This window comes from Ictalurus furcatus, chromosome 17 (assembly GCF_023375685.1).
Source record: "Ictalurus furcatus strain D&B chromosome 17, Billie_1.0, whole genome shotgun sequence".
In the NCBI taxonomy this organism is placed as follows: domain Eukaryota; kingdom Metazoa; phylum Chordata; class Actinopteri; order Siluriformes; family Ictaluridae; genus Ictalurus; species Ictalurus furcatus.
Window position 1 is genome coordinate 6,624,366 of NC_071271.1, and position 144,179 is coordinate 6,768,544.

The following is a 144,179-nucleotide window of genomic DNA, read 5'->3' on the forward strand; positions in this document are numbered from 1 at the left end:
ACAATGCTAGGAAATGAAAAAAAAAAAACCACATAAAACCTAAAAACAATTATCAAAGTCCAAAACAACCACACCAGTCAACACAGCTCACCAAGCAGCACGGTATGTCACATTAAGAGAACCTGGTGAAACATGCAACAGACACATGGGAAAACGAGGGCATTATGATCCATGATGATGCGGAATGATGAAGAGCAGCAGTGGAGAGGCATTACATATTTTATGGTATCTGCCAGACGGAAGATAAGCAACACAGATGATTGGCAGGTGCAGTGTCATCCATTAAATGCTGCCAATGCCCAGGCTCTTGATTTATCCAGTTACAACACTCTCTGCCTGAGAATTACAACCTGTGCCAACAATATAGTGCATTCTTTAAAAGCAGAGCTGCCTGATGCCTAATTTGGGTTCTGATGGCTGGGGGGAGAACCAAAATAGTGCTATTGACCTTCTGGGATAGTAGAGTGATGAGACAGGCAAAAACTATTTAAAACAAAAAGTTGTTCTTATTCATCTTGTTCTTATTAGTTTAAAAAATTCTAAGTCCACTAGCAAGCGCTGTTTTTATTTTATTTATTTTATTTTACATTACCATTGGAATGAAATATGTTGCCTTATAATTTTACAATATTATGCAAAGAGCAAACAGGATATGCAGACATACAGCATTTTAGTTCATGTAATTTCTCACAGCTAGAACTTCCAATCAGTTTTAAATAATGCATTTTTGAATAAAGTTTCAACTGAGAAACATTTTATATTACTCTTTGATATATAATAAAAAAAATTAAACTTTCTCATCTCATTTCCAAAAAAAAAAAAACCCTTCGTATTTGTTTTTACACCATCTACCATTTGTACCTCCGTTTTTAAAGGATTGAAATATCAAGACCATTCATCTTAATCTGATCTGATCTGATCTTTGAGGTTTCACTGCAAATGAAAACTGTATAGTGGGGGATTCAATGTAGTACATGCTTATGAAATGAAAAGATGTCGGACCAGGTTGATAAGCAATTGTTAGGATCATGTGCATGTGCCAGGTACGGCTTATTTTCTCAGAGCAGCATTTTTCTAAGTTAAGGAACTGTGTGGAGGCAAGATACATGTAAACACAATATATACAGTAGATTGAGCATCCATGTCCAGTGTCTAAAGAGTTAGAAGAATCCGATTGACGAAAAAACCATAGTGGCGAGTGAAGACTGTGAGTTGATTTTTTTCTCTTTTTTTGTGCAGGGGACCATTTTTTATTTTGATTTTTCTTTGTTTATCGTAGACATAGTATCTCAGTATCACTTAGTGGTTTGACATGGAACAATAATGTATGTAACAGTTACAAGCTGATAATGAGAGACTGCCTGCTGGGTTGGAAGGGGCTGCTGGTCCTGGCATTAGTATTACTGTTGCACCATATGAGGGTTTTGCCTGAACTTAATGAGTATCTTCCAAAACAGTAAAAGTGTCCACAGTTTTCTGGTAAATGTACTGTTTGCCTGTTGAGTGGGTAGAGGAGGCTTGTAGATCAGGAAGTTAGATACATGTCTCACACATAACAAACTATATTTTTGTATGTTTATTTGGAAGGGAGGCAAAAACTGAATATAACTGGTCCTGATAATATTTTCACTTTTTTTTTTTAATCTACAGTTGAAACAGTTTTTCAAAAACAGTTTTTCAAATTGAAAGAAGTATTCCCATGAGTTTATATCCCTAATAGAAATAATAAAGAATAGGAATCCTTGAGCTGTTCTTAATTCTTATTGATATTCGAGATCAGTTTACAGGGCATGTAAGGGATGCTTCAGAGGGCACTGAAGTGTTTTGTGGAATTAAACCTGATATGCGTTCTTTAGAAGCCCTGCTGAGTGGATGAAGGGAAACATGTTGGTGCTCCAAGCACACAAGGCTGTACATGTGACACTCAGGCTGACGGATTAGGCAGTGTAGATCAAACCACACCAAACATCTAACTACACTCACCGTCCACTTTAATGGGAACACCTGTACACCTGCTAATTTATACAGTTATCCAATCAGCCAATCATGTGGCAGCATTTGGCACAATGCATAAAATCATGCAGATACAGGTCAAGAGTGTCAGTTAATGTTCATATCAAACATCAGAATGGGAAAAAGTGTGATCTCTGTGACTTTAACCATGGCATGGTTGTTGGTGAAAGATAGTTTGAGTATTTCAGAAACTGCTGAACACCTGGGAATTTCACACACTAGAGTTTACACAGAATGATGCGAAAAACAAAAAACATCCTGTTTGTGATGGGACTGCAAGCCAAAACACCTCGTTGATGAGAGAGATCAGAGTAGAATGACAAGAAAGACTGGTCTGAGCTGACAGGACGTCTACAGTAACTCAAATAAGCAAGTGTGGTGAGCAGAACACACAACACATCAAACCTTGAGGTGGATGGACTACAACAGCAGAAGACCACATTGGGTTCCACTCCGGTCAGCCAAGAACAAGAATCTGAGGCTATCATGGGCACAGGCTCACCCAAACTGTACAGTTGAAGACTGGAAAAAGACCTGGTGATTTTTTCCCCTAATCTTCGCCTGTCCAGTTTTGATGAGACTGTGCCCATGATAGCGTCAGATTCCTGTCCTTTGCTGACAGGAGTGGAACCCGATGTGGTCGTTTTCTGTTGTAGCCCATCCACATAAAGGTTCACACCCAGATAGCATGTAGTAATCGGCCGGAGCTCAGCAGCCCTGCGGCGCCTGCAGCTCAGACTCGGCATGGGCATGTATTATCTGGGCCGTGTGTGGCCCGCAGCTCGCTCTGGCACCTGTGTTTTTGTTACGGCGGTAAAGCACCGGGACGATTCTTGTTCACCTTAACTAACCCGGATCTGGTTATAGAGTCTGGGCCACTTTTGGCAATGACTCAGCTTGGTTCAATCAGATGGTTACACATTAATGTAGCAATAATTATATGCAAATAACAATTAATATAAAATTGACTTAATTTCCTGACAGTATCTAATAATGTGTTAACTGCACATTTAATGTCGTGAATTTGCCAAAAAAATTTAAGTATCTGCGGTAAAACATACATTTAAAAATAATAATAGTACAGTATAAGACAGAACATGCACTATTTATAACAGTAGCAAATATATTTAGATATAATGCAGCAGGTCATTCTTTTATATGCTTTTATTTATTTTAAACGTGCTTCGTTGCACTTTCAGGTGATTTCACCTTCACTCGCACATCAGTGGGAGGGGTCTTGTACCTTTGGTAATGTGGTAGTGGTAGGGGACTTGTACCTGTGGTAGTGTGGTAGTGTGAGGGGTCTTGTACCTGTGGTAGTGGGGTAGTGTGAGGGGTCTTGTACCTGTGGTAGTGTGGTAGTGTGAGGGGTCTTGTACCTGTGGTAGTGGGGTAGTGTGAGGGGTCTTGTACCCGTGGTAGTGTGGTAGTGTGAGGGGTCTTGTACCTGTGGTAGTGGGGTAGTGTGAGGGGTCTTGTACCCGTGGTAGTGTGGTAGTGGGAGGGGTCTTGTACCTGTGGTAGTGGGAGGGGTCCACCATGTTTGTGCGGTTTGGATGCAAACAAAACAATGGATTTTTACCAAGAGATATGGGATCATTTAGATAAAACAATTCGGGTAAGCATCGATTCGCATTTACCTTTCGAGTATTTTACTTTGAGACGCTCATAAAGGAACTTGTAAAAAGTGAGTGTTCTTGAGTGTCCACGCTGCACTAAACTTTGACGAGCAACGAAGGTTGTTTGTATTTGTATTTTTACTTTCCACACTCTTATTTTTATGAATGCAACTGTATTAAGCAAACATTGTTTTGATTGCATATTTCTTCAAGGACAATAAATGCTTTAGTGAAATTTACGAGGATTTGATTGTACTATTAAGTAATATACTATAACTCGACACATTTTTTTCCAATGGTGGCTTTTAAGCTAGGAAGATGAATACCATATCTGTATATACTGTACAAACATTGGTAACTTTTGTTATTACACAAATATTTAACAGAAAGACTAATGTAAGTTTTAAGTTTACATTTAACTGAGCTTGAAATGGTACATACACGACAAATTTCAAATCTTGCATAACGATGATGTATTTCCGTAGCCGGTGGCTACTGATTGGATGACGGTCTTACTGAATGGACAATAAAGGTGCGTGTTCACGCCAGGATCGAGTTTCGGGTTCAACATTTCGGTTTTAAAGTTTAGTTAGATAAAGGTATTTAGGTTAACTTATTTAAATCTTTTTAAAAACAAACACGACTGTAGCTAATTGAATGGAACTGATAAAAAGGTTTCTATGAAGACAAATTGACAAACGTTTTGGTTTGTCAGCTTACAGCAAAAAAATCTTGTTTAGCATACAGCTGTTAATAAATAAATAGACTATTTTTCATGTTAGTTGATGTTCATAATGTATTAACTGATGTTAACATTCGGCTTTTAAAGTAAAAATAGTTGGCAACACATTGCAATAAGGTTTTATTTGTTAACATGAAATAACAATGAGCAATACCTTTTCAAACGTTGTAGCTGTTAACATTAGACCGAGCATTATGAATTAATATGAATGAACAATTGTAGTTTTATTAAGTAACATTAACCAGGATGAATAAGCTCTGTAAAAATATATTGCTCTTTGTTAGTTCACGTTGGTTAATGCATTAACTAATGTTAACAAATGGGACTTTTTTTTTTAGTTTTGCCAAATAAGTTATTACATGTGGCCAAATGCTTGATTTAATCTAATAGAACAGATCCAGATTTCATGGTTATGTATAAAATGGTGAAAATGTGTGTATAAAATAGATAAATCCCAAGAGAGGGCAATTTGCAGTACATCAGCCTTTCTATATGTTTACATAGAGATTAACATAATGATTAACATAATGATTAACATAATGGGGCTGATTTGCAGTACATCAGTCTTTGCCAATGTGTGCAGATTAATGGCAATGGCAGACTGTTGTTTATGATTCAAAGTGTGAATGTACAGTATGCCATTTTAGGGATGTTATCACTAGACTTAGGCCATTGCAGAGAATAAACTGCTGATAACTTTTCAACATACTTGAGCTTTTCACTCCTTTAATTACTAATCGCGTCAAAGCTGCTGAAACAGTTTACTGTTAATGTCTTTATTCTGGCTTTTTAACAAACCCACTCATGTGTCCTCTCTGTAGCACTTTACACTGACAAATTTGTTGACATTATTTAATGCATAGACGTTAGTTAATGCATCAACAAACAATGAGCAACATATTTTATAGCATTTATTCATGTTGAAGAAATTTTTAACTAATATTAAGCATATTTTTTCAAGTGCTTTAGCTAATGTTAACAGATACAACATCGATAAATGCTGTCGGAGTATTGTTCATTGTTAGTTCATGTGTAAAGTGTAACTGAAACACCAAAATGCCTGTAGTCCAAAGGAGTTCATGAAAAATGTCATTTTCAGGTACGTGCTCGAACTGAAAGGTTGATATATTTATATCTAATGGGACTGTCAGTGTATTTGTTGAAAATGTATTATATCGATTCTAACAGATATTGAAGCAGCCAGGCTCAGCACAGATGAGGCCATTATATGTAAATCATGGCTGAAATGATGAGATTTACACAGTGAATTCTAAACTCCATGCAGACCGATGATGATGATGATGATGATGATGATCGTCCAGCATACACAAAAAGAAAAAAAACAGGTTTGTTTGGATTTTAAGTATTTCCTTTTATCAGAGTAAACTCAAAAATGAAACGTCTGTCAGCACCAACAACCTGAGGGTGAGTAGATGATGACAGAGCTTTCATTTTTGGGTGAACTATAAGAACATTGCAAATATATTTCATTTGCTATTGCATTACAGCCTACAAATATTTCTATGGCATTGTTTTAAAGGTTTTTTTTTGTTGTTGTTGTTTTTTTTTAAGAAAAATAATTTATCCTATCAGGGGAAATAAAAGACGCAATACAAGTGAGAGTGATGGGGATGATCTTTTTGTTAAGAAGAGACTGGGGGGGGAAAAAGGCAGAACTGAGGATCTTTCAGAGGTTGCAGCTGCACCACAAATACCATCAACACCACCAATATCTATGGCTGAAGCCCTAAGAACTCCATCTAGACGGGCAGATAGTGTTGAGAGTCCCAGCACCTCTTGGAACATTTACAGTCCGTTTACAACCGCAGCTGAAGATATAGACAGAGCCTGTTGTAATCAGTAATGTTTGTAAGTATGTAAAAAAAAAACCAAAAAAAAAACAACTCCTCATTTAACTAGTAAAGGGGAACTACAAAATTTTAACAACATCTAAAATAAAAACAGTGTCAAGTTTAGTTTTTATTTATTTATATTTTATTATACTTTTTTTGATGGGTGGGTACAGGCTAACATTTAATTGTCGTGTTTCTCTAACCAAACACTACATGGCAATAAGCTACATGTTGATGTGATGCTTATTTATTATTTCTGTATTTTACAGCCCTGCTGACTGCAGTTTTAAGAGCACAAGAGGTCATAAAGCAACAGCTGGTCATGATTCTAAAAAAACTCAGCAAAAGCCAGGCACTGCTTAGTCTCAAAATGATGATGACCTACCAGACATCAGTACATCTGATCTCCCTTTGTCAAATTTGTCTGACCTGGAAAGGATTGAAAGCCAACTGAAGGAGCAGCCAGAACAAATGAAAAAGTTGCTAAGTTAAATGCAGTATCAGATACCCTTTGCACCACCCTTTTTCTTTTAATGTAATGAATTTCTTATTTTTTATGAAGCCATAACTTCAATTGAGCTCTTCTTACTGTTCAGTCAAGCAGTAGTAGTCAACTTGGAAAATTTGCTACAATATGGGATCCCCTTTGAAGACAATGGCCTGGTTGTTTACCCTATCATGTTCCTCCATCCCAGTATGAGCTGGTTCAGGCAAGCTGCCATGTTTGGGTCCTTGAGCAAGACCCTTAGCGTTCAACTGCTCAGTTGTATCCTGCCTCAACTGCAAATTGCTTTGGATTGCTTCCGGATGCCCTACCTCTGGGTGGAGCTCTCATCAACTGCAGGCTACAGCCTGGAGATTGCTGAGGATGATACCGCTTGAAGTACCATGAAATAGTTTTGGACCTCAATTCCACATGGACATTCTCACTGTGGTGCTGGGACTACGGTTGCTACTATGTCCTTGGGACGACAATTACCACATACCGTTTTGCACTCAGGTCTCCTTTAGTGAACAGTGGACTAGTTCAACACACAGACTTCATATAGAAACCAAAATGAACTTCCCTTCACTTTCACACTATCCGTTGTGACCCAGATGAGGACGGGTTCCCTTCTGAGTCTGGTTCCTCTCAAGGTTTCTTCCTCACATCATCTTAGGGAGTTTTTCCTCGCCACTGTCGCCACCGGCTTTCTCATTAGGGATAAATTCACACACTTAAAATCTGTATCCTGTGTTTATATGTTTCTGTCCATTGTTAGCGCTATAGAAATAAAATTTTATTGAATTGAATTGAATAAAAGCATTAGCCAAATGAGCAAATATAATGTATAAATGCAGTAGGGCACACATTAGAGAGTTGCTGGATATTGAGTGGTTGTGTTGTAATCTTTATTCATTGCCAAGTGAGATGGTCCAGAACAAGGATGGCACAATTAACCTGTGTGTGGATTACAGACAGTTCAATTCAAAGACCAGAAATTATGCTTATCCTCTACAGATATTGATGAATCTCTTGATGTTAACATTGTTAACATCGGATTAGCTAGCAAGTACAACTAGGTTCCTGTGACAGAAAAAGATAACACAAAAACAGATTTTGTACAACATTTCTTTTGTTTGAATTCAACCATATGACCTTTAGCCTGTCTAATGGCCTAATTTTTGTGGATGAGCATCTTCAGTCATTACTGTTTTATTTGGATGACACAGTGATTTTCTCCTCATCATTTGCAGAACATCTCCAATGCCAAAAAGTCCTTGGCAATATAATCTCTGCACAAGGTGCATCAACTGACCCTGAGAAGATACAGGTGGTGGAGATCAAAGAGATCTTTCCTGGGGTTTGTTGAAGGCTTTGCTAAGCCCACAGCTCTGATACGTAAGCTTGTGGCAGCTACACAGAAAAGAAAAAAGAGGTCAAATGAAGACACTTGTCAAAAAACTGTGGGATAACACCTGTGAGCATGAATTTTCAACTAGGAAGCAGATGCCGGTAAGTATACCTCTTCTTATCTATGCAGACTTTTTTGCATTTTCTAATGCTATACATTCTGGACTTGTGGCAATACTTTCTCAAGAGAGGGGATGTAGAAGATGGCCTACACTAGTCATGGGCTACATCATTCAGAGCACTATAGAGACATGATGTTGGAAATAGTGGGCAGTCACAGAGAAGTTCTTGCTCAGTCACAACATCCCCTTTAGCTATCTTCTGGGCTCTAGAACAGAAAAAGCACCTTTTCTACTTTTGACATGGCAAAACGGTACCTTCAGAAAGCAGCAGCTCAAGCCAAGCAAGAAAAAGGATGACAGGTACTATTTCTTCTGAATGAACAGATGTCTATTGATGAAACCATTGTTATGGCCTGATTTTGAAGGCCACTTATAAACGGATGAATTTGGTGTATGGGGAGAGCCTGTAAGTGATAACTGAGTAAACAGCAAGCAAGGGTTGTGAAAATATACTGTATATTATGTTTTTTGTTCAAGTTATTTACCACATTATATTGGTGACAAAGACGGAGCTTTCATTCCCTTCACCATTTCTGCAACTGCCTGGTAAGCTTCCTATTCCCTTAGACCATAGATTATATCATTTGAAAATAACATCAAGACCCTTTTAAGCACTGTTGAATGCACTATCCTCATTCACTGCTTGGGCACTGAAGGGCGGAGGATTTTACAAACACTTAGCAAGGCTGAAACATAGACACTTTACTGCCTCCCAAAATGTCATACCTGGGCGGATTTTGTTCTGGGAGTTCATACAAAAAAACCCCCAAATCTATATGTCTGTGCTACAGTATGTGGCTGACCCATGGGGTTTGGCTAGTCATTGGAAGTTTGGTTCAATGGAGGATGAAATGATCAGAGCCCAGCTAGCCAAACATACCAATAACCCTAAAGTTAGGGAGAATTTGATCATTCTTTCGGATGACCCGACATCATACTATCAGATTAGCATGTCAGATAGCTACTCCGCCACCCACCTGCCTATGCTTCCCACTGAACAAATTGAACCCCCCCTTAATCCCCACTGCCCTGCACCTTTCCCCAATGACTCAGATATAAATTATCCCAGCTGTCTCCAGTCATCCTTACATGAAAGCAGTGGAAACTGCAGCCTCATGTCACATGCCAGCAGAGCTCAGAACTGCTGTGCGCGGGGATAAAATTGTTGCCAGTGCAGGAAACAGAACCACTTTGTCAGTGAGTTTGAGTTTGCCACTGACTGCCGACCAACCCCTCAGATCCCATGTACACTTCATCACAAAAGCTCACAATGATACACTCAGTGAGTGTCATTTACATGTATGGCATTTGGAAGATGCCCTTATCCAGAGCAACTTACAGTACAGAAGTGCTTTGTAGTCTCTATCATGGTCTGCACTTATATAGAACTTTTATCCAAAGTGCTTTACACTGTGTCTCATTCAGCCATTCACACACTCACACACCAATGGTAGCAGAGCTGCCATGCAAGGCACTAACTAACTTGCCATCGGGAGCAAGTTGGGGTTCAGTGTCTTGCCCAAGGACACTTCGGTATGTGGAGTCACGTGGGCCGGGAATCGAACCGTCAACCCTACGATTAATGGACAACCCGCTCTACCACCTGATCTACAGCCGATCAAAAACATATCCTTATGATACTTGACTAGTTCTGGAACTAACAGTACTATCTGTCTAAAAACCCTGTTGGGGAGGTTAGTACAGTATGAAAAAACACAAGGATGTTTTGTTTTTAAAACATGCATCTTGGAATTGGAGGAAGTGTTCATTCCTCTGCTACTAGACACAGGGACAGCTGTGCCCCTACTGAACATAGCAATGGTTCAGTAGTTCTTTCCACATCGGTCACTTACTAAAACCTCAGCCATACTGTGCAGCTATGGCAATGCTAAGACCGGCCTGGTGGATGCAGTCATCCTCACGGTGCATTGTCATATGGAGATACTTCCCCTCACATTTCAATTGAAAAGACATTACGAGCCTGACCTTATTCTCCCCATGTCAGGTTTTGGCTGCTGGATGGTGGAGAGTCAACCATTCTTCATGTCAGCTGTCCATGGCAACAACAGTGGCCCTCTCCCTTTTCTGGGCCAGGCTGCCGCACAGCATTCAATTACCAACCCTTGTTGGCCTCCAGTGTGCACCCAATAATTCAGCAACTACACCATATTCCCCTCGCGCTGCATGACCATGTCTCTACAAAGCTTCAGGAGCTGTTGGAATCTGGCATCACTGAGCTATGGATCTCGAACTTGGTGGTTGAAAAAAAGAAGTCAGGTGGCTTGTATGTCTGTGTAGACCTTCAGGCTGTGAATAAAGTGATAATTCCAGACACGTTTCCACTGCCAACAGCAGAGGAACAGACCACTCAGTTTCTTGGCTCTACCATATTTTCCCATAACCCATATGTCCAGCCCAACTTACATCATTCCTGGGTATGATAGCATATTACCTGTGTTTCCTTCCCCAGTACTGTATCAAAAATATCCCCTTAAATGAGCTTCCTAAGAAAGACCCATAATGGGTATGGATACCTGCAGGTTCCACAGCTAATCTAACTCATTCAGAATGAAGACCACCAGGCCCTCAAAGCCCTGCTTGCAACATCTGGCTCAGGCCACAGACCCCTTAGCATTCACCACTGGGTTGAGAGGCTCCAGCAAGTTTTCTCCACGATGGCACAATTTTGTAGTGCACCTGATTTCCTGTACCACCCCACACCAAGCCCCAGATACACCAGAATCAGAGTTCATCCAATGCAGGTTGGCCTCATAAAGTGTCAGAGGAGCTAGTGCCCTTTTAACAAATTAGAGAGGAGCGGTCATGCTGGAACAATAAGTTTGTGGGCATTGCACTGGGCAAGCTTGTGGGCATTACACGTTGATCCCAGCAATCTACATGCTTATGTCCTTGCTATGACTCACAAGGACCATTTAGGCAGCATGAAGGTTAATAATGGTAATAATGAGTCTTTATTAGTCACATATACATTACAGCACAGTGAAATTCTTTGTTCTTCACATTTACCAGCATGTTAGGAGATTGGGGTCAGAGCATAGGGTCAGCCATGATACAGCGCCTCTGGAGCAGAGAGGGTTAAGGGCCTTGCTCAAGGGCTCAACAGCGGCAGCTTGGCGGTGCTGGGGCTTGAACCCCTAACCTTCCAATCAATAATCCAGAGCATTAACAGTCAAGTCACATTTGTGTGAGTTGGCAGCATTTCTGAGATCTTATGTATTGGCCAGGCATCAACAAAGACATTAAGGTTTAAGACTGCTCAGTCTGTCTAGTGGGAAGTGGGATGTTCAGGTTTTGGAGGACTTTTATTATAACATGTAAAAGTAAAATAGGACTTTACTTTGAAGAGTTGGGTATATGTGGGTGATCCCAAAAATGCTAGTTGTGTAAATGGCAAGCAAGTGTTGTGAAACGTACAGTATGTTTCAGCTTCTGTGTGAGTTATTTCCCACATAATAACCATGTTCTGGGGCATAATAAAATCCAGGATGTATGGGAACGCAACAAGTATCAGGTCATCTGGTGAATGTACTGAGCTTCTCTTTTTAAGCTTGTAGATGCTGAAACACTCCATGATAAACAAGAGACAGCACAATCTATTATGACTGCCACCCTTGAGCTGCTTCCCAAAAGTATTGCAACAACAAAGATTATTGTTACATCACTCTGAGTACACTCATATTAAGTTAGGATTATTTTAAGTTTATTATGCTTCTGGGGAAACTGCAACCATATCGTTATTATGTTAAGCAGTTGTTAATTTTAGGCTAGTTCGTTTTTGGCAGGTGACAGCTTTCCGTTTTGCACCATCTCCGTTGAAATCTGTGGAACAAAGCCTAGCCATTGGTCTCTTTCTCATGCACAAGTGTAACTACCCCATGTGTTCACACAGCTGAACTGTGAGGTGACAGATGAGACAGATTTGTGATCTTGGCCTGTATGCTAAACCTTACAGTGGCATAACATACAATTCTGCTTAGCACAGACCAGATGGAGAGGAACAGTGTGAATACTCTGATGGCAGCATCACCACCTGAACATGCCAGAAATGCATCCTCATAGATACACACACACACACACACACACACACACACACACACATACAAAACCTGGTATAGTACACATGGTTCTCTCCACAGGAAGTCTATACTCACAGCGACTGATCCTCCTTCATGGATTGAGTGGTTACTGACTGAAGAAATTTAAATTGTGGTCCTGACTACTCCTGCTTTCCGGACCTGCCTGATCCCTCCTGATGCCCCACTTCTGCTTGGAGTTATCGTCACCTGAAAATCACTTTCTGTTGCTTAGGATGGCCCCACATAATAATAGTCTAAAGGTCATCATGAGATTACTGTGGATGGTAACACCACATAGAATCCATAAAGATGGCTGTGGATGTTCTTCCTGGAATAGCTTTAGCGCAGCTAAGAACAGTTAACAACTTCAGCTTGATTCAATAGACTTCAAGTTCAAGCTGTACTGAATTCAGAAATGACTCTGATGCTCATACTCAACTTCCTGTTAACACAATTAGCGCTTTTAACTATATACAGTATCCCCCACTAATATTTGGTATAATATTTGACACCCTTGGTAAATATGAGCGAAGAAGGCTGTGAAACATTGTCTTTATTGTTTAACCTTTTGGTATTTTGTTTAAAAAAAAATTCTCTGCTCTCATGGATACCAAACAATTGCAAACACAATAATTGTTGCACACCTATATTTAACAAATATATCATTTTTTATAAACCTGTGTTTTGTTTGCAATTGTTTGATATCCATGAGAACAGAGTATTTGTGATTATTTTTTTTTTTAAACAAAAGAGCAAAAGGTTAAACAATAAAGACAAATTAAAAAGACTACTTGTATTGTTATACTTGTATTGTTCTCTGCTTGATATATCGCTTTGCTTGTATTTTTCTCATTTGTAAGTCGCTTTGGATAAAAGCGTCTGCTAAGTGAATAAATGTAAATGTAAATGTAAATGTAAATTACAGCCTTATTTGCTCATATTTACCATGAACTCATATTTATTGGGCGGCTGTGGATCAGGTGGTAGAGCGGGTTGTCCACTAACTGTAGGGTTGGTGGATCGATTCCCGGTCCACATGACTCCACGTGCCTTGGAGCAAGACACCGCAAGACAGCAAGACACTGAACCCCAAGTTGCTCCCGATGGCAAGTTAGCGCCTTGCATGGCAGCTCTGCTACCATTGGTGTGAGAGTGTGTGTGAATGGGTGAATGAGAACCAGTGCAAAGCGCTTTGGAACCGATAAGGTTAAAAAAGCGCTATATAAGTGCAGAACATTTACCAAGGGTGCCAATGTTAGTGGAGGGCACTGTAGTATACAGTTAGAGAATATAATTTTTTACGTTTGTCATTTGTTTGTCCTTGCCCCCATTGACTCTGGCTTGATCATTAGGAATAAATTTCAAATTTATATCCAGGCTTCTGTAAAGTTGATTTGTGATGTCCATTGTTAAAAGTGCTATACAATTAAAACTGAAATGAGTACAATGGAATTGAATTAGGCATTTTCTTTTCTTACATCAACCAGAAAATTTCTGGTCTACTATTTTCTTACTTCAGTGAACATCTGAAACCAGCTAGAGAACAATAAGCCCATATTTCCTTACTATTTTGGTTTGCAGTAAAAATAAATAAATAAAAGAAGCTCGTTTGAAAGTAACCTGCCATCCATCCATCAATCTCTTTGAGTGGAGAGGCCTGGATTGGGATTTCTCAGATGTTCAGGGGTCATGGAGTATATGTGCATCAGAAGTGGGGTGCAGACAGAAACTTCTGAGAATGGAAGCTCTTCCTTTTCCAATACAGACTGAAATCTCAAGAAGACACAACTCTGTCAGAAGGTCAATAAACGTTGTATTCACAGCAATGGGATAATTCAGAGTGGGCCAGTCAGACCTATATGTTATTATCCACTCCTCTATGGACATTGTAATATTATGCACTATTTCTTCAAAAGACATGCAGAAAATATAATAAAGTTGTAAGAATTTCCCCTCACCACTTAATTATGTTCTACATTGGCTATAACCTTGACTCCAACTTTCTTCCTAGCTGGAATATGCAAATAAAACATCTTCCATTGTGCTGTATATACAAATATAAGTTTCTATGCGTAGAATGTGATTTATTAAGTTATTCTTGTGCAGAAGATGTATGTATATTTAGAATAACTCCTGACCATACATATGCAGAAACCCCTAGTGGAAGAAAAGTGTAATCAAGGGTAAACTGATTATGAGGAGCTCCCATCCCACTGATTGTCAATCGTGTCAGCATCACTGACAGAGTAACTGGTGAATATTGTGCTCACAACAAGGTACACACAGGTGACACGGATGAAATATAAAGTGAAATCATACGCTGTTTGCCCAGTGCAATTTTAATGGATCTCTGCCAGCAAATTTTGGGAATTTTTGGGAACACCAACAAAACACAGCAGTATCCCAGTGGACACTCAAGTCCTTCTACTCTAAGTAGTCTATACAGGATTCCGTGGAGGTTTTTTGTGACTGTGGTTTTTGTGTTTTTTTTGCACGAAATGGTTTTGTACAGACTTTTGTAGTGATGTTTGTTGGTAAATGAGATCTTTTAGCTGTATTCATGTTCGACACGTGACTCGAAGAGGGCTTTGACTGAATGCGCGTTGTGATGACGTCACATGACCCAAAACTGTGGAAAATCTGCGGTTATTTAGAAAAAATGCAAACTCGTCTGAATGTTGGGTGTCAACCATGACAGGTCTGGCATTTCCCAACCATGAGCCAAATAATGACACATCTTACATACATTCATCATATCACTTATGTCGCAGTAAATTATATTTCCAAATAAGCGTAACTGTATACAATATATGATGATTTCAAGGCATTTCTTTTCTGTAAATGTGAGTAGCCATGCACAAACCGAGCAATCTAGAATGTGTTGGATTTATCAACATTTGTTGCATGCAGCTGTGTGTACAGTACACGTGTGAAAAATTTCCTAGTGTGTACTGGGAGTTCTTAAGGACAGAATTAGGACTTGTTCTACACACACTTTGATAAATGGCACCCCTGGTACGAAGCATGATTCATACAGCCATCAATTTTCACAAGAGTCCCTGAGCTATTAGCCATAAAACAGCCCCAATGCCTGATCCATCTCTATGTTTAACTGTGGGCATCTGGTGTTTTTTTTTTTTTTTTTTAAATTATATGCAGTCCCTTATTGCCAATAAACATAGTGGTGTGCGTGACCAAAAAAGTTTTAATGACGCATTGTGAAGTTCAAGCTCTGCAGGAAGGGCTTCTTACTTGCAACGTTTCCAAACAGCTTATTGTTATGAAAGTTGAGTTTGACAATCACAAGAATCAACTAATTAATGCAATTTGATTCCATTTCAGATATATGGAACTTTTTGGTAATGGCCTTAATTGTGCTTAGTGATATTTGTAAATGCTTATGTATTTTTAATATCCATTATCTCATTTGTGCAGATCAACAACTATACACGGATATAAAATGTCTACACACCCCCTTCCAAAATGGCAGATTTTTGTGATGTAAAAAAATGAAACTAATTTAGTTAAATGTCAGAACCTTTTTCACCTTTATTGTGAAATTGCGACATATAAATATCAAGTGACAAACACTCAGAAATTTTTGGGGTGAAAAAAGAAAAACAAAAAACTTCCAATGCCCAACTTGCATAAGTGTGCACACCCTTTTATACTTAGGAATGTGGCAATGTTCAGAATCAACCAATCACACCCAAACCCATGTTAAATACTAATACTAACAACTGTTGAGAGTTGTGTTGTTTTTTTTTAACACATGTTTAGACAACAAAACAATTCCCAGGGAACTGAGAATAAATGAAAACAATGACAATTTGTTTTTATTTATTCGGAATATTAATTAGGGCAGGGGTTCCCAAACTTTTCTAGGGCAAGGCCCCCCAAATGGCATTAACATTTGACTGAGGCCCTCCTTTTGCAAGATGTCTTTAAAACACATTAAAAATACAGACTTCTGAATATATCCCCCCCCTTTTTTTTTTATTAATAATTACATCTTACATCTTTACATTACATTACATTAGGAATTGATTGTGTGTGTGTGTGTGGTTGTCTGAGAATGAGAAAGAGAAAACATACTAGTAGGAGGGATGGGCACACCAAATTGTTGAGGCCCCCCGGGCGCCCCCTGGCGGCCCCCAAGGGAGTCGTGGCCCCCACTTTGAAAACCACTGCCTTAGGGCACGTGTCAAACTTGAGGGCAAATTCGACCCTCTGCCTCATGTGAACTTGCAAACATATTTAAATGGCCACTACTCAGCATTTTCTCATTATGTAAAATTCTCAGCAGTCCTGTAGTCCCACAGTGGTTGACTGTGATCAGTGCATGTGCCAATTTAGAGTGCACTGCGGGTGTGGATAATGAAATAATGATGAGATGAAGTCCTCATGCATTTTGAGTAGATGCGGATAGGAGTAGGAGCAGTGAGAGCAAGAATTTGTTATTTAATCATTCCATGCATGATCTACCATCAAACAATCTTGTTGGCCCATTTATATTAATAACGTTGCCATGAAACACCTTCATGTCCATTCCACTGAAAATGATTGAAATAAGAGTGACAATTTAAAAAACAAAACAAAAACCCCCCCCCATATCTACCGTTTTATAAATATGGAGGAATGGTAAAGATTTTGTTGACCTAATAAACATTATTATAGTGTGATTATTTTACATGTACATAAATCAACTGTGCTGTATATGTATGTGTGTTATGTTAACCCCCTACTAATAAGCATTTGGAACCATCACAAAATATTTCCTTCCGTTCCTCAGCTATGCCTCGGAGCGTTGGCCTGCGAGTGTGATTCATTGATTGATTCCAAATCCTTCTGTAAAGACGTACAAATATGCTGAAAAAAGAAAAGTTGATAGGGCACAAAGAAAAGGGAGATGGGCAACTAAGGACATATGTATGTTCTTTGCAAAGCTAACTCGTGTGAATTCTTTAAATCTTTCTTAATGTTATACGTTTTCAATATTTGGAAAATAGATTTATACGGTATACTATATGGCCAAAAAGTATGTGGACACCAGTATGTGACCATCACACCCATATATAAGCCTTCCCCAAACTGTTGGAAACACACAATTGTATAGAATGTCTCTGGAAGCTGTAGCATTACAATTTCCCTTCACTGGAACTGAGAGGCCCAGTCCTGTTCCAGCATGGCAGTACCCCTGTGCATGAAGAAAGCTCCAAGAAGACATGGTTTGCCAAGGTTTGAGAAGAACTAGTGTCCTGAACAGAGCCCTGATCTCAACCCCACTGAACACCTTTGGGATGAACTAGAACACTGACTGCACCCCACGTCTGGGCTCACTAATGCTCCTGTAGCTGCATGGACAAATTCCCACAGCCATGTTCCAAAATCTAGTGGAAAACCATATGTTATCACCTAATAGTTGATGCAGTTGAATAGGTTTCTTTTATCCCGTCTTCATTTTAGCTCTTCGGTTATTGGTGGTGTATTGAAATTGAATAGCCTTAGATTATGCTGCTCGATACAAAGATATTCATTTGTAAATCGTTCGTGAAAGCGTTTACACAAAAAAAAGGTGCTATTCATGAAATTCTTGTCATTTCAGGGGGTAAAAACCCCTTCATATCCTGCATGTGCTCCAGAGTGTGTGAAAATTCATGCACAAGACGACGAACTAATGTAAATCCAGACCTGATCATTTGTATGGATTACTGCAGTTTTAAATATGGAACCTGGCCATTTTGAAAATGTTTACAGTATTTAGCATACACCATTATCCAGAGCAACTTACAAAACATGCTTTGGAGTTTCTATTAAAAACACATCTACGTGCTAGTTCACTAGGTCAGGGACTGAGTGTACCATCGGGGAAAAATAAAGTGATCCAACACAAACCCAGAAATTACGACATAAAACTAATCATTTGGTTATGACAGAAGAAATGCTGCCAAATAAATCGAGGGTGGGCCGGTCTGTCTGCACATAGCCATAAACCGTAAATAAATGCTGCAGCTGACAGAAGATTTAGCGCAGGTCATGATTAGATTAGATTAGATTTATATTTGCTTATAATTCAGTTCTGTTTGCCACAGCATCATCTGTTAATCCTGTGCAACACTTCCAGCACATCGGCTGAGACACTTAAAACAGCCGAATAGCAGTTTCCGAGTCTGGCATGCTTGATGTCCATGATCACATGGGCACAGTTCGGATCTTTTATTTCTCCTCTGTTATCATTTCACGCCATTTTCTTTTGACCTCACTTCATTCTCAGCTCATTCATTTTCTGTGTCTGAGGTGAGAATAGCATTATAAAATAAAAAAAAATATCCAGGATAAAGCTCCAATGAAGTGTAAATTACTCCATGTATATGCTACCTGTACCTCTTACCCAAGGCACAATATTTACTGCTCTGTAAAGGAAAACAACATTTAATAACTTTCATATTTTTTTTATTATTATTCAGAATTCAATAAGGCACTACACCTTCTGATACAAACAGTTAAAACGGTCACCATTCGAGACACCTTTTGAGCAGTCTAAAAATACAGAGACATGTGGAATCCAGACGTTACCATAAAGCAAGTTAAATAAAAATGAAAAACTCAACCTCAATGATGAAAGATCTTTGAAGAAAAGATAATGAGAATTCACAAAAAAGAAAACCTACATTCAGAGAAGGAAAGCACAAAGGAGCACACAGACTGTAGTGCCAATGTCACAGCAATATTAGCTTCTCTAAAGAACTCTGGGAAATAAAGCTTATGACACAGTTGGCCTTATGCTAATTTTATACAGAAGAACTAGCCGGTGTGTGAGGTGACATTGTCATTAAATGGATAGAATAAAGGAATATTTTTGCCTCAGAGGCTAGTGAAGGAAGCTGTAGGCCTCTCGCTGACTCTCTGTCGGTGAAAACTGAGGACAAGAAGAAACGGCCATGTAAGGGGAAAGGTAGGAAAAGAGACATGGAGAGACTGCAGTGTTAATGCAGAGCACATCCACTGCTCAGTACATGTGATATCTCAAAAACATGCATAAGAATAAGAATCTAGAAACTGCTAAAAAAAAAACAAAAAAACACACACACACAAGTGAGGGTGAACATGTGACTTGGGAGACTTACTGATCTTGTGTTGGAAAACAAATGACCTAAGATTAAAAAAAAAAAAAAAAAAAAAGGGAAATGATGATTCTTACACACCTTCGAAACCCTAGACCTTTTAATAAAGTCTTTATAAAACGTATTTCTCTTATTCAGGTGCCCGTGTTTGACATCAGCACCCAGAGATGTCTTTGGTCTTGTTTTTCCTTAGGAAGCGCGTGTCTGAGGGGTCAAAGCCTCTCTCTCGAGCCCCGAACACGGCCCAGCTGGGTGTCTTGGCCATGTAGTCCAGAGCGGTGAAGGTCTTGGCACCGTTGCTCTCATTGTACTTCTGAATGAGCTCATGGAAGCGCTCGTAGTCGATCCACGTCCGCCACTCACCATCCGCTTTAAACTGTAAGGAGATTATGCATGCAGAAGCAGAACACAAAACAAGAGAAGGTTGAGAAGAATAAAGCGAGTGAAGGAGAACCTCCCTGTCTGACAGAATTGATCTTCGACTAATGAGACCTGTAGTTCCTCTTCTGCACTAAGATGTTTCTTCAGGAGACTCAGTAAATCTTCAGTAATCACTTTATCCTTGTAAGATTGAAACGGATCTAAAACTGATCCCGTTTCACGAGGGCACCGTGCTAGAGGCAGCCATTTATAGAAGCTCATGTGACTTTAATTAAACTCAATCTGCTGCTGTATCTACAATGTTTACACCGCACTGCACTACCACATCACACTCTTACACTGTATTCCTTTTCTTTTTATTTACATGTATACACATATTTAACCTTATTTTGTTTCATTTATAATGTTAAATTTACCTCTAATGCTCTGTGCTGATGTAATAGGTGAATTTCCCATCTATCTAATACAGGGTCTAAGGCAGTGGTTTTCAATTCTCGTTTAGGATTTTCTGTTAGACAACAGAATTCATGTTTCTCTCAATTACTGTAAGTTGTCCAGGTCCAGAAGCAGTAAAGCATCCCCACACCATCACACTTCCACCACCATGCTCAACTGTAGGTATGATGATCTTTTTGTGGAATTCGGTGTTTGGTTTATGCCAGAGGTAACGAGACCCCTGTCTTCTAAACAGTTCCACTTTCGACTCATCAGTCCACAGAACATTCTCCCAAAAGTTTTGAGGATCATCAAGGTGTGTTTTGGCAAAATTCAGACGAGCCTTAATGTTCTTCTGGGTTAGGAGTGGTTTTCACCTCACCACTCTTCCACGGATGCCATTTTTGTCCAGTCTTTCTGATAGTGGAGTCATGAACAGTGACCTTTATTGATGCAAGAGAGGCCTGTAGGTCCTTTGATGTTGTCCTTGGCTCTTTTGCGACATCCTGGATGAGTAGTTGCTGTGCTCTTGGAGGAATTTTGGAAGGCCGGACACTTCGGGGAAGGTTCACTACTGTGCAGAGTTTTTCCATTTGGAGAATATCTTGAAATAGCTTTGTAACCCTTCCCAGACTGATGTATTTCAAACACCTTCTTCCTCGTCATTTCTGGAATTTCTTTCAACTCTGGTATAGTGTGTTACTGGGTAAGACCTTTTAACCAACTTCATGCTGTTGAAAAAGTTCTGTTTAAGTGTTGATGTGATTGAACAGAGTTTGCAGTAATCAGGTCTGGTTGAGTCTAGTCCAGCTGAACCCCATTATGAATGCAGTTTCATAGATTTGGGGAATTAGTAACTATGAGGGCAAATACATTTTCACACAGACCCAGTTGGTATTGGATAACTTTTTTGCTTCAATAAATAACATTATCATTTAAAAACTCTATTTTGTGTTTACTCAGGTTGCCTTTGTTTTATCTTAAATCTTGTTTTAATGTCTGAAACAATTTAGTATGAGATATATACAAACAGAAGAAATCAGCACTGTACATAGAACCATTACAGTTTCACCAGAGGGACGAACCTTCCTGAATAGTGATGTGAGCAGGCAATAGCAGACAGGAAAGTCCCTTAAACAAACAAGACAACCGGTTGCCTAAATAACATCTGCATTAGCTACACCAAATGGAAATCCATGGCGCAGTTAATGAAACCCTTAAGACACAATGCGAGCCCAGCTTGGCTTTCCTATCTGCATTAATAATCCTGAGTGCCTCTTGTTTCACTCAGACATTATGATGTAGAAAAAATGATACAGCTTCCGTTCATACTCATTCTGTTAGTGCCACGCCGTGAGCTGTCTCCCTGGTAAGTCTAGCAAGTCTTTAAATGTATCTCCTTGTGGGGCAAGTCCTCCTGAGCTGTGTTTTTTCATTACAGAGTAATTTACTCGACTAAAGTACTTGTGTGAGCCCCCTTGGGTAACTGGGAAAAAAAAGCAGCAGTGAGTAGATGAGTGTTCAAGTGAGGCCAGAACTAGTGTTGCTGGAGGCTGGGAACTCATCACCACCTCACCTGTAATCTCATACCTTGAGCTACTTACACACCTGTAGGGAAGGGAGAAACAAAGGTTTGGAAGCATTCTAGGTGCAGTTGTTAGGGACACACTGATCTCACTTTTCCATTCTCAATATGAAACTTACTGTATAATCAGAACTCTGGGTATCGAATGATAATAATAATAATAATAATAATAATAATAATAATTCCTTACATTTGTATAATGCTTTTCTAGACACTCAAAGTGCTTTACATAGGATGGGGGGGATCTCCTCAACCACCGCTAGTGTGTAGCATCCACCTGGATGATGCGACGGCAGCCATAGTGCGCCAGAACACCCACCACACACAATTAGTGGAGAGGAGAGACTGATGTAGCCAATTCAGAGATGGGGATTATTAGGGGGCCATGACAGAGAAGGGCCAATAGGGGAATTTTTAATGGCCACAGAGAGTCAGGACCTTGGTTTAACGTCTCATCCAAAACACGGTGCTGTTTTTACAGTATAGCATCCCCGTCACCATACTGGGGCATTAGGACCCACACAGACCACAGGGTGAGCACCCCCTGCTGGCCTCACTAATACCACTTCCAGCAGCAACCTTAGTTTTCCCCCCATCCAGGTACTGGCCAGGCTTAACCCTGCTTAGCATCAGTGGGAAACCAGGCAAGAGCTGCAGGGAGATATGGCACTGGCCATATGATAACTTGTCAAAGCTGACATTCCCCCGGTAATCAAGCCAATTCTCTGCACATTTCCAGCTTAAAATTATGCAAGGAATCTGCGGAGCAACGCCGGCATCTTTAAGACAATTTGTGTTCTTTGTTCGTGATCTTAATCTGTTTTGCATCAACCATCATACCATGTTCATGGCATAAAATGCATCAAATAAACTCTGACCAAATCCAAAACAGCTTGAGCTAGTATTTGCCAGGTACAGCAAAAGTAATTAATTCTGCACAAACCATAACAATGATGATAAAATGTGACGTTGCACCACTGAACACAAAACATATGCAACTGAGGTACAGAAAAGCATGACTAAGACTGCACATTTAATATAATACATTAATTCAGATGAAAAACACTGTATATTCGGATATGAAATGACTTATAAGTATATGCTCAAACTTATTATGGGTCAGTAAACTAAAGCATCAATGGGCCAGTAGTATTGATGTATGGAAATGAAGTAATCAACCTCAATCAGAGCTTTCAATCAAAAAAGAAATATGAAATGTAAAGAAGCATCTTGAGGTAAGTTCTTAAGGCTGAAGTTGTTCGCAAGATAACACTTTTACACAATGCATGTAATTCATTATACTATTAAGCTAGTTCTCCTTCACCCACAAAGTATCTAGCTAGCTATACAATTTATCTCGTTTGCAGGTCACGACCATTTGTTTGACAAGTTAACATTAGCTAGCTGCTATTTAAACCTTGAAAACTCAAAGATTTAAGGCTACATACACATATCTAAAGTAAGTAAGTAAATAAGCAAGTAAAACTATATTTATATAGCACTTTTCTAAGCGGAAGGCTATAAGGTGCTTCGCAATAAAATATTAAAACCAAATCTAAGAAGAAGAAAAAAAAAACACACCATAAAATAACAAGACACACAAGACTGCCAACAACACACAGAAACAATAAAACACCAAGAAATGAACATGAAAAAAAACAAAGACACTACCTCTGCTAAAAGCTAAAACATAAAAATGGGTTTTAAGCCGTCTCTTAAAAGAAGCCATAGAATCAGGGAGTCAAATATCAAGGAGAAGACTGAAAGTTTAAGGGCATGTGCAGAAAAAGCACAGTCCCTCCCTTCGCTTCAATCGTGTTCTTTGAACAGATAAAAGCCCTTGATTAGAAGACTTCAAAGACCTGCCACTTGCATAGGGAACTAACAATTCACCAATATATTCCGAAGCTTCAACATGTAAAGTCGGATAGGTAAGCAACAGTCATTTAAAATCAATTTTAAAATGTCTGACTACACCTCATCGCACTCATGTGTAAGGACCTGAGTGATACCACTTAAAGGTTTTCAGGTACAGTTCCCTCCAAAAGTATAGGAAGGGCAAGGTCAATTCTTTTGTTTTTGCTATACACTGAAGACATTTGTGTTTGAGATCAAAAGATGAACATGAGATAATGGATCAGAATTTCAGATTTCATTTCCTGATATTTACATCTTAGAACAGTGGTCACCAACCTTGTTCCTGGAGATCTACGTTCCTGATGACTTTAGCTCTAACCATAACCGTGCCCACCTGACCATCTAATTCTTGCCTTAAGAAGTTCTTGATCAACTAAAACAGGTGTTAGATTTTGGTTGGAGATAAGAAACCTGCAGGAAGGTAGAGCTCAAGGAAGACGGTTGGTGACCACTGACATGGCACCTTTGGTGGCAGACCACCCAACTTTTAGGTGAGCAAAAGTATTGGAACAGTTTGTCTTACAGTAAATCACACTTCATATTTGGTTGCATATCCCTTGCTTGCAATAACTGCATCAAGCCAGTGACCCAATGACATCACCAAACTGCTGCATTCTTCTTTTGTGAAGAAAAGCTTCTTTCAGTTGTTGGGTTTTTTTTTTTTTTGGGGGGGGGTTTCTCCCTTCAGTCTCCTCTTCAGGATTTGAAATACAAGCTCAACTGGGTTAAGGTCTGGTGATTGACTTGGCCAGTTTAAAACCTTCCAATTTTTTACTCCCTGATGAAGTCCTTTGTTGTGATCATTATCTTGCTGCATGATGAACCTCCTCCCAATGAGATTGGATGCATTAGCATCCAATAGCAAATTAGCAGACATAATGTTCCTGTAGACTTCTGAATTCATTCTGCTGCTACCATCATGAGTTACATCATCAATAAAGATTAGTGAGCCTGTTCCAGAAGCAGCCATGCAACCCCAAGCCATGACGCTACCTCCACCATGCTTGACCGATGAGTGTATGTTTTGGATCTTGAGCAGATCCTTTCCTTCTCCACTCCTTCGCCTTTCCATCACTTTGATAAATCTTGGTTAATCTTGGTTCCAGAACTTTTGTTGCTCATCTCTATATTTCTCTGCGAATTCCACCCTGGCTTTCTGATTCTTACTACTTACGAGTGGTTTGCATCTTGTGGGTACGGCCTCTATATTTCTGCTCACTATGTCTTCTTCGAACAATGGATTGCGATACTTTCACCCCTGCCCTGTGAAGGTTTTTTGTTCCAATACTTACAGAGGAGAATGTATGATTTTAATGAGACACAACTGACACTGAATAAGGAGACGTAGACTGAGATAGAAGGACTTAATAGGTGGTGGACCTTTACTGTAGTATAGTTTATAACATGCCAGCTAATCATTTAGAGTTTTTCCACTGTAAACTAACGCTGTGTAAACTAATCCTTTGGAAAATAAATCGTAAAGGAAAACTTTCCCTGGTGGGTACCATTTTTATTTAGAGGCAGTCAGCTTGCAAGACAGAACATGATAGATAATATGCCTCTTTTGCGTTACATACCCTCAACCTCTCATCTAAGACATAGTAATAAGATGATGGTGATAGGTGGCCTTAATGGTCATCCAATGGGGATGCTCTGACAGCAAGTGTTCGTGTAAGTTCAGATTAACCCAAACAGACTGTTCCAGCATGCTCATTTTCAAGAAAACAAAAAGCACAAATGTACAACTGTGGCAATGAATCATGAGGGATGGCGGCAGCTAAAAAAAAATCCCAAGGCAACATCTCAATAAACACACATGAGATAATGGACTTAATAGATATTAGACTGTACTGCTGACGTCTCTTAGGTCACAGACACACACTTCAGTCTGCACACACTGCACACTCACAGCCTCTCTCTCCTCCTGGCTGTGTGGGTGCGAATAGTGACTGTTCCACTCTCACTGACTCACCATCCAATTTAGAATTACTATCTTTATGGCTTCAAATACACTATTAGAGTGGTGATAGGATATGAGTGCACTATACTGCTGTGTAGCTCTGAGATGATCGTTATGAAGATAGATATGTCCCTACTGTTCAGCATAAAGCACGTAGAGAAATTATGAACTGTATGGTTGACAGCTGACGCTAAGGTGCATCCATCATTAATCTTCCATAACTGATTTAGTGTAGATTGCAGATTGTGAAAGTAATTGAGTTGGACAGCGCTACTGTCAGATCTAGGCTCATTTGCAGAGGGTTTATCATAATGCAGAATAATAATAATAATAATAATAATAATAATAATAATAATAATAATGATAATTAGGCTTCAATTTGTGCATGTTTTGGAAAAACTCTGGGTGCCACCATGTCAGAGAAAAATCTCAGTAAGAATCTAGAGCACATATACACTGTAAATAGAAAAAAGAAAATACCATGTACTTAAATGTTTGGGTTTGTAAGTGGTAAAGGCTGAAAATGATCGGTGCAAACCCTGTAAAAAGTGATATGAAGGACAGGCAAACAAAATGGATTGTTCATATTTATCGGAAATGTATCAGAATTCTGTTCATAAAAACAAAGAAGCCTAGCCTGAAAACGATGCGGAGAATGACTGCACTCATTTACATTGTGTGAGAGTTTGTTATTTTACAAGCACATGTGAAAGCGTGTGTGGAAAATCACCTTATGATGGGCTAGTAACAGGCAGTTCGAGTGCTCGTGTTCGCAGGCGATGTCGTAGTCGGGCAGGAGGCTGGCGAGCTGCTGCACAAAGTGGACGACCTCCTCATGCCAGGGCACGTTGGCCATGGTCAGATTGCTGGCTGAGCTCTCGCCACAGTAGGTTACTCCCTAAAATGGAAGAGAACAACACTGTACAACTGCAGCAAAAAAATTAAAATAAAAAGCCAAACAACAGCAATAGAGGAAAAATATCCCATTCTGCATTTTTACTACACTGTTAACGGACCTGGAGGATTTTTCTGAAGAACAGTGGGTGGTTTAACTGCTCAGGACAAACAAGGGACTCATGAACAACTCTCACAAAACATAAACAGAGTCGTTGATCATCCAGGTAACGACACACAGTATTAAGAATCAAGCGTATGTAAACTTCTGAACTGATTCATTTATTATTAATAAATTCAGCTATTATTGTGTCTTGTGGACTATAAGTAAACACTGGTTATGTGAATTAGCTTATTCAGGGCAGAACTGCAAGGGGTATGTAAATTTATGACCTCAACTGTATTTGATAGGTTTCGTCATGTCTTGCTCCAAACGATATCTCGTTGTACTTGTGTACTCACAATAAGCTATGCATCTTATCTTATGTCAGAACAAGTAAATAGTGTGTAAAACATTAATACGGCTGATATACCATTAATTTAATTCTAATGAAAAAAATAATCTATGCGCATAATCTGCTTTGTAGAAAAGATTTTCTGTCTCCTGGAACATAAAAAATGTCACAAAAGTGATGCTTCTGATGCGGTGTTTAATTTATTCAAGATACATTCATTCTTCATTTGAAAACATACACCTGGCAACACAAATCTGTCCACCACTGAGCACCCAAAATGTACTACATCGAACAGAATATGTCAAATCAGCCAGACTTCTCATTTCTCCACCTTTGCCTCGCAAATGCATATAGATGAGGGAGAGAAGTGCATTTTGTGTTGTGTATGTTTCCGCATACATGAGGCATAATCAAAACATTTAAGCTTCTGTGTCTGTTTTGTACACAACGCACAGTTTTTGGGGTTTTTTTGCACAGAATGTGGCCTAATAACGTCTGAAGCAGGTTCAAAACGTAGTACATCCAGAACCCGGTTACATTTAAAAAGATCATTTCCAAGATTCAAACCCCAGCAACATACAAAAGACTAAAACATAAACCTCAGAATGTGTTTGTAACAATCTTTCCGCTTAGAGACGACAGAAGGACTCAGGGTAAGAGTGCACATGAGCTCCTCCCCTCACACTAAACCACACCCCCACCTCCTGCAGGTCTCCTTATACACATATACACACACACACACACACACACACACACTTACATACATACATACATACATACATACATACATACATACATACATACATACATACATACATACATACATACATACATACATACATACATACATACATACACACACACACACACACACACACACACACACACACATATATATATATATATATACACACACACACACGCAGGCCAAGAGCACAGCAGTGCACGAAAAGCTGATTTGGTTATATGGATAATTGAGCATGAGAAGACCAGCTCATTTCATCCAACGTGAACAATCACATAAGAGAGGGTGATATTCCGTTCATAGACGCTACAATGATCAGGGAAAATGAGCTGTGGAAGCAGCCGGCAAGACACCAGACCACACACAGCGAGAGCATATTGTTCAGTTTATTCAGCAGTCTAAGGAACCACATGAGTGCTACATATTAACAATGCCTGATTAATTCATTCATGGTGAACCTATCTGTATGCACGTGGTGACCCTCAAGTCCGTACACTGTATTCTGTGAAACTGACGATCAAAGTCATCCTAGCTCTGTGCTCACTGGTGTTCCTCAGGGATCAGTTTCAGGCCCTTTACTTTTCAATATTGATTTATCTCCACTTGGGCATCTGCTGCGATCGCTCGGCCTCCGTTATCACTTTTATGCTGACGATACCCAAATCTACATTCACTCAAAATCTGGTGAAAACCTTGATGTTTCTTTTCTTTCTGATTGTATTTCTGAGATAAAAACATGGATGAATAATAATTTTCCGCACCTGAATAGCGGGAAAACTGAAGTTATGCTTATAGGTTCCCGTCAGCAAATTCTCAAAGCTGGTCCACTGTCTTTATTTGTTGATGGCTCTGTTCTAGAGACTCAGAGTAAAATGAGGAACCTTGGAGTAACTTTTGATACGAGCCTTACATTTGATTTTTTTGTTCAGAGCACTGTTAAAGCATCCTTTTTTCACCTCAGAAATATAGCTAGACTGCGCCCTATGCTGAACTTCTCTGAAGCTGAAAAACTGATTAACTCATTCGTCGTCACTCGGCTAGATTACTGTAACGCCCTTTCAGCCGGAGTTTCTAAATCCACAATCAATAAACTGCAATATGAACAAAACTCTGCTGCCAGGATCCTGACTGGTACCAGGAAATACGATCATATTACTCCTGTTCTGGAGTCCTGGCACTGGCTCCCGGTCAGGTTCCGTGTCGATTTTAAGATCATGATGCTGACATACAAAGCATTACATGGCTTGGCTCCTCATTACTTATCTGCTTTATTAATCCCTTACACCCCAAATCGCAGACTGCGCTCCTCACAGTGTAATCTGTTATCTGTTCCACAAACACGATTAAATCTATTTGTGACAGGGCTTTTTCTTTCAATGCTCCTTCTCTTCGGAACTCTCTTCCTTTCGAACTTAGGGAAGCTCAGACCTTTGGCAATTTTAAAGCTCAACTCAAGATACACTTTTTTAAACTTGCATTTGACTGCTGATGTCTTCTTTTATTATTATTGTTGTTATTGTTATTAACCTTTATAAAAAAAAAAATTCTGTGTACTGCTTATTTTGCGTACAGCGCTTTGAGAAGCTGCTTTTAAAGGCGCTTTATAAAATAAAGCTTATTATTATCCTAAGTATTAGTCCATAAATGTTCTGTATGAGAAAGAGAAAGCTTGGCCTTGCTCTTTGTTTGGAAAAACAACCGCATTATTCATCCTACACTACGAAAAACAGACACTGAGTAAGGCACTATCTTATTCCAGCTCTTCATCTACAGCCATTTTGTCGCCATTAGTCTGTAACATCAATAGATCTTCTTGGCAGCTATGAATTTATTGAAGTCAATGAAGGTGAACTAATCACGAAAAAGGTTTTATTATTATGAAATCAGGGACAAAACCTTCCCCAAACAATCATCTGAAGAAAACAAAGTCTCAAAAAGAGGGAAATGAACAAACAGGGCCAAAAGGAAATCAAATGATGCAAATAAGTGGTCTTGTTCAGGGCTTGCTAAAGAATGTCTACATTTCATCTAGAAGTTAGAAACAAAACAAGTTTTTACAAGCGGGACATTTTTCTGCCGCATACTGCAGACCACTACTCACACACACCGCCTTTCAAAATGTCACTGTGTGTGAAAAATATTGAACTTCTTAGGACGTGAGAATGAAAACAAGCCTCGAGACAATAAATCCCAAAATCAATTTACTATGGTTACGACCTGAGTTGAATCTCTGAGGATCACAAAACCTCTATTAGGAAACATCTGAAAAATAGCCGTTCATCTAATAATTGTGTTTTTCTCTTTGTAGTTACATTAATGACTAAAATGGCAGATGCAAGGCCAGTAAAGCATCTTTACCTAAGATCTGTATAAATGGATAATAATCTGAATAACTGCTCACACACGTCACAAAAAAGTATGTGTATATTAAGACCACCTAAATTAACACTTACATTTGAAAGGAACCGTAAGTCAGATTGAGGTGAAATTTGGTAGACTGCATTGTTTTGATGATCTGCATGTGGATTTTAAATGATGACTTGGTAACTTAAAAAAAAACACATGGTTATCATCAAAGTTGTATCGTCAAAAAACTTAAGTATGTTGATCTATGGTCTCTACATACATAAAAGACAAGGCACAAAATACACATAAGAAATAACGTAAATAGAAAATGAACATAAAATAAGAAAGAAAAATAAATATTGAAAATGTAAATAAAATTTAAAAGTAAAAATATAGAAATGTATGCATAGCATATACAGTTGAAAAGATGGATCTCAACATCATATAGCCGCTGTTGGAAAAGGGGTCAAATATGCAGAGGATGCTGGAAAAGTAAAGACTGTGCAGGACCTGGAGGATTTTTCTGAAGAACAGTGGGCAGTTTAACTGCTCAGGACAAACAAGAGACTCATGAACAACTCTCACAAAATATAAAAACAGTCATGGATCATCAAGGTAACGACACAGTATTAAGGATCAAGCGTATGTAAACTTTTTAATGGGGTAATCTTTATATAAATTCAGCTATAATCGGACTATATGTAAACATCTTATGTGAAATAGCTTATTCAGGACAGTACTAAATAAAAAACTCATGGGATTTTTATGATCCCTCTTATTTTGTTAGCAGTATTAAGATTTAGCAGATTCTGCAAGGGGTATGCAAACTTTTGGGCACACCTGTATATTATATATACATCCATCCATCCATCCATCTTCAACTGCTTACTCCTTTTCAGGGTCGTGGGGGAACCTGGAGCCTATCCCAGGAAGCATCGGGCACAAGGCGGGGTACACCCTCACACATGTGGGCACACCCTCACATACACACTCACACACCCATTCATACACTACAGACACTTTAGACACGCCAATCAGCCTACCATGCATGTCTTTGGACTGGGGGAGGAAACCGGAGCAGCCAGAGGAAACCCCCGCAGCATGGGGAGAACACAAACAAACAAACAAACAAACAAACAAACAAATAAATAAATAAATATATATATATATATATATATATATATATAGTGTAAGCGAAAACTCTTGCAGCGTGTTCATAAACCATGAATGCTGTTTATTTGAAGACCAGGTTAAATTTTTGGCCCGGAGTTCACTGTTTTCAGTTTCAGAGTGTTTTTCTTCTTTCTTATTGTATATTTTTGTTCATTTCTTGAAAAGTTATGTTCAATACTTTTACTGAACTAATAATCCCATAAATTTCCCTGTGTTAAAAAAACAACAACACAAATCCATCTTATTTTATTGCTTGGTTCAAATCTGTGTTTGTACAGAAACGAATGTCTGCCTGTGTTCAGAATAAGAGTTACTTCACATTACCTACAATCTATATTGCAGCTTTTAATGGGTTCATTCTTCATGAAAAAAAGCTCGGCTCATGTGGATTAAAAGGAAATATTACAAATACCTGCAGTTACATTATACCCTTAACCTGCTCAGTTGTATCCTGCTTCACTTGTAAATCACGTAAATAGCATAAACCAATGCTAAGGTAGTGGAATATATTGCATTTTGTTTTATACTGCACTTATATCTACATGGATTTATCTAAAATGTGATCTGCTGCCAGGAAATTGCTGTAAAATAATCTGGAAAATTTACAAATTATTACTGAAATCATACAGTGAGATACTGTATAAAATATATATATACATATATATGTAGAATGCTGCAGAATCTCCTTCACTGGAGAGAGATTAGTGCTCTTCAGCATATGCATAAAGAATAATAATGAAAAGGGAAAAAAAAACATTGGACCTCTGCTTCTGGAAATCAGCAAATTAAACATTCAGTTAGAGCATTACAGTCAAGAATAATGACCCTTTCCTCCCAAAGACCAGGGACATTTTTGTAAGGGCAGTTACATAATTTGTATACTGCCATTAGTGTCATTAAAGCAAAGAGATGTTATTAATTATAATGAGTTCCTGAAGATTTAATTCATCCTCCAATTTTGAAGATAACTACTCACTAATAGAAGGAAAGCAGAGCAGAAAAGGATTTTATGTATCCCCATAAATACTGTTAACACTTTATTAAAAAAGCAGGCCAGTAGTGGCAAACTTCTGAACCGCAATATTCAGAGGAATCTCTCACATTCTTTTGGGGTTTTTACTGAGAAGTGATCACACAAATCCTTGCATCCCACTGTCCGTCAAAGCTGCTCCAGTATTGTTGCTAGGAAACAGCATGTCAAAATTAAAGGCTGCTTCAGTTTGGAATTGAAATGCGCCGAGCCTGTTTTGCAGTGGAGCATCGAGAGGCTGTTGAATGGCTTCTAAATGGGATCAGGAGCATCACTGCTGTCCTGCAAGCTTCCCTCGCCTTAATAATCGACATAATGGCAGATATAAGAGTGCGGGCCAGGAAGAATTCATGTGAAGGGCACCACAAAGGTTTATGAAAAGTGTACCATATCTCAATCAAATGAGATTACTGAGGACCTCGGAAAAAGAGTTATTGATGCTCACCAGGGTGGAAAAGGTTACAAAACCTTTTGATTTGGCCTCCACCAATCCACTGTGAGGCGGAATATATATAAACGGAAAAAATTCAGCACCACTGTGACTCTCCCAAGGAGTGGTCTTCCAGCAAAAATCACTCCAAGGGCCCGGCAAATAATATTACGGGAAGTCACAAAGAACCCTAGGGGAACATCTAAGGACCTGCAGGCCACTCTTGCATTGAGTAATGTCAAGGATCATGAGTCCACACACTACTCTCCAAAAAGAACAGAGACCACACAGATAAGCTGGACGACTTTTGGAAGAACGTTCTGTAGACAGATGAATCCTAAATAGACCTTTTTTGTTTAAATGAAAAGCATTACGTTTGGAGAAAACCAAACACTGCATTCCAACATTAGAACCTCATCCCAAGCATGAAACATGAGGGTGGCAGTATCAAACCCCCTGGGTTGGAGCTGCTTTGCTGTCTCAAGTCCAGGAAGACTTGCCATTATTGATGGACCTATGGATTCTGGATTGTACCAGCAAATTCTACAGGAGCATGTCAGTGTATCTGTGTATTTTTACAATTTATCAGAATGGATATGAGCTCTCACTTAATCTTTTCAGTGCAGCATAGTGATTTTAGAATACCACTCATTTTTAATTCATTTTTTTTTCCATGGAGTGCTGATGTGTACAAGTTCTGTAGGACACTGTATATATATATATATATCTTAGTTCAGGTTTGTTCAAATTTCCCAGTACAAGTCAAGCACTGAAGAGTCAAATGGCTAAAAAAAAAAATAGGTATTTAAAATACTTGAAAAGTTATGAAAATCAAAAAAAAAAAATTTAAGCTGTTATTACACTACAACATTTATAATAATTAGTTCAACACTTCCAGTAATTTCTCAGTACATTGATTTTCTTTCCTCCCAAAACCAAAATAATTCATCTTACAAAAAAAAAGAAAGAAAAGAAGTGAATTAAACTCGCTGATAGTCTCGATTCATTTCTCGATTCATTTCTCGTCCACTTGGCCATGGAGTAAATGTAATGAGTGGGTCATTATGTGTTTCTCTCGCTAATGAACTAGAGCGCAGATTCTCGATTCAGTCTGTCTGGGGACCTGTTTTGGTAGACCTGATACACCTCGCTTGTCCTACTGTTCCAGCTTCAAACACAAGCCTAGTCATTTGCAGCCTTGGAGACCACAGTGATTTGACTGAGGTGCTTACAAAGCAAGAACAAAATACAGACCTGTTCTGTGTGAAGGAATTTAAAAGAACCTTTGCTTAAAGGGCAACATTTGTGACTGATATGATCTTGCGAACTATAAAGGGCACACGAATGTTAAGAAGAAACAGATATGCAGCGAGCAGCTTACCTTGACCTCGATGAAGTCCGGCTGTCCCAAGGCAATGAGTTCAGCGTAGGCTTTCAGTTCGTCTACGTTCCAGGCCTTCACCAGGGTCAGGCGGTATACTGTGCGCTGTTGCTACAAAGGGCAAGAGACAAACAAAGGGAATCTTCAACAAAAGTGATCTAACAAATAGAGCATACAACTCATGATCATACACTTCTTGGTGAAGCACAATGTCTAAAAACTATTTGGGGTTAAAAAGGGAAAAAACACCCCATCTTGCCCCAAAGACAGACCACAACTAATGCCTCAATAAGCCATGTAAACATATTCCAGAGGAAGATACAAAGCTGTTCACTTTTAAAAGCTGCACTCTTATAATCTTCCTGAGAGTTTTTGACTTTAACAATGCTTGAAACTATTAAGTGAAACAGAGCAAGTCTCTCCTTATCTCTCAACAGTCCTACTCCTTTATCATTACCCAGAATGCATCAGCACAGAAGCTCTAAAGGAAGGTCAATACATTCCTCTGACAATGGCTACTCCTCATTTCTGTGGCTGTTGATTTCCCCTGTCAATCATTCTGGAGAATATCTTGCGCTTTTTAATATTTCTAAGAATAACTTGCAAGGTCTGTTACATAATCTGTCAAAAGATCGAAGAATTTGCATCTCGAGAGAGAGAGAGAGCGAGAGAGCGAGAGTTGTTTCCTGGTAATTTCAAATTTATTCAAAGGAAAATGTCAGGGGGGAAAGAAGATTTTCTCTTGAGAGTATAATGAGCAAAAAAGGTGATGAGGCATGATAAACTTCTTTTATTTTTCATCTTCAGTAACAGTTTCTTCCTCAGTGAATCAGCAAGGTGTAAAAGGAACACTGGGCATAATGTGAGAATTCACCTTGGATGGGGCATCAGTGCATCACCGGGTGCCATGCATCACCGGACACGCACACACACACACACACACACTCTTACTTATTCACACCTAAGGCAATTTATCCTAATCCACCAAACCGCCTATGGACATGATTTTCAGAGGTGAGAGGAAACCAGAGAACCCGGAAAACCCATACAGACATGTGGAAAACAAAGCCAAACTCCACACAGACTGTAACCTGATCGCAGTATACACAGTTTCTTGAGCTGTGAGGCGGCAACGCTACCTGCTGCACCACTGTGCTGAAAACAGATTCCTGGAATTAGGTACTGTACATGCTGATGCCAAAAATACACATTAATCATACCACAAATTCAGCTGTAGTCAGTGAAGTGAAATCTTTCTAACTTTAAAACAGTTTCAATACACAACGTAATGATTCAAGAATAATTACATCTCACTGTCTGCAAGAAATAAAAGAGATTACTCACCACAATTGTCTCAGAATATTACGTCAATTAGTTTAGGTAAGCAGTAAATGTTTCTGATTGACCAAATCAGTAATAGTGCACAGTTCTAAGCATTCAAATGGCTGAATATTTACATATGATCCTAATCCACTGAAAAGTGCTCTCTTAGTGAAAAAGAGATATTTCACCAAGTATCATAGTATATATAGTGGGAGAAATAACTATTGGACACGTCAAAAAAATTTTCAGTAAATATAAGTCCAATGAGGATATTCACATGAAATTTTCACCAGACATCAGTATTAACTCAAGAAATACACAAATATAAAGAATTCACAACATTAAAGTCCATAAATAAAGTTATGTGTAATAAAGTGGAATGACACGTGAAAAAAGTACTGAACACGCTAAGAAAAAGCAGTTCTCCAAGGCAAGGTAAGGCAAGGGACCAGCTGAAATCCATAAGTAATTATACCTCCAATCTGTGCAAATTAATATTAGCTGAATTAGTAAATTGATGTTCTATAAAAAGGTTTTTCGTTACCAAGGTGTCACACAAGAAACATCTCATGATGGGTAAAAGCAAAAAGCTCTCCCAAGGCCTTCACAACCTTATGGTTGCAAAACATATTGACGGAATCAGATACAGACGCATTTCAAAACTTCTGAATCCTCCAGTAAACACCATTGGGGCCATTATCCGCAAGTGGAAGCAACATCACTCCGTCATCAACCAGACACGCACAGGAGCTCCTCACAAGATTTCTGACCAGGGCGTCATGAGAATAATCAGAAGAGTAGCCCAAAAGCCAAGGACCACTCGGAAAGAGCTCCAGAAACACTTGGAGGCAGCAGGTGCCATCGTCACAGAGAAAACAATAGGCAGTGCACTCCACTGCTCACGCTCACACCACAAGACTCCATTACTAAAGAAAACTCATGTCGAAGCTCGTTTAAAGTTTGCTGCAACTCATTTGGACAAGCCTATGAAATACTGGGAGAGTGTAGTCTGGTCAGACGAGAGCAAAATTTGATCTTTTTGGCTGTCATACTACACACCATGTTTGGAGAAGAAATGGCACTGCACATCACCTTTAAAACACTACACCAGCAGTGAAGTCTGGAGGTGGAAGCCTCATGGTGTGGGGCTGTTTTTCATCACATGGTACTGGCAGACTTCATATAATTGAAGGAACGATGAATGGAGCCCTTTACCGGGAGATTCTTGAGAAGAATCTGCTGCTATCCACCAGGATGATGAAGATGAGACGTGGGTGGAGCTTCCAGCAGGACAACGAATCAAAACATACAGCAAAGGAAACTCTCAACTGGATTCAGAGAAAAAGAATCAAGCTGTTAGAATGGTCCAGTCAATCACCTGACGAGTCCAATTGAACAAGATTTAAATACAATGTGTTTAGAAGAATGGGCCAAAATCACACCTGAATACTGCGGAACATTAATTTCTTTATACGGGAAGTGCCTTGAAGCTGTCATCACAAACAAAGGCTTCTCCACTAAGTATTAAATACATTTCAGTTCAATACTTTGTTCCTGTGTCATTCCACTTTATTACACATAACTTCATTTATGGACTTTAACGTTGTGAATTCTTTATATTTCCAGATTTCCTGAGTTAATACTGATGTCTGGTGACAATTTCATTTGAATAACCTCATTGGACATATATTTACTGAAAAAATTTTATATCCCAAATTCAATCAGCGTTCTGTATAAAAACAAATTATAGCCCAAAAGGTTTCCTTTCAAGAGTTCAAGAAACCTGAATAAGATTAGAAGTCTTGGAAAGATTCTCCCAGCTGGAAGAACACAGTTCATCCATGCAGAAAACAAGATGAGCCAAGGACACACTCTGTATAGAAGCAAAGCTCAGAGTCTGATGGTTGATCTCATCAAAAATGCAATACTTGAAGATGCAGAGCAGCAGAACACAAAGCTTCAGGAGAAATAAGGAGCACCTGGACCGAATGTACCGTAAACAGTCCTTTGTCTTTAGACGTAGCCTTTAGTTTTAAAATAGACTAAATGTAGTATATGTTACCTGTGAGCAAGTTCATATTTTTCCTCATATTTTGAGATTGCGCTTGATAATTCAGCTTTGAATCATGAATGAATAAGATCTGACGTTTTATCTTCTTAGATTCAGGTTTTGACATTTCCAAACAGACTATTTCCTAAATTACTTGCAATAAATGCAATAAAACCTCATGTGATCAGATGGACGGGCTGAAATAGCAGTGGTGAGTCTAATGCACTGCTTTCAGTCACCTGAATAACAACGCACATTTTCATGCTGCAGATTTAAGGTCACCGAGTTGAGGACGATCATGTTGGCCAAATTATCCATGCTGTTTTCCCTCGCAGCGCATAAACTGAAAGCTCATCAACTATAGTGTGTTCAGTAGAAAAATACAGTCCTCCGAACTCACTACCAAGAGCTGCTTTATTACACCATTTATCAAAAGGTTTTAAAGTTTTACCATGTTGGTACTTATTTATTCAATAATGCATTATTTATGAAATTATTTATTTATGTAGTCATCACTTCTGTCCTCGCTATTGCTGTATTGCTATTGTTGTCTTGAAGTTAATAAGATGAAAAAAGAAAACACTGTAGCGTGTTACAGAGAAAAGTCTTCCATCCTTAACTTTTCCCCTGGCTGGAAAGTGTAAAGCAGTCCCTCCAGGATTCCTCGATTTTTGCATTCATTTCTGCAATCACAAAAATCGAGCAAACTCCGAAATATTCGAAGGAGCGTGTCATTTCTCCGAAGTTACCGCAGAGTTTACACAGATTTGGGCCAAGATGTGACATCATCACAACGGGCATTCAGTCAAAGCACTCTTCGATTCATGTGTGTCAAACATGAGTACAGCTAAAACGTCTCGTTTACCAGCAAACATCCCTGTGCAAAACAATTTTGTGCAATTTAAATTTCACCAATTCAAGTAGTTTTCCGCAAGAAACCCCCCAAAAAAAGCCGCAGCAAAATCAAGCATTTTTGGCTGCAACAATAAAAAAAAAAAAAACCCTCAGCAAAATCCTGAACAGACTGGTAAAGGAACCACTTTACCTTTGATTGTTACGAAGTACTGACACTGGAGACTCCTCCTGTAAATGTTAATGTTAATCAAAGTCTCCTCACATACAGTTGTGCTCATAAATTTACATACCCCTTGCAGAATCTGCAAAATGTTAATAATTGTAAAAAGTAAGAGGAATCATTAAAATGGCATTTTGGGGGTTTATTTATTTATTTATTTAGTACTGCCCTGAGGACAACTGAGGGACTCGTACACAACTATGACACACTTTTGAACAGGATCTGTGCAAATTATTATTTTGTCTTCTGGGAAGCATGAAAATATCTTATGTAGCTTCTGAAGGGCAGTACTAAATGAAAAAAAAATAAACAAGATCTTTAAACAAAATAATAATTTACACTGATCATTACTGATCATTACACTGATCATCCTGTTCAAAAGTTTGCCTTTTGTAATAGCTGTGTACGAGTCCCTCAGTTGTCCTCAGTGTGAAAAGATGGATCTCAAATTCAAATAGCCACTCTTGGAAAGGGGTCGAATATGCAGAAGATGCTGGAAAAGTAAAGACTGTGCAGGATCTGGAGGATTTTTCTGAAGAACAGTGGGCAGTTTAACTGCTCAGGACAAACAAGAGACTCATGAACAACTCTCACAAAATATAAAAACAGTTGTTGATCCTCCAGGTAACGACACACAGTGTTAAGAATCAAGCGTATGTAAACTTTTGAACGGGTCCATTTGTGTAAATTCAGTTATTATTTAATGATTCCTCTTATCAATTATTAACATTCAATTATTAAGATTCTGCAAGGGGTATGTAAATTTGAGCACAACTGTAGTTGATATTCACCATATCAACCATTTCCTTTGTTAAATAGCAAGACATTTTCAATCAATTTATTATTAGTCTTATGTGTAGCATCTGCCATACAGGTCCCTATGAATATCAGCTCCTAAACTTTTTTTATATTACTGAAATCTTATGTATTTTTTGTTTGCTTGTTTTGAGAAATAAGGTTTCAGGCGGAGTGGAGGTGGTGTGGGGATCCGGGTGGAGATGGTATTAATGGTAGTAAAACCTACCACCAGGTAAAGCAGCTTTTGACAGTAAAACACCTTTTATGTTCGTTTTTCATGTGTGTGTATGTAGGTATGAATGGTCCTTTACTACACCTGAGCTTTATATTGCATTTTTCAGCACCACTTCATTCACTTAAGGCTTTCCAACAGCTTTGTCTTCTCTACGGCAGCACAGCGCACTTACCAGGGAGACAAACAATGCATAACAGTTTCCACTTTACCCAAGCTCCATCTCCACATATCTGCCAGATTCTCTCAAAATAACTGCAACCGAGACCGTGAAAGCAATGAAAGACGATGATAAAAGCTCTGAGACTGAAAACCACAAAGCCCTCCATCCTGAAAAAAGTTTTTCAAATCTGTTTATGTGGAACGTCCCCCATACAAGTCCCTGTGACACCATATGTACACCATAGAAACGAATACATATTAGAACGAGTGCATATATCATAAACCTGTGATTTGCCTTGCGTCTGGAACAACTGTCAGAGCTGCTGCGATGGAAAATGAAACGAAACTTCTGACCAATCAGAATTGAGAATTCAACAGCGCTGTGGTATGATAATAATAATTACTTCAGATTTCAATCCTTTTACTCCATTTACTAATGGTGCAAAAGTCCATTTTAATTCTATACTACACGTAACACTAACAAGGAAAAATATTTATAGCATGATTGTTTGTTAGTGTGATTGTTTTTGGATGGGCCTCCCTTCAGTCATATTATAGACACTTCCCAATGCCGCTTAATTCCACCCCCATCTCAGTCTGAAATCAGTAAGTGCCCAGCGCAGCCAGGTACTGTAAACCTTCAGTCAGCAAAAAATTGAATCGAACAATGATTCGAAAAAACTTAATGACAAGAAACAAAGTGAAATCAGAAAAAACAGTGGCAGTGCGTTTCCAAGATGAAGAAGATGAAGCTGGATGTAGAATTAGAGGCACTGGTAATGGACACGTCTTTGACAGCAATCTGTATAAAGCTTTGAATTGTCTGAATGGCTGGCTTTAAATAACGAATGAAGAAGAAAATAAGAACAGCGAAGGTACTTGTGACCATCCTCAAAAACCATTATGAGCTATACGTTCTGTGTTTATATTCTTATAACTTGGCTTTCAAGCAGTTGATTTTCCGATGGCACTTGAACGTGAGATCATGACAGTCCTCGCTAAAGCTAACTAGTCGAAGCACCATACATTCTGGGGGTGGAGCTTTGTGTACATGCTTGAAAATGGGGGTGGGCTCAAGGAGTAATAAAATATACAAGTACTTTTCAGTGGCATTTTTCAAATGTTTATGATGAAAAAATAAATAGGAAATATGAATGTTTAAATGCATAAAGTGTGAAAAATCGTGAAAGATGTTTAGAAACATTTGTCTACGTGCTAACAAAGGTGTGTGCTTTGGGTGCTGAAAATGCTATTATTTCGACAGTTTCAAGGAGCTGGGAGTTCAGAAAAGTGGTTTTTCTATATATATACATAAATATAAATCATTCAATTCTGACTCAACTCCAAGTATTTAGCTGTTAGAGACCTAATCTTGCTAAATTTGGACAAATCCTACATAATGCACCTTTAATTCGTCCTCTTGGCATGCATGTATACGTTACAGAGCAGATATACTGATGCTGCATATTTACTCAGCAAATCAGTTTGTCACTTTCTTTGTAGATTACAGTTATTAAATTTTCCCACACTGTAATCACCAGAACAACGTCAAAAACAACAGAAATCTCGCGTAAACATTTATTTATTCAGCACAATACCGTCTAGAAGTTTCTAAGAGCACAGCTGATCACATTATTACACCTTAAACCTAAAATGGTAGAAATGCTTGTTTTCTTATGTTTTTTAGGCTATCAGTTCTAGATTATTAAATCGCTTACCACAATATTTCAAAATGGTAAATGGCGAACAGGAGAAAAAAACATTAATAATAATAATAATAATAATAATAATAACTATAGGTGCAAGCAGCGATTAAAGGGGCCAAGCACCAAAGGTGCGGCAAGAGCAATGCAGAGCCTGAAGAACACAAAGTGGAGAAATAGAAAGTACATGAATGAATAAAAGAATAAAATGTTCAGAAGCACAGCTGAGAATAAGATTGAACAGGAAATGAACAGAACAGGGGCATTAATTTGCATGCAAAGAGGCTGAAAGTTTACTGCAATGCTGAGCGACAAAAGAAAGGAACCGAATGACAAAATATTAAAGACACTCTTAAGAACTTAGACCCCATGGGAATTGAACCCATTGTCTTTTGAATTAAAGCTTGTTGTTTATCAGTGCGCCACACAGAGAATGCAGCTTTACTTTGATGCTGAGGAGAAAATGCCGAGGTGAGAATGAGCACAGATAAGCATTAGTTAAAAAGTTAACAGATACTGAAACATAACTTCTGAACAATTATGAATATCAAAATTCCATCCAATGATCATCTGAGCCAATTTTGGTAAGAATTGGACAAAATTTGTATGAGGTGTAGCGAAAAAACTGAATTCTGTACATTTCAAAATGGTGACTACTGTAATGGGTGGAGTCATAATGTAAGATATGCACTGCAATCACCATGAGGTGAGTAATCTGATGAACTACATTTCTCAAGGACAAAATTTACAACAATTCTAATCATTTGAAAAGTGAATTTTTGAACTAGTGGTGGCGCTATAGAGTTGGGCATAGAGGGCCCATAATTGGTACAGATAATATTCATGGTCAAATGTATGAGTGTGCCAAATTTCATCATTTTCCTACTTACGGTTCATAGGGCTGCCACAGACTCGCAAGTGGGGAAGAAGAAGAAGAAACTAACAGATACCATAGGTGCCTAATAATAAACAGCATCGGTATCTTTACTGTAAAACTAGCCATTGCCTGTAGCAGCAAAGCAAAGCTTGTCTGGTTAATTTTTTATTTCTTCTATTATTCTGTTGTCCCAAACGTTGATAAAAAATGCATTGGCGCATATGTATAGCCCCATACGTAGTTTATTTATTTCTTGTTCTATTTTTCGTGGTATTGTGTATTGTGACCAACTGATTCTCATGCTGTTGATCTCACTGTCCTTTTTAGCAGCTTCTTAATGTGCAACTTGATCATTTAATCCTTACTGTGCAATGTTCTCCAGTGAAATGATTACTTTATTAAATACTTCTACTTTTTTTTTACTCAAATTTATTTACAATGGTTCTAATGAAAAATGGAGCCAGTTTTGGAAAAAATACTATTTTTTTTTACTCTTTATTAATTCAGCACCAATACCATCCTACTAAACAACAGGAAATGCATGTGCTAGATGATATACAGCTCAAATGGCAAAGGGCTTGAGGGTACTAGCAACTGAATGAAAGAAGAAATGAAAGAGCTTCACACAGGGAAAAACAAAGAGAAATGTCCGTTTGAAAGCAAAACCATGTACTACACTACTGAAACACAATGCTGGTATGTCCGAGAAAGAGAGCACGTTTAATATGATAAAGAAAGAAACTTTCATGAAAGCAAAAGAAAGCATTTCAGGTTAGACAGTGACAGGAAATAACTATTCAGACACTGTTTTTGTTATTTCTATAATACTTCTAGCATGTATATCCGCTTCGAATTCATGAACAAAAAATAAATATGATGAATATGAACAATATGATCAATTATACCTAAACAAAGAGGTTTAAATTAATACTGTTGGGGGGGGGGGGGGTATTACACGTATTACAAAATACGTGTGTGTAAAAGTTACATAATTATTGATATAATTGCTGCAAAAAAGACCTTAATCATCCCAATCAGTACCACTGCTTTAACAACATGCAGGTGGACAACTAATCGTCTCCTGACAGGTGCACCACGCAAGAGTTCGTAACGCGCTCTTAGACTAATGATAAAGAAGAAACAAGAGAAGTTAGCAGTCACTCAAAAAAAAGTTGCAGGACGACCTGAAAGCAGCAGGAACAGCAGTTACACAGAGAATAATAAACAATGAACTGCACGGCAATAATCTCCGTTCCTACACCTCACAAATAACTCCTCTGGGGCATGGAGATGCACATCTAAAAGCATTTAGACAAATACAGTTTTGGAACAAAACTGGTCAGACCAAAAAAAAAAAAAAAAACAGAACTCATTGACAATATTTCAGCTATCTTGTTTGGAGAAGGAACGGTTACTGAAGCAATTTAAAGTAAATAGCACTTAATATCTGTTTGCATATCCCTTGCTTGCAAATTGTTGCTCTCTTATTTTGTGATGCCTTTACAGGTTTTTTTTTTGTTTTTTTTTAAACAGGTTGTTGCTTGTTTCGGAGGGTTTCTCCCTTCCCTGAAGAGGAGGTGAAATTCTGCTCAATTGGATCAAGTTCTATTGATTGACTTGGCCAGTCTAAAACCAGTCTAAAACCAGTCTAAAACCTTCCACTTTTCTCCCTGATAAAGTCCTTTGTTGGACTTTCAAATCATTGTCTTGCTGCATGATAAAGTTCCTCTCGATTAATTCGGATGCATTTCTCTGTAAATTGGCAGACAGAATGTACCTGAAAACTTCTGAATTCATTCTGCTGCTACCATCATGAGTTTATGTCATCAGATGCAAGCAGCCATCCGAGCGCAAGCCATGACGCTACCTCCACCATGTTTCACAGATGACCTTGTATGTTTTGGATCATGAGCAGATCCTTTCTTTCTCCACACCTTGGCCTTTCCGTCACTTTGGTAGAGGTTGGTTCCAGAACTTTTCTGGCTCATCTCTGTATTTCTTTGTGTATTCCGATCTGGCTTTCCGATTCTTACTGCTGATGAGTGCTTTGCATCATGTGGTATGGCTCTCAAAGTGTCGTTTAACACGTCTACATATTAATACCAGGAAAGAAAAGCTGAAATTCTAAACACTCTTCTCATATTTTTCTTTTGATCTCAAACCCAAATGTCTTTAATCTACAGTGAGAAAAAAACCCAAATAAATTGGCCTTGCCATTCCAATAGTTTCGGAGGGGACTGTATACACCGGAAGTACAGGAAATAACCAAACCAAATACTGAATACGTATTTCTTCTCACTGTATGTTACAACTGCACAGGTGTCTTAGCATTAAGTTGTCTATCATTCTAACTTTGATTTTTCAACAGTTAAAAGCAGTTAGGGTATATCGAGATTTAATCTTGTACTGTACATTTTAACTTTAATATGCAACTATCAAACATCCCTTGTGATCTTGTAGTATGACTTCATTATGTAACTCAATAATACAGCGAGCTTACCCTTTATTGCTTACAGCATGTAGCTTTAAAAATTAAAACGAGTGTGTGTTATAAAACTACTAAGTTCCAAGACAGCCCTCATCATCATTCTTCATGAACATACTGATATTCAGATATAGAAGCGTACACGACACACACAAACACATGAACAATTCTCTTAGACAAAGGAAAATGTCTTCCAGATGTAATAAATCCAGCTCTAGCATATTTAAGCTTGTCGAGAAACTGATGAATGACAGGCTGCAGTGAAAGAAGCTTGAGCGGGATGGGGTGGGGGATATCTGGGTTGTTGGCATCCTTCCTCCTGCTTTGGCTACGACAATATTTCTCAATATCACCCAAGCCTCCTACACGCCACGTGAGCTGTTGAGTCAGTCAATAGTAGCTGTATTTACGCTTACTCACAGTAGGGTTACTGAGATTTTACCTCGTATGATCTTACGACAACCTTGAGATGAGTTCTCAGTAAGCACAGGACATGATCAAGGAAGAGCAATCTTTAAAAAATAATAATAATTTTTTGAAATCACTGGCCAGTGATGGCAAGCCCCTCGCAGAACAAAACTACTGTATTGAATTATTTAGAACTGTAACTCGGTGGAGCGCAGGATAAGCAGGCAGGTCAAAGAAGTGCCACAGCTGTAATAAGACAGAGCATACATAACTTTTCCTCAAGACTGCAGTACTGATGAGAGGAAATTAAATGAGATTTGCCGAGAAAACATGTAGCCCAACAAAAGAATGCCTACTGAAGAACCAGTGAGTAACTTCATGAGAAATTTCATAGTTTAAATAAACAGAGTTTAAATATACAGTAGCAGTGCCGCTGTGTTTCCCGCTTGGTAAAATGTGGATTTTAGAGACTAAACCCACTTCATCTCATTTTGTACAACATTTAGACATTTTCAACATCCTCATCTCATCATTTACAAGGCAAACATACTTATACATAGTTAGTTGACAACACTGACAACTAGCATTCAAAGTGGCAATTCAGTTATATCTTTATATATAACTTTATATATAACTTTAGTAGCGCACACAGTCCTCACCTTCTCTCCGAGGGCTTTGAGACTGTCCAGGAAGCGCTGCCAGAAGTCTTTGAATAGTGGACGGTCTATCCGCTTCAGACTGTCCTTGGTGCTGGCGTCTACACTCACATACAGCTGGGTTACTGGCACCAGGCTCCTTTAGAGAGATGGAAAAAGAGAAAAATCGATAGGGGGAAAAATCAAAATCACACAAAGCCATGGTCCATCAACTTTTCAAAGATAAGCGAGCATTCAGCAACCATTCAGTATGCAAGTCCACTGAGCTTTCAATGGCCTCATGTTCTATGGGATTTTTTTGTTGTTTGCTTTTCTTGTCTGTGTACCCCCAAATGGGCTGGGAAGCAAGAATATGTGTGGTAGATTTATTTTTGGCCTGGTCATCACTGTGGAAAAGAAACCCAAGCGTATTACAATGTGCAAACCATGTGGCAAAATCATAAAGCAACTCTCAAACTTATCCACTGCATTCCATTAAGATGGCCGATACTCGTGCTGCTCTTACAAAATTGAAACATTACTACTAGAAAAATTGTGAGAGCTGTGAAGACAAACCCCAAAACAACAGTCATTGACATCATCAATAACCTCCACAGGGCAGGGGTGAAGGTATCACAATCCACTGTTTGAAGAAGACTTCAAGAGCAGAAATATAATGACCATACTACAAGATTCAAACCTCTAATAAGCAGTAAGAACCAGAAAGTCAGATGGGAATTCACAAAGAAATACAGAGCTGAGCCACAAAGTTCTGAAAGCAAGGTTAACCTCTACCAGAGTGATGGATAGTGTGGAGAAAGAAAGGATCTGCTCATGATCTGAAACATACAAGCTCATCTGTGAAACATGGTGGAGGTAGTGTCATGGCTTGGGCTCGCAAGGCTGCTTCTGAAAGGACTATCAGGGGGAAAAAAATTGAAGGTTTTAGACTGGCCCAGTTAATCACCAGACCATAACCCAATTGAGCATACATTTCACCTCCTGAAGAGCAGACTGAAGGGAGAACCCCCCCCCGAAACAAACAACTGAAAGAGGCTGCGGTAAAAGCCTGGAAAAAGCATCACAAAAGAAGAAAACAACAATTTGGTGATCCTATGAGTTGCAGGCTCGATGCCGAAACTCCTGCTTCACTGATGCAGCGTCCGGTGTAAAATTTGATCAGTGCAGAGATTACAAACTGCAGTTTGTCGTAATTCCACACAACTGACATCATCTTTACACACAGCACGGAATCAATGTGTTTTCCCGCCCTCTTTTGATTGACAGGATATAATCGGCCCTGATCATCGGATGTTTTTAAACTATCGGCCGATAACGTGAAAAACTGCCTGATAATCGGTATTGGCCGATACATCGGTGCATCTCTAATATATTAAGTTTGTGTTTATTAATTTATTAGTTTATGTTCAGTATCAGTCATATGAGTTCCTCTTGAAGTTGTTTCTATGGAAATGTTTATGTATAAGAACGAGCGCTTTAATACATACCTGAGTTGCAAGATACCTCGCAACTAGCACTACTGCTATTATAGAAAATTACTCAAACACTTCTGAAAAGATTTGAGAATTCAACAGCACAGTGGCTGGTATAAGATACAGATAATAAGCACTTTAAAACATAGTCAATACACCACTATGAATATGATCCATTGTCTCTCATTTACAGGCTGAAGCAATCGTTACAAAGAAAGCAACTCATCGTTTCTGTACGATATATGGAATACACAAGTTGATGTATCTTTAAAAGGTAAGATAAGTAAAATATGAGGCTGTATGAAGAAACTAGATCATGCAGCCCACCCTTTCTCACACTGAAAGCTTTCTCTTTTTGATCCTGAGCACTCCAGGGATGTTTGAACCCAGGAAAAACAGCAGTGCTTTGTTCCTGCGATGCTGAGTGTATCACTACCATGCTGCATGCTGATTGGGATGTAGGAGAATTGCTTGTCCCAGCATGTCCACAAGGCAAAAAGCACTGTGAATCAGTCCAGATAAAGCGTCCGACAATTCACATCACAGCACGGCATAGCACAGGGACGTGCAATCAGGGGCGCGCGTATATTTTTTATTAGGTTGTGGGAGAAGATGCCATGCAATAAATATGTAGAAGCAGAGTGAAGAAATACACACAGCTAACTGAAAGACAAGCCCATTGGAGGTAGGGTAGTGATTTGCAATTCCTCGGCAGAATGTTACTTATCAGCATGGCCCCAGGCTGAGTAAAGCTTCAAAAGAGCACGCACTTTAAGTTGGAGGACATGATTCAGCTCCAGCACAAGCCAAGATGCAGAGTATAAACAGAAGTGCAGATTATGTGCATGTACATAATACTATTCTGTGTCCTTCCTATAAGCATTGTGTACCACAGTACTGTCGGATTCTTGATTCTGATTGGTCAGAAGGTGTTGATTAATTATCTATAACAGCAGCTCTGACAATAATCCCAGCTGCAAGTTAAATCACAGGTTAATATTAATGTACTCATTCTAATACGTTACTGTTTCTATACTAACTTGCGCAAGGACTTTATTTCTGTTCAATTCCTGTACTAGAAGAGGAATAAAAAAAAACTTTAGGACATGCTCTCCCAAAAATAATCAACACCACGGTGATAACAGTAACTACACTTTGCAACGTGCAGAGTATTTTGTGACTTTTTTTTTTTTTTTTTTTACACTAAACTACTTGAATTGGCGAAACTGCGATCGCACGAGATTGTTTTGCATGGTCTTTTGAAGTGAGGTTTGTTGGTACATTTACATTACATTTAGGGCATTTGGCAGACACCCTTATCTACAATGACTTAGCTATATCTCATTTATACAACTGAGTAGTTGATGGTTAAGGGCCCAACAGTGGCAGGTACTGGGATTTGAACTCATGACCTTCTGGTCAGAAGTCCAATGCCTTAACCACTGAACTAGCACTGGCATCACTGGTAAATGTTCGACGCACGTGAATCGAAGAGGGCTTTGGCGAAATGCATATTGTGATGACGTCGCATGACACGTCTTGACTGTGGTAATTTTTAAAAATTGCAACCTCCTCAGAATATTGCGGCGTTTGCCGTGTGGTGAAGCACCAGTCCATCAGCAAGTCCATATGCACTTTAATTCTTATTGCGCAAGATCCAACAATCATCATCTATCCGTTGTTACCCAGATGAGGATGGGTTCCCTTCTGAGTCTGGTTCCTCTCAAGGTTTCTTCCTCTTATCATCTTAGGGAGTTTTTCCTCGCCACCGGCTCGCTCATTAGGGATAAATTCACACATGTAAAATCTGTATCCTGTGTTTATATGTTTCTGTAAAGCTGCTTTGAGACAATGGCCATTGTTAAAAGTGCTATACAAACCAAATTTAATTGAATCATCAACAAAGACACAAACAGATACAATACGTATTCCGACACTTTGGTTTTTGTTTTTTAATATACTTCCAGTGCATAGCAATGTCAAATTTTGACTTTGAACTTAAAAATATGGGGGGGGGGGGAGTATGTACGCAAGTAAGCATAAAAAAAGGTATGTCTAAAAATCTAAACCGATAAGTAAAAAACAAAACGTATTCCCATACTATTAACAAATTAACAACACTGTGTTGCAAAGCCATTGTTGGCAAAAGACATCTACAGTAAGAAGTGCTTAGCTTTTTGCTGCATTGTGGCTTAATTTTGCCCCATTCCTCTTGTCAAATCTTCAATTCCCCCTAGTTTAGAGGGTCCCACTGATGGACCCACAATGTTAAAACCCGCCATAAATAAAGTCAGGAGATTAGCAAGGCTATGCAAGCGCTTTCACCTGCTTTTTTTTTTTGGTGTTGACAGGGTGCATGGTGGCTTAGTGGTTAGCACATTCGCCTCACGCCTCCAGGGTCTGGGGTTCGAGTCCCGCTGAGGCCATGTGTCCCATAACCCTAACCCAGTCCAAAGACATGCATGGTAGGCTGATTGGCATGTAGTGTATGAATGGGTGTGTGAGTGTGTATGTGATTGTGCCCTGCGATGGACTGGCACCCTGTCCAGGGTGTACCCCGCCTTGTGCCCGATGCTCCCTGGGACAGGCTCCAGGTTCCCCCGTGACCCTAAGAAGGAGTAAGCGGGGATGGATGGATGGATGGTTTTGGTGTTGCTGAAACGTCCATCTTCTTCTCAGATTCGGTTTCTTTAATTTTCCTCTCAAATGTCCCAGGACATCGTTCCATTCATGTTTCTTTCGATGGCATGTAATGCTCCAGTACCATTTGCAGAGAAGCAGCTCCACATCATGATGCTCCCACCGCCGTACTTCATTGGTGGTATGGTGATTTTGGGATTATATGTGCTTCTTTCTCTAAACACGATAAGCTGAATTATTGCCAAAGAGTTCTATTTCTGCCTTGTTCCAAAAGAGCCGTGATTTGTCTAAATTGCTTGTGTGCAAATTTTAGATGCCATCCCTTTGCTTCTTTTTTAGTAGAGGAGATTTGCATGTGGTGTAGGAACAGAGATGACTGCAGTGTAAGTCATTGCTTATTGTTCCTGCTGCTTTCAGGTCACCCTGCAACTCTATTCAAGTGACTGCTGGCTTCTCTCTTACCTTCCGTATAATTTGTTTTCATTATTATTAGAGTGTCTGAATATTTTTTCCCGTATCAATGTCTTTGTTTGTTGTTTTGTGTCAATGTTTTTTTAAAACATACCTTTTTTTAATGCATATGAATGCATACTTTTATGTTCATATTTATAAGCATAAAGTTTAAAGACACGACGTGCGCAAATTCGAAGTACATTGGAATTTGCACTGGAAGTATATTAAAAAAACAAAAAACTGATGTGGAAAAATGTAAACAATTAAACTAGATCATGATGCAACTTGCGGAAACTCAATTTTAAAAATGGCCAATGAACCTGAACTGAAACTACAGAAATTGACAAGAAAATCATAAATATCTCAATATATTTGTAGTACGGCAAAGAAAACTCAATGTATTGAAGATCAGGTGGGTGATCATTGCAAAGAATACATTCATAAAGTTACAGAGTTCCAATCTCTCCACTAAAAAAAAAAGGTATTTTCGAGTGCTTAGTGTTAGTTCTTTTGATCATATCATCTTGTCAGGCTTCTGCACAATATCCATAATTAACAGAAAATGGATAAAAACACAGCAATCACATAAAATCTGCAATAGATTTGAAAATGTACAAACCTCTGATTTCAAAAACCATACTATGATCATCAAATTAAGCGATCATGTTTTATTGCACTGATCACCCTAAGAGGCTCTGTTTCCAAACATGTTGACACAGGGGAAATAATGAGGTCTAATTTACAATAAAGAAACGGCTCGATGCATTACATGTCCAAAATATGTCCAATTTAAGACAACACGTGAAAAAAAAAATTGGTTTTGGAGAGATTCATAGTCAGACTTCGCAATGTTGTGTTAAGCATATGGAAATGTGACTGTGCAAGGAATTAAAGCAAACTGTGCACTATTCAAAAATAATTTACTCAGATGTTAAAATCATGTTTTCTTATTTCAAATAGTGCATGTGATTTCCAATAAGAAAGTGATTACACTGAATATTGTAACCCACCTGATCTCTTCAGGGAACTGGGCATTGGTGACCAGGAAGCTGGAGATGTGGCACTGGTGGAGGAGACGCAGGAAGGAGTTGATCTCTGGGTACATGATGGGCTCGCCCACTAGAGACAGAGCACAGTGCTTCACCGCCAAACCCTCCTCAAAACGCTCCGGCCGAACTCCTGGGACACCTGACACAGACACATACACAGCTTATTAACACTGAAGATAGACAAGTCTGTAGTCAGAGGTGCAAACATTGCTAACAAGATCAGAAAGAAAAACTATGAACTCTGGATAAATGGCAGTCACTCTGAACCAATGCAGAATTCACTGTGAATGTTCCATGGCATGACAGCCATTAAAACGCCATATTATATGACCATCATGTGACTTTGTGTTAAAGGTCTCCATATGTGTATCTATATGTGGAGATAAGGGATCCAGGTTCACAGAAAAAGTTTTCAACTGGCTCCCATATTACCATAGCAAAGGGTCAAAACTTGACTAAACCCTAGATGTTGGCACCTCTGTGTTTTAAACCGTCACTTTCCTTAAGCAACTTTACTGAAACCCAGCTCCGGGCTCCTAATGAAGAAGCTTAACGCAAGAAGCTTAACGCAAAAAAATCACCCAAGTGGATAGAACCTGATAGAAAATTGTCCAGTTCCTGTCCTAAACACTAGACAGAAGATGAAGCCAAACTCAAAAGTAGTGTTACTGGTTAATGGGCCTTACTTAATCAAACGGAATACAAATGGGCTTATTCGTCAAATCATTTACCCAAGAAATTAGGTATTCATGAAAATCCCATAAGTTCAGAAAAGCTTTCGTATCTCGCTTATGCGCCCGAGTTTGTGTAGATTTACGCACTAGAAGACAAAACCTTGACTGATCAGCTTCAAATCATTTAATATGCAAGGAGTATAACGCTTTGCAATTGCTTAGGTGGTGTGTAAGTCGGTTCCGTTTGCATCTTCTTTTTGGAGCCTTTCTGACCCCAAGACGCAATTAACTTCTGCAATTCTCCAGCTGTGATCCTTGGAGATTTTTTTGGCCACTCGAACCATCCTCTTCACAGTGTGTTGAGACAATATAGACACACGCCCAATTCCAGATTGATTCATAACATTTCCAGTTGACTGGAACGACTTCATTATTACCCTGATGGTGGAAATGGACATTTTAAGTGCTTGTGCTACTTTCTTATAGCCACTTCCCATTTTGTGAAGCTCAACAACCTTTTGCCACACATCACAGCTATATTCCTTGGTCTTACCCATTGTTATGAATGACTAAGGGAATTTGGCCTATGTGTTACCTCATATTTATACCCCTGTGAAACAGGAAGTCATGGTTCAACATGGTCCTGTTCCTAGCCACCCATGCTGTACTAAAAAAAAAGTAAAATATCAATGGGAATATACTTAAAATATATTTTTCTTATATGAATTCATAGTTGTGCCAATAATTGTTGCACACCTACATTTAACAAAGATTTTTTTTTTTATAAACCTGTGTTGTGTTTGCAATTGTTTGATATCCATGACAGCAGAGTATTTTTGTTAATTTTTTGAACAACAGATCAAAAGTTTCAACAATAAAGACAATTTTCACAGCCTTCTTTACCAAGGGTGCCAATATTAGTGGAGGGCCCTGTAAATGGAGAACGCTTTGCAATTGCTTAAGTGGTGTGTAAGTCGGTTCCGTTTGCCATGGCATCTTCTTTTAATGTTGTGCAGCTCTTTATAGTAGATATTTTTTCCTCAGATTTCATGTAATTCTCATCTCACCTCATTTCATTCACATCTAATTCACCTTCTCTGTAATTCGGCTGCAGGTTTTGACCTTTTCAAGGGGCTGTTACACTGTTAAATAATGCATGTTTTTACTGGCACAGATGTGAGACAGAATAACCGGGAAGTTTTATGGCATGATCTCTGTGTCTCGATTCTGAAGGTCTCAAGTCTATGCCACGATGTCTTGGTACAAGAACAGGAAGTATGACCTTCGATAGAGAGCCGTCTCTTCGGCTCCTATCCTCTTATCTTTTGTGTATATATACAGTGAGGGAAAAAAGTATTTGTTCCCCTGCTGATTTTGTACGTTTGCCCACTGACAAAGAAATGATCAGTCTATAATTTTAATGGTAGATTTATTTGAACAGTGAGAGACAGAATAACAACAAGAAAATCCAGAAAAACGCATGTCAAAAGTGTTACAAATTGATTTGCATTTTAATGAGGGAAATAAGTATTTGACCCCCTCTCAATCAGAAAGATTTCTGGCTCCCAGGTGTCTTTTATACAGGTAACGAGCTGAGATTAGGAGCACACTCTTAAAGGGAGTGCTCCTAATCTCAGCTTGTTACTTGTATAAAAGACACCTGTCCACAGAAGCAATCAATCAATTAGATTCCAAACTCTCCACCAAGGCCAAGACCAAAGAGCTCTCCAAGGATGTCAGGGACAAGATTGTACACCTACACAAGTCTGGAATGGGCTACAAGACCATTTCCAAGCAGCTTGGTGAGAAGGTGACAACAGTTGGTGCAATTATACGCAAATGGAAGAAACACAAAAGAACTGTCAATCTCCCTCGGCCTGGGGCTCCATGCAAGATCTCACCTCGTGGAGTTGCAATGATCATGAGAACAGTGAGGAATCAGCCCAAAACTACACAGGAGGATCTTGTCAATGATCTCAAGGCAGCTGGGACCATAGTCACCAAGAAAACAATTGGTAACACACTACGCCGTGATGGACTGAAATCCTGCAGCGCCCGCAAGGTCCCCCTGCTCAAGAAAGCACATATACACGCCCGCCTGAAGTTTGCCAATGAACATCTGAATGATTCAGAGGACAACTGGGTGAAAGTGTTGTGGTCAGATGAGACCAAAATGGAGCTCTTTGGCATCAACTCAACTCGCCGTGTTTGGAGGAGGAGGAATGCTGCCTATGACCCCAAGAACACCATCCCCACCGTCAAACATGGAGGTGGAAACATTATGCTTTGGGGGTGTTTTTCTGCTAAGGGGACAGGACAACTTCACCGCATCAAAGGGACGATGGACGGGGCCATGTACCGTCAAATCTTGGGTGAGAACCTCCTTCCCTCAGCCAGGGCATTGAAAATGGGTCGTGGATGGGTATTCCAGCATGACAATGACCCAAAACACACGGCCAAGGCAACAAAGGAGTGGCTCAAGAAGAAGCACATTAAGGTCCTGGAGTGGCCTAGCCAGTCTCCAGACCTTAATCCCATAGAAAATCTGTGGAGGGAGCTGAAGGTTCGAGTTGCCAAACGTCAGCCTCGAAACCTTAAAGACTTGGAGAAGATCTGCAAAGAGGAGTGGGACAAAATCCCTCCTGATATGTGTGCAAACCTGGTGGCCAACTACAAGAAACGTCTGACCTCTGTGATTGCCAACAAGGGTTTTGCCACCAAGTACTAAGTCATGTTTTGCAGAGGGGTCAAATACATATTTCCCTCATTAAAATGCAAATCAATTTAAAACATTTTTGACATGCATTTTTCTGGATTTTCTTGTTGTTATTCTGTCTCTCACTGTTCAAATAAATCTACCATTAAAATTATAGAATGATCATTTCTTTGTCACTGGGCAAACGTACAAAATCAGCAGGGGATCAAATACTTTTTTCCCCTCACTGTATGGCATGCCTTTGTGAGCATTCAACTGAGAAGCTTTGAACTGAACTCTGCATTTGTGTGACTTCTTCCCGAGCTCGGACGAGAGGAAATCAGCCAGGGCAGGGTCCAAATTCTGGTATCGGACAAGAACTTGGCAATAACTTTCACTTCTTCCTCTCAGAAAGTCTTTTTTTTGCCATTTTGTCAATTCAGCTCTGTGAGCTTTGCCTGTTATGGAGGCTTTTTTTTTGGGTGTCAACAAATGCAAATTAGACTTTCATCAACATACGCACACGAGCAGGAAAAAAATTGATTTCTGAAACGTTTGTAAATCTGACATATTTTTAGTTCGGTTTGGCTGGAACAAACATTTAGACATAAACTTACTAAAAGATAAATGAGACCCAGTGTTCTTATAGACAAAGAAAACCAGAATAAGGATTTTATATGAAGCAGGGCTAGTAATATAGAGTGTGTAGGGTGTAAACAGACTGCCTCAGACATCTGCAATTTCTCTCTCTCTCTCTCTCTCTCGCCATCTCTCTTCATGTGTCATCTTGGCAAAAAAAGGACAAATTGCTTTGACATTGTCTACCAACAATGCCATGTAACTGAGCTTATCATTAAATGATTGAAGCCTATAGTTATCTTGAATGAAGGGTGATTATCATCAGGCTCCGAACCAGAGCCACTCATCAGACTAAATCCTGCTTTAGCAAACCTGGCCCAGCCCAGAACGTTCAAATTTAATGCCACTCTACGCTTATGTAATCAGAGACGCACATGCGTTCAGTCAGAACAAATTCAGATTTTCTGTGCATGTCAGCTTATGATGAAAATTCCAGACAATGAATGTCAGATAAGGCTAGGGCTGGGCTAGGTTAAGGCTATAATTTTAAGGCTAAGGCTAGACAAGGCTATCATTTTATAGGCTTCAATTAAATAATAACCTAAATATATAAAAAACTCAATGAGGCTTTGTTTTGTTTTAGCACTTCCATCAGTGAAACAACTCAATACAGCCTTGTTGTGTCGTGTTATTGCAATGAGAAACAGCCTGAGGGCGCTATGGGAAACGATATTGTGATTGACCCGTGGAGAAGGGGAAGCAGTGGAATGAGGAAGTGGAGAATTGGACACGGTCGCATGTTTCTCTCTCATTAGGCACGAATCCAAAATGTTCACGAATTGCCAATGTAACACTTGGTTTCCCAGCAAGCTCCATCACAGCGGCAGAACCCGAAGTGAAATTGCAGAATTCGCCTGACTGGATTTCGCCGTGCTCAAACAAACCCGCGCCAAACTAACAGACAATACCATATAAGGTGTTTGATTATGATTAAAAAATTTGTGTATTAACATAAAATCTCCCGTTATATGGTAGGCTATAAATACAAATGAATATAGCAACTGCTATTATTAGATTTGTATACAAAAACGTTGTACTTTGTCCTTGTCATAGTGCCCACTCAAGCAGAAACATTAACATGCCGTGTGATGTGACACTACCACTGGTGGAACTCCACCACCGTGGTAGCAAACTACCACCGTGGTGGTGCTTTTGTCATGGCCACCATCACAGCCCTAGACAAGGCAGAGCAAAGCATCAAAAATCCTACTTGCTTTGAGTGGTATAACAACGCCAAAAATGCAAAAAGAACCTTGTCATCAACAGGAAGGAACATTAAGGTAGTAAGTTCACCATAAGAGTCACCATGACAGACATTTGGTATAAAAGTAGCAATGTCCCCATCCGGGGTCAACCAGAACTCTAGTTCTCTGTAACGGAGCTCCAATGCTCATCAGGGTATTAAATGCATGAAATAAACTACATTTTGTGAACATTGATGCTTCAATTTGTCCAAACAGACACTGATTCTACAAATGTATGGACATCTTTTTTAACACTGTCCATTAGTTATAATACACCACCCTGGCAGCGTAAAAACACCACGTATAGTTTCATCACCGGCTCATTGCTTTGCAAATGTTATAGGAAGGCAGCCAAATTACAGCTATTCTGCTGTCCTCTGCACTTGAAAAAAGTCTGGGTACAACAGCCTTCTGAAGGACATGATTTCAAATTATATGGTAGAAATAAACAAGTTACACCCAATCCAATAACAATGCTACAGTACAGTCATGGTCTTTCTGAAACATGGCAACAGTGTTATATCACCACCATCAGTCATGTCTCCTGCTTCCCTTCTTTTTGCCGTTCCAGTCGAACATAATCTTTTGGACAGGATACAAATAATCAGCATTCTTTTCATGCATATCTATTGAAAAGCAAGAGCACAGAAAAACTGAGTACCTCGGAACTGGCGGATCATGTTACGGTGGTTCTCCAGTGCTTCCTGGAGGATCTTCTCAGCGGGGTCCATCTTCCAACGCCACTCAGTGCCTACGGGGTTCGTGTGGTGTCTGTGGTGAGACAAAAATACAAGTGAACAATGGCTGTGAGCAAGGTGTAATGTGGAAGGAAGGGAAATAGTCTAGTCGTAAGGGAGATAGATGCCTAGGCCAAAAAGAAAGTCCAATTTTGGGGTAGCAAGGATAGCGGTGTTCAGAGAACTGGAGGGTCACATCTTAGGACTGGCTAGGTGCTGGAATGTTTTTGCATGTCATACACAATAGACTTCACTTATAACACTCAGAGACTGTTATGCTGCTAGTACAGTTAAGGTCAAATGTTTACATAATCCTAGGTTATAGATATTCAAACTAAATTTTTCTAACTCCACACATTTCATGTTACCCTACATGTTATTTACTTAATTTCCGTAAGTGATCATTCCAAAATAATAGTTGCTTTTATTTACTATATCAGATTCCAGAAACTGATGTAATGACTTTTTGAAGTTTCTGATTGGCCAATGGCATAATTAGGAGTAAGCTGAAAGCAGACCAATATCAAGCCCTTTGCCTTTGATATTGTACCATGCCCTTAATATTGAAAATCAAAGCAACTCACCCAAGAACCACAAACATATGTCCAGTTCCTCCTTAAAAACAATTTTCCAACAATGGAAGATACTACAAGCATCAGTATAAACACCTGTATGCAAATATAAAAATCTTTAAGAGGATGTAAGAGGATGCTTACAAGGGTGGGGATAAAGTCTTGTACAATCAGGCCAGGAACACACTAAATAAGGAAATCAGAGTGGCTAAAAGAAGATACTCCGAGAAGCTGAAAAACAAGTTTTTAGCTAATGACCCTGCATGAGTGTGGAGTGGCTTGAAACAATTTATGAATTACAGGACTCCTACCCCGAACCCTGTGGTGGACCAAAAACTGGCTGACAACCTGAATGTGTTCTATTTTAGATTTGAAAAGTCCAATCTCGCACCCCACACCTGCTCTGACCTTCATTCACACACACCAACACCTCCTGCAACCCCCCTACTCCACCCTCCTGATACTCAACCTGCACTTAAGCTCTGTGAAGAAGAGGTGTACCATGTCTTTCCGAAACAGAAGACTAGGAACTCTTCAGGCCCAGATGGGATTTCACCCACGTGTCTCAGATCCTGTGCTAACCAGCTGGACCCCATCTTCACACAGATCTTCAATAGACCACTGGAGAAGTGTGAAGTTCTATGCTGCTTCAAATGCTCAATCATAATTCCTGTCCCAACCAAACCAAAAATCACAGGACTTAATGACTACAGACCTGTCGCCCTGATGTCTGTGGTCATGAAATCATTTGAGAGACTGGTGTTGGCCCACAAGAAAAACATCACTGGACCCTTTCTAGATCCCCCTCAATTTGCTTACCAAGCAAACAGGTCTATGGAGGATGCAGTCAACATAGGATTGCATTATATCCTGCAACATCTGGACAGACCAGGGACACATGCAAGGATCCTTTTTGTGGACTTCAGTTCGGCGTTCAAGACAATCATCCCAGCTATAGTCCAGACTAAACTACACCAGCTCTCTGTTCCCACGTCTATCTGTCAGTGGATTATCAGCTCTCTGACAGACAGGCAGCAGCTTGTAAGACAGGGGAAATTCACTTCCAGCACCTGTACAATCAGCACGGGTGTTCCCCAGGGATGTGTGCTCTCCTCACTACTCTTCTCCCTCTACACCAATGACTGCATCATCAAAGACCCCTCTGTCAAGCTCCTGAAGTTTGCAGACGACACCACTGTCATCGGACTCATCCGAGATGACGATGAGTCTGCATGCAAAAGGGAGGTTGTCTGGCTGTCTAGTGCAGTCAGACCAACCTTGAGCTGACGACACTCAAAACGGTGGAGATGACTGTGGACTAGGAGGAACACCCCAACACTGACCCCCCCTCACCAGTCTAAAAAGCACTGTGGCAACAGTGGAGTCATTCAGGTTCCTGGGCACTACCATCTCACAGGACCTGAAGTGGGAGACCCACATTGACTCCATTGAAAAAAAAGGCCCAGCAGAGGTTGTACTTCCTTCACCAGTTGAGGAAGTTCAACCTGCCACAAGCACTGCTGATACAGTTCTACTCAGCAGTCATTGAGTCTGTCCTCTGCACTTCAATAACTGTCTGGTTTGGTTCAGCTACGAAATCAGATATCAGAAGACTACAAAGGACAGTTCGGACTGCTGAGAGGATTATTGGTTGCTCCCTGCCTTCCCTTCAAGAACTATACACTTCCAGAATGAGGAAAAAGTCTCGAAAAAAATCACTCTGGACCCCAGTCACCCTGCCCACTACCTTTTTGAACTGGTCAACGCTTCAGAGCTCTGCACACCAGAACCGTCAGGCACAGGAACAGTTCCCCCCCAGTTTCCACCCTAACCCCCCACCCCCAGGCTATCCAGCTCATGAACAGTTAAAACTGGCCCACTGAGCAATAATTATGTGCAATACATAGTTTAGTCTTTTTATATTTATCCAACCTCTTCTGCCATTATATTACATTCCCTTGAACTGTATATAACATACTTGTATTAGATTTGCACTACATATGTGTATGTGTGCATACATAGGTGTGTGTGTGTATATTATTGTCTTATTATTCTCTTATTGTGTATTCTATATATAATTTATTTTCTATTACATTTTTATTTTATTTTATTTTTTTATTATCTCTGTCTTGTTGCTGTTTTGTATTGTTGTGCACTGGAAGCTCCTGTCACCAAGACAAATTCAATAAAGCTGATTCTGATTAACCAGATTAAATATATTTTTCTACAGAATATAGATTTGATTTAATCAATGAGCTAAGCTCCTCTCAGACTCATCCGCACTTTACAACACCTTACAAATTAGAATCTGACAAGCATTTTAGCTCTGTTCACAGCAGAAAGGGCATTTATGGCAGCGAGCATGCCTTGACCTTTCAGTCCTCTGAGAAAACTCATAAGAAGAAAAGAAGGTGAATGCAGTCATCCTCATATTCATCCAGTTCTTAAAACAATCACTTGAAGAAGTGAAATCACTAGAGGAAGGTTCTTCACAGCAGAGGGCTATGTATAAATTAATCGGTGCTTTACATAATTGAATGCTTTATATTAAGGTTTCTTTAACTAATAGTATTCACTGCATTAGGTAACATTAAAAAAGCATGTTAGCACATGGAAGGAAGTTTGCCTTGCACTTCCGGGGTCGAATCCTGCCTCCGCCATGTGTGCATGGAGTTTGCATGTTCTCTCCATGCTTCAGGGGTTTCCTCCAGGTACTCTGGTTTCCTCCCCCCCATTCCAAAGCCATGCAACGTAGGCTGATTGGCATTTCCAAATTGTCTGTAGTGTGTGAATGTGTGCGATTGTGCCCTGAGACAGGTTAGTACCCTGTCCAGGGTGTCCCCCGAATTGTGCCTGGAGTTCTCTGGGATAAGCTCCAGCTCCCCCACGACCCTGTGTTGGATAAGTAGTATGGAAATTGGATGGATGGATGGATGGAAGTTAACACGTGTATCAATTGATGTTTGTTTAAAGGTGCATTAGGTAAGATGAGTCTTTTATTTCTGTCTAACAGTTAGGTGGGTTTGACATTTGAATGATTCTCACCCGTGTTCGTGAATTTCCACCCCCAGGATCCTAGGTGGTTCATATAGTTTCTATAAAATGATTGACAGGTAGCACATCCAAACAAAAAGAAAAAATGCCAGACCAGGCAGTCAGTCTTCCAAAAGGGTTTTCTAAGAGACTTAATAAACTATAGCTGAGGCACAGGCCTAACCCGTTGTTGTTTTTTATCACATTCTACATATGATCTAGTTTATTTGTTCAAGTATTGCATGTTCCTAAATGTTGATGATTTACTGAACTCTGGTCACAAAGTGTAAATATTGCATCCTGCCTTTTAGTCTCAGTTCAAAATTTTGCCAGTTAACAACTACAAACGTTCATTAAGGTTTTATCATTGTTGGGCTTCTTTTTACTAATTACCTACTAGCTAATGCTGTGCAAGTGGTGGATTGGCGGTTAAGGCTCTGGGTTACTAATCAGAAGGTAGGGGGTTCAAGCCCCGGCACTGCCAAGTTGCCACTGTTGGGCCCTTGAACAAGGCCCTTAACCCTCTCTGCTCCAGCAGCGCCGTATCATGGCTGACCCTGTGCTCTGACCCCTACTCCCTAACATGCTGGGGTATGTGAAGAAAAAAGAATTTCACTGTGCTGTAATGTATACGTGACCAATAAAGACTCATATTATATATTGCTTATTTACCATATTTGCCCATTTTTTTAAAAAATATTAAAAAACATTAATAATAGTGTTAGTTACTTCATTAGTGCACAATAATTTAATTATTGCTAATTTAAGTGGACCTATTTGAAGTCACGAACTGAATACACACAAGTCAGTGTTTATTCAAGTTAATTTATTTAAGATTAAAAATGTGAATTCATCCATGTGTTAACTTACTTTGTTAAATTCGCATTAATGACCTGAATCATTTTATTTGCCATATATTATTTATTTATTTATTTATTTATTTTTTACATGTATTTTGATTTTATTTCTTGGTGTTTACAACACAATAATAATTATTATTATTATAATTATTTTGAATATTATTATTTTTCATTAATATTATTTTATGGTGTAGTAATGTTAAATTCATGTTCTCTAATGTGTTAAATAAGTAAAGAATAAAAGAAAACAAGACATGCTGTTACAGGATAATGAGCAATGATGGCGTGGCATGATGACCAACACAAAGCTGATGTTTTCCTATAACAGCACACCTTAAAGTGTGTAAATGTTATCTGTTATTATCCATTATTATTATAATTAGGAACATTTCTCTGGAACATCTGTGAAACAAGTCAAATCATTGTTTGAAACAGACTTTCTCCCATTAGAAGTCCCTACGAATTAGCCGTTACTATAGAAACTAGAATGTATTACGATGAGCACACTAACATAAAGCTGCGATTTGAACTACAGCCAGCACTATTGTAAGAGCCATGGTGTCAGAGAAAATTAATCAACACCTTCTGAGCAATCAGATCGGAGAACACGACAGCGTTGTAGTATAAATGTCAGATAAGGGAACCTTAAAATAAAGAGTTAGCAATTTTATTAAACGTGAGAAATAAAATTCGGTCCAAATATTCCTTTTAATGGAGGAAATAAATATTAAAACAGTCCAACAATTAGATGAAATGACAGCACTCCATGACATATAACTCCAAAATGTTAATTTTGTAAATACATATACTCAGGAAAATGAATCTGAAGAATAATGGTCTCTTGCTTGTGGAATACATATGAGGCTTTTAGAGCAGGTACACAAAAAAAGCCCAGAAGCAAAAAGCATGTTGTTGTTTTTTTTAATGTATCAGTGATTTTAATAGTTTTTTTCTTGTATTACCCGTAAAAAGTGTAGGACACAAACAGCAAGCCGAGACGAGTAGACTATTATTCAGTTATTATTCAGCTAAGATTAGTGCTGTGGCGTATTAATCACTGTGGCCTGACCAAGCATAATCTTGGCATCAACTCAGCTTTCCAATAGCCTGTATCCTTCACACAAACTATTAAAATAAAAATGTCTTTGAAGCTTATAAAGTGTCCTCTCTGATAATGTCAGCAAGCCATAAAGTGACCATTTGTTGATCTGGAGCATTTCATGGATAATATTACATATTGGTACACTCCTACGTCCTTGAACAGACCTCAAGAAGAAGAAAAGCACGGATACCGTCAGTGTATACCCAGTGTTTGTTTACAGAAATACGTCTGTACGTTTACACCTTGTCAACATCTCAGAACTCAGAATCTGCATGGTGGAAGGCAAGTCATTCTCAATCCAGCCTTCCTAAGAGATCTGCAGATTATTCATGACAGCCCTCCTCAGACACCTTTTCATTTGTGGGGAAAATAGCAGACTACCTTGTGTTTTATGCACTGGTGTCAGCACAAATCTGTGTCACTGTATCTTCAGCTATGCTTTCATTTATCTCAGCTATTTAACACACCTGTAGGCAGGAAGTTGCAAGTATTTTAGTATCTATATCTCTCAAGGCTTATCAATCACAATGACAGTGAATTATCTAACTGAGGATCTTGAAATTAAAGTGTTGGAATAAAATTAAAAAAAAAAAAGATCTGGCTAAAAAATTGAAAAGTACATCGCAAATACTCACTAGAAACTTTGCACCGCTTATCATGAAAGAGCAAAATGTCGGCTTACCTCCAGCAAAACACACACTTGTTGGCACAGGCCAGACTGGGAGTGGTCTCCATACACCGGTGAGATTCAATGCCGTAAAACGTGTGTTTGTAGCATCCTCCTCTCCCTCTCAGCATGGACTGGATAAAATTCCACAACCAAATATTTCATACACTCCTTGATGTAGGCACTGATCATTTAGGACACTTCAAATCACAAAGTGAAAGCAACATCACAGAGAAATAAAGGATACCTTGGTCCAACGACACAGCTTTACCCCGGAGTGACTGCCTATTAGTTTATATCCTGTAGAAAAGAAAGAAGAAAAACCCACACATGAACACAGAAATGCACCAGTTTAATCAGTTAGTTCATATAACTATTAGTTCCCAACTAGACTGCTCAAAGTAGATCAAGAGAACCGAATTAAACAAATGAGACAAAAATATTATTCTTGGTCATTTATTTATTGAGGAAAATGATCCAATGTTGCGCATCAGTGAGTGGCAAAAGTATATGAACCTCTGCTTTCAGTATGTGGTGTGACCCCCTTGTGCAGCAATAACTGCAACTAAACGGTTCTGGTAACTGTTGATCAGTCCTGCACATCGGCTTGGAGGAATTTTATCCCGTTCCTCAGTACAGAACAGCTTCAGCTCTGGGATGTTGGTGGGTTTCCTCACATGAACTGCTCGCTTCAGGTCCTTCCACAACATTTCTATTGGATTAAGGTCAGGACTTTTACTTGGCCATTCCAAAACATGAACTTTATTCTTCTTTATACTTCTTTAAACGACTTGTGTGTTTAGGCTCATTGTCTTGCTGCATGACCCACTTTCTCTTGAGATTCAGTTCACAGTCAGATGTCCTGACATTATCCTTTATAATTCACTGGTATAATTCAGAATTCATTGTTCCATCAATCATGGCAAGTCGTCCTGGTCCAGATGCAGCAAAACAGACCCAAACCATGATACTACCACCAGCATGTATACCACCAGGGATACGGTTCTTATGCAGAATGCAGTGTTTTCCTTTCTCCAAATATAACCTTTCTAAATTAAACCAAAAACTCATATTTTGTCTCCTCCGTCCACAATACATTTTTCCAATAGCCTTCTGACTTGTCCACATGATCTTTAGCAAACTGCAGAAGGGCAGCAATGTTCTTTTAATAATAAATTCCAGCACAAAGCTATCATATACAGTACCTCTCCTGCCATCACAACATACAGTTAAGCTTGCAGTTAAACATGTTGACAGATAGACGGTACCCAGTCTAAATAATATCAACAACAAAACCGTTTTGTGCCACCAAAATCATTGTTTCCCTATGGAGAGAGTGGTGCTGCTTTGCCAACAGGCACTGGTTTAGATTTGACACCTTTAACACTGCATGCAAAGTTCACTCAAATTCAAATCTGACCCAGTTTACGCTGACCTTTTCAAAGCACAACCAATAAGCTGAGCCCTCATGTGGTGTTGCAAAGATGCGACTCATTAGATACAATGAAGACATTTTCGTTAGAGCAGATGATTATTTGCATGTCTCAATATCCAGAGTTATTTGGTTTAAAGAAAACAGAGTCTCGTGCACCCATTTTCTTGCCCTACATGTTTTCTCCAAAGGACAACCAACGCCAGAAGCTTTTTGAGGTTGAAACTTAGAAACATGCAGTACGGACTACATTTTCATGAATGATTGACGTTTTCAAAAGCGTCCTCATGACATAGCACTGCATCAACCTTGGGATAAAAATGCTCATCATTTGTATGATGAGCCCTGTAGGCACCCTTACACGTGACGTGAGGAGAAAACACCACAGCTCATAGCTGAAACATGATCCAACAACTTGCTGAGTTTTTAAATCAAGGACACAAACACATTAGAGAATTAGGAGAGAATAATAATCATATATTGGTTTGTATTTTAGTCTTAGTCTGTACTAATGCATATAACCAGCTCACCGTATGCAGCTCATTACAGCTTTTACTTACCTGCTGTGCTAGCTACAGAATTACTGATGTATCCACTGTTGCTGCATAATGGAAACTATGTTAATGTAATTTCCTGTAAACTACAACCGTGGTCGTGATCTGAATAAATACTAACCAATTATTAAGCTGGTTTTGGCCCAAAAAAAATTAATGGAACTGTGGGACACTACATACAGTACAATGTCAAATACTATGTACAGGGATGTAAATCGAAACCTCATCTCTGATGTAGGAAATGATACAGTGTGTGATACTAGTGAGGCTATTTAATGAGCCCCTAGCAAGTACAGGAAACTGAACAGAATAGATTACTGATTATTTGTGAATATAATCCCATCAATCACTGGTTTCTTGTACAAACATTATCACAGAGAAACCTATGAATGATATGGAGATCACAACTAATTTATGTAAATGTGCTGCACTGAGTATGAACCCACATCATGATGCTTATTCCACTGCAGGTAATGTAAAACTCAGAGCGCTCTCCTTGCCTTTTATGTAAATGTGTTGTACCAAGTATGTTAAATTTTCAAGTACTAAATATTGAATACTCAGGAAGTGGCATATATAAAAGCTTTACTAGAGATTACTTGGAATTCCACTGCAACAGAACATACATTACATAAAATAAACAGCACAAAACTGTACACTGCTAAAGCTGGGTATTTATCACATGATATTTGTCAAGGCATATGCTGAGTTGTTAATTCATTATTAATTGCAAGATTGGTGAACTGAAAAAACTGTATACATACACAATATGCCCAAAAGTTTGTGGACAGCCCATTCCAAATGTCACAGGCATTAATATGGACCTTGTCTCCCGTTTGCTGCTATTACAAGCTCCACACTAGATTTTGGAGCATAGCGCCGAGGATTTGCCCATTCAGCCAATGAAGGTGAGGAGGCCAGGCACACAGTCAGTGTTCCACTTCATCCTAAAGGTATTAAGTGCAGTTGAGGTTAGGTCTCGGTGCAGGCCACTCATGTTCTTATGCACTAACCTTGGCAAACCATGTCTTTATGGAGCTTGCTTTGTATGCAGGAACATTGTCGTGCTTGAACAAAATTGGGCAAAAAGTTCCAGTGAAGGAAGATCTTAGATGTCCTATACAAGTGTGTGCTTCCAACTTTGTGGTAAGAGTTGTAGTTGGTCCTTCACAGCATGAAGGTCTGGTGTTCACATACTTTTGGTCATATAGTGTATATATGCACTTGCACAAGCTTGCACTTCATCTCTGCAGGCCACTGCATACACATTGCATATACTGGCCAAGCACTAAACATGCAAGATATGCCACAGCTACGAGTTTACGAGTGCCTATAGAACTGATCATTTGTTTTATAAAGTTTGCCACACTTATTTAAAGTGCACTATACAGTTGGACAGTTGAGTTTTACTGGTGTAAACTGGTTTTACCCTTCTCCTCCAACCAATTTAATCTGGGCCTCACACAAATATTAATTGAAGGATTTTTAAAATTCATAACCCTTTGCCAGTAACATATCAATGAGCCTGTATCTCAGTGATGCTTTATCATACTGAAAGTGAGTTTATGACCACACCCCGAAGGTCACCAATGAGTATTCATTACAACATAAAATCCATCACACAAGTCAGGTTTCCACATGGAACCAAGCAAAAAGGATAAAGTCAAAACTTCAACATAGTATTTTGATTAGTCATTGGAAGTCTTGACCAGTTCATCCTCTCACCCCTAATAATTCCACTTCACCAATTGTTGGTACTGATAAGCTTCCAACCTGAAAATACTAATTTGTTGGAATGGCTGGAAGTAGCCATTAGAAGATAATGAGACTTTATTGGTCACCTACACATTACAGCACAGTGAAATTCTTTTATTTGCATACCCCAGCATGCCAGGAAGCTGGGGACAGAGCGAAGGCTCAGCCATGATACAGCGCCCCTGGAGCAGAGAGGATTAAGGGCCTTGCTCAAGGGCCCAACAGTGGCAGCATGGCAGTGCTGGGGCTTGAGCCCCCGACCTTCCAATCAGTAACCCTTAACCGCTAAGCCACCACTGCCACTGCTCCCCCCACTGGGTAAGTTGTGGCTATGAAGGGATGGACATGGCCAGCAACAATACTCAAATAGGCTGTGGCATTCAAGTGATGTTTGATTGGTATTCAAAAGACCAACGTGTGTCAAAAAAAGATTCCTCACACCATTTCACCAACACCACCACCACCACCAGCCTGGACTGTTGACACAAGGCAGGTTGGGTCCGTGGATTCATGCTGTTGGCGCCAAATTCTGACCCTACCATCTGTGTGCCTCAGCAGAAATCGAGATTCATCAGACCAGGCTACGTTTTCAACTATCCAGTTTTGGTGAGTATGTTTCTGTTCTTGGCTGAAAGAAGTGGAACCTGACATGGTGTTCTGCTGTTGTAGCCCATCCACCTTAAGGTTTGATGTGTTGTGTATTCTGAGATGCTTTTCTACTGTGGGTATCTGAGTTACTGAAGCCTTTCTGTCAGCTCGAACCAGTCTGGCCATTCTCCATTGACCTCTCTCATCAATGTGGTGTTTCTGTCGGAGGAACTGCCACTCAGTGAATGTTTTTTCTTTATCGCACCACTCTGCGTAAACTCTATAGACTGTTGTGTGTGAAAATCCAAAGATATCAGCAGTTACAGAATTAACCACTTGAGATATTGCATTAACAAGAATTTACTACCAATGGAGTAACAGATGGAATGACACAAAGATGGCAAAAATCTTAGACAGCCAGAAAATGGGCCATGAGTTCCTGAAAGTTACTGAAAGTAACATCCCTGTATGGCAAACAAGAAGGAAACTATTGACATTTTCCACATTTGACCTTGTTGTAACCTTGACCCTCTTTGGATTCATTCCAAAATCGAATCAGTTCATCTGCCGTTAATCTATAGCGATAATTACATATAAATCCTACAAACATCCGACCACTCGCTCTTGAGATAGCACGCTAATGAGAATCTCAGACATCCACACGGGGATTATCTCTTGGAAACTAATGGTTCACATGATAATGGTATGGCGTTAACATAATACCCCAAAAATATGAGAATATATGATACAACACTCTGCTCTACTTGCACGTCATACTGCAAGGCATCAGCAAAAAGTACAACAAAATCCATTATTTCGTTTAGGACTTCTTAATCTGGCTAAAACGTCTTTCCCCCTGGAGAGCTATAAATAAGGTTTCTCTTCATCAGAAAAGATTAAAGGCTTCAGTAACATGACATGAATGCTTAAAATAATAACAAATGGGGAGTACAGAATAAAAAAGGTAGAAGAGCAGACCAAAAACTGAGATTTACTGTAATACAACGTGATCAACCAGGAAAAGTGTGAAAAGCTACTGATTTTACCTGAAGCACCCTGTACTGTAAAACAACAAAAACTCATCTCAAGACATGACTAAAAGATTACCAGTGATTTTACAGTATCATGTACAGTCTCCTCCGAAAGTATTGGAACAGCAAGTCCACATCTACTGTTTTCACGATGCACCGAAGACATTTGGGGTTGAGATCAAAAGATAAATACGAGATGATAGATCAGAATTTCAGCTTTCATTTCCTCATATTTACATCTAGATGAAACAACTTTTTTCTTCCAAGTGAACAGAAATATTGGAACATGTGACTGACAGTTGTTTAATGCTGCCCAGGTGTGTCCTGTTAAATTGACTGTATAATAGCTCTGGATTTGAGCCCGAGGTTTCAGCTGTGAAGACTGCATTTGTTGTTAAAAAGGATAAACCTACACAAAGACCAGAGAGCTGTCTATGGAAGAAAAGCAAGCCATTTTGAAGCTGAGAAAAGAGGAAAAATCTATCAAAGCCATTGCGCAAGCATTGGGCATAGCCAATACAACAATTTGCAATGTCCTGAAAAAAGAAAAAAAAACCACTGGTGTACTAACAACCAGACACGGAACAGGTCGGCCAAGGAAAACAACAGCAGTTGATGGCAGAAACATTGTGAGAACTGTGAAGAAAAACCCCAAAACAACAGTTAAGTCACATCACCAACAACCTCCTCAGGGCAGGTCCTGGTAGAGGCCATACCACGAATAGAATTGGCCTTACTGTTCCAATACTTTCAAAGGGAGCTGTGATTAAAATAAAACTCAATCCCTTAAGATCAGCACAGCAACATTTACATGATATGAAAAATATTTACAGGTGAAAAATGTGAATTGAGGTTCATTCCTGAAAAAGTGGTGATCTATAGACACCTGCAATAGAGTGCAGTCGGGCAGCTTTCTTTCTACTCTTCCTGCAAAACACATCAGTTCTTCAATTAATGATCCACAAACAATGGTTTACTCTATTTATTTCACTTCACACTACTACTTGAGGTCTGGCACCAAATTAGCATTAACACATCTGTATCTGTACTTTTATGTGCTGTGAAAACTCCTCTCATACAACAACTTTTACATCCCTTCTAATTAAGCCTGCGGGGATCGTTTGCCTTCTACATTAAAGAGCAAAACAGGGAAAGATGCCGAACAAGCAGTTCTGAAAAACCAGTTATGCAAATTGAGAACACAGTCTCTTCATCCTGACTATTCCAACTATCTAAAAACCTCAAGGAAATTGCCAGAACAAGCCATCAGAAGGTGCTGATTAATTAACTATAAACTTGCACAACTCGACTGCAGTTATTTTTGCTTTCACCTCCCTATGATATTTTCTGACAAACTTAGTTGGTTCTATTTCTCAGAATATAAATAAATTAGTCAATTAAATCAAATTAATTAGTCATTTAACCTGTCGTGACTCTAACCCGGTCCTGATGCACATTTCTAGACTGTAGTGCCAGCAGTAACCAATCATGTAACAAATCATATGAATGCACTTGCTGTAATAATTGTTTCTATTAGAGATGCAGCGAGGTATTGGCCAATAATGGGTATTGGCCGATAAAGGCAATTTTTTACGCTATGGGCCATCGGCCGATAATTTAAAAACATCCGATGATCAGGGCCGATTATATCCTGTCAATCAAAAGAGGGCGGGAAAACACATCGATTTCATGCTGTGTATAAAGATGTCTCTTGTGTGGAATGACGACAAAACTACAGTTTGTAATCGCTGTAATCTCTGTGAAGCAGGAGTTTCGGTGTCGAGTCTAATTAATTTTTTTGCCGAGCTGCTCGTGCTGAATTAAAGCACCAGTACACCGATTTAAATGAAGATGAGTGACAAAAAAGTATATATTGCACAGAAAAATATATTTGTACAGAAGTATATTTCATATCCAGTTAATGTTAATATATAAAAAATTGGTATTATATATTACCAGTTTGATGTTAATGATGAAGTAGAAATGCTTTTGTTTGTGGAGAGTGAATGTGAGACTAACAGGAGGTTTTTTAGAATTCAGTCAATGTTAATTAATAACATTCAATAAGTTAATAATCTTACTTTAATCTTCAGAATTTAGTTCATGTGTTAATGTTAATTAGAGTAATGTGTTTTCTGTTTATGAGACCAGTTACTGTGAAACATCTTGTTGAAATGGAGAGAATAAAGTTTTTATTTACATTTCTTTCAGAATTGTGGAATTAATTATTATTCATTTAAAAGAAGGAATAAAAGGCAGAACTATCGGTATCGGCCGATATCACTCTGAATAATCAGATATTTTGTATCGGTGCATCTCTAATAATTATATATAAATAATAAAAAATTCAAGCACTCCTTCTTGAGATATCATGCTAACGAGAATCTCAGACAGATGCACAGACTACCTGAAAAACACCAGGTGGTGGTGGGATTAAAAACAAAAAAGTTGCTTCAGTTCATGTTGCTTAGCTAAATATTTACCTGTTAGTGTTGGTGGAATTAGGAACAGCTAGGGGAACTAAATGGTGGGACATTTCAGATAACGCATAGTGCAATGTGCTTCGTTCCACCATTTTGAGTGAAATGCTCATTGAGTGAGAATGTCCAGGTTGCATAGCACTGCTCCAAATTCCAGGTGGTGTCCAATGCCGCTTTTCCACCGCAGGAACTAGGGACTTTTCTAGGGAGTTTCCACTGCAGGGACCAGGGTCTAAATTAAGTTCCGGGTAAAATATTTACTGTATGTCTCAGTCATCTCAGCAATTGCTGATAAAATCTGTTTGCTTACTTGAAGTGTAGCATCAAGAGCATTCTGAATTCGCTTGACTACCACTGCTAGTCTCTTTTCCAGCATTTTCTCAATTACCTTTTTAACAAAGCAATACATCACAAACAGCAGCACAGCTCGAATCTCCTCCATGCTTGTTGCTGTTGCAGTGTCGTTATCAGATTTAAGAAAATAGACTGTCCGTTTTTAAAACACAAACTTTTACCCAAAGATAAAATTTTTTTTAATATTTCATTCCACCACCGGGAATCGAACCCGGGCCGCAGCAGTGAGAGTGCTAAATCCTAACCAACTAGACCACCATTGTTCTTGCAGCAAACTATTTTGTTACTGTTCAAAGGGGGTTTTTTAATGGTTTTTATGAACTGAGCAAACATTTTACATTATTACATCATTAAAATCAGCTTACTTTGTGTCAATAATTAGTTTTATTGTAGCATACTTCGAGGCTTCATTAGCCTAATCTTCACGGTACTTTAGGCAACAAAGGTCTGGAGGAACCAAATGGCCCCTTGAAAAGAGTTCCTGGGATTAATTGTTCTGGGTAATTTCGGTGGAAAGCGGCTAAAGTGATTATCTAAATTAGCCTGACGATCTGTAAATGACATAAATAAGTACCCTTTCAAAAGTAAATATCTGACTGTAAAACTGAATCATGACTCCCATATCAATATTGTTATGGTTTATAATGGGAAAATACAGCACACACACAGTCTTATGTTGAGACAGTTGCTAATGATTGGTGCAGCAATGGTTCATGAGCTGAGCCACTGTACAAGATAGGAGAGTGTTTTACTCCATACTATAGTGCAAAGGTGCAGTGCTGAGCCCATTGTATTAATATCCCGTGTTAGAAATAGCACACAAAGTAAGGAAAATTGCCAGCAGGTTGAAAACTAAAGCAGTTTGCTTGCTGGTAGAAAGAAGAAAAAAAAATAGACTGTGCAATTATCATCAGAACCCCGGCATCTGGAGAAAACAAATACCTGAAATCTGTTCGATTTAGTGTTCATGTATAACAAGAAACTTTTTCTAAATCAAGAAAGAAATAGCACATGTAATCACTGCAGATTAGATCAACCTACTGTAGGGTCAGTTTCAGCTTTGAAAATGTAGTCAAAATGTAAAAATGTTCACCAAGAATATATTTCATTTCAACAGTTGTGACCAGTGTTTTATTTCTGTGTCCTGTAATTTTCCACACTTGCCTAACAAAAGCATGTGTTTCAACATTAGCATTAATGCGTTGTCATTTTTGCTGTTTTCTTTTTTTCCTCTGTATTAATCACTGAAAATTAGATACGGTCTGTTAATGTAGTTAATGTAGCTTTGGCAATATAACAACATAGTAAAAATTTGTGATATGTTTTTCTAATATTTTTAATGTTTTGCCCATAAAATCCTCACAATTTTACAGAATTTTCCTCCTTTTCAGTAAAAATGGTATAAATATCATTGGGGAAAATTGGGGAATTCACTCTTGGTGATTAGAAATCACACATTATCCAACTTTTAATTTAACTTTTAAACCAAATGCACTAAATTCCACTGAAAAACAAAAAATTATCACTATCACTAAAAACAAATTATTATCACTAATAAGAGACATCTCACCAAACCAGTTGAAGGTTTCACAAACTGCCAGCCAGCATTTTATCTTGAAATTATTCTTTTCCTACTTCCTGCAATTAATGTGTTTTTGTGTTCTGTATTTTTAACTGCTATTAGTAGGATTCAGTCAGATTTGAGTCATTTAGTAGCATATGCTGACTGGAATTTAGAGTCTGTGGCCCTCCTTCATGCACTTCTTGACTTCATATGCATTAAATATTTAAGTGCGCACCTAAAGTGGATCCCAAACAATCAGTACGTTTACATGGACAACAATATTCCCATATGAACCCAATTAAGATGATACTCTGTTTAAGAAACTAGCAAGTAAACAGCGGTTATTGATGACCTTAATCAGACTAAAGTCATACTCGTAGTAAACACAAATCGAATTAAGACGTGTGGAGTATTCCTGTTTTAGTCACATTATCGAGGTGTATTACAGACATGTACACACCTTAATCACACTATTAACGTCGTGTGAGAGTTTTCACCGCATTTTGTGACAGGACACGTTCACACACGGCAGTGCTCAACCGTTTGACAGCAAACAAGAGAGCACGGCTGCGTCCGAAACTGCGTACTTACCTGCTACAGTATATAGCAGGTGAAATACATGTATCTCGGGTACTATATAGTAGGTAAGTACGCAGTTTGGGACGCAGCCCACAGCTTCAAGCAGTCGTCTATTTGCACGTACAGCATGACAAATAATTAACCGCACTTGAAGCTTTCATAAAATTAAAAATGAAACACCCAAAACTGTATACGGTACCATAACAAAGACGAACTGTATGATGATACGTGAAATTCTGGAGGGAACGTCGGACGGCGTGGCACGGTGACGTAATGACGTGTGACGTTAATCGATCTATGTTCAATAACATGTAACACAGGAACATGAAAGGAATATTCTAAACGCGACTCATGTAAACACCTTAATCACAATATTGTCTTACTCAGAGTAAGGTCAATAATTAGATTATTGCTGTCTGTGTAAACATAGTCAATGATACAGTAATGCCAATGATCAGTTAAGTTAACTGATGACTGTAAACTGTGTTTATATCCTCTTTTCACACTGAACACATGTATCTGTACCTTGCTTAGTGAGCGCTTCTCTCAGTGCTGGAGTGATCATCTCCCTCGTCTCCTCAGGCTCAGCCTTCTTCAATCCATTCAGTTTGGACAGCCTTCCCAGCTGAGACGGGTCCTCTTCCACTTTCTGTAGCATATCAAACACATACACACACACACGCGCACTCTGAGTCACACACTCGCTCCATTGCTAATAGAAGACACGTACTGATAAAACCGAGTGTATTATCTTGATCTACATCCAGATTTCTGTAAGGCTGCCCACTGCTGTCAATTGTTAAAAGCCCCATATAAATAATATTGAATTGACTTGAATATTATGCTGACATGAGAATAATTAATATCGTAGTGATAGGTGTATTAATAAAGGCATGTGTGCTGGTAAGGTACAGCTACATACATTAAGCTACATGCTTAATATACAGACAACGTTTGATAAGGAACAAAAATAAGTTAAACAATGTAGGTTTAAATGTAACTGGTACAAGTAGCAGCCTGGTGTGTATCCACAATTAATTACTTAATTACTATTCCAAGGAGCAGGTCATTGCAGTTTTTACTTCCTAAGTGCATGTTTTATTATCTCAGGCTGAAATATCACATCAAAAAGCAATATTCTGAAATGAGAAAAAATGGAAAGACTATTAGCCAGAGATGAAGGCTTGAATATTTTATAATGGCTGATAAGGAGTGCAAACAGTAGTTCTGCTTCTGAATCTAATTAACATTCTTTTAAGTGATCTCTGATGCACACAGACAAACCATTTGTTAGCTCATTAGGACTTCTACAGTTTACAGAAGACTGATTAGCACTTTATTAGATGCTACTGAACCCGATATTACATAGAGAGAGAGGATGGTGCTACATTGATGACATTACAGTGGCATTGAAGAGACTCGGCATCGACATCCTGTGGATCAGCAGCTGTGTGTGTTAGTGTTTGGATGGATTTTTGGGGGAAATTATATTTTTGTTTGGATTTTATGTAATGGGCCTAACAAAATAGTCCAAATTGTTGAAGTGGAATGAAATTTATTTATTTATTTTTTTAAACTGAAATGTTGTGAGTGCATATGTATTCATCCCATTTGCGATCAGAAGATCTGTTCCAACCAATTAGCTTCAGAAGTCACATAATTCGCTGATTAAAATCCACCTGTGTGTAATCAAAGTGTCACATTATGTCGGTATAAATACACCTGTTTTGAAAGGTCTCTGAGTCTGCAACACCACTAAGCAAGCAACAGAGCTCTCCAACCAGGTTAGAGACAAACGTTGTGGAGAAGTATAGATCAGGGTTGGGTTTTATACACATATACATACATACATACATATATACATATAAATATATACATATATACATATACACACATACACATATATATATATATATATATATATATATATATATATATATATATATATATAAATAATGTTAGTATGTACTCTTACAACACCCTCAAAATTATGTACTTTTTCTTCACAAAAAAAAAAAAGAGTACATACTTTTAGTACATAATATAAGTATGCCAGGGATAATACTACATGATCACGTACTCCTTTGTTTCCCTTCATCTGTATTAATGTGTTTAACTCACCAACTACAGGACCCTCCACTAATATTGGCACCCTTAATAAATATGAGCAAAGAAGGCTGTGAAAAATTGTCTTTATTGTTGAACCTTTTGATCTTTTGTTCAGAAAATTCACAAAAATACTCTGCTCTCATGTATATCAAACAATTGCAAGCACAACACAGGTTTATCAAAAAAATAAATCTTTGGTAAATATAGGTGTGCAACAATTATTGGTACCCCTATGAATTCATATGAGAAAAATATATTTGAAGTATATGCCCATTGATATTTTCTTTTTTTTTTTTTTTAGTACACCTGGGTGACTAGGAACAGGAAATTGTTCAACCACGATGTCCTGTTTCACAGGGGTATAAATATGACGTAACACATACAATGGGTAAGACCAAGGAATATAGCTGTGATGTGCGGCAAAAGGTTGTTGAGCGTCACACAATGGGAAGTGGCTATAAGAAAATAGCATAAACACTGAAAATGCCCATTTCCACCATCAGGGCAATAATTAAGTAGTTCCAGTCAACTGGAAATGTTATGAATCAACTTGGAAGAGGACGTGTGTCTATATTGTCTCAATGCACTGTGAAGAGGATGGTTCCAGTGGCCAAAAAACTCTCCAAGGATCACAGCTGGAGAACTGCAGAAGTTAGTTGTGTCTTGGGGTCAGAAAGTCTCCAAAACTACAATCCAGAGTCACCTACATCACCACCGTTGTTTGGAACGGTTTCAACAAAAAAGCCTCTACTCTCATCCAAAAACAAACTCAGGCGTCTTCAGTTAGCCAGACCCTACTGGAACTTCAAATGGGATCGGGTTCTATGGTCAGATGAAACCAAAATAGAGCTTTTTGGGAATAAACACCAGAGGTGGTTTTGGTGCACACAGAGAGGTAGCCATATGGAAAACTACCTCATGCCCATGGTTAAATATGGTGATGGCTCTTTTGACATTTTGTTATGATACATGACATCATGGACTTCATCAAATATCAACAGACATTAAATGAAAACCTGACTGCCTCTTCCAGAAAGCTTAAGATGGGCTGTGGTTGGATCTTCCAGCAGGACGATGATCCAAAACATGCATCAAAATCAACACAAAAATGGTTTACTGACCACAAAACCAAGGTCCTGCCATGGCAATCCCAGTCCCCTGACCTGAAACCCATAGAAAACCTGTGGGGTGAACTGAAGAGGAGAGTCCACCAGCATGGACCTCGAAATTTGAAGGATCTGGATAGAATCTGTATGAAAGAATGGTCTCAGATCCCTTCCCATGTATTCTCCAATCTCATCAGGCATTATAGAAGAAGACAAAGCTAGGTTTTTTTTTTGATAAGCCTGTGTTTTGTTTACAATTGTTTGATATCCATGAGAGCAGAGTATTTTTGTGAACTTTTTGAACAAAATATCAAAAGACAATTTTTCACAGCCTTCTTTGCTCATATTTGCCAAGGGTGCCAATATTAGTGGAGGGAACTGTAGCTCACCATACGTTATTATGTTAAATTTGCTACGAATATCTAACCTAGTCAATTAGGTTCCTGGGCAACCGAAATATGAGACTGGGCAGCTCATTTGAGCTTTTGCTTCCACAGTGGGCTAGCTAATAAACGCATCATTTGTCCCAACCCTGAACTGTTAGACCGTTCGTTCACATCTTTGGAAGATTTAAGAGTTTGAATCCTGACAAAGCAACAGATATCTGTAGCCGAGATGATTTTGGCCAGCTTCCTGTGCGAGTCAGAAGAATCAATCAGAGCAATGCTAGCACATCTTTCACAATAGGGTACTTCAAATTGGTGTAGTCCAGTTACTTATGCATCTGTGTAATTATGCAAAACTGACGATCTCTTCTTTTCTACAGAGTACACCATATCCATTAAGGTATAAGTCCCTTCCCTGACACCTGCTGTACAACTCCGTTATAGTTACAGTCATAATCCACTTGCTGTCACCGCGTTGTTATTCTCAGATTTCCTTCAAGCAGCTAGAACATGAGACTAAGCCATCCATGCGAAAGACAGCAGTCATGCAGGTGTTGATGCGAGCTGTGATCCACGAGAGGGCGGACCTGATGGCTGCCACGTTCAGACTGCTTTCACTCAAACTAATGACACTACAATGTGATATGCTTCTGAGTCAACTCTCGGCTGTGTCAGAAGTGCTCGAAATGCTCCCACACGCCTCAATTAATGGATTTGATACCTACCAATGCAAATGACCAAGATACCCTCATTTAACCACCACAGCATTTCGGAGTAACTAGCTCATAAAATCGGACACAAAGCTTTCAAATCAGCATGCAGAGTTACATGCTTCAAGCAGCTCATCAGTACTAGTGCTCAATACGACTGGAAACCTGATTAATTGGTTCCTCAGGCAATGTCTTCGTCTGTTGTGGCTGTGTGTCACCTTCCAACATCTTAAATGGGCTTTGAGTGATGAGTCGGTGGCACAGAAGAAGTGAAGAAGAGTCATTAACCTCAACATGCATGTAGGAGGCAAAAGTGGAACCAAGAAAGAAATCATAACCGGCAGACAAGACTATAAAAACTGCATTACTCAATTCTGACACACACAATGGATTAACAAAAAAATATGACAAATGAAAAAAAGAATGCCAAACGAAAACACTGAACTTGTGGCTCAGCACATTTACTCTATGAAGGATGACAAATATAATCCCAGTTTAAAGTCTGAACAGCAACCAAGTACAGATAAAGGTCAATTAAAATGGGAAATGCTCTAGGAAATGCCCTGCTGCATTCATATATGCTACTAAAGACAGTAGCATTGAATCATGGTGATGCCACAGTGATGACAGTCAATGACATGGTGATGATATTGAATCATGGTGATGCCCATCTGTCGCTGGGAGTCCAAGAGAGCAAAATTAGCCGTGCTCTCTGATTAGGATGGTTGGCATATTCTCTTCCTTTTCAATCACAGTGACACTAGTTAATCATGGCTGCCCATGAGCTCATGTATGAGGAAGAGGGCAGATAGCACTTTCCTCAGAGTGTGTTCCACTGCCCTAACACAGCATGAGAAGCAGTTTGAGAAGATGGCTTCATGTGTCTCGGAGGAAGCACTTGCTTGCCCCACCCTTCACTATTGGTAACGGTCATGTGATAGGAGGACTTATACACAGGACTTCGCAGTGTTTTCTGATCGTTGCAGCCAAAAATGCTCGATTTTGCTGCGGCTTTTTTCAAGATTTGCATTTTTTGTGCTTTTTTTTTGGTGGAAAACTACTTGAATTGGCGAAGTAGCAATTGCATGAAATAGTTCTTCCGCAGTTGATGTTTGTTTGACTTTTTAGCTGTACTCGTGTTCGACGCACATGAATTGGAAGAGGGCTTTGGCTGATTGAGTGTTGTGATGATGTCACATGACACGTTTTGGGCCAAATCTGCGGAAAATCTGCGACAGTTTTGAAAAATTGCAAGCTCCTCCGAATATTGTGGAGTTTGCTTGACCTTTCATCGCAAATTCATGAAATCCTGGAGGGACTGGGAGATAGCTGGCTGGTGGGTGGGAATTGGCAAATAATCAAATTCTGAGAAAAATGGACACCGACCACAAATTATTTCACACCGTATAACCTAAATCACAATGGCTTAGAATTGAGATTCCAACACTGACCAATTCACCAAGGTACAATATTTACATTTAATAAAGCCTTACATTACCGTAGAAGACCATAGGAGCTACATTTTCCTAACAGATGTGTGTGAATGGCTGACTCGTCTGCATTTTTGAATGACTATTGCATATTTGTACTGCGATTCCCTAAATCCTGTTTGAGTGCAAAGAGTGCATCACGTCCTCTGAAAGATGACAGAAAACCAGCAATATTAACAGCTGGTTATAGAATTTGTCTTCATTTCTGTTCATGAGGCCACTTGTTGGTGAAAACTGTTGTTGATAAACATGCTTGGAAGCATAAAGCGTCACCAGCAGGTTTGGAGTAAGATGGTGTGTCCATGACTCACTCACTCCATTTATTCATTTCATACATTTAGTCAGCGTTTGTTTAGATACTGGGAATTTAAATATTTAGTACATAATATTTTGCAATATAAACAGTAAAAATGTTAAAACATTTTTCGATTTATTTATTTTTTTTAATGTATTTCTTTAGGACAAACGTGTTCCTTCTCAGTATCAGTGAGGGTCATTTTAAAATGCACTCAGGACATTTTCGCCACTTCCTGTCTGTTTCAGGACGACAAAAGCTCATTACAGGACATGAAAGCACCAAAGGATTTATTTGTTTAAAAATGACTAGCAACCTTTGTACTTTAATGGATACGTTTATTTTGTTTGCAATGAGCCTATTAGGAACATCAGCCACCGAGATTAGATTTAGATGTCTTGTTTACAGATAAGACAGAAACCCTAATAGATATAAATGTTCTCAAATGAAGGGAAAACAAAGAAATACACTGCAGCATAATCCACACTGTAACAAGCATAACCCCAGAACTCAAAACTAACTTTAATGTTCAACTGCAGCCAAACTGACTAATTCAAGACAAACGCTGCAAATCTATAGCAATGATATAGTTCTTCAATAGTGTCTCATTACAGATGTTGCAGGTAATATCTAGAGTAGGAACTGAATTGTTCAGCTCTTCTTGAATTACACACGGTAATAATGACAGCATCCAGAGCAGAAATAATTATACACTTACACATGGAACCTGTAGAGCTATCCTATTTCCTACTAGATGCGTCGTGACCGTTCCTTCAATCCACACCACAGGTGTTACAAATACACTTCATTTCAATCAAGAAAACTAATGGCCAAATGTACAACTGGGTCAGTAAGGTGGGGGGTGGATGAGGACGACCGAAGCTGGACTAGCTGTAATTACAACACACCTCAATAAAACCATGACATGAGACAATGGGGCAATGTATAAACAGGCTTTTAGGTTATCCAGGAGTATAAATACGGGAAAAACATGGAATTCCTGTCTGTTTTGGGGGTGCCCGTCTTCAGCATTGACTGTATTTGTGATGTCGCACTCCACAGTAGTGGTTAATGGCACATATGAAAAGTAGACACTCAAGGCTTTAAGTATTTGCAGTTTTTCCATAAGTATTTCTTTTTTACCTAGCCTAAAGGTTTTCCCAGCAGCAGGCTCACACTCCTCACCTTTCCCATCACCCCGCTCACCAGCAGATAAAAACAAACAGTCACAATACTCTACACACAGAAACCCAACAGTATCATGACTAATCTTATAACAGACTTGCTGTGATAAAATCATTAATTTTTTTGATACTGATTAAAAATGTCTGATAGGTCGATTTCCACTCCACCGGTGGGATGGAACACCAGTGTACTGAGAAAGGGTTAGGTTGGGCAATAATGACATCTTAAACTACAAATGATGATTTGAAATAAAATTGACAGCAGCATATAGATTATGATTTCAGTGGACTTCTATGAAGTTCATGCTTCACTTCCAAGTGAAAGAAACAAGGGTAGAGTACCCGTGTTTTACACATCTCTAATGTAGCCGGTATGGAAGTAATGAGGGGGAAATAGAAGCAGAAATGCTGTGTGTGACACTTGACAATTAAATAAATGATATTCTTGGGATACTTGTGTTTCTATACTTCTTTTCAGCATGTGGTGTAAGAAGGGAGATCATTGCAGTGCAGTTTATTGTTTTCAGTGTAACTGTTGTTCCCGCTGCTTTCAAGTCATCCTGAACCTCTATTCGAGCGACTACTGACTTGTCTCTTACAACGCTGTGGAAAAGTATTTGCCCCATCCTGATTTCTTTGGTTTTTGTGTACAGTATATATATATTATACTAAATAGTTTTAGATCTTTAAACAAAATACACAATAAAACAAAAGTAACTTGAATAAACACAAAATACAATTAAATTTTTTTTTTTAATTTATTATTGAAGCAAACAGTTATCCAACACCTATCACCAATGTGAAAAACTTTTAATTGCCCCCTTAAACTTAAAATCTGGTTGTGCCACCTTTAGTAGCAATAACTGCAACCAAACACCTCTGATAACTGGAGATCAGTCTTTCACAGCGCTGTGGTGGAATTCTGGCCCACTGTTCTTTGTAGAAACGCTTTAGTTCAGCCACAATGAAGGGTTTTTGAGCATGAACTGCCTGTTTAAGGTCCTGCCACAGCATCTCAATTGGTTCAAACTCAGGACTTTGACGAGGCCACTCCAAAACTCCAAAGTCATTCAGAGGTGGACTTACTCCTATGCTTTGGATCATTGTCGTGCTGAATAATTCAGTTGAGCTAGAGTTTCTTACAGATTAAACACCAGACATTCTCCTTTAGGATTTTCTGGTAGAGAGCAGAATTCATGTTTCCCTCAATTACTGCAAGTTGCCCAGGCCCTGAAGCAGTAAAGCATCCCCACACCATCACACTTCCTCCACCATGCTTGACTGTAGGTATGATGTTCTTTTTGTGGAATTCTGTGTTTGGTTTACAACAGATATAACGGGACCCCCGTCTTCCACACAGTTCCACTTTCAACTCATCAGTCCACAGAATATTCTCCCAAAAGGTTTGAGGATCATCAAGGTGTTTTTGGCAAAATTCAGACGAGCCTTAATGTTCTTCTGGGTTAGCAGTGGTTTTCACCTCGCCTCTCTTCCATTCCACTGGACATTTTTGCCCAGTGTCTTTCTGATAGTGAAGTCATGAACAGTGACCTTTATTGATGCAAGAGAAACCTGTAGTTCCTTTGATGTTGTCCTTGGCACTTTTGTGACTTCCTGGATGAGCCGTTGCTGTGCTCCTGAAGGAATTGTGGAAGGTCAGACACTTCTGGGAAGGTTCACTACTATGCTGAGTTTTTACATTTAGAGATAATGTCTCTCTCTGTGGTTCTTTGGAGTCCCAGAGCCTTTGAAATAGCTTTGTAACCCTTCCCAGACTGATGTATTTCAATCACCTTCTTCCTCATCATTTCTGAATTTCTTTCAACTTTGGTATAGTGTGTTACTGGGTAAGACCTTTTAACCAACTTCATGCCGTTGAAAAAGTTCTATTCAAGTGTTGATGTGATTGAACAGCGTTTGCAGTAATCAGGCCTGGTTGTGTCTAGTCCAGCTGAACCCCATTATGAATGCATGTTTCATAGATTTGGGGAATTAGTAACTATGGGAGCAAATACATTTTCACACAGGCCCAGTTGGTACTGAATAACCTTTTTGCTTCAATAAATAGCATTATCATTTAAAAACTGTATTTTGTGTTTACTCAGGTTGCCTTTGTTTTATCTTAGATTTTGTTTTCATTTCTGAAACAATTTAGCATGAGATACACAAAAAGAGAAGAAATCAGGATGGGGCAAATACTTTTTCACAGCACTGTACATTCCTTATCATTAGTCTGAAAATGTGTTGTGAATGATGATGAATGCTTGAAACAAGGGCAGAGTGCCCAAAATTATGTTTTACACATCTCTTTTTTTGACAATGTAATATAGGATAAACATTTTTCACCGAACCTATAAATCAGTAAATACTTTGTAGCTCTATACTGAGTGCTTGCCAAAGTTTTCATATGCAAAGTGTGACCAAATTCCTAAATGAATAATATGAGTGCTGCACCTGCTGTGGCTTGGGTTCATTTTTCTTTCAGAAACACATTTAAACATGGAGCTTCATAAAAACAACAAAGATGGTGCTGCATCCATTACGAGACGGATGAAATGAATCATAATGGCAGCAACCTGAACAGCATTATTCATGTAATTGTCTACATATTCAAGCAAAAGAGAAATGAGGTGCTCTGGATGGTATAAACAGACAGGTCCATACATCTCCAAGTGCAAACATACAGTATAAAAGACATGCAAGAGACTGTATTATGGTGTACAGCGCCCTCCACTAATATTGGCACCCTTAGTAAATATGAGCAAAGAAGGCTGTGAAAATTGTCTTTATTGTTTAATCTTTTCATCTTTTGTTCAGAAAATTCACAAAAATACTCTGCTCTCATGGGTATGAAACAACTGCAAACAAAACACAGGTTTATCAAAAAAAAATCTTTGGTAAATATAGGTGTGCTACAAATAATTGGCACCCCTATGAATTCATATGAGAAAAATATATTTGAAGTATATTCCCATTGATATTTTACATTTCTTTTAATACTCCTGGGTGACTACGAACAGGAAATAATTCAACCATGACTTCCTGTTTCAGCGGGGTATAAATATGAGGTAACACATTTTCCAAATTCCCTTAGTCATTCGTAACAATGGGTAAGACCAAGGAATATAGCTGTGATGTGCGGCAAAAGGTTGTTGAGCTTCACACAATGGGAAGTGGCTACAAGAAAATAGCATAAGCATTGAAAATGCCCATTTACACCATCAGGGCGATAATTAAGTCGTTCCAGTCAACTGGAAATGTTATGAATCAACCTGGAATTGCACGTGTGTCTGTATTGTCTCAACACACTGTGAAGAGGATGGTTTGACTGGCTAAAAAATCTCCAAGGATCTCAGCTGGAGAACTGCAGAAGTTAGTTGCGTCTTGGGGTCAGAAGTCTCCAAAACTACAATCTGAAGTCACCTACATCACCACAAGTTGTTTGGAAGGGTTTCAAGAATAAACCACCTACTCTCATCCAAAAACAAACTCAGACATCTTCAGTTTGCCAGACCCTACTGGAACTTCAAATGGGATCGGGTTCTATGGTCAGATGAAACCAAAATAGAGCTTTTTGGCAATAAACACCAGAGGTGGCACTGGAGCACACAGAGAGGTAGCCATATGGAAAACTACCTCATGCCCACGGTTAAATATGGTGGTGGCTCTTTAATGTTTTGGGGCTGTTTTTCTGCCAGAGGACCTGGGCATTTTGTTAGGATACATGGCATCATGGACTCTATCAAATATCAACAGATATTAAATGAATACCTGACTGCCTCTGCCAGAAAGCTTAAGATGGGCTGTGGTTGGATCTTCCAGCAGGACAATGATCCAAAACATACATCAAAATCAACACAAAAATGGTTTACTGACCACAAAATCAAGGTCCTGCCATGGCCATCCCAGTCCCCTGACCTGAAACCCATAGAAAACCTGTGGAGTGAACTGAAGAGGAGAGTCCACCAGCATGGACCTCGAAATTTGAAGGATTTGGAGAGATTCTGTATTGGAGGAATGGTCTCAGATCCCTCGCCATGTATTCTCCAGCCTCATCAGGCATTATAGGAGAAGACTCAGAGCTGTTATCTTGTCAAAGGTAGGTAGCACAAAGTATTGACTAAAAGGGTGCCAATAATTGTTGCACACCTATATTTAACAGAGATTTATTTATTTTTGATAAACCAGTGTTGTGTATGCAATTCTTTGATATCCATGAGAGAGATGTTTTAACAAAACATCAAAAGGTTAAACAATAAAGACAATTTTCACCACCTTCTTTGCTCATATTTACCAAGGGTGCCAATATTAGTGTAGGGCACTGTATAGCAGTACACTATGTATCACAGTATAGCTGTGATCGTACTCCTGCAATGAATGGGGGATTTCAGTGGAAATCTTTATGCAGAGCTATGACAAATTTAGTTCTGTCAAAGGCTATTAGTGGTTTGTGCGTCAGCCTGGAAGAAATTCAAGGGGGGAAAAAATGTAAATGAAAATCACAGATCTACCACCTTCATATCGTTAAGAACTTCAGAAAACTGAATCGTTCCTCTCGTAATGATGACCTACTTTTCTCTAAAACCGCTCAAAAGAGAGTCAATACCTGAAAACGTGGTATTTCTGGTATTAGAAACAGAACACGGGTACATGCAACAGAGGATTAAGACTTAATACATATCAACACAAAGCAACAGATCACATAAGATAGCCCACTTTCAACTATTTCCCACAGAGTAATTAGTCTAAATCTAATGCTGAACTAAAGAATGTGCTGTTCTGTCACTCAGCCTGTGTGTGTGTGTGTGTGTGTGTGTGTGTGTGCGTGTGCTGAGAGGGGGATTCATCTCATGAATCACTCCTCCATACAGACCTGCAGAGTGGGCGTCAGTGATCACAGTTCACAGTTACGTAAATCCTCGCAGCGCCTGCTGGAGCTGCTGTCTACTGTAGCAAACCATCTGCCGCTCCGTCTCCTTCAATGGAGCCACAGATTCTCTCCATCTATCTCCTCTTACTTACATACGCCGCCGTTTTAAAGCTTGGACAGGCCCGAAGCCCGATTTATAAAAGACAATCGTTTAAAATGACTAGAGCAGGAAAATTAATCTGTCATAGTTACACATTAAACTAAGGAAAAGGACATTTTCAAACCGAGCGTTTAACACTCAGGGAGATGTGTCTCTGGGGTGAAATCTTACGTGTGCTGACTAACAGACCTGAATTTTGTGAAGTCAATATAAAATCATTTGCTTTTTATCCGATTTAGCTAAATGCCATGTATGTACCGTCTATCTGTGTTCACTTGCACCCCCTGCTGTGAAATGATCGTAAATACAAGAAAAAAACATTTTTTTCCTGCGACTACAGGAAAATAACCACATGCGACCAGAATTCCTTTACAACAAGCTGAGGTTTTTTCCATCATCTAACTGGGCCAGTATGAAGAAAGAAAGCAGCACCTTATAACCGGATGCGAAGGTTGTTTTGAAGACCTTACATCGAATTTCTGCCTCTACTCCAATTCTGATCCAATAATAAGACTCAGTTCTCAAAAAAAAAAAAACAACAACAACAACAACAACAACGTACATGTTAATCCTCATGTCAGGAACTTATAGGTATTTTAGGACACTCACCTCAGATTTGATCAACTCTGTTTTTATGAGAAACTTCTTTCAACTAAAGTTTTGTCCAACGAAAATTGATTTCTCTTCATGACCTGGAGAAAGTTATACATGCTTTATTTCCGTCTCCTCTTATGCCTTGTATACGTGTTAATACGTCCTCTTTAGCAGGGTTACAGTTAGTACAGCATGTGATTGTTAAGCTGTTTATCTCCCAAGATTCAAGCTAGAAGATTCTTTTATTTGCATTTAGAGCCCTTCGCTGATTCGCACCTGCCTATATCACTTATATACTCGGTTTGTATTCCGCCTCCATGTCTCGGAGATCTTCAGGCCTGCTGCTTTTGGATGTTCCATGGTCCTGGATAAAACGCAAGGGTGACTATGCATTCACTGCCCTCAGGCTGTGGAAAAGCTTACTGCTGGACATTAGTGCTAAAACTGTTGCAGATTTTAAATCCATCAATCCAATTTCCATACCGCTTACTGCGAGGGAGCCTGGAGCCTATGCCTGGGAACTCGAGGTACAAGGCGGGGGACACCCTGGACGGGGAGCTAACCCATTGCAGGGCACAATCACATTCACACTCCCTTTTACACACTGTGGACAATTTGGAAATGCTAATCAGTCTTTGGACTGGGGGAGGAAACCCGAGAAGAATGGGGAAAACGTGCAAGTTCCGCTCACACAGGATAGAAGCCAGATTCGAACCCCCGGCCCCAGGATTCGAACCCCCGGCCCCAGGGGTCCGAGGCAAACATAGTAACCACTAAGCCACCTTGCCCCCCAGATTTGACTTTTTTTTTTTTTTTACCATAATATACATTTGAAACACCCAATCCAAACAGTGAGTTCAGAAGCACAGTGAATGCATTAAACATACCTGCAGCCTCCACACACAACATCCCACTACAACTGTATCATCACCACCACAAAGCAATAACCTTGCAGGCTTGAAGTGAAATTATACATGAATTTAGAAACGTAAGCCTTCATTACAACTCCGAACACATTTACAACCAGAATGTTTGAACAAAGAAATGGCTTGAAGAAACTCATTCATGACTTCTGCTCTCTTCAGATCAACTCCACCTCCTTACTGCTGTTGACTGATAAACTACGCCTACCTTGGCTTTCTTCATGTGGTTCATGACGTTCCCAAGATCCTCCAGGTCGATGACAGAGCCGTGAGCTTTCTCCTCTTCACCTCCAGACTCTGGATCACTGCTGGACTCAAACAGCTCCTAGAACATGAAACACGCCACCATGTTCAGCACACACAGCCAATCCCAAGGTGTTTCATTCCTCCAACACCACTGCAATCTGACAACAATTCAATTTTATGTATTCATTCAAAAAACATCATCGGGTTTATCTATTTATAGTTACATTTACTGTTGTGGAATGTTTGCAAAACAAGTCATTGCTTATGTTATAGCAGCTACAAACACACGCTTTCTCTTGAAGTTAATAAAAAGAAGTCACAAAGCGCAACATCCTCTGACCTTAGAATCTCCTCTCGAAAGTGAGAGGAGCTCCTTTATGAAATTTTTTTTTTAACCTAGGAGAGTGCTGACGCTGGAGAGACCTTCATATACACGTTAAAATAAATACTGTATCTCTACAAAAAGCTTCACCATTAATAAACAAATATATAAAAAATTTTCTTTGGTAAATAAAAACACTTCTTTAAAAGAAAAAGAAAATCTGTTTATTATTAGCTGCAGTCTATGTGGAGTCCTTATGCACACTGTTACTATAGAAACAACATATTAGAACAAGGGCATTAACATAAAGCTGTGCTTTACGGCCGACACTACTGCCAGAGCTGCAGTTAAAGAAAATGAATCGAAACCTTCTGGCCAATCAGATTTGAGGATTCAACAGCACTTTGATTAACAGTCAATGTAAACCCAACCCCCCTGACAAGTTCAAAATTGACTTGTGTGGAATAAAACGCTATTTATTAATAACGGGATGTTATTTTTTTAATATTTAGAGGAAACATATTAACTAGAATTAAAATGCCCAAACTGCAGAAGGTAGAAAAGCCATACTAGACACATGAGCGCCTAAATGGCTCTGGAGTACAGAAACGTTTCAACTGCTGCTTGAAATCCATTTACACACAGGGGCCATGAATAACAGGGGACAGTACTGTTACCATGACTACACAAGTCATAAAAAGTGCCAGATATAGATGGTCTTGCCTCAGAGCTGTGCTTTTCGTCCTCCGCTTCCTCGTGGTGCTTCTTCTTACTCTTGCACGAGCCTTTTTTGCACTCGCAGCTGCACGCCTTCTTCTCGCCTTTGGCCAGGGCCTGAAGGCGCCTCAGGAAATCCTCTTTCCACGCCTGGAAGTCGGCCTGGATGCTGCCGCTTCGGCTTTTCACCACGTCGCAGTCGCCTTCGGTGCGGCTCATGACGCGTGCTGCACTCAGCATCCACAGCCACTTGTCCACGTTTTTGCCGACCTGGAAATGGATTTAGTGGAGTTTGGATTTTACAGTAGGAGTAGTGGTATTATTATTATTATTATTATTATGTTTAACAGGAATCGAAGAAGACATGTTAATAATCTTTGCCATGTATTTAATTTTGAATCATTCTTTGTATCAAATTTTTAAAAAAACCAATAAAGAGAATGTTCAAAAAAAAAAAAAGGAATGGTTCTCACCGTGTTGTAATGGCCGACATACACGGAGTTCCCCAGGCCGAAGACGGCGTATCTCATTCCTTTCAGGTAGGTTTTGCCGTAGCGAAAGTCAGTGGATGCCTCCTCCAGCCATTTACAGAACCATTCAGCGCTCTCGGTGGGCTTGCCGTCAGTGTACGTGGCCATGAGGAACACACAAATCCTTTTACTGGTGCACTGTAGAGCGACAGAACAGAGTTATAAACATTAAACAATCACCGACTTATAACACTGTGAGGTCAGTAATTCCTCAATTTACACCAATACGTGAACTTTACTTGAATTTATCACCTTTCTGAAATCATCTTTCATACGTTTGACTTTTAAATACAGCATTTCAAAGGAAGAAAAAAAACTTTCTGCTCACTACATTTTCAAACTTGACGTTTCTCTATAATCATATACGGATATGTAAAGCCTGAGAAGACTTTTAAGCATCAGGCAGCTTTAAGGAGTTGATCTAACAGATTTGGCAACAAGAATGAAACCTAATAGCCATCACTGTAATCTAGTTGTTGCTATGTACACTTTGTACTGATTGAGGCGGCGTGAAGGCTTGCTATCAGCATTCAGCTAGTTTGTATTGTCAAAATCATCCTCATGCTAGTTATTATGAGAAATTAGGAATAAAGCTATTGTTAATTATACTTATGTAATGTATTCCCATATTCCGTTTTTCGTTATGAAAGACGTATTAAAATGAAATATACAATCGTTAACTAAAACCAGAATTTCTGGATCTTTCCTGTATTTTTACTTTCATTTCTCTTTCAGGGTTGGGGGCTCGATTCCCGCCGCTGCCCTGTGTGTTCTCCCCGTGCTGCGGGGGTTTCCTCCGGGTACTCTGGATTCCTCCCCGAGTCCAAAGACATGCATGGTAGTCTTATCGGCATGTCCAAAGTGTCCGTAGTGTATGAATGGGTGTGTGAATGTGTATGTGATTGTGCCCTGCGATGGATTGGCACCCTGTCCAGGGTGTACCCCGCCTTGTGCCCGATGCTCCCTGAAGAATAAGCGGTATAGAAGATATATGGATGGATAACTTTTATCAGGGCATTTATTTCATTAGCTAACACTGATCACGAGGAGTTTGCTTGAGACAGTGCTTCAAACGTTCATATACAGTAAGCAATGTTGAACCCCAGATCCAATTAAAAAAAAAAACTCTCAAACCTGATTAGTCAGAAGGTGCTGATTCATTTCTATAACAGCGGCTCTGACAATAATTCAGATGATAGGTTTATATTAATGTGCTCATTGTAATACGTTGTAACAGCTCGTTCACAGAGACTTGTATTGCAGACCCACCACATAATACGGTTTTAAACAAAAAGTGTTGTTTAATAAATATATAATAGTTGAGTATTTTCCTATAATAGCAAACTCGTCATGTTTTATATCCTACTTACACTATATGGCCAGGAGTATGTGGACACCTGACCATCACACCCATATGAGAACCTTCCCTTAAACTGTTGCCACAAAGTTTGTAACACACAGCTGTCCAAAACATCTCTGCATGCTGTAGCATTATGATTTGCCCTCACTGGAGCTAAGACGCCCAAACCCTGTGCCAGCATGACAATGCCCCTGTGCACAAAGCGAGATCAATAAAGAAATGGTTTAGAAAGGTTAGAGTGGAAGAGCTCAAGTGGCCTGCACACAGCCCTGACCTCAAACCCACTGAACACCTTTGGATTGAACTGGAATGCCAACTTCTCGCCATGCCCTCTCGCCAGGGATCAGTGCCAGACCTCCTGTGGCTGAATGAGCACAAATCCCCACATCCACGACACAAAATCTAAACTTCTCAGTTTACTTTTATTTATATACAGTGAGGGAAAAAAGTATTTGATCCCCTGCTGTTTTTGTACGTTTGCCCACTGACAAAGAAATGATCAGTCTATAATTTTAATGGTAGATTTATTTGAACAGTGAGAGACAGAATAACAACAAAAAAAATCCAGAAAAATGCATGTCAAAAATGTTATAAATTGATTTGCATTTTAATGAGGGAAATAAGTATTTGACCCCTCTGCAAAACATGACTTAGTACTTGGTGGCAAAACCCTTGTTGGCAATCACAGAGGTCAGACGTTTCTTGTAGTTGGCCACCAGGTTTGCACACATCTCAGGAGGGATTTTGTCCCACTCCTCTTTGCAGATCTTCTCCAAGTCATTAAGGTTTCGAGGCTGACGTTTGGCAACTCGAACCTTCAGCTCCCTCCACAGATTTTCTATGGGATTAAGGTCTGGAGACTGGCTAGGCCACTCCAGGACCTTAATGTGCTTCTTCTTGAGCCACTCCTTTGTTGCCTTGGCCGTGTGTTTTGGGTCATTGTCATGCTGGAATACCCATCCACGACCCATTTTCAATACCCTGGCTGAGGGAAGGAGGTTCTCACCCAAGATTTGACGGTACATGGCCCCGTCCATCGTCCCTTTGATGCGGTGAAGTTGTCCTGTCCCCTTAGCAGAACAACACCCCCAAAGCATAATGTTTCCACCTCCATGTTTGACGGTGGGGATGGTGTTCTTGGGGTCATAGGCAGCATTCCTCCTCCTCCAAACACGGCGAGTTGAGTTGATGCCAAAGAGCTCCATTTTGGTCTCATCTGACCACAACACTTTCACCCAGTTGTCCTCTGAATCATTCAGATGTTCATTGGCAAACTTCAGACGGGCATGTATATGTGCTTTCTTGAGCAGGGGGACCTTGCGGGCGCTGCAGGATTTCAGTCCTTCACGGCGTAGTGTGTTACCAATTGTTTTCTTGGTGACTATGGTCCCAGCTGCCTTGAGATCATTGACGAGATCCTCTCGTGTAGTTCTGGGCTGATTCCTCACTGTTCTCATGATCATTGCAACTCCACGAGGTGAGATCTTGCATGGAGCCCCAGGCCGAGGGAGATTGATAGTTCTTTTCTGTTTCTTCCATTTGCCAATAATCGCACCAACTGTTGTCACCTTCTCACCAAGCTGCTTGGCAATGGTCTTGTAGCCCATTCCAGACTTGTGTAGGTCTACAATCTTGTCCCTGACATCCTTGGAGAGCTCTTTGGTCTTGGCCTTGGTGGAGAGTTTGGAATCTGATTGATTGATTGCTTCTGTGGACAGGTGTCTTTTATACAGGTAACAAGCTGAGAATAGGAGTACTCCCTTTAAGAGTGTGCTCCTAATCTCAGCTCATTACCTGTATAAAAGACACCTGGGAGCCAGAAATCTTTCTGATTGAGAGGGGGTCAAATACTTATTTCCCTCATTAAAATGCAAATCAATTTATAACACTTTTGACATGCATTTTTCTGGATTTTCTTGTTGTTATTCTGTCTCTCACTGTTCAAATAAATCTACCATTAAAATTATAGACTGATCATTTCTTTGTCAGTGGGCAAACGTACAAAATCAGCAGGGGATCAAATACTTTTTTCACCTCACTGTATATATATAAAAATCTTATTACGATTTTCCTTCTAGAGTATTTAACTTGAACCCATTTCTTGAAGTTTAACCAAAATACAGAGTGATCAAAAACGTTTGACCCAGAGGCAGTGTACTTTCACCTTCTGTTCAACAAACACAAGTCCACTGTCCACATTCTATAGCGTGGCATAGTACTGTTTAAGGTGACACTATTTACATTTAGATTAATCAATTTGACAGACGCTTTTATACAAAGTAACTTGAGAGAGAGAGAGAGAGGGAGAGAGAGAGAGAGAGAGAGAAAGAGAAAGAGAGAGAAGGTTCGGAGAGAATTAAAGTTCATGTTGTCTATTTATTAAGAGTACTGAAATAAAAATGTAGTTGGTTTGTGATCCTAGGATCTAGTAGACTACAACAGCTCACCTCATCTGACAGTTTGTCCTCCGGGTCATAATCCTTCAAGTCAATCACATCAGACTCGAACCCGAGTGCCTGGGCATCTTCTGCGAGCTCTCTGGCAAAACCCTGAGCAAAATTATTCACATTGGTTAATTCCAAGTCTGTTAAAGCAGTTTTAGATGATCAGTTTTGCTATTTGTCTGTTATTCCTGCTAACTGCCAAGGGTTTTATCAACACACAGTTATCAACCAGAAGTGTGGCAATGGCCCCTTAAAATTTAGGCACTCTTAAAGTTGATAGTGATAGTGACTGCCAATACATAGCTGTTCTAAGATACTTGATTCATGAAAATTCAGAAGGAAAATTCTCCGTCTTTGCAGGACTATGGTTTACCATATCTACCTAAATTAAAACTTAAAAATAAGACTTTTCAACCGTCACTATCATACAAAAAGCAAGTCAGGCAGCTTTCATGTAAATAACAGCAGCCTCAGGTCACCTGCCCTGCCACCAACATACTCTGTAAGCACAGAGAAACTCACTTCTTCGTAGTACTGAGGTACTAATCGAGTATTTACAGTTACATTTATATAGCGCTTTACATAGTAATGGGGGGGGGGGGGAGATCTCCTCAAACACCAGTAGTGTGCAGCATCCACCGTGCTCCAGAACACCACACACCAGCTATTAGTGGAGATAGAGAGTGATGCAGCCAATTCAGAGATGGGGATTATTAAGGGGCCATGATAGGGCCAATGGCGGAATTTTGCCAGGAGTTATACTCCTACTCATTTACGATAAGTGTCCTGGGATTTTTAACAAACACTGAGAGTCAGGACCTCGTTTTAACGTCTCGTCTGAAAGACGGTGTTGTTTTTACAGTATAGTGTCCCTGTCACTATACTGGTACATTAGGACTCAAACAGACCACATGGTGAGTATTAATTCTACAAAGTGCTCAGTCTTGGCTGCTAACTGACTGTAATCAAGACTATAAATAATACAAACCTTCGCAGTTCCAGTCTGTGACCCATAGAATATCCTCACACCTGCAACATTGGCAACCTTCTCATTTTCAGGTATTTGCTCCTTCTGCTTCTCAGATTTGGAATTTTTAGGGGATTTTACCGGGTTCGCCAACTTCTTCTGTAAAAAATACATAAACAAAGTAAATAATAAGTCAATTTCTTTTAATCAGGTATGTTTAAGACTGTATAAAGGTCACTTCCGAATATTCATATACCGACCGTGCATGTTTAACATCCTCTATTTAAAATGTCGCCGCACAGATGCGGAATAATACAGAAAAACACATTCATACCTTTTTCATGGTCATGTTCACCGTTAACCATAACCCGATAAGGAGCGCAGCTGCAGTGTACACGTATAACCTGTCGCGCCACACGGCCGAAAGGAACACTTCAGTGTAAAGCCAGGCATTGTCCAAATACCCTGCAAAATAACATTGTAGAAGATTTTCAGACCATTCGGACAGATGACCTGACAACATTTACAGTGCCATTGGCAGAATTTTCCTTTCGGCTCATGTCGTGGAAAACAATCTTTCCAGCCTAACAAAAAACTTCAGACAGAGAGGGTTCGTAGATGTCAAAAAGTAATTAAACTTTATTGAAACAATAAAGTTAGACAGTCTGCAGAAAGTCTGAATTATACATACACAAACATGTCTTTATATACTTTTCTGACGCAGAACAATTATCCCTAGGTGGGGCATTCACCTTTTGTTTCTAGAAACAAACCAATCTCCATTGACTTAATTAATTATTCATATCTATATGATACCTTACATTAGTGGCACATGTGTTGTCCATTGAATTTTCTTAAAGGTTTTACCAGGACAGGGTTTTTAATTTGTCCCATAATTCACCCTTATACCGTAATCATTTTCTGGTTTTAGTCCCAGCCTGGAACCCTTCCTCTTGGAAGTCGTATCTGTTATTTTGACACTGGCTTGTCAAATTATATATATATATATATATATATATATATATATATATATATATATATATATATATATATATATATATATATATATATTATATATATATATACAGCCTGTTTTTGATAGATGGATTTTTTTTTGCACTTTTTTTAATTACTTTTCATAACTTTTATGATTTAAAAAAAATAACTCTTATAAACCTATATAACGGACAGGTATGGGAACATGAATGATTAAAAACGTTTCTGAACACTATAACTACTTTGAACAAGAGAACTAGGCTGTAATAACATGAACTATCTTACATGTAAAACATGCTGCATTCCATTCGTCTTGTGTTCTAAAAACATTCGCATACGAATGATATAAATTGGGAGGAAGGGCACGTCTCGTTATCCATGACATATTTAAATCTCCGGCTCTCAGACTCTCATTGAACAGAGCAGACGCAGAGAGAGGTGTGAGTGTAGCCGGAAAGCAAGATGTCCCGCTTGCAGGACAGTACTGCCGAAATTTGGAAAGTCGCTAAGGTTGGTCGATAGGCTACGCTTTGCAAAAAAAAGTCACTAAAGGGGTCTGAAAAGTCGTTAAGTTGGCAACACTGGTCTGCACTGACAGCTAGATAAAAGGCAGACTAAGCTCCGCCTCTCCCCAGCAAAAAGAAAATACAGACGGAGAGGGAAAGGGGGGTTTTTCATTTATGCACATTCTATTCGAAAAGCAATAAAATACACAGAGGACCCAAATGATGCCCTGTCTGTTTATTTCTTGAAAAAATTCACGCCCCCCTTCCGATCTCTCCATGCCCCCCTGGTTGAGAACCACTGCCATAGAGTAAAGCTGCTTTGGACAAAACACACGGTTCCTCTAACTCAATTTACACAGGACATACAGAGATACAGAGAAACACCTGCCATACAGTAAGCCATAGAAGTCTTCTAGCTCAGTACACACTTAGACTGTAACTTGATTAAAAAGTGCTTTATGGTTTTAGATGATGCTTCTAAAAATAAACACCTGCTGGTTTTAGATTCATTTTGAATGCTGATTATACATATTAGATTATACTTTATTAACATATACCCAAATATCAATTACACATATGGATTACACTTTGTTAATATATTCTATACTCACACTGATACACTGCTGCAAGAAAATACTTGTGCTATTACTTTTTTTGAGTCTACATCATCATCAACTAGAGCCAGGTTAACCAGCTAAGACATTCAGTTCATGCAGTAATCTTGACGAGCTGAGTATATCAGACATTACAGATAACATTAGCATATATTCCCCATGCACTCCATGTATTACTGCCAGTGTGTTAGTCGACACTTTGGTAACTAGCAGAGGATTAACAATGTGTAAGGGACTGGAAGCTAGTTGAACACTCACCTGGCATTTCAGCAGCGGACACGAAGGACAAAGCATTTGTTGACAAGGTTATAAAGAAGATTATCATTGCTCGGACACTTAGTACTTTAGTAATAAAGTAATATCGAGTGAACTGTCTAATTTAGACTATGACGTGCGGGGAACTAAGCTAGCGAGGCTCAGAAATGCCCACAGAAGGAAGCGGCCATGTTGTTTTGACTGTGGAATTATGGGAGATGAGGCGGAGTTTACTTCAGGGCAACATCCAAAGTTACTTAGTTTTTTTCCTTCTTTTTTTAAAGATTTTATTAACAGATAGAGTTGAACAACGATGCAATGAGGAACTAGGCAATAGTTTAAACAGAACATAAATAACGTATGTGAGAACAAAAATACAAAATGAAATAATTATATATAAATACATATTTATAAATATAAATAAAACCTTCCGATCAGTAACCCAGAGTCTGGCACCGCTGGGGCTTGAACCCCCGACCTTCCAGTCAGTAACCCAGAGCCTTAACCATCATGCCACCACTGCTCCCCAAATGGGAAAATATAGGCTTATTTTTAAGAATGTCCATTTATGAATTAAGTACTTTACCATTAAATATAATACTTTATTTTTCACCCAAAAAAGCATTCTCAAAGTAAAGCTACAATATTATTACAGAGTTACTGTACATGTTTGAAACATGGCATTTGGGCACTGTGGCTTAGTGGTTAGCATGCTTGCCTTGCACCTCCAGGGATGGGGGCTCGACTCCTGCCCCTGCCCTGCCCTGCGTTTGCTGAGCCTGCATGTTCTCCCCATGATTCGGGGGTTTCCTCCAGGTACTCCGGTTTCCTCCCCCAGTCCAAAGACATGTGCTGTAGGCTGATTGGTATCTATAAATTGTCTGTAGTGTGTGAATGTGTGTGCAGTTGTGCCCTGCGATGGGTTGGCACCCCTTCCAGCGCATGGAGCCCACATGTTCTCCCCGTACCTTGGGGGTTTCTTTGGATCGTTTGTGCTCTAGTTGTATTTGGTCATTCTTATTGATGTCTGAGACAATCCTTGCTGCTGTTTCTTGCCTGTTTTTCTTGATTTTACTCACTTATGCCATGATCATTGTCTGTTTTCATTCACAAGTCCTTTGAACCTTTTTTACAATATATCCAACTGTGGAGGAAGGAAGATTTAGGTTTTGCTGATCTAACAAATAATGTGGCTTTGTTTGTGCAAACAGATGATTCTAGACCTTTTCTCAAAACTTCCTTCCTTCTGCTTAGCCTTTTTTTGCAATTTCTTTTAACCAGTTGGCCCCAAGGTAATTAATAGTTGATGTATGTATTTTTGGGGCTACTGTATATCAGTATGACCTCACAAAAACATTGAGCTTTTATATTTTTAGATTTAAATTTCATATTTGAAAGTGTGCCTTTTTTATTTGACGGTTCGTTTTCCATCAAATGCAAGCCATCATCTGAATTTACCACCATTTGTTTCATAAACTCAAATGTGAAAGAGTAGCTATGTGAAGTGCTTTTTCCTGATTATTCTTAATTTTACTTTTTTTTTAAATAAGCATTCTAATTATTTACCCATGACAATGTGGTATACCTTACATACCTTTTGCACCTTAAACACATTACACCAATTTTCAATATTTAGATGACCTGTTTCTGACAAACACAAATCAAAGTTTCTTAATGCAAACCTTTAAACAAGCCACAAAAGAAAAGCACTACAATCTGATTACAATCTCTGTATTGCATTTTCCTCTGTGTGGTTGCTTATCTATCTGATGCAGAATCTTCTCCATATACATTGGTGGGTCCAGACTTGGGTCCATTCTCTTGTTAGTACATTCATCAATAATATGTAAGGTGTTACTATGGCTTATATTTTATACTGCACATTTATTTTATTTAAAGTATAAAAAGAATTACCACTAGACTCCATGCATGTTGAAATAAAGTCAGTTCCGTATATTTAGCCTGCAGCTTCTTTTCTAGTTCACCTTCAGTAGTTAGGGCTTATGATCAACAATGAGGAACTTTGTGAGACTTGTGGGACATGTTTTTCTGTGCGTAACATATACATACTAAAAAACCATACGGTTGACCAGTTCATGAGCTTTTATTTTGAAGTATCCATATCAGAAATTTTCACAAATGTCAAAAAGGGTGTGTGAAACATCTTTTGACAAAAAAAATTCTGCACATCAAAAACTGTCAAGTTTATGAACTCTTGCTTTTTCCATGGCTCTTGTTTTTCAGCTTGTGACGCACCACTGCGAGTGTAGTAAAGAAGTTGCCTGTAAATAAAATCAAGAAGCAAATCCCACACATAGAAACCTGGCAGAAAAGAGAAGGGATACATTCATGATTCATTCACAAATACTGAATCAGGTGTTTTGTGTATTTATATATATTCACATGTTCCATCATACTTAATAATACCATTTTAAACACTTTTCAAAGAGCAGTAATCATGGAAAAATGAATTCCACATTTATTGTACACTGAATTGCCAACTATAGCCTACTAATGAACTAAATCTAACTGTAGACCTACAAATCTGCTAACTCTGTGGATATCGTACTCTTCTTTTAGTCATAGTGTCATTAGTCATTAGACTTGCATTAATAAAGAATAATGGCATCTTTGAGAAATATAAATTGAAAAAGTTATGACCGAGTAATAGTAGTGGATTACTGATATTCTGTACTATCAGTACAAAATACTATAGTATCAGTTGTGGAGTATTATCTCAGTTGGGGTATTTTTTTTTTCCTGAATCCAGTCCCTCATAAACTACACACTTTAGTTTTAACCCAGTCCTAACATACTAATACTCAATTCCTGAAGGTCTTGTCAAAAAGCTGAGCAGTTGATTGAACAACATTAGAGGAGGAGAAACATTACATTATGCAGACTAAATATACAAGAAAACTGCAACTATGAAACACAGAGAATCTTTATTTCACTAAAAACCTGCTTGTAAGAATGAAGGGTGATGTGTCTACATCAACAGTGAGGCCTTTCATCCTGTAGGGAATTACACATATGCAGCAAATCCAAAATGCTTCCATTTTTGATGTATTGTGTACTATACTAGTGTAGTTCCTTGGGAAATCATGTGTTCCCTGTATTTCCTCTATGCACTTTCAAAAATGGACAGAATTCTATAATAAAATAAATAGTTGACAACGAATTTCATTATCAATTAGTTGGTCTATGTTATAAATCATGCTGTGACACATGCTATGTCACATGTCATTTACACTAAAACATATTTGATATAAAATGGCAGCGAATGTTACAGTACAGCCGGGTACAGGAACATTACTTCACACTCCAGTGATTAACTCATAGCGTGAGGAATATTTTTGATTCATGAATCATTCAATTGACGGCAATGTGAGAAGCAGTGGAGGCACAATGTGCAGGGTTAAACCATGCCTATTAACAGCTTGGTGATCTGTTCAGTTTACTGTATCACAGTTCATGTGGGAATATTTTTCAGACTTTCTTCACAAAGCCCTATCTCATACTACTTTGACTAAAATGTCAGAACTTTTATTCATTCATTCATTCATTCATTCATTCAGGATCAGGGTCCAGGAATAGATGGCGGCCCATTTCAGGGCACCATACACACAAACACACTAAAAACACACTAAAAAAGGTGCAATTTATTGTAGCCAATCCACTTAAATGAAAATGACTGAAAATGGTGTGAAATGAATAATTAGTTCTAGGGACAACATTTTCTCACTTCAAAACACACTCATGCAAAAAATCCAATCCACTGTGTTTCTTTCATTTGGTTTTTGCATCTTTTATCATTTTAAAATGCCATAATTGATGCCCTGCATTAATAATGCATTTATGTGGATCAGAACATGCATTATGCAGTGTTAGACAATATTTTAAGTAAGTATACCTAATAAACTTGATATACATACTGTACGTGTACGTGAGGCCATTTTGGAATAAAATAAATGACCAAAATGTTTGAGAAAGATGTACTTTTGCAATATCTCACCTGCCACTCTTTACACTCAGGCAATCGAGCCATTCTGAACAGGGAGATCGCATTGAAAAACTGCCAGAACTAAAAAGCAGACCAAAATAATCATATTCGACATGTATTACCCTCATAATGTAGGAAATATCAATATACTGTAAATATTAGGACAGTGTTGATATTATTTTTTAAAATTCAATTTTCTAATTCAAAGCTCTGTCCTTTAAATCAGCCATCAGACTTTTCTCGACACATTTTGTTCACTGTTGGCATCAGGGCCAGAGAAGCATACTTACGTGACCAAAGAATAGAAAGGGCAGCAGAAAGGTCAGCCCTCGCCACATCCATGACTGAAATCCTTCTACAAAGTAGAATAATTTATCACATAAAGTAATCTCACATCTCAGCGAGCGAACAGCTTTATTCTCTTTCTGTTCTCTTACTATACACAGGCTTTCTCAGGGATATTTCATGCTATTGGTCAGTGGAACTTGGAAATCAAAAGAGAATTCATACGTGACTTGAATATTACAAAATCTCTTCTTACCCACTGTCAGATCCATGTTGTGTCTTTCTCCTAAAGCCTTCAGTCTATAAAGGCATCCACTTTGATAGTAGTACTGAAGGAATTGCACAAAGCCTGCAGAAACAAAGATGTACAGTATACAACACTTCTAATCGTTGTTAACAGTATTAAAGAGCCAAATTAGAACAAATGTCATACTTTGATACAAGCAGTAGGCAAGAAACTGGTTCCTGAACATTTGGTAAAGCTCACCATCAGGCCTGAGATCGAACAAGGCAGAAGAATAGGATTATGTTTCACCAAAAACACTGAAAGTAACATGGAAATAATTAGAGGATCACTAAAATTTATTAGGCTTGTAGTTCTAGATCATTTGATAAAACAGTCTAAGGACCAGAGGTCCACAACCAAGTCCTTAGGGATTTGTAGTTAGTCCACATTTTTATTCTGTTCCAGCTTCACACAGGTTACAGAGGCTGCATAATGAGTGGAATTTGAAAACAAGAAAATCCTGGGCTCTATTGGAGTGCTCAAGTATCTCAAAGCTCTCAGCATTTAGTTTATGCCCAGAGCTCACACTCTTGCTTCAGTAGATAATCATAAAGACTGGCTAAATCATAAAGACTGTCCTATGCTCATCTCAGGAATTAGTACTGTTTGACCTTATAGTATAGAGTTGTAGAATAATAATAATTTATATTCCGACTATCCCAGAAGAGGATGCGTTCCCTTTTGAGTCCTCACAAGGTTTCTTCCTCACGTTGTTGAATTGAATTTAGCAAAGCGATATTGTCTAATGCATTGAACTAAGATTGTGTACAATACCTAAGTACGCTGTCCCATGATAAAATTGTGTAAATGACTTACCAAGTCAGCATGACCCCAGATAGAAACGCTGAGATGTAGTGATGGAACACCCACCAGCCCTTAATCCTGACGTGGAAAGCATGACCATTAGACTGATCCTTTTATTGCTCATATACAGAATATACAACAATTCCTGGAATTTAAATATATTATATATTGCTCCTTTGACCTGATAAGATTGACTGGCCCTGGCTAATGCATTTCCAAAAGTGATCCACTAAGTGTCAAAAAAAAAACCCACCCCAGATCCCTTACTAACCTGGATCCATTGCTGATGAGAATGCTCTCACGGATTGTTAAAGTGCAGTAGTACCAGACCAAGAGGAAGTTCAGCAGTGCATCCACAAATCTACATAACACAAATCAACAACATAGTGAAACAGGCTTTTATTCTGCAAAAATTTCATACAACTCTGATCACAAATGAGAATATGCAGGGGTTTTTTGGGTTATTTTTTACTAGCAGTATGTGTATTCATCTTTGATCCACTGAACATACAGTAAATCTGGTCATCTGGTCATTGGTGCATAACTATGAATTGTGATTAAAGCGTCATCTTCATTGGCATCAGACTCATTATTGTTTTAAATCATCATGATAATAACAATAATACAGAACCCTGTCACTATAACGTTAAGTGTCCTAATTCAGTTTGAAAACTGCAAAATGCTAATGTGCATCAATGTTTTAGAAACTGAGATTAAAGTTATAACGTTATTGTTATTACAGATTACAGTGATATCGGTTGAGCAGTGGGTAGTGTGGATGCCTTTTAGCCTTTTGCCAAAAAAAGGTTTATTTTGTATAGTGGGATTAAATGTGAGGTAGTTGAATGATAATGTCTTTCCAATTCTAATGTGCTTTGTCACTATATTTACTACATTCTTGACTTATAGCAGAAGTGCAAAACATACAGCCCTTGAGATGATAAGAATGTGTATACAACATTTACACATCAGCCCCATATTACTCTCTATGCTATTCTCAAGTTGCCATCACACACTGTACCCTATAACCAGTAAAAGTTCCAGCTTATTATTCAGGCATATTATTCAGCAAATTACTATTAATTATTCAGTACCTACAGTGAAAACTAATAGATAATGTATGTAGTGATGAGTGTAAGCAAAGCACGTTTGCACCCACCACTGGGTTCTGAAAGTTTTAAGGGGTTGATATTCTCATGCACTCCATGAATCAAACCCTTGAGTCTACAAATTAAAGAGACTATTCTAGGTCCCTTTTAATCTCTTACTTATCACTCAGGAGTGTGAAATTAACCTGAATTAATCTCACAACAGGTCTCATGATTCATGTTCACTCATGATTCTTTTATTCTATATTACAGCTGAATCGACCCCAACATGTTTCAGTATACTCAATGGCCCTTTTTAGCCTTTTGCCAAAAATTGTTTATTTCGTATAGTGGAATTAAATGTGAGGTAGTGACCTCGTCTCTTTTCATTTCTAATGTGCTTTTTCGCTATATTTTCATTCTTGACTCTAGCAGAAGTGCAAAACATACAGCCCTCCTGATGGTCTGGTCCACCTGCGGCGTATTGAAGCAAATATGCCATGCACCCCTGACTGGGTGGAGTCGAGCCAAAATCCAGGGTGTCAAGTGTGTTTCAGGCTGGATAAGTGTGTTTAATGTGTTGTTTCATGTTCAGGGCTGGTTCTTGCTAGAAGTGGTATAAGTAGTTGCTTAGCACCTCAGATTATAAAAATATATACGCAAAAAAGCACACACTGCCTCACAGCTCCAGAGTCTGAGTTCAATCTTGAGCTCCAGTTATTGTCTGTGCAGAGTTTAGACTCTGTGTGTGTGTGTGTGTGTGTGTGTGTGTGTGTGTGTGTGTGTGTGCGTGTGTGTTTGGTGCTCTACAGTGTATTGGCTTCCCATCCAGTGCTTCCAGGATAGAGACTCTGACCAGGATTATTGTACCGTGGTTATTGTAAATGCTCCCAAAACTGCACAATTTTAGTTCTGGTCCTGTAAAGACTTACCTCCACCTAAGGGCCCTGGGTACAACAGTTTTACTATTCCCCTGCCATGAAGTCCCTGCCCAGCACCTTGTATTTCCCTATTTGTGAAACCTACACTGTGTCATGAAACCCTTTATGTTCTTCATTTGTTCTTCAAACATTCACAAATAAATTCCTCACCATAAAGAGAAAAAAGGCAACAGTCCCAAAACAGTACAAAACTTTTTTGTGGCTCGCTCGCTACAAAACCACAGTGTGTTTCAGAAATCAGACAATTATAATCAAATCTGCCTTGATGAATAACAACTTTAACTGATACATTTTTGATAGAGTAAAGTTAGAATTGTGAGTGAAGTTTCTCCAAGAATAAGTCAACAGTCTTACCTGTAGGTGACTAAAAACTGACAGACGAACCCCAGCAGGAGCAGGATTACAGTCACATATAGCTTAAATTTCTCATATTCATCTTTGTAGGCACTCCTACAGTAAAATTACAAAGAAAAAATGATGATTGAATGAATAGCAAAATACAATCCAGTGTTGCCAAATAGGTATTCAGTGTTTATGACTCTTTCTTACGAAACAGTCTGTAGATGAATATGTTGAAATTTTAAATCTACAATTATATTATCCAATTTTGAATGTCATACTCCCACCTAGAGGCGAGATGTATGTAATTCACAAATTCTTCCTAGAGTAGCAAGGACTGAGAAATACTGCTATGGGATAAATTCCTGAATTTCTGGGACGGTGCTTTCACACAAAACAGTACGTATAAACTTCAGACACCATTACCCACAAACACACACTGGGATTAATAAAAATTGGACTGGACAGCTTACATTCATTGATTCAACTATGAATTCTGCATCATATCAAAGAGTGTTTGAAGATAATGTGAGGCCATCTCTCTGAAAGTTTAAGTTGAACCGAAAGTGGACCTATCAACAGGATAATGGTCTCGCGCCACAATATCTAAGCGACCTTTTGGTTTTATATAATCCGCCACGCCTACTTAGATCAAAAGATGCAGGCTATTTGACCGTACCTCGAATAGTGAAGGCTACAGCAGGGGGAAGAGCTTTCTCTTATAGAGCCCCACAGTTATGGAACAGTCTTCCTATTAGTGTTTGGGACTCAGACACAGTCTCAGTGTTTAAGTCTAGGCTTAAAACGTATTTGTTTACTCAAGCCTACCCTGACTAGATTCTGTTCTACTACTTCGCAGTCATAATTATCTTTTTTCTCCCTCTCTCCTTTCACCGAGCCCCACACGAATTTATGGAGATACTAGAGATCCAGATCCTTTCTGCCTCTGGATGGAGCTCAAATCTTCTTTAATTCCAGACTGCTGGGACTACGGCTGCTCCTAAGGCCATACAGACTTCATATAAATCCATAATGAACTTTTTCACACTATCTGTTGTTACCCAGATGAGGATGGGTTCCCTTCTGAGTCGGGTTCCTCTCAAGGTTTCTTCCTCTTAAAACATCTTAGGGAGTTTTTCCTTGCCACCGTCGCCACTCAGTGGCTTGCTCAGTTGGGATAAATTCGCACCTTTAATATCTGTATACCATGTTGATATTTCTGTAAAGCTGCTTTGAGACAATGTCTATTGTAAAAAGCGCTATACAAATAAAATTGAATTGAATTGAATTGAATAATGATCCTAAGCACACTAGCAAATCCACCAAGGAACGGCTCAAAAAGAAGAAACTGAGGGGTATGGAATGGCCTAATTAAAGCCCGTATTTGAATCCCATTGAAATATTGTGGGGGGATTTGAAACGGAAAGTACATGTAAGAAAACCCCCAAACATCTTGCAGCTGAAAGAATATTGCATGGAAGAGTGGTCAAAAATTCTAGCAAGTCGATGTCAGAGACAGGTGAACAGTTATACAAAACACCTACAAGAAGTTATTTCTGCTAAAGGGGGCAATACTAGCTTATGAGGCCAAGGGTGTACTTACTTTTTCCACAGAAGAATATCACATCTATTGATATTTCTTTTGAATAAATGATCGAAAAACTATTTTCCTTGTGGTTTTGTTCAAGTATATCAACTTTATTAAGCAGATGATCAGATGTTTGCTTGTCCAAATATGTCAAAACAAAGCAAACAATTTCCTTGGGGTGTACTTATATTTTCACATGACTGTAAATGAAAATGAGCAAATAGTTCCATATTCAAAAAGCTTCCACATATATCATGTATATAAATCACCCCTTACTTTAACTGCTTGCTTAGAAGATTGACGTTCACATTCCCGAGCACAAGACTGAGATATAGCCTTTAGGAAAACAAAAAAACAACAACAAGTCACTATATATTGAGAACAGATCATATCTAAAACCAGTACATGGTCATGTTATTAGCCTGTTGCATTGTATTACCCATTTTTCTTAGGAAGGAAAGCTTCCATTTGAAGGAAAATGGCAGGCCTCTCCCGAAGGTGACCCTTCATTTCTTCCACACACTTTCTTTCCTCTTCTGTTAATCCTTTACTGCATCTGTAATGGGGTTTATAATGTGACTTGCAGTGTGCACATTTTTATATATATATATATATATATATATATATATATATATATATATATATATATATATATATATATATATATATATAATTTAGTACTATAATAAGAATAAAATGAGAGAGTAGAAGCCAGATAACATGAAAACCCCAGTGAGATGCTTTGGCACTGAAAGGTGACTTCATGAATAGCAGAAATTATAACAGAAATAGACGCCTAGAAAGTAAGTAAATTCCCTCCTCACGTCTTCAGAGACTGAGACATATCCTTAAAGCATTTCCTTTGGCGAGTTATAGAGGCAGTAAAGCTGCTCTGGAGCTTGGAGACTTCATCCAGCTTCTGCATATAAAGCCGCTGGGTCTCCTGAGAGCAAGAGAATGAAATGTTTTAATTAATAAAACAGGTATGTTAATGTTTTGCATCATTATTCTCATTTAAAAGTTAAGGCAATTATCAGCCAGAGAAAGTACTTTAGATGAAACATGTGCTGTCCAATTATTGAATGTGGCGTGTGCTCTGTGTGAAGAAAATTACAATAGTACTGGGTGATTCATGAAAGATTCGGTCCTTTAGGTGAACTGGACAAATTGTTTTACACGCACTAACATGCTATATTTCAATTTCAGCTACATACAAAAACCTGATTAATCTGAATAAACCAAAATACTCCTAATTAATCTTAACTCTAATATTTAGCTCGAATCAATTTTCATTGTTAAATGCATTTTTTTAGATGGTAAGAATGTGTATACAACATTTACACATCTAATAATCACATATAAGTAGTATAAGTAGTTGCTTAGCGCCTCAGGACCACCAGGACTGTCTATCATTTGGCGAACGGGTTTATGTATCATTCAGTTGCAGGGGCCCCCTTATGTTGTGAAAATAATAGGTAATTAATGTAACTAAGGTCAGAAGATCAGGTGGAAGTGGCAATCATAAAATGTTCACATCTATTTGGGGCAGAAAAACACAAAAAGAAAAAAGCAACAGTAGGAAATTGGTGCTAATTAATTGGATTTTTTGCTTGTGCTTGTTGATGTAATTGAAATGGAAAAAAATGTTGCTAACTACCTAGCTAGCTAATATCAAGAGCATACTGCATGTGTCAAAAACACAAAGCCTGCCAGCCAAATCCAGGCCGCAGCTTAGTTTCACTTGGCCCGTGTGAAAAATATTAGTGAAACGGCCCACAGGGCACTACTGCTCTACATTTTCTGACTCTCCAGAAGATCTGTAGCATACCAACTGCCATTGTACAGTGTACTCAAACACATCTCAAAGTGTTTAACTAAACGCAACGCACAGCAGTTTTCTTGGGTTTTTTCATCTGAAGGTAGTTTCCGTAAACCACAATGTATACGTTTACGGTTTGGATTGACCTCTGAATGCAGGCTGTGTGCAGTGCTTGATGTAAGTCACACTCATGTCTAAAAATGAGCTCATTTTGGTGGGATGAGGAATTAATTATAATCTTAGAGCCTAGGTCATTGGTGTTAGTTGACAGAATATGTTAAATAAGTAAAAAAATATATATAGACTTCAATTATGGCTCTTGAGGGTCTCACAAAAATGCTGACGAATCTGAGTTTGGCACCCCTGATCCAGAGTGTCATATCACAGCAAACCAGTGACTACATTTCCCATCCTGCACTGCGGCCTACAAACATGGCCGCCATGCACTGCAATTCCCAGAACTCTCACATTCATTCTAAACACACACACCTGCATCAAATTCACAGCACTCACAATCACAGTATAAAGAGACTGTTTGAACACAATGACTTTGCGAAGTATTGAGTGTATTCACCGTTCCAAGCCTTTGTTTTCAGTTGAGTTTTATGGTTTTTCGTCTTATTTCCTGTTTCTCATTCTCGATTCTTGCCTTGCCTACTTTATGCCTGTTTGCCAATCGCCTGACCCATTGCCTGTTTTTGACCACGCTGTTGTCTCATGATTTGGATTTGTCTGCCTGCCTCTTTTTAGTAAAAGCTCTTATTTGTAACTGCATCTGTCCTAGTCTCCATTACGTCCCTCTCGTGACATAGAGTTAGCTAGTATCTAGCTCAGCATTTTTATTATTTATTGTTTATTATTTTTATTAAACTTGGATGAGAGATCTCATCCAAGATAATTCCATTTATTCTTGCATGTAAAATATGTAAACTGGTGTGGGGAAGGTGCCCCTGAGATAGTTGTCACTGGAGGCATGTATAAAAACGGCCCTGTTCGTCTTGTACAGTGTTGTTTGGGGATAGGGATAGGCTTATTGGAGGAAGAAAAACTCTTTGCAGTTCCTGATTCATCTACTAGCACACATGCAGTTGCTACTTTATTTGCCAGAGGTCCTTTCGTGGTATTATTTGGAACTGTTTCCTAGACTCAGTAGTGCCTACCGGCTGTACAATTACAGGTTAGCACTGTGCAATGCACTGAAAGAAATGGACAACATATTTCTTGTGTGAAATAAACCACAAAATACTACATTTGCTTACAGCAAGTGACTGTGACCAAAGAACATAACATCCAATGGCATTATGGAACAATTAGAGTACGAGCAGTGTACTGAGCAGTTATGAACTGGCAAGGTAAACAAACTAATTGCAGCTCTCAAAAAGAAAGAGTTTATGCCCAAATCTCATCCTTGCTTCAATCTCACCTGGATACTCTAGGCATGTACATAACAACTGCTGCTGTAATCAGAAACACTTTCCTGTGCTCATCCTAGGGCTCTAATTCATAATATGCTTCCACTGAACATCTTTACAGCACAATTAGTATGGTTTGCATTTACTTTTCTACAACTGCTACAGTAAGCCACATATAGAGTAATTAATGGCAACTGATTGTATATATTGGCGCTGCCCTTTATTGTGAGATTTTAACCAGTGTGGTTCCCAACCACAAAAGAGTTTGCCAACCCTGACCTACGCTCCATCTCGGATGATCCGAGGGGACAAAGTTAAGGACAGGTATGCCTGAGGTTCTACTTCGTGGTCATGTATTGTGATTTGATCATTCAAAACACTTTCAGTGCTCAGGGACAGATGGCTACATAACATTTGTGGTGTGAAGGCTAATATTACCCAATGCATGGCCATCAAAATGCCAAGTCAACTGTGCAATGTGATGACATTTCAAAGTGATCACAGGAAAGACATTTCAGACATATGAAAAAGCATAGTGTATACAGTAAATGACTATCCACCTATGAGTGGTGAACCAAATGAATCAAATCTTGCATAGCTCAAAAGATTCAAATCACTAAAGTGAGCCATCATGTCCATCACTAGTATGAAATCTTACCTGGAGTTGTTGGAAATCCTTTTCCAGTGTCTCCCATTCTTGAAGGACTTCTGTTAGTTTGGAAGCCATCTGAGCATTTGTCAGATTACTCAGAGATGAAGGCGAAAAATAACAAGGGTTATTTGTATGATTATTTTGGATGAACTGTCAATTTCGAATCATTTCTAGAGACTGATATCCCCCAATGTATTTCTGGATAAACAAGCGTCAGTGAATACAACAGATGCGTGTGGACTTTGTTTATGACTGGGAATGAACTTTGACTGTTACAAAGCTGCTGACCTTTGGTACACTTGTGTCTGAAATACACTACATGTAATAAGTTTATTATGCATCTGCTCAAATTTGACATCAAAAGAGTCTGGTTTTACCCTTATGTACAAAATGGTCTCTGACACTATCAGCTGTCCAATATCAATTATTATGTTTACTTAATAACAAATAATTCTCTCAGTATAAAGTCTCTGTGATCAATTCAATAGCCTCAGTTGCACAATATAATAATCTATTACACTATAACTTGGGTAAAAGAACAACTCACAGAAAATCAGTCTCACAGGTGAAGCCAGCAGAATACCAGTTTCATGATCTCATATAGCATATATGATGAATGTATAATGCCAGGATGTTTCAGGCATTTTTTTTTTTTGCAGTCACTTACTTCATAAAGTTCTTTCATAACACTTGTCCTTGACAGAAATTAAGTGAGTTCAAATGGACTACGTGCCCTGAAATGTGAATAATTATGGGTGTGGCTCAACTACATACAGCTTTCAAGCTGGAAGTACATATATTCCTGTGTTATGTTTCAAAGCTGATAACCAATATTACATTCAAAGAATTAAATATAATTATTTTAATGTGAGTCCAATAAACAGATCTATTAGCTCCATAATCAGAAAGATGACCACAAACCTCGTCGTAGCCCCTTGCTCTTACATCAGTGCTGAGGTAATCACTGAGCAATTCAGTGTGTTTTGTTCTGTTGGCTGAATTTCCCATTTTTATTAGCATTCAAACACAATCAAGCACAACTCTAGACAGTGTGGATATTTTAACAGCTGGTGTTTAAAACATTTACAAACTGAATTGATTAGACTTACGTCCATTTCACTATGGCACATAACCAACAACTTGATTATATCCTAACTTTCACTGCATAAATAAAGCACCATAACTAGCAAGCTAGCAATTAAAACAGGCAGACTACAGCTGTGTTTGTTGAACTGGCTTTTATCTCCCTTCGGAGATTTCTGTAGGCTAATAGCATTGGCAAGGTTAGAAAGGTTTTTTTTCTCTTAAGAATTCTACATTATGGTAGAATTTGGTGACATATTTTGATACTTTGGTGACATATATTGATGTTTTCTAAAATTGGAGGTATTAAAATATATTATAGGCAGAAATGCCAGATTTTTAGTCATACCCGGCCTTTTCTGTTTTTGGATGTTTGCCAGAATTTAGCTGCAGCAACATCCAATGGTATTTCCCAGACCATCATTCCTTCTTACAAGCCATGTAGTTCATTCAATCACTTCCTTCTTTGTGGCACATTATCTCATTTCAATTCCACCAATATGTCTTACTGTTCTCTGTTACTATTTCGTGGCAGATGTGATGGCTATCAATGTCAAATAAAGCTTAAATTGGAAAATAATTAAGAAATTCACATCACACAACAACTAAAGCCTTGTGTCTGACAAGATAGGTCTTTTTTCCCATTGAATATAACAGTTTAACAGTATAATATAGTACATATCCTCTGGAGGATCAACAAATAATTGCAAATCATATTTTTTACAGAGCACACCAACCTGACTCATGTAAGCGGATAGCCATAACACATACAGTGACCACTAATATTCACCCTTGGTAAATATGAGCAAAAAAGTCTGTGAAAATTTTATTTATTTTTTTTTTAATTGTCTTTATTGTTTAACCTTTTGATCTTTTGCTCAAAAATTCCCCAAAATACTCTGCTCTCATGTATATCAAACAATTGCAAACAAATCACAGGTTTATCCAAAAGTAATATATCTTTGTTAAATATAGGTGTACAACAATTATTTGCACCCTTTTAGTCAATACGTTGTGCTACCTCCCTTTACCAAGATACTTCTCCTATAATGCCTGATGAGGTTGGAGAATACATGGCAAGGGATCTGAGACCATTCTGCCATACAGAATCTCTCCAGATCCTTCAAATTTTGAGGTCCACACTGGTGGACTCTCCTCTTCAGTTCACCCCACAGGTTTTCTATGGGTTTCAAGTCAGGGGACTGGGATGGACATGGGAGGACCTTGAATTTGTGGTCAGTAAACCATTTTTGTGTTGATTTTGATGTATGTTTTGGATCATTGTCCTGGTGGAAAATCCAACCATGGCCCATATAGACACACGTCCTATTCCAGGTTGATTCAAAACAATTTCTAGTTGACTGGAACTTCTTAATTATTGCCCTGAAGGTGGAAATGGGCATTTTTAATGCTTGTGCTATTTTCTTATAGTCACTTCCCATTCTGTGAAGCTCAACAACCTTTTGACACACATCACAGCTATATTCCTTGTTCTAACCCATTGTTATTAATGACTAAGGGAATTTGGTCTATGTGTTACCTCATATTTATACCCCTGTGAAACAGGAAGTCATGGTTGAACAATTTTCTGTTCCTAGTCACCCATGTGTAGTACAAAATGTAAAAATATCAATGGGAATGTACCTGAAATATATTTTCCTCATATGAATTCATAAGGGTGCCAATAATTGTTGCACACCTATATTTAACAAAGTTTTTTTTTTTTTTTTGATAAAACCTGTGTTGTGTTTGCAATTGTTTGATATCCATAAGAGCAGAGAATTCTTGTGATTTTTTTTTTTAACAAAAGATGAAAAGGTTCAACCAAAAGACAATTTTTCACAGCCTTCTTTGGCCCTGTAGATTGGGTAACCTCAAAGACTGCACAAGAAACCTGTGCTATAGAAGTCCAAATACATGGAAAATATGACTTCTGGGTGGCTTATATGGACATTGAGGTGAGTACTAAGAAGACATTGCACTCAGTTACTTTATCCTGATCAGGATCATGGTGGATCTGGAGCCTATGCTGGGAACACTGGACATGACACAATTTATCTTCAATACCCATTTTCTTGAGAAATGAGCATCAGTGCTTAGTAGTATTTAGAACCTTGTCTCATTTCAGATACTAAAGCATTTCCTGAGCCCCATCCAGCACATAAAACTTCATAACTTCATTCAAGAAACAGCCATAAGAAGAAAGAACTGTGAGCATCTTAAGATACCCACAGCAGCCATTATAAAATGCAACACTCTGACCATGCAGCTAAAAAATGCTAAAAACTACTGTTTAGATATGAGCCCCCAACAGACATCTCCACTAGGCTACACACTCAAGAATGTTTTCTTGATTTTAAGATGTTAATGATAAACCAACCTATGTAAGTGTAACCTGGTCCATTCCAGAGGGCAGCTGAGGTCTTCAAAACTTCTACACATGCAGTGGAGGATGCATCATAACCAATTATGCTATGAAACTGGAAATGTAAAACTCTTGAATATGTTGAATATGTTGTAGATACATGTTTATAAATACATTGTCATGTTGATGCAACATAACTTAGTTATTGGTTTGTAATCAGTAGTTAACCTATAAGCACTGTGACAGGAACATGTTAGGTTTTAGATAAAATACTGCATACCCTGGCTGAGATCTTGTGGTATAATACTTTTTAATTTAGAAACCTAGCAAAAGCACCCCATCTTCACAAACCTGGTCAGCAAATTGACCAAAAATAAAATTTGGAATAGCAATTTTATTGTTAGCACCAACTAACCGAAAGGTATGCCACTGTTTTCGAGCCCTTATAGATTAATAATACATTCACTAGTTGCTGCTGTAGGGAGCGGTCGATTATTTGGGGCGTAGAAAAAGCAGTAGAGAGGCAGAATGTGATATAGGTCTGTCAGACAGGTTATGCAGGAGACAATGCCATCTAGACAAAACAAGATAGGGTCATACACAGGTACAAAGCACTTACTAGTGTGGCAGACAAACTGTAAGGCTTCTTGAAGTGACTAAGGGTCCATTTGGTTATACATTCACAGAGCTCTTTATTAGGAACACTATACCAATACTGGGTAGGGCCTCACTTTGCTCTCAGAACAGCTTAAATTCTTCATGGCATGGATTCTACAAGATGTTGGAACGATTCCTTTGAGATTCTGGTCCACACTGACATGACTGCATCACACAATTCCTGCAGATTTTTCAGGAGCATTTTCATGCTGCAAATATCCCGTTCTACCACATCCCAAAGGTGTTCGATTGGATTCAGATCCAGTGACTGGGAAGGCCACTGAAGAACATTAAACTCATTGTCATGTTCATGAAACCAGTTTTGTAACATGGTGCATTCTCATACTGGCACCTGGCATAAAAAGATGGGTAAATTGTAGCCACAAAGGGATGCACATGGTCCGCAATGATACTCAGATAGTCTGTGACATTCAAGTGATGACTGATTGGTGTTAGCAGGGCCCAAGTATGCCAAGAAAACATTCCCCACACCATTACACCACCTCCACTAGCCCGGACTGTTGACACAAGGCAGTTTGGGTCCATAGATTTATGCTGCTGGTGCCAAATTCTGACCCTACCATCTGTGTGCCTCAGGAGAAATTGAGATTCATCTCAAAGGTCCAGTCCTCAACAGTCCAGTTTTGGTGAGCCTGTGCCCACTGCAGCCTCAGCTGTCTCATCTTGGCTGACAGAAGTGGAACCTGACATGATCATCTTCTCTTGTAGCCCATCTGCCTCAAGGTTCGTGCATGTTGTGCATTCTGAGATGCTTTTCTGCTCACCACAATTGTACAGAAGGGTTATCTGAGTTACTGCAACCTTTCTTCCTTGTTCAAGCCCTTTCAGCTTGAACCAGTCTGGCCATTCTCCATTGATCTCTCCCAACAATAAGGTGTATCTGTCTGCAGAAATACTGCTCACTGGAGTAAACTCTAAAGACTGTTGTGCATGAAAATCCCCAGAGTTCAGAAGTTATCGAAATGCTCAAACCAGCCCCTCTGGCACTAACAATCATGCCACGGTCAAAATCACTGAGATCATATTTTTTCCCCATTCTGATGGTTAATGTAAACATTATCTGAAGGTGCTGGCTTGTATCTGCATCATTTTAGACATTGCACTGCAACCACATGATTGGCTGATTGGATAATTGAATGAATGAGTAGGTGTATAGGTGTTCCTAATAAAGTATTCTGTGAGTGTATATCATACGGAAAAAGATGTTTAAAACTTGGGGGGGGGGGGCACACTCTGGCAGTCTGACAAGGGATTTTCTGGGCTGGATATTACAGAAGCCCCCCAGACGGGTGGCTCTCGAAGTGAGATCAGTAAGGGGTCCAATATGTCTTTAGCTGGGATTCATGATCGCTCTTTAGGACTTTAGCCGTCCCAGTCCACCAGGTCTCACATGGTGTTACCCCGCTGCTTGGAGTTGAGGAGCTCCCTTGATCTCCAATGGGAGTCAAGGTTCAGCTCTGGTTACCTGGTGGGAAGGTGGAGACAGACAAGGTTTCAGAAGGGAGATATGAAACATGGGTGCATTTTTCTATTGTGGTGGTAATTGAGTAAATGGTAATCTATTAGAGATGGGGTTGAGCTGCTTTATGACTTTGAAAGGACCTATAAACCAAGGACTTTGCTTTTGTGTGAGCCCTGATGAGGAGTGTGCCAGGGAGTTTTGGGTGTACAGTTCTGCTGATTCTGTGCACATTGGGCATGGAGTAACTTTCTGATTCAAACATTCAGTCTGACCATTACAATGTGGGTGATATCCTCAGGATAGATTGACATTTATGTTAAGGCAGGTTTGGAGATGTTAAGGCTGGAGTTGGCAGTGCAAGCTCTTAGTCTCATTCTGCAGCAGCTCAACAAACTCACCAGCATGTTGAATGAACTCAATACACTGCTCTCTCTGGGGAAAAAATTTAGTGGAGGGGACCTCTTCATCTAACTGATTCCATATTCCTAACTTATAAGTTAGGACTGAGGAACCAAAATAACTTCCTGTCAATGTTTGACCCAATTAATTTGAAAGATATAATTGAGAGTGTTAAATCCAATACAATGAATCATCAAGGTAATGTACAGTATATGTCACTATGGTGTAGTCACTAAATTGCCAGTTGGTTCATTGTTGACAGTCCACAGTACAATTAACTAAGTAACAATAAATTACTTAGTTCTCACCTCACTTGGAGGCCCTGTGTGTGTGATAAAACATGACCAGGAGATTGACTGCAGCACCGTGACCAACAATGAGGTCCTCTTATCTCTGAAAACAAGTCTTTTGATTACAGAAGGGTATAAAAGGTAAACAAAAAGCCCAGTTTCTAAAACTACATCCTAAACCAGGGGTGGTCAATTTTATCCACAAAGAGCCGGTGTTGGTTTAGGGCTTCATTCCAACCAAGCAGGAGCTACACCTGATTCCACCTGTTTAATCAGTTGATCTTGGCTTTTAATAGACTCAGGTGTGGCTTCTGCAATGATACACTGGATGAACGCTGACAGCGGTAGACCAATCACAACAAACTGGGACATCTGACCAATCAGAGCAGAGTATGCTCTCCGAAAGGAAGAGTTTAAAATGAATCCTTTCGAATAGATCATTTAACGAGTCGTTTTTGACACTGGGGAGGCGGGAATAGGCACGTTTCGAAACCATAATAGGTGTGCGTTAAAAGGCTTAAAATCTGCGCTGCTGATTGGCTGGTGCGCCGTCAAACGTTTCAGCCAATCAGTGACCGCAGTGTCATTTCTGCGCAACCAATCAGAGTGCGCATAGAAGAAAACATCCCTGAGAGCTGGGGATTTGTCCTAAGCATGACGGTTTATAGTTTTCTGTTGCGTGTAGACGAGGAAAGTCTGAATGGATTAATAACAGTGATGGTTAAAGCGAAAGAAAGGCTTTACTGGCTGAATAATTAGGAAGTGTATGAAGTTTATGTCAGCTTTGTTCGGTGACAGCTCGAGGTGAAGTCCTCCAGCGGCGGTGTGAGCAGTTTGCCGGCCGGTGTTTAGCCTCTGAGCTAGCAAGAAACCTAAACGGAGTTGTTAGCTTAGCGAAGCCTTGGTTCGCTCTCACGCGCGGTGTTTATTTCACTTTTAGCCAGTTTATTCCTCATTATAAGTAATTAGAGCTATGAGTGTCGCGGTGTATGTTTTATCTACGGTTACCGGCTATGTGCTCACATCCGCCTTGTTGCTGAAATGTCCGTCGTTGCTGCATCGTAAGAAGCGCGAGACGTTCCGCAGCCGCCACATCTCACACCGGGGCGGTGAGGCTGCTGTTCGGTTTTGCTATTATTTTCCATTTTATTTGGTTAAATGTCTTTTCTGTGCGTTAATTTCTCAATATACAGTATACACCCTGGTACGCTCGGTCATTCTGACGAAAAGAATCCATATCCGGTTAAAAATGTGTTTCTATTTCATTATTATTATTATTATTATTATTATTATTTATTCTATTTTTTTAAATCAATGCTCTCATTTTGTAATATTATAGTGAACTATGGACCTGTGGTGCTTTTGAAAATCCCTGACATTGTTAAACCGTCATAAGACCTTTAACCCATTTGCTTACATTGATACTGTGATGCAATTCCCTTTCTGATAACTCCTGCTCACTTCCCAGCTCATGAGGTGTGTGTGTGTGTCTGTGTGTGTGTGTTGATCTTCTGTCCCTGGACACAGGTGCAGGTGAGAACCTGGAGAACACCATGGCAGCCTTCAGGCAGTGCGTTTTCTCGCCGCTCGCATTAATTGGTTGCATGCATGCTTAAGAACACCTTTTTAGTGATCTTCAAGGCTCCTGTGTTTTTCTATCATACCTGCCTTTTCTGAGTAGCTGAACCATGCATTCCCAATTTCCGTTCCTCCTGTATCCTGTCTCCTCCTCCTCCTCCACAGTGCTGTACAGCTTGGCACTGACATGCTGGAGCTGGACTGTCATTTGACCAAGGACGAGCAGGTGGTGGTGTTGCATGACTCCAACCTGAAGAGGTCGACCGGAGTTAGCGCCAACATTTCCGATGTTGCGTATGCCGTGAGTGGACGGGTTCTATCCTGTATTTACACCTGTGAATATTGCAATACATTTTTTTGCATTGCCATTTCATTACACATACGTGCTTATGCAGTATGTTGTATTTGTGTGTGTGTGTGTGTGTGTGTGTGTGTGTGTGTGTGTTTCTTTAGGATCTTCCACCTTATTTGTGTAAACTTGGTGTGACTTTCAAGCGAGGTGAGTGGTCTGGCCTTCAGCAGCCGTTTTAATCCTCCTGTGGTCTCGGCCGAGTAAGATATGTAACAGCCCACTTACTGTTCCAGACATGTGCGTTAGTGTGACTGGCTTAGATACGCATGTATTTATAATGTGTTGGCACTGATCCACTGACATACTTTTTTTTTTTTTTTGGTAGTACAAAATTACAGCGCCCAGAATTATTACCACCCTCCATAAATAGTTTTATTTCAATGTTTTTGTTCGAAACTCAATTTTTTTTAGATACTGCATTATTTACTACTGGTTTACTATTCAACCTTGGGACAAGCCCGACACCCACAATTGAAGAAGGTGCCTCTCGGGCTGTGGGCCCAAGGGAAACGTGACGTAGGCCTGATTAGAAGTGCACCAGCAGTTGTGATCACGCCCAAATCTGACTTTAGGCCCGGACAATCTCAACACCCTCTTAAATCAGAAGCTATTGAGGGAATTAGGCCAGTATTTAATTCACTACTAAAAGCAGGGGTCATTGTCCCCTGTCCTGATTCGTCAGTGCGCATTCCAATATTTCCAGTGTGAGAAGCAAAAAAAAAAAAAAAACACAAAAAAACCTACAATGTGATGAATGGAGATTTGTACAAGATTTGCAAGCGGTTAATGCACTACTGAATTTTACTACTGGTTTCAAACTTATCCGCACCCTTAGGATTGATATTTTTGACCCCTGCCCTGGAGAGAAGAAGCACTAGGAAGTCTCTGCCTATAACGCATAATGTCTAAAGAGGTTGGAGACACTTGTAGAAAGTGCATAACATTTTAAGCTTCTTTATATTTTTAGGTTTGTGCATGTGGACTTCAATTCAAGTACAGTCGGGTCCATAAACATATGGACACTGACAAATTTATTGCTATTTTAGCTGTCTACCATATTATATAGGAGTTTCAATTTAAATAATGAATATGACTTTCAGCTTTTAATCTGAGGGTGTTTGCGTCCAAACTAACATGATCATGAATGAAGTTTATTGAAATTTTTTTAATACTTGATTGCAAATCCTTTGCAGTCAATGACTGACTGAAGTCTGGAACCACCAGCTGCTGAGTTTCTCCCCTGGTGAGGCTCTTCCAGGCCTTTACTGCAGCTGTCTTCAGTTCCTGCTTGTTCTTGGGGTATTTTGCTTTCAGCAAGTAAAATGCACACTCAGTTGGATTCAGAGCAGGTGATTGACTTGGGCATTGTAACATTCCACTTCATTGCCTTAAAAATGTACACTTTCTACTGTAAATACCCTCAAACGAAAGTTTCACGTTGTGCTCATATTCGTTATTTAATTTGAACTCCAGTATACTGTGGGAGACGACTAAAATAACAATGTCGAAATATTTATAGACCTCACTGTATGTTTGGCTCATCATCTTGTTGAAAGCTCTATCTATGTCCAACTCTGAACCTCCTGGTAGAGGAAACCAAATTTTGGGCTGAAATATCCTGGTACTTGGTAGAATTTATGATGTCATGTCTTCACAAAAGCCCCTGACCCACTGTCTACAAAGCATCAATGATCCATTGACAACCACAAGATTCAGCTAAATTGTGCAATCCTTAAACTGTGATATTTGGGTTCTTTTTTTTTTTTTCTTCTTCTTCTTTCCTTTTTTTCTCCTCCTTCATCAAGACATGTGAGTTTTTGGCTGTAAATGTGGTGAATGGTATTTTAAACTTTTTAAAAATATATTTTTACATCTGTTACCTGATTTGTGCAGGTCAACAGTCATCTGTCTCTTCTGTGTTCTTTGACTTGTTTTGGGGATAATTTTAGACAATTGTTTGTGTGACCCCAAATTAAAACAGGATATGGTTAAAGGGAACAGCAGAGTTCATGGGGAGCTCATGTTTTCATATGTTTTGTTTGCATTTCTTAGAATATTCATTAGAGTTGTCAATAATTCTCACGTTTCTGAGAGAAAGTACTATTTAAACAATAGTTCTAATAAAGTGGGTTTTTTTTTTAAATCAACAGTTTCTCCTTTTGTTTAAGTGGAAAACTTGAATTATTGTGTATAATCTTTATTTATTTATTTATTTATTTATTTATTTTTTATGATTTTGTTTTTTATTTTATGAAGAGGGCCAAAAATTCTGGAGGGTGCTGTATCATATTAGCCTGTATGTCGAATGCTCGCTCCATGTGTCTATACAGAGTGTTTTGTCGAAGGAGGTGATGATAAAAACATCCCTCTGCTGAGAGACGTATTTGAGGCTTTCCCCAAGACCCCCATTAACGTTGACATCAAAGTCAATGATGACACACTCATCAGGAAGGTCTGTGCTACTTCACTGCAGTGCTTTACACCATTGCAAACCACTCTTGCAACATCACAGATAAGACATATGTTGACGAATGGCTAATCAGGACAGGTATTGACTAGATTATGCTGGCTTGTTCCTGAAGGTCTCTGAGCTGGTCGTTAAATATGATCGGGAGCAGCTGACTGTATGGGGTAACTCCAGTGACCAGATAGTTCAGAAATGCTACAAAGAGGTAAGAGCCATGGCTGTAGGTTCGACTTTATTCTTATATAGTCATGGGGGGAATAAGAAAGTACACCGTCCTTCAATTCTGTTTTTATTTTTATTAAGGTCAAAATAACAATTGGATTTTCCTCACCAACTTCTATAAACAATCAATTTCAGGTGACAGCAAAAAAAAAAAAAGCAACAGATTTCAGTATGTAGTCATTTTTTCCAAAAAGTGAACCAACATTTGGAAAAAAGGTGAGGAACAAATAAGTACACCATATAATCCAGTAACATGTAAAACCACCTTTAACAACAATAACTTGAAGTAGATGTTTTCTGTAGGAGTATATCAGTCTCTCACATTGTTTTGGAGAAGCTTTACATCATTGCTTCAGTTCTTTGATGTTTGAGGGCATTTGTTTATGCACAGCTCTCTTAAGATCCCACCACAGCATCTCAATGGAGTTGAGGTCTGGACTTTGACTTGCCCATTCCAACACCTTCATGATTTTCTTCTTTTACCACTGAGATGTCGATTTGCTGGTGTGCTCGGGATCATCGTGCTGTAGCATGAGCCAATTTCGGCCCAGCTTAAGCTGCTGGACAGATGGCCATTTGTCTCAAGAATATTCTGGTTTAAAGTGGAGTTCATCGTTGTCTCAATGACTGCAAGTTTCCCAGATCCTGTGGCTGCAGAATGGTGAATTACAAATTGTTTGGAGACAGCCTTATAACCCTTCCCAGATTGATGAGCAGCAACAATTGCTTCTCTGAGGTCATGGCTGATGTTCTTTTTTGCTTGGCATGATGTAGACACACGCCTGAGTGCTCCAAAACACAAAACTGCCAAAAGGTCTGCTCTTCTAGAGGGAGTCGCACTTCTTGATGATTGATTAATCTTATGCATTTCATTAGAAACACACAGCTGCTAATTACACGCCTAATGATTTTGGAAGATTTTGGGTGTACTTATTTTTTTTTTCCACCAGGCTTCTGAACGTATGTTTACTTTTTGGGGAAAATGACTACATATTGAAATCTTTTGTGTTTGACACCTGAGGTTATTTGTTTACAGACAGTCAGGATCACACAATTGTTATTTAGGCCCTGATAAATAAAAACAGAATTAATTGAGGGGTGCTTTCTTTTTCCCATGACTTTACATTACATTATTTTTCTATTTCATAATTCCTACATATTTATCGTAGTAACAGCTTTAGGTTGCTGTTTTCCTCTTTCTGTGGTAGAACCCTCGGATCCCACTGCTGTTCAGTTTACGCAGAGTGCTGCTCCTCATGGGGCTTTTCTACACCGGCCTTCTCCCCTTTGTACCCCTTAAGGAGCAGTTCTTGGAAATCCCCATGCCTTCTATTACTTTCAAGTGAGTAACATGTCAAACATTTATGTATTTTTGTCTATAATCTAATATACTACATACATTCTCACATTTAGTATTAATGATTGATTATTTTCTAACGTTGCTTTTTTTTTTTTTAAATGAATAGCTGTCCCACACAGAAAATGAGGTCTCTTATTTTCAATCCTAAAACATTTGTTTACATTATTAACAAAATTACTATTAATAAAATTACTACGAATACGAATAATGATGATAATTCATTTTCTAAGCCATATAAATAGCTGAAGTATAAAGAAAGGTTCTTAGCTCCCTACAAATGGTTTACTTGAAAACATTTCTGATAGGGAAACACTGTTTGGTTTTACATAAAACCTTAGGGATTCTAAACCGTATTGGGGAGTAGTTACCTAAAAGTAGTGATGCTACTAACTAAATTTTTTCAGTAGCATGACATTAGCTCTGTTACTTTAAAAAATAGTGTAGTTTTTCCAGTAAAGATTACTTTTTCAAGCGTGTAGCAATGTAAGATCACAGAATGAATGTAGAATCAACACAAAGGAAGTATATTTCAATTTAAATACTACTATTAATAGCTTTTTTTTTTGTTTGTTTGTTTTTTTTTTGTTTTTTTTTTTTTAACTTGGAAAGCAGATTCTCTTCTGCGAACAACAGATTTCTAATAAAACCATCAAGGCCCTCAAAATTGACTGTCGGCTTGAAAGGCATATTTCTTATATGCGTTAACAGAAATAATAACTAAACCCAGGCCTCTGTTAAAGTTCCAGTTGAATTTCAAAACTAGGACATTAAAATGAGCTTAGAAGGCAATAATTTCTTATATATGCACTAATATAACCCACGAGCACCACCTGCGTGAAGTTGGCCCCTGCGCAAAACGTCGGCAAAATAGTCTCAGTTGTTTGTGCTGGTTTGTGCCGTGAAAATTTTCGTTTGTGCTGCTTCAGTTCTGGAGATATTAAAAGAATATTTATAGGTCATTCTGGGGTCACTCAGCCCCCACACACTCTAAATTCACTCCAGATAGTCTCAATCGTTTGTCCTTCGTTTGTGCTGGTTTGTGCCGATAAAAGTTTCATTGGTGCTGCTTCCGTTTTTAAAATATTAGACATTGAATTATGGTGCGGTGACGTCACCAGCCCCCCACATGCTCCAAGTTCACTCCAAATAGACTCGTTTGTTTGTGCTATGTTTGTGCTGCTTCGGATTTGGAGATATTAAAAGAATATTTATAGGTCATTCTAGGGTCACTCGGCCCCCCCACTTGCTCCAAATTCACCCCAAATTGTCTCAATCGTTTGTGCAGATAAAAGCTTAGTTTTTGCGACTGTCATAAATAAATACATTCACCATAATCTGTTTGCTGTAGCTCTGTGTTTATACATACATAGGCTGTGTGTGTGAGTGATGTGTGAGTGATGTGTGTGTGTGTGTGTGTGTATGTATATATGTGTGTGTGTGTGTGTGTGTGTGTGTATATGTGTGTGTATATATATATATATATATATATATATATATACACACACACACATACATTAAAATTTTGTGTGTGTATGTCGAAACTTAATGACTTAACTGACACAATGAATTAAGAATTAAGCCAAAATAATTTTACTTGTGTACTGTCAAACATCGTTTAACGCAAATAATGTACCTTTTTAAAGACTTAAAAACACTTAATACTGACAAGCCACTATCTGTCTTCAAACCAAGACTTGAGTGCAAACACCACCAAGCCCGATGTTGACAATCTTAGCTCTCTTGAATGTCGTACCATTTATGATTGATGTTATCTAATAATATTGTAACTAACAGTGTTAAAACATTGTACTTACACTGGCCAGAATTTTGATTTAGTAACTATATCGACTTTTCCTATACTAACAACACTAATTTCCACAAGAGCATCTTGAACAGAAGTGTCACTTACACCTAGTGGTGGCAGTGAAGTGTAGCAGATGATTCTCCTTGTAAATAAATGAAAAGTTCAATCATGAGAGACCAGTGAATGAAGTGAAGAGAATTGTTTATTGAACAAATGATATGATTTGTCTTGAAAAAGTCTTTGGCAATTCGACTCTAAAAGGGTGCTCACACCGAGGAGGTTTGCACCTGTAATTCAATATCTAATATTTTATAAACGGAAGCAGCACAAATGAAACTTTTATCGGCACGAAGCACATACAACTGAGACTATTTGGAGTGAATTTGGAGCGTGTGGGGGGGGCTGAGTGACCCCAGAATGACCTATAAATATTATTTTAATATCTCCAGAACCGAAACAGCACAAACGAAAAATTTTACGGCACAAACCAGCACAAACGAAGCACAAACAATTGAGACTATTTTGCCAACGTTTTGCGTTGGGTGGGGTGGGGCAACTTCACACAGATACGAGCACCGCACTCCTGTAATACAGATTGGCGAGGCCCGGTAGAGATGGTTTCGGTATGGTGTTTTGCTTTGTGGTAATTAAATTCAGCTTTGAAAACTGTGCATGTTACTTTTGTTTTCTCCAAAGATCTGTCAGCAACTTTTAAAAGTGAAACTCTCTGCCTAAAACGCCTTCCATATCCTTATCAGTCTTTAACCAGGGTGGTTTAGTGTGGTGGCACACACGCCGTCCCAAGTCAATATTTCAAATGAATCGCAAAAAAGAATGCGTTGATTTTGACCGAACTAATAATTATATTGTGATAACAATCAGACTGTGGTATTCAGAACATAAAATAAATCCCACGGCATGCACTGATAATGTGAGATACAATGCTCTTAATTCCCGTGAAGCCAGTGGGCATCGTAGATATGCAATGAAGGGCACCGTTATAATTGGACAAAATAAGTAGTGATTGGTGAAGCTACATTTAAATATCCATCATTACAAACTTCAGTCTTAAAAAGTAAACGATTAATCGCGATTAATCACAACAAATTGTGCCATCAATTAGTTAATTTTTTTAAATCAATCGACAGCCTTTATAATTATACATTATTTAAAATCTCGCTTTGAGCTTGAATTTGACATACACCCTCACTTAAATCTCTCACTTTCAGTGTAATACACAGTTTGAGTATTAATTGTATCTTTGGATGGTCTATAAATAAAAAAGACTCAGTCATAATTATGAATTATCTTTCAATTTTGTTTAATTTCTTTATGCAAACCTATACACAGTTATTCATAAGCTGATTCGAATATCATGACATATTAAAAATGTTGCCCATTTCAGTGTGGCTTCAGTGTAATTAGCTATTTTTTGTTAGTAACTTGTAGTGTAGCGAACTAGTTTTTTAAAAGGGTAGCGCGACTGTAGCTTAATTACTTCAAACTACGAGTAGCTTGAAAACCTACACTTTCAAAGTAGCCTCCCCAACCCTGACTCTAAAATCCCGGACATTTTAAACCCCCCACTGATGAACTTGATGAACTACAGCACAAGTGTTGGGTACCCAGATGATGTTGGGTAATAGAAGGTATTGGAGTCATGCTGTGCTTCCTGCTCAGTGAGAACGCAGTGTGTTTCGATGTTCTAATCAACAAGCAATGAACTGTTGAAGCGTGAGGTCTTGTACTGCTGTTAATGGAAACGTTTCTCTTTAGACTCCGAGACTCCAGGAAGATGACACGGCGTGAACGCTTCATCACTTGGTTGGCAGACACGTAAGTTCAAGTTCAGCAAAATATTTACAGAGCCTGCCTGGTTAGGTAAGGTAATGACCTGAAATTTATTTCAGCTGATGTTTTCAGTTCTCTCTCTGTCTGTGTCTCTCTGTCTGTGTCGCTTCCTTTGTCGTTCTCTGTCTCTCTCTCTCACTCACACACACACACACACACACACACACACACACACACACACACTGTTGTACTAAATAATTTTTTTTGACGGGGGTTTGGTTCTATTTTCTTCATCAGCCTCCTCATGAGAAAAGCTCTGTTTGACCATCTATCAGCTCGTGGAATACAGGTGAGCATTCTGCAATGAAGCAGAGACAAAAACCCAGCAAATTTTATTCAAAGAGATGTTAAACATACATTAACTCAGCTGATGAAATCACACATTTGTTGTGTTGTTGTTGTGGTGTTTTTTTTTTTAACACAGATCTATTTGTGGGTGCTGAACGATGAGGAAGACTTTAAACGCGCGTTTAACCTCGGGGCCACCGGCGTGATGACTGACTACCCCACCAAGCTCAAAGAGTTCATGGAGAATAACGTCCCTTCTACATACAAATAACTTGTGAAGAGAGAACGGCTGACTTTATTCATTTTCTACTCTATTTTTTCACCTTTCTGTGTGGCTTGGTCAGAATATCCTGTAGTCTTTTTTTTACACAACAGCATTTGTATGTGTGAAGTAACGGAAGAGGCTGATAGGAGAGTGCTTACCACTTTTTAGTAATTAATTACTTATTAATAATTTAACAAAATAATAACTATATATTTTTGCCCATAATAGATCTCTTTTTGAAAACAGTAGCACACATTATCCATAGAAGAGCCAGATAGTTATCATAAAAAAATTGGGTGAAGCGTGTTATTACATTAGTATAGAAATGTTTTTTTTTTTTTTTTTTTTTAATTATTATTTTTTTAATTAAAGCCTAGAGGCAAAAATATATTACAAGAGTAGAGGGACATATGATGATATATTACACAGGCCTAGTTTTACTACTGATTTATAATACAGTCTCATTAATTCACCCTAACAGAACTTACCCAGAAAGCATTGCAATCTGATACAATTTCCATTTCACAGCGGAGTTTGAATTTAATGAAGCTGCTTATGAATGTGAACCTGGAGCAGCAAAATACTAAATATTTCATCATCTTCAGTGCATAATTCAAAGGTCATACCATTGAGGTTGAAATAACAAATCTGTTTTCTGCTCCACTCTACAGTCTTTGTGCCGCGAGTGTCCAAAGTGATACTGATTACTATTAACTCTTCTGAACGGCGAAGAGAAGTCATCAAGAGCAGAAGCAGTATTTATGATACAGGGCAGCTCGGGCACATGGTTGACGCAGCAACGTGCCAGCACTGAACCTCTCATGCAGTCCGTCACTCAGATGCAGCCAGTAATACAATACGTTGCTTAGCAACAAATGACCACTAAGTAGTATGCCTCTTACGTTTACAAATAAATGCTTTAGTCTATAAGCATGTCTTATCACAAATCCGTGATAGATGATATTTTGGTACTGTAGGGTTATCTCAAGCAATAGCACTTTCTTTTTCAGTTGTTCATTATCTTTAGCTTGTGAAAGTATTTAATTGCCGCAGTGATGTATGCATTTTTCAGAGGCAGTAAATAACTCCATATAGTTCATAAAATTGCAGTGGAGTGGTCAAGCACATAACTGCCTGTTTTGATTTTCAGCTGTGTGATGATCACGTGGATTAAAGGAATCCTCAGCGTTTTGTTAACATTTCAAATATGCTACTAAATAACGCACATTGAAAACTACAACTTCTACACGTTAACAATGATCAGCATAGGATGTGACGGACAATCAACACCAAAGCAATGAAGTAATAAGTTATTCTGATAGACAGAAGATAAGGCACATCCATGTTTACAGTGGCAAACAAATCATTAATTATTCCCTGCCAAAAAAGTAGAACCATCTATAAAATATAGAGTTTAATTTACAAGAAATTTGACAGCAGAATTTATTAAAGGGTTCTATCAAAATATATTTTGCAACAAGCTCAATACTTTTTTTTTTGTTTGCGCCAACAACTTTGTACTTTTTCCCATTGGTACCTTTGACTTCCTTTTATAATTGAATTTAGAATAAATAGGGTGTGTGGTGTGTTTTTTTTTTTTTTTTTTTTTGTTTTGTTTGTTTGGTTCCTTTCTCAGTACAAGGACATGTCAGAATTTCTGTCTGGGGTAATTGCACGTGCAGTAAAGTTAAGGTAGATGGAGGTTATGTTGAGAAAATGATGGAACATTCCTTTAATATATGAAAAGATAGACATATAATGATGCTGTAGACCATTTTCTGTGTCGTAAAAATGTTTATTTAAAAGCCATAGGTTTTAGATAGATTTCAGTGCAATCTTATACTTTATCCAGCCATCCATCTTCTGTACCGCTTGTCCTACATAGGGTCGTGGGGAGCCTGGAGCCTATCCCAGGGGACTCAGTGCACAGGGCAGGGGGCAACCTGGACAGAGTGCCACCCATCGCAGGGCATAATTGGAAACCCTTGAAGCAAGCAGAACATGCAAACTCCATGCACGTGGGGCGGCCGCGGGAATCGAACCCCCAGCCCTTGAGGTACAAAGCAAACGTACTACCCGCTAAGCCACTTTGCCCCCCTATCTTATTACCTTTATATTATATGATGTAATGAATGTGATAACATGCCAGGAAAGTAATTTTATAAAAAGCTGTCTTGGAAGCTTTAGCAAGACGTTGGGATAATTGTTAGGCCAGTGTCAATTATATAATAACTGAAGATTATTTACTGTATGAACTTTTTCATTTCTGATCATGTCAGTTAAATATAGATGTAAACAATGAGCTCAATGCTGAATATATTTTAAAACAGTATATTTTTTAAATGGCTGATTTCTCATTGTGTTTGTTCTTTTGTACTTTGTGTTTGTGTATATACTGTGGTAATTTAACAGTGACTGTGTTTCCCCACTCCCCAATACTGCCTTTATTATGTGCTTTTTTAATTTATTTATCAGGTCAGTATAAATCAGTAGTGATTTGTAAATCTTTTATCAGTGATCTTTTGAATGAAGGCAGTTAAATTGCACAGCAACCTTGAGATTTTGTGGAGATTTTGCGCCACCTATAGAATAGAGCGTTAAGACCACAAATAGGTTATTATTTTATTTTATTTTTTTTAATTTTCCTTTTCTGAGGATCATTTCACTGGATGTTGAGCGCTGACAGTAAAGCGTAATAGAATAACATTCGACTGCAGGGTAAATTAAGTTATGAATACAGCATTAGATTAGGTCATATCTATTTTTAAACCATTTTGTCATAGTTGTATTTTTGTACCTTGGCTGTAGGTAATTTGTTTAGTTAAATTCCTAGGATATAACCTAGCTGTACAGTATATTCATCACAGTCTTTTAAAACTCCAGTGAAACATCAGCACCGAACAAAAAGAAGATTCCATCGTACTCTTGGATCTGTATCGATTAACATTTATCTTTATACATGTACGTACATCTTAGGAGTAGTCTATCGTGCAATACAAACGTATTTTAAATAACAATAAGCAGCCTACAATAAAGTAAATGCATACAGTACAACACATTAAAACACAAAAGATCACACAACAATACAATTTTAAAAACTAGCGGGGTTTATTTAGTGAAATAGGATAACTGTATGTTATTGTGTCAGTAGTGTGTGTGATAACACTACTGACTTGGTAAATTGTCTTTCAGATGTTCCACAACATTAAATGTAACTGTAAACAGTTAAAAAGCGTAATGTAGATCATTAATAAAAACTTTGAAATGTAATCACTGGTAAATTGCTGTGGTGTAAGAGGAATAAAGCAGCCACATGGCACATACTGTTAAATAATTGTAAATAATCCACCTCAGGGAGGATAACTGTAATGGCACGACACTATTACTGTTGTGTTTATTTTCCTATACAGCAACACACCCCATTGAGTTCTGTTTCTTACTTCTACCACAGGGCTGTTGAATTCTCAAATCTGATTGGTTAGAAGGTGTTGATTAATTTTCTATAACAGGAGCTCTGACAGTAGTGCTGGCCGCAAGGCAAATCAGGTTTACATTTGGGTGGCTTTGGTGGTTAAGGGGGCTTGAACCCAGAGCGGTTACTGATCAGAAGGTCGGGGGTTCAAGCCCCAGCACTGCCTAGCTGCCACTGTTGGGCCTTTGAGCAAGGCCCTTAACCCTCTCTGCTCCAGAGGTGGGTGCTGCATCATGGCTGACCCTGCTCTGACCCCAGCTTCCTAACATGCTGGGATATGTGAAAAAATAATTTCTGCTGTAATGTATATGTGACTAATAAAGACACATTATCATTATTAACGCACATGTTCTAATACATTAGCGTTCATATAGTAACCACTCATTCACAGGGACTTTTACAGTGGACATGTCACACATTTCAGGAAGTACTGTTATTGGAAAATAATGCATTTTGGGGGTGGAAACATCATCCCATTGTTGATTATTTTTCTATAACAGCATGTTGGGTTTTATTCTTTACATAAACAACATAAAATAAGAAATTATTTTTATTATAACTAAATTCATATTATTCTCAGGTCATATGAATGAACTGATAGTGATTGCAAAACAATATTGTGTTATTATTCCTAAAGATAGTTATTTTGGACATGTTTGAAGAAGTGTGCCACTCCCCATGTCCTTGGGGATTGCAAGCCCATAATTACGTTCATGGTAAACAGAACTGTCGCTCTAATTGAGTGTTTCAAGATTTATGTGCATTTGCTGTCTTGTAGCAAGACTGATTACTGTTCTGATTAACAGGCACGTTTGTGCTCAGAAATGGACAAAGGTCAGAGCAATGGTTACATGTACCTAGGTAACCTAACACCACCTGGCAGGCAGTGTGTGTGTAACCTGCTAGTTCCAATTGGGCTCCTAGTTTGTAATTTTAGTCATGTGGAGGTTTTAATTCCAGTAATTTAACACTTCTGAGGGAAATATTGGTAGTCTCCATAGTTCTGTCTCGTCTGATTAAAAAAAAAAAAATTTGTAGCAGTTAAGTAGGGGTTCAAATTGGATGGACCACACTCCGATTTAATTTATGTAAAAAGCAAGTGAAACTGAACTCTGCTACTATCATTTGATGGATAAGTAACTAGTAGCACAGCCATGGTGTATAAATAAAAAAATTTTAAAAAAGCGCCTTAATTTAAGCTGTTCTTTTGCATACAAAAACCTTTTAGGTGTGTTTCAGTTGATCTCGTATTCATCAGGATGTGATATATTTTGATATTAGTCTGATGACAAACAAACCAAGGAATATTGAAGACTTAAGTGTAGTTTCACCTTCCTAACTGCCCGGGACAGTGTTTTAACTACTGTATACCGTCTTCAGCACATGCACACAAGCACACACAAAGCCTTACCATAAAATCATGTGACCATACGACATGGGTATTTCATAGTAAAACATTATGTCGATGGGTATCAGTGCCATAGCCATATCTTAAATTTTTTGCTAGCTATCATGGACAATGATGTCTTATAAGCAGAATATAAAGCTGAGAGAGTTCTTTTGAAGTCTGTGGATGGTCTTGCATCAGATATGGCTTAGCTAAAATCAGTGATGTTAGAACTAAAGCCACATACAGCAACAACTCATTCCTTTCAGTGGAGTCCTGAAAATCTGAGAGCTGATTCTCCTTCCTGCTCCTCGTCCAAAGACCGCATGGATGATATATGCGTAGCCGCATTTGGAAGACACTTCCTGTCCAACAGGAAGCCACCACCCAAACTACAGTAATCATCATTAGCTTGAACATATCTGCTAACATGACTAAGGGTGAGCAGGTTTGCTTGGGCCACATGTCTGCTTGTAATACTTGCATTGCTCCGCTGGTGTTTTCATCAGATATCCTGCTACACTTAGACATACGGTGTCCAAGCCCCAAATTCAGGTCCACTTATGGCATTTTGAGGAGAACTTACAATATTGAAATGCATATGGCTTATACAGGCAACTCACTTGATACCAACAGCTTGGATAATGTTGTGACAGTCACATACTAGTCACTAGGATGGCATAAGATCGGATGGTGTTCTTCTCCTTGAACAGAAGGTACTCAAGTGGGCCTCTCACTGAGAGCTACTCACCTACCAGAATGGCACAATGGTGCAGCGGATGCACTGTGAAGGTGGCCCATATGCCCAGGAGAGATTGCCAAGGCACAGGTTGACCTCTTGCTGATGCCAAAATGATTAATTTGATTATGTTTCACCCTGAAACAGCAGTTCAAAATGGACCAACACCTGTACCATTGATTCTGTCAGTGCTGCACACAGTTCAGTAGTCAGACCACAGAGTCCTGCTTGAGGTCTCGGTTTCGTCTGCTGATCTCGCTAATAGACAGAAAGCTTCCTCGGCTGCAATATCAATTAATCAATCAATCGGCTGTTGTCTCAATTAGATGCAATGATTTCGCACCCATAGCCAGGGAAATTACACCTATGACTATGGCCCCTCAGAGGGAAGTGCAGCCCAAGTACTGGGAACAAACCGTACAAGAAATGCTATTGAATGAATCCCCAGCAGTGTTGGGTAAGTTACTTCAAAAAAGTAATTAATTACTAATTACTAATTACATTATCAATGTTGTATTTAAATTACTGAATACAGGTGCATCTCAAAAAATGTAGAATATCGTGGAAAAGTACATTTTTTCCCCATAATTTAATTCAAAAAGTGGAACTTTCATATATTCTAGATTCATTACACATAAAGTTAAATATTTTAAGGTTTACAGCTCATGGAAATCAAACATCCAGTATCTCAAAATATTAGAATAAAGAATTTATAATACAGAAATGTCGACCTGAGAAGACTCTAATCAACTAATTAAACACCTGCCCTAGTACTACCGAAAAATCATGATCCTTTATAGTTTTATAGGACTCAGATCTATTCAAACAACAAGGGACACAGCACTGCGGCATGTTGAAAATACTAGAGCGTCAGCCAAAGGAGTAAAAGCTTGGGCCCAGTGTTCTGTCCATTTGTCCTACCTTGTCAGATTTTCCTACCATAGTGCAAAATTATAGCTATATCTATCGATCCATACTACCACATCGAAAAATCCTTCTGTGGGTTTCTGCTTCGCATCTGTGACTATCAGATTATCCTACCAATATAAAATAAACAGGTGTGATGATTTTACAGGGTAAAATACCCTATCAGATTATCCTACTGATATCAAATAAACAGGTGTGATGATTTTACAGGGTAAAATACCCTATCAGATTATCCTACTGATATCAAATAAACAGGTGTGATGGTTTTACAGTATAAAATACCCTATCAGATTCCAAGTCCACGCGCAAGTAGTAAAAAATGGTGGGCGTGTCGTTCAGGGTGACAAAAATGACGCAATATTGATGTGCGCATATGCAGTAAGCCCTGGTAGGACGATCTGATGGGTAGGATGAAATGTCAGGACCCTGGAAACAATATTATCCGAAGCTTATGTCATTACTTAACAAGCAACCGTGTTACTTGGCAAAATGCAGCCACTATCACCAAATAATAATAATAAATAATAAAAATTAAAAAGAGTTGAATGCATGTTTTTTTTTATTTAATGTTGAAAAATAATTTACATATTTTTAATAGTTACAAAAAACTAGATTGCTATTTAATTTACAGTTTGCTTCATCTAAAGGCTAGGTTTGTCTAGTAATTAACTGTTAACCGGATGGCAAGGGATAGAGTACTGTAAATCGTGCAATACCCTTTAATAAAAGCTAAATTTATCGGTGTACTATGACCCGTTTGGCCTGCCATGGAAAAAAAATAGTCGCGATCCTCGCGCGCGAGTTTTGTTACAGTTGGTTTGGTCGAAGTGTTTTCTCCGCGAGCGCGCGCGCGCGGGTGGTTCGTCACGTGCTCGCGCGTTATTTATGACCGTGATTTGACGCTATACCCGCGTCACACTTTGCCCATGCACGCGCAGGAACGCACCGTAAGCCAAAAGCCGAACTGGACAGCGAAAGTTGTTAACGAGGATGCGCGTGAAAGGGTCTTGTATCTTTTACATTAGTCAAGAACCCAGCTAGAGACAAGTAAGGCGTGCGTAGGTTGCCATGGCGATAGTGAACGGATCAAACTCAGCTAAACGAAGGCTAGATAACGAATAAACCCCTGCCGCATGAGACAGACCACTGATGAGCTTTAGTTTTTGTTTTTGCCTCCCTTTGACCAATCACCGCGGCGTTGCTAGGCTGGCCCTGTCTCTGATTGGTGGATACAGATGTCAGTCTGTCTAGGTGACGCGCAGGATGATTTCTGCTCAATTACATGAAACACCCCAAAACACGTCCGCACCAACAGAGAGGAAACACTGCAGAGGGCACACACACACACACACATATATATATATATATATACAAACACACACACACACACACACACACATATATATATATATAGATAGATAGATACACACGGCTTCTCCAAAACATAAGCTGGCTTTCCTTTACAGCAAAGCAGACGGTGCCTTTTAGGGGTCATCTCTACTTTTCAAAGGTAAATATTCGCGTCCTTTATCTGCATTTCCGAGTGTGAAACTTTCTGCTGAGATGTTTTAGGAGTCAGTCAGCGTTAGCCACGTATTTGCAGACTTGCAGGTTGTTGTTCAGTTTGTGTTTCTGTAGCTACCTGAATACATGCAGGTGTCAGAGGTTTGGATGAATCATTTCGCAGTGGGACACCTTTTAATGAGGGTTTCACTGCGAATAACGTGTTTCATCCAAACTGTACATCTCTGTTCCTTGTGTTCAGTGTTTCAAAGTGAGAAGAAAGCCGAACAGCTTGTTATTCCACTGCGTCATTTCAGTTTCCTCCCGTTAACGGCACAGTCCATAGAATCAGTGTTCATCCCAGTGCTGTATCTGCACTAATGATTTATAAAAACACACAGAGAAAGAGAGAGAATCACACAGAGAGAAAGAGAGACACAGAGAGAGAAAAACACACACATACACAGAGAGAGAGAGACCCACACAGAGAAAGAGAGATAGAAACACACAGAGAGAGACAGAGAAAGAGAGAGAGACGGACACAGAGAGAGACAGAGAGAAAAACGGACAGAGAAAGAGAGAGAGAAGGAGAGAGAGAGATGCACACACAGAGAGAGAGAAAGAGAGAGAGACGCACAGAGAGAGAGACACACACACAGAGAAAGAGACAGAGAGAGAGAGACAGAGAAAAAGACAGAGAGAGAAATACAGACAGAGAAAGAGAGACAGAGAGAAAGAAAGAGAGACGCACACAGAGAGAGGTACACAGAGAGAAAAACACAGAGAGAGAAAGAGAGAGAGATGCACAGAGAGAGAGACACAGAGAGAAAAACACACAGAGAAAGAGAGAGAGACAGAGAAAGAGAGAGACAGAGAGAGAAAGACACAGAAAGAGAGAGACACAGAGAGAGAGAGAATGTAGTGTATATAGAGCTGGGTGCGTGCAGTACTGTATGTGTATAATATGTTTGAGTGGAGGTTTCTGCCATCCAGTGGTTTTCAACCCTATTAAAAAATTGTTAGAGTTCTTATATTAGCTCATTTGCGCGTCCACGTGAATTGAATCTCTTAAACTCAAACCTCAATAACTCAAAAACAAGTAGACCTATTAATAGTGTCCACTTGAACCTAATGTTTTCTGTCGATGGAAAGTTCCAGAAGCTCTATGGTGCTAATAAACAGCCAAAATATTACAGAATCACACACATCAATACCGTGTGGAATATTTCTGCAGTTGGATTCATTTCACAGTTCAAGATACATAAAAGTTTGAGAACCCCTTCTGCCTGTAATCCTTTCATTCCTGTCTGTCCATATTCATATTTATTTCTGTGTAGTGTATTTCATACTGAACTCATTTGAAATCTGGGCATCATCCAAAGTCATAGGATGTACACTAGCATGGAAAAGTTTGGAATCATGAATTCATTTCATACAGTTTTTTTTCAAAGAATTTGTATCTTTTCTGTTTAATCGAGGTAGCGTTCGAGTATATAGTGAATACATTGACAGTGTCATAACTTTATTATATTTATTTAATGCTATATTTAATATAGAGTCCTTCCTTTTCAGGAGTTACAGTTTTGCAGGCGTTTGGCCGTCTAGTTGTCAGTTTTTAAAGATCTTCAGGGACAATTTCAACCCACACCTTTTGTAGCTCTTCTCAGAGGTGCGACTGGCTTTCTTTTCTCCTGCCTGTACAGAGAAGCTCAGTAGGGTTGTGATATGAAGGTTGTACTGGCCAGTGCATTATTAAAGACTGTAATCTGGTTTCCTGATTCCTCACCAAATACTTTTTGCATAGCTTTGTACGGGTGTACTTGCATTATTGGTCTTAAAATGACAATAATATCATTTATCGCAATTATTTCTGGGACAATATATCGTCCAACAAAAGTAGTTATCGTGGCAGGTATACACGACATGATGTATTAAAATAAAGTCGTAAACTTTCCGGTTCATTGTTCCTTGCTCTCCATTCTTACCAACAGTGCAGTGCAGCCCCGTACCATTACAATTGCTCTTTGGTGCTTGACAGAAGACATCAAGTACTCCTCCAGCATCTTTTCATTTGCTTTACATCTCACGTGTGTTCTCCTTCAGTACATTCAGCTTCTAAAACTTTCACCCATCCATCTATAATACTTTTTTCCCAGTCATACACCATCCAATGCCCATTTTAACCTCTTCTTTTCATTTGCCAGTATTAAGTATGGCTTCCGTTTTTAAACTCTGCTTGCAAGGCCAGCATCACCGAGACGTCTTTTCAGTGTTGCAGATGACACTGGTATTTGGCTTGTACTATTTAAGGGAGCAGCCAACTGGGGACCTGCAAGACATCTTTTTCTCAAACTGCAGACCCTGTCGTACTTATCCTTTTGTGCTGTTATGTATTTGGGCCTTCCTTTTCTTTTTCTATCCTAGTTAGTTAGGTGCAGTATGATCTCTTCTATCTTACCTGAATAATTAAGGATGAGCTCTGAGAGTTTTGCCATTAGCTTTGCCACGCTTGAGTAACGGCCGACGAAATTCAAGCTTTGCAATCATATGTAAATAATTAATTGTAAATCACTAATAATATGTAATAAGAAAATCTAAGTAATTTCTTTTGTATTTTTAAATCGATTTAATGGTACAGTGATTTTTTAAAAATAAATAAATAAATAGAATGTCTTAGTAATTCCAGACGCAGTGGAAATTCAGAACATCCACATACTATGCAAAGGACGTCTGAAAGAACACACCACCATACTAAATATTATGTCAGAATTGTCGCCTTTGCCTTCCGTAGCATTGACTACTATGTATAAACGTAATGAATAGAAGTTGTTGGACTTCTGATCAAAAGGTCATGAGTTCAAATCTCAACACTGCCAAGCTGCCTCTGCTGGGCCCTTAAGCAAGGCCCTATAAAATGAGATGAAAGTCGCTCTGGATAAAGGCATCTGCCAAATGCCGTAAATGTACGTGTAAATAAATGTACACCAAGTGTGGTGCAACAGAAAAGCGTTCGCCCTGTGGTTCGGAGATCACAAGCTCAAATCTTGATGATGCCACAGCCATCTACGACCAGGAGTCCAAGAGAGCGAAATGGGCCATGCAATGGCATACATTCTCTCCCTTTCTCTCTTTCTCTCTTTCCCTGTCAATCACAGGGACAGAAGCATTCATAAGGCAGGTGGATAGCTGTAACCTCTGAGTGTGTTGCGCTGCCCTGTGAGCAGCTGTTTGGTCGGCTGCCTTCACGTGTCTCGGAGGAAGCATATGATGGCTGATTGGTAGCCGTCATGTGATGGTGGAGCACTATCTGGTGGATGGGAATTGGCTAAGAGAAAATCTGGGAAAAGAACAAACAAATAAATAAATAAATAGTATGCCACCATATGATCGACCTCTAAATGATACTAAATTGTATTGTATCGACCTCTAAATAATACAAAATAGTAGTTCCAGAGGACTGACAACTGCTGGTATACAAGGTAGTACATATAAATAGTGTTCCCCCATATGACTGACAATAACCAGAATATTATAAGGCACTTTTAAATAATGAGCCTAATGTTTGAAAAAAGTTTGATAATCCCAGATCTGTGTGATTGACAAGTGCATATTAGCATACTAAACAGTATGTTGAAACAATAAACCACTTATTGATTTTGCACATAGCCCACTTTTGAGTTTTTTGGTATGTGTTTGGTAGATTCTGCTTCATCGTGAGATCGGCTCGTCAAAGCCACCGCCCTCTCGGTGGGTGCAACTGTCCAGATTGTCCCCATTCATTTGAGTTGAATGCAGAGGGTCCACAAAGAGTTGGCACACAAGGTGTTACATTTCAGATGAGAAAGCTCAGACGATGTGATTTTATTTGACGAGGGACTTTATGCACGACTTTAAAAAGGTTGCTGAAGACATTTTTGTAATGTACAGGTAGTTAGGATCCATTTGCAGGAAGTATATTTAAGTGCACCTATTATGGTTTGTAGTGTGTTATAGAGCTGTTTTTGAGTGTAAAAAGTCTGCAAAGTTTCAAAAATCAAAGTGTGCGTCAAACAGAGTTATTGACTCCCAAAAGAAGGAACTGATTCTGAACAGCTGAAACGAGTCGATAGTGATTCAAGACTTTAATTCCTGTACTAAACTACGTAGGTTTGTAACAAAAAGCTCCGCCTCTGATCTTCATTGGCTGCTCGTGAACAGACAGAGCTGAAACTCGTTATGGTAGTGGGTGTTTCCTGTTTGAAACATGCTGACAGTGGTAGACCAATCACACCAGACTGGGACGTCTGACCAATCAGAGCAGAGTATGGTCTCTGAAAGGAGGAGTTTAGAATGAATCCTTTAGAACGAATCATTTAACGAGTTGATTGTGACAATGGGGGAAAGGTATTGCTGCAGTTTAAATTATGAGCACATTAAAGCGTTTTTTGTTTTTTGTTTTTTACCTTGGATGCATGTAAATCTATTGTATGAGACCTTTGAAACATAATTAGGCACGTTTCAAAACCATAATAGGTGTGCTTTAAAGACAAAGTTCACAATCCAAAGAGCATTAACAATAAACCATCCAAGGTCATACACAAAATGCACTTAACATCTAGATCCAGAGGGCAATCAATCAACATGGTCAACAGGACAGGCCAGAGTCAGAGTACAGAACAGATACAGGATTACCAGAGCCAGAGGACAAATCAATGAATCAGGAAAGCCAAGATGTGTTTCAAGGGACATACACAAAATAGCGATCAGGAATAACAAAGGCTCAGGACTCTCACAAATCACTAGGTATTCTGCAAGGCTTCACACCTAGCCTATTTTCCACATGCTTTATATACTCTACAGGTGGGAAGTTCTTTCCAACTGAAGAAGAGCGCTAGAATCCCAAGGAGGTTGCCCTCTGGTGGCGTGGAGGTGAATTGTCCCTGCTAGGTGTGAAAGTTCTATTTTTTATTACTGTTTAATACTGTTTAGGTCAATTCAGTTTGATTTTATTTATATAATGCTTTTAACAATGGCAGCTTTACAGAAATCTGGATATAAATTTAAACTTATCCCTAAAGAGCAAGCCAGAAGCAGCAGTGGCAAGGAAAGGTGACACTTGATTGTAAATCATTTCTCTTCTATAACTGTATACTGTAGAGTCAAGAAGTGCTAAGTGTGTTGAAAGGAATCTCTACCTCGACCTTGGTTTCTTAGGGTCAGGCATCTGCATGTTAGCCATAGCATACATTATGTTACATGGTCAGTTGTAATGATATTTTTACATGAAGATTCAAGAGTTTGTCGTATGTACAGTAAAACAGCCAGTTACACTGTACAATGAAATTCTTCCTCTGCATTCCTTCTTATAAATCATAGATACTGTACAGATAGTGTAATATAAAAAAGGTTTGTGTACAGTGATATACAGTGGGGTCCAAAGGTCTGAGCGCACTAGTGAAGATGCTCGAGAATCTTTGAAATATTGACATGAATTTCAGAGTTTCTTATTATTTGATGCGTCCCCTTTTTGCCTTAATGACAGTGAGAACTCGAGCTGGCATGGACACCACAAGTTTGTGCAAAATCTTCTGATCCATTTTAGATCAAATCCATTTTAGATCAAATCCATCAGTCGATTGAACACTAGAGCTGCAACAACTAATCGATAAAATAATATTAATCGATTATAATAATAAACGATTATGAAAATCGCTGTCAACGAATCTCATTATGGACTAGTTGGTCTGCACGTGGTACGGGGGAGATTTACTCATTACGTTACTTCTGTTACAAAAACATGCTTCGGAGAGTAAATACTAAAGTTGTGTCCCAAATGAAGTACCGTACACTTACACTATGCACTAGTGTCTAGTGTGTGGATTTTAGAAAGGTAATATTATCTCAAATATATCACTAGCTGGGTTTTTTTACTAACCGGAAGTATAAGCCGCTTCCTAGTTGACGGCGCATGACGTCATACGCAAGCTAGCATGAGCAGACACCCGAGTCACAGACAATGGCTTTCTTCAGTTTACTTTCTGTCAGCGTTGCCTTTTATTCCCAACATGACCTCAGTCACCATCAGACGGGGGTGAAATCGTCACGTGACTGATGGCGACCGTCCTCTAAGGCAGGGAGCATTTTAAATTAAACACCACGGAGATCAAACAGTGCTGCAAGAGCACAAACATGTTTATATCCAAAATACTTCACTGTGTATAAGGGGCAGGGGAAACTGGTGTGAGCTGCTTTAAAGGTTTAGTTTCATTTAAGTTTATTATCATTATATGTTGTATTTGCACGCTTGCAGTGTAAATTCTGTCGTTTATTATAACGGAAGTGATGTGTTAGTAACGAGGCCACGTTGCTGATCACGCGCAGTGTAGCGTGTGGGAGCGCGAGTAAGATCTGTAATGTCTAATTAAAACATTATGATCAAAAGTAAACACAAGTAAAATAATATGACTAAAGGCAGCGAGTAACAGAAACCACAAGGTGCAGTGAAAGTGAGTTTTTATTATTAATTTAGGACTGTAGTTTAATTCAGTGATTTTTGTCCATAAAAAAATTATGCATAAGTACTATAAAATTTTGTATATTTTATAAAAATTAAAAAATTGTATTATTTTTTTTCTTTTTCTTTTCCCATTATTTTTTATGGATGCACAAAAAGCAATGAATTAAACTACAGTCCTAAATTATATATTATGAAATATATAAAAAAAATATATACTCTGGTGTATGTGTGTGTATGTTTGTATTGAGTTATTTTCTGTTTTGGACAAACAGTTGTGTAAAGTTTTAGTCTGATGTTTATATTTGTAACACTCAGTTTGTGGATTTTATTTTAAATAAACAACAAAAAAAAGGGTACTGAAAGTTTGCCCCGCCCTATCCGATTAATCGATTAATCGAAAAAATAATCAGTCAACTAATCGATTATGAAAATAATCATTAGTTGCAGCCCTACTGAACACATGCTTCAATAGAAGAGATTAGACATGAGGAAAACCTGACCTGAGCTTTTATACAAAGCAGTTAACATCATGGCCGTATGCAGGGTTTAAAAAATATCGAGGTCCAAAAAGTAAGTTTGCTAGCAGGGTTGGTGGGCGAAAAATATTGATTTCCCCGATCGACATATGTGCACTTTAAGACGTTGGATAATAATAGCTTTAAAACCATGTCAGTGGGCTGGATCAAATTCCTGTAGAAATGTGACTGGCCTCAGCTCTATCACCTCTCCTCTCAGCCTGGTCTACTCAAGTATTGCTCTGCTTCTGTGGTCTCTCTGAGTCTTTTCCTTTTATGTCTTCTGTGCTCTTTCTTCTCAGCCTCTTTTTCTGGATCTGTCTGCTCTCCATAACCCACTCCCTGTTTCTCATCTCTTCTTGTCTCTCTGCCTTCAGCATTACAATATTTCTGTTCTTTTCTCTCTCCGTCGTCTTCTAGTCTTTCTTCTCTCTCTCCGTCTGTATTTGCTGCTTGTCCCGTTCTTTGTGACTCATCACCTGTGTCTCCTGCCGAAGTGTAGTAAAAATAAAAACACCTTTATTTAATCTTTGTGTTTGAGTTTGCATCATTTTGGATTTGAATTATAAAAATGTGTCTTAAGCAGTATATAAACGTAGGAAAAATGTGTTTTATACAAAGTGATATCTATATAATAGTACTATACTTATGAAATTGAATTGAACCTAAAGGCTTCACTGTAATTACCAAAGAACATGTATCTCTGTGGTAATTAGGCCTATATTGTTTGAATGAGATCAGGTCAGTGTGTGTTTGTGTTAAACAGCACAGTAACATAATGCTAATTGTATCCCAGGCACAGTGGGTAGTACCTGCTCTTCCTCTCTCATCTCCATCATCTTCTCTTTTTCTTTTTCTGTCAGTCTCATTGTGTCCCCTGTTGTTTCCCTTCCCAAAGCTGAGCTTGAATTGATGCAGTCTTTTCATTTTCGTCTGTGTCAGTAAAGAAAGTAAACACAGGGTAAATTGATTATATTTATTTGCAAATGTTCCCAGTTTCTGTTAGGATAATCTTGCAATGAAAATAAAAATATATAGTGGTACCTCATCATTTTAACATGCCATGCGTTTCAACCCTACACAAACTGATATGAAAGAAAGGCATATCATTATCAGTCCGTCATTGGACGGGATGGAATTAAGGTTAGCTGGCAGCTAGCCTAGTTAATTGACTCATGATGGACAGCCACTGTTTAACAAAGCGTGACCATGCACAGGAGCTATTTGTCAGATGATGTCTGACTGGGTGGGGATGAAGGTACTATGTTTTCCGACATTTGAATCGTCCACCTTAATAGACATTCCGATAGTTGGAATCTATCGGCAATACTGTCGTCATTTGTCCCAAGCCTAAAACACACTGCCGGCTGACCTACAACCCAAATCCAAAAAGAGGCAAAAGTGTCTCTCAGCCTCCTCCACACCCAGACACACAGGTTCAGAAATGGCCAGAATAGATAAACATGAAAAATATAGGAAAAGTGAATGTTGCTGTTCTCTATAAAAGAAGACGTAAAACTAATTCTTCAGCTGTGTCACTTTCAGCATCTTTATTAGGGGTGTAACGACGCACAGAATTCAAAGTTGATACGAGACAGTGGTGTCTCGATGTGATGCATTTCAGTACAGCAAAAATAAGCATTACCCGAATAAGTGCTTTAGGGGTAAATTTTCAGCTGATTAATACGTTCTGTATTATAAAAGTAAAATAATTAATGACCGTGTTTGTGTAATGTTTGTGTGATCCATTCTGTTAGCAGTATATACCGAAACAAAAGCTGTGCATAAGAATGTAACGAAATAAAACATGTCTAATCAGTGCATGCAGGATGAGTTTTTCGTGATTGCTGCTTGATTTTGCTGCTGATGCGACTTGTAGAGTTTTTTTCTGTGGTAATTTTAAAAATTGCATGCTCCTCCGAATATTGCAGAGCTTCCTTCATTTTGCATTAATTTCAGCAATCGCAAAATCCTGAAGGGACTGTCTAATGAAACTCTTTCGCTAAGCTTGCGGTGTGACTTTATTGGAGGAGTCTGAAGCCCGGAGGTGTTCATCTCTCATTCTGCTGTTAGGGAGATGTGCCGTTAACTCACATTGCTCTCTGTAGCCTTAGAAGTGTTTTTTTTTTTTTGTATCCTGTGTTCTCCAAATCTGAATATGGTCTCATATCTGAAGGGATGAACTTCCTAGTTGTTATATTGGTTTCTTTAGCCTGAATTGAAGCAGTGGGAGAGTTTACACCCCTGTTTATTCAGTATGGAGCAGACACAACACTGAACTTCATGTGACCTTAGTTTTATGGCCTGTCATTAATAAAGCACATTCAGACCGGCAGAAAGAGGAAATCTGTATGTTTCATATTAACATCCATAACGTAGATGACACTTTTACCCCAATGCAAATATATTGCACCTTGTGTCCTCTTGTCGCTATGACCGAGTGTAATGGTTGTGAGAATTGCTTTTCAAGGCTTTAAGGCTTGTCTCGCTTCCTCTGCAGTGATGGGTGGAACATGAGGACATGCATACTCTGCCC

At 38.9% G+C, this 144,179-nt stretch overlaps 3 protein-coding genes and 1 pseudogene across 3 annotated transcripts; 2 read left to right on the top strand and 2 right to left on the bottom strand.

Moving 5' to 3' along the window:
- The first annotated feature begins 5,845 nt into the window (after positions 1–5,845).
- LOC128621704 (uncharacterized) lies at positions 5,846–6,893 on the top strand (annotated as a pseudogene).
- An 11,878-nt stretch (positions 6,894–18,771) lies between these two features.
- Positions 18,772–97,133, bottom strand: tyw1 (tRNA-yW synthesizing protein 1 homolog (S. cerevisiae)). Its single transcript, XM_053646516.1, has 16 exons — positions 96,927–97,133; positions 94,887–95,017; positions 94,574–94,711; positions 93,589–93,690; positions 89,725–89,919; positions 89,258–89,521; positions 88,175–88,291; positions 74,665–74,788; positions 64,050–64,102; positions 63,818–63,936; positions 57,493–57,602; positions 51,541–51,718; positions 45,969–46,104; positions 34,197–34,307; positions 26,473–26,640; positions 18,772–19,840 (listed from the first exon to the last, which is right to left on the bottom strand). The coding sequence occupies exons 1-16, from the start codon at positions 96,991–96,993 to the stop codon at positions 19,619–19,621; spliced, it is 2,235 nt and encodes a 744-aa protein (XP_053502491.1). The 5' UTR covers positions 96,994–97,133; the 3' UTR covers positions 18,772–19,618.
- A 1,880-nt stretch (positions 97,134–99,013) lies between these two features.
- Positions 99,014–110,379, bottom strand: tmem120ab (transmembrane protein 120Ab). Its single transcript, XM_053647727.1, has 12 exons — positions 110,147–110,379; positions 107,082–107,200; positions 106,697–106,813; positions 106,534–106,593; positions 104,685–104,780; positions 102,573–102,662; positions 102,314–102,379; positions 101,645–101,706; positions 101,468–101,560; positions 101,217–101,281; positions 100,939–101,007; positions 99,014–99,245 (listed from the first exon to the last, which is right to left on the bottom strand). Exons 1-12 carry the CDS (start codon positions 110,213–110,215, stop codon positions 99,129–99,131), a joined length of 1,023 nt encoding a protein of 340 aa, XP_053503702.1. The 5' UTR covers positions 110,216–110,379; the 3' UTR covers positions 99,014–99,128.
- Positions 110,380–117,055: 6,676 nt separating this feature from the next.
- gdpd1 (glycerophosphodiester phosphodiesterase domain containing 1) lies at positions 117,056–129,331 on the top strand. Its single transcript, XM_053647359.1, has 10 exons — positions 117,056–117,526; positions 117,945–117,987; positions 118,161–118,296; positions 118,449–118,494; positions 120,678–120,799; positions 120,930–121,019; positions 122,245–122,378; positions 125,977–126,036; positions 126,289–126,340; positions 126,476–129,331. Exons 1-10 carry the CDS (start codon positions 117,391–117,393, stop codon positions 126,608–126,610), a joined length of 954 nt encoding a protein of 317 aa, XP_053503334.1. The 5' UTR covers positions 117,056–117,390; the 3' UTR covers positions 126,611–129,331.
- Positions 129,332–144,179: the final 14,848 nt, after the last annotated feature.

Bases quoted from the DNA above. Each gene is read 5' to 3' on its own strand.
- gdpd1 (XM_053647359.1), top strand. From the start codon at position 117,391: ATGAGTGTCGCGGTGTATGTTTTATCTACGGTTACCGGCTATGTGCTC. The intron at 122,379-125,976 runs GTGAGTAACATG...GTTTCTCTTTAG, and splicing joins ATGCCTTCTATTACTTTCAA to ACTCCGAGACTCCAGGAAGA. The intron at 126,037-126,288 runs GTAAGTTCAAGT...TTTCTTCATCAG, and splicing joins ATCACTTGGTTGGCAGACAC to CCTCCTCATGAGAAAAGCTC.
- tyw1 (XM_053646516.1), bottom strand. From the start codon at position 96,993: ATGATAATCTTCTTTATAACCTTGTCAACAAATGCTTTGTCCTTCGTG. The intron at 88,292-89,257 runs GCAAGACCATCT...TTCATGTTCTAG, and splicing joins ACGAAAAGCACAGCTCTGAG to GAGCTGTTTGAGTCCAGCAG. The intron at 46,105-51,540 runs GTGGGTTACAAT...ATCTCTCTAAAG, and splicing joins CAGTTCCCTGAAGAGATCAG to GAGCCTGGTGCCAGTAACCC.
- tmem120ab (XM_053647727.1), bottom strand. From the start codon at position 110,215: ATGGCTTCCAAACTAACAGAAGTCCTTCAAGAATGGGAGACACTGGAA. The intron at 107,201-110,146 runs GTAAGATTTCAT...TCTTGCTCTCAG, and splicing joins AGGATTTCCAACAACTCCAG to GAGACCCAGCGGCTTTATAT. The intron at 101,707-102,313 runs GTAAGTCATTTA...GTTCGATCTCAG, and splicing joins TCTGGGGTCATGCTGACTTG to GCCTGATGGTGAGCTTTACC.